Source organism: Symphalangus syndactylus, chromosome 24 (assembly GCF_028878055.3).
Source record: "Symphalangus syndactylus isolate Jambi chromosome 24, NHGRI_mSymSyn1-v2.1_pri, whole genome shotgun sequence".
Classification (NCBI taxonomy): domain Eukaryota; kingdom Metazoa; phylum Chordata; class Mammalia; order Primates; family Hylobatidae; genus Symphalangus; species Symphalangus syndactylus.
The window spans coordinates 68,184,678-68,328,856 of NC_072446.2; the positions used below are offsets into that span (position 1 = coordinate 68,184,678).

At 37.0% G+C, this 144,179-nt stretch overlaps 1 pseudogene; it reads left to right on the forward strand.

The window, feature by feature from the left end:
- Positions 1 to 1,896: 1,896 nt before the first annotated feature.
- On the forward strand, positions 1,897 to 65,807 carry LOC129474400 (serine/arginine-rich splicing factor 10-like; annotated as a pseudogene).
- Positions 65,808 to 144,179: the final 78,372 nt, after the last annotated feature.

A 144,179-nucleotide genomic window follows, 5' to 3' on the forward strand; every position in this document is an offset into this window, starting at 1 on the left:
CTTTGGGGAATCACTAGACAAATCTATGTTCAGGCACGAGACAGTGTGACTAAATTCCTTGGTAATGTTTTTCATTCTTTGTGCTTAACCCCTGTACTCTAGCAAGAAACACTGTGGGCTGAGTGTAGGGTAGTAGTTGGCCTCCAAGATGGCCTCCATTGACAATTGTGCCCTGATACTCATGTCCTTGTGTGCTTCTCACCACACTGAATCACTTGGGGCTGACCTGTGTGACCAATAGAATATGGTAGAAGTGATGGTATGAGACATCCAAAGCTAGGTCGTAGAAGGTATAACAGCTTTTGCTTTAGTATTTGGGATTACTAGCTCTTCCAGAAGCTAGCCATGTTATGAAAACACTCAAGAAGTCCCATGGAGAGGAGCCAATTTGCCATTTGTGTGAGCCACCTTAGAAATGGATCATCCAGCACCACTGAGTCTTCAGATGGCTAAGCCCCAGCTGGCATCTGACTGCAACCTCATGAGAGATTCTGAGCCAGAACTGCTCAATTTAGCTGCTCCTGAATTCTTGGCCTATAGAGATCATAGGAGATAATTAATGACTATTGCCTTTTCATACTATTAAATTTTGGAATGATTCCTTACACAGCAATAAATAATGCTGCAGGGCTAATTCAAACCCTGGTTACCCAGTAAAGCAGCCTGTTTTTGAGTATATTTGTAGATAACTTCTAGAGTGTGGCAACAGAGTGGAATATTTTAGCAACAAGTTGCATTTAATTCACCTTAAATTACATCAGCTACCTTGTAAGCCAAATATTAAAGGTTATGGCAAAACTACACTGTTATTAAAACCTTAGCTTTAAATTAGGTTTTAACAAGTAACTGGACAGCATTTGATATACAATTCAGCACTATCCAATAGAACTCTCTGAATTATAAAAATGTTCCCCTGATTATGGTAGCCACTAGCTATAGTCGGCTACTGAGCACTGGAAATCTGCCTAGTGCAATTGCTAAACTGAAATTTTAATTTTATTAAATTTGAAATTATGGCTACCATATTGATAGGATAATTCTATACATTTTTGGGGAAGATTATAGACATGGCAAAAATATTCTGCTCTAGTTTGTAAAGTTATGAACTGAGAAGTGGAAAACTCAGTAAGGGGAACAGTTTATCTCTGGAATAGTGAATTAAAAGTCTTCCTATTTTACCCCCAAATATGTGTCATTTGGAGTGATGGATGACAAACAACAAAGAAACAGATTCTATAGTATTGTATATATCCAAGATGTAACTGAATTCAGGCTCTGTAACAACAAAAACTTTTGTACTAGAATTTGAGAGGAACTTTAAGGTATTGTCAAAGCACAATTATCTCTGTGATAGCTACTTGATGACGTGTTTTTCAAAAACATTTTTTCCCTGCCAGTTGCCATCTTATTTCTTTTGCTCATCTTATAAAAAGTGACTAGATACTACTATAAGATACATAATCTTATAGTAGTATAATCTACCACCAACATAATCTGCTTATAGTTTCTAATATTTTTTCTAATATTTTATTGTTGTAACTTACTTATGATGGTGTGATAATGATAATGAAAACAATGATAACTATTAATATCAATTATTATGTTTGAATCAAGTGAATTTATCAGGTTTACTTAATCACTAATATTTATATTTTTTGTATTTAATCAGCACAAATGCTCAAAATTAGGGTACAGAAAAAAGGTACCTGCTTTCTTGTTTTGGACATTTGCTTATACCAATTGCCGATACTTTTTGCTTGTTACAAAATAATTTGCTTTTATTTTAGAAAAAGAAAACCAGACACATAGATAATTACTGCGTGGAGGTAGGAGCCGGGAGTGAAGTCTCAGGAGAAGAGGCGGATTGCCATGGTGGAGCCCTCTGGGCTGTGTGTGTCTGACGCTTGGCCGCCAGAGCTGCAGTTGGTTTGCTGAGCCCATTAGTGTGCCCAGCCAAGTCACGACGCCTCCATGTCTTGCTACCTGTGTCCCCCTAACACGTCTCTGCTCGTCAGGAACATGGCTGATGACACCAGGTCTGAAGATTTACAGTGTGAATTTGGTCGTTATGGTCCTATAGTTGATGTGTATGTTCCACTTGATTTCTGCACTCGCCGTCCAAGATTTGCTTATGGTCAACTTGAGGATGTTTGTGATGCTGAAGATGCTTTACATAATTTGGACAGAAAATGGATTTGTGGACGGCAGATTGAAATACAGTTTGTCCAGGGCACTGGAAGACACCAAATCAAATGAAAGCCAAGGAAGGGAGGAATGTGTACAGTTCTTCACACTATGATGATTATGACAGATACAGGCGTTCTAGAAGCTGAAGTTATGAAAGAAGATCAAGAAGTCTGTCTTTTCATAACAGTTTAGAAGATTGTATCTAGAAATAGACTGACTGGAAGACCATGGCATAGCAGAAGCCATTCCAACAATGACAGATGAAACTGCAGCTGGAATACCCAGTAGAGTTCTGCTTACTACACTTAAAGAAAGATCTGAAAGCAGAAAAAGAACCAAAGAAAGGCAGTTCAAGCGACCAAAGGGTGGGTGGAAGGTGCTGCAGTATGATGACTGCACGACTATTTTGACTGTGGTCAGAAAAGATACAAAAATGTTATCGAAAACTACATGGAATAATTGAAGTCCTTTCAAATTTGAAAGTAAGCATTTTAGGACAAGTAAAAGGAAATTCAACTTTGTACTTGTGGAAACTAATTCCTCAATATGAATAGGTTTATACTGATTCATGGCTAATGGGGGTCCATAATAAATTATTGGAAACTAGGATGTCTGAATATCAAGGAAGAGAGTCATAGTGTCTTACAGTGCCTCTGTTGGTCTGTCTCAAACTGAATTTAGTGGGAAAAAGTATGGTCCAATATGAAAGTTCAATTTTTGCCATTATTGGCAAATCTTGCGTTTGTTTATTTTGGTGCCAGTGTTTCTGCTTAATCATTTGCTGTGTTGGCATCTGCGTTTATTTACTTTTACACCACATGCAATTTACATCTTCCTAACTACTCTGCTTCCCAGGTAAATTCCAATTATATTTAATATCCAGCTAAGAGGGCCCATCTCTTCTCGCCTCTTTCCTGGTCAGTATGTTCAGCAAATATTTATTGAGCCCTTACTGTGGGCAAAACATTGCACTGGATAATTGAGGAGAAAAGTAGATAATCCCTTATTCAGTAAATGTCTGCTGAGCACAATCTAGTGAATCATTACAGTGTGGCCTCGTTGTTTTGTTTGAGGTGTATTATTCATAACAGTATTTTTCATCATTCATATCCTAATGTAATTATAGAACCCAATATACTATCAAAGATAAGTAATTGTGTGGTTATCTGCCATTTAAAAGTACCCCACATTTCTTTGATCCCATTAGTATAAATAATGAAAAAATGATTTGTTTTAATCTGTAATAATCTGGTTTATTGTGCAGTGACTGTAATATACTAGAGTTAAATTGTTTACTCTGCCTCACCAAACATATACTAGGAAATAACCCCCAAAATAAGTACTTAACTTTGCATTAGATATAAAGAAGACTGGGTGCTATAATTCGATTATTTTGAGGCAGACAGAGAGCTGTTATCCCAACTGATTAAGTATGTACTGTAATTGAGAAAATGTTCACCAAATTATACTTTTTAGTGATTTACATGTACATTTTATAGGGGCCATGGACATGTTCTGTGTATAGTAAATAAATAACTTTTATAGTATCACAAAAAAGTAGAAAAAACACTCAAAATTCTACCATCTATACCAATTATGTTTACACACACATACACTCACACATATGCACACACTTTTATTAAAATAAGCATATATTATAATAGTACCTTGAAATTATTTTTTCATTTAAAATAGAAGAACAGTAATTATATTTCGTGCTGTGAAATGTCTGAAGCTTATTTTACACAAGAGTAACATAGTTACTTATAATTATGAAGTTTTTAGAACATTTGATATAGATTTATCATATATTAATATTCTAATTTTAGCATACTAATTCTAGAAGAATTTCTTCGACAAATAATGAGTCAATGGCAAAATGGGAAAAATAATAGATGTAAAAGATTACAATGAGAATCTTTCTATTTGAAATAAGAGTCAGATGTATACAGATGGTTCACCTAAATGTACGTGAATCTGCTGGGGAGAAGTCAGTCTTCCCTATGGTGCTGATGGGGAGAACATAACTTTGGTTTGGAAAAGTGGGGAAAATGCTTGAATGTGAAGTCACTGAAACATTTGTCACGCCACCAACCTCTTGAGGTCTATCTGAATGACTACTTCAATTCTGAAGATTCAGGGAGGCATTCTGAATGTTCTGGATGGAAGAGTTAAACTCTTCATTCTTCTTTTGCCTGTCATGTTTCCTGAACTTCCTTCCCAGTGTTTCCTGCCTGGAGTCACCTCCAAAATAAATTGCTTGTATGGGAACTTAAATTAAAGCATCAGTTTTGAAAGAATATTTGGCATAAGAATAAGAATAAATTAAGTGTTTCTTGGAAATATATTAACAAATGACAGAAAGAAAATGGAACTCCTATTGTGAGTCTCCTTCATTAAGGAAAAGATTTTTGTAACTGGAAGAAGTAGAATGAATATGGCAAAAAACTATTGAGTAATGAGAGAGTTTGAGACCTAAGCCCTAGCTGGATTAAATTATTTTTCCTTAATTTAACATGTCTCCACGCAGTGAGTATATTATGCCTTGGGCTATATTTTAGGCACTGTGAATACATTATTGAGATAGATCAAGGTCTATACTCATGAGCAGGGGTAGATAGAGAATTCCAAATAAAGTGAACAATAGATTACTTCCATAGGGTGATATGTCGAAATGAAGAAAATAAGGCAGGATAATGGAATGATTCATATATCTTTTCATTCATTTATTAATTAGTTCATTCATTCAATAAATATTTAGTATCTATTAGTGTAAGATAACTACCTGCTAATTTTTAAGAAGTATCAGAGAAGATTTCTGATAGAAATCTGAACTATAAAAATTATGTATTGGCTTTCAAAAATGGCGATGATGACTTATCATCAGGATTACTGTCTTTTCTTTTTTTAGCTTAATACAATATTCTAGAATAGATTATCATGCATGTGATTTATGAACCTTTGGAAAATAATACAGCTAATCTCAAGGAGCTAGCATGCATTTGTTCAAGACAAATCATGCCAAATTCTCATGATTTCTCATTTTGTAAGAATCTCTGGAGAACAGAAAATTCCATGCATAAAATATATACCAATTGTTTCAATTACGTCAATGCAGGTGACAGTATTTTTTGCAAGAACATCATATGTAAATAGTAGATTGAATGATAGAAGTGTTGGTATTTAGTGTCTAAACATATGCCTGCTATGTTTTGGCAAATGGCTCTGTAATTTTCTAATGGAGTTTGACTGGCTATACTCTTAGCCCTGTTGACTCAGTATTTCTCTGGATAATTTTGATAGAGTTTTAGATGTGAGGATGCATAGATGGCTAAAATTATAAGTGACAGACTCAAGAATAAAAGTCATCAACTGACAGCAACACACTGAGCCAAAATCATTGAAATGAGATTAAGCAGAAACAAGTTTCAAGTTCTGTTTAGGTTCAGAAAGTCAGCTGCCTGAGTGAGCTTGTTTGGCCACAGTACAGATGGCAGAGGTCTGGGATTTCCATTTGATGACAACCATAAAATAAGCCAATGGTATGATGTGGCTGTTCAAAAAATAGACTAGCACAATCTTGGGTTGCATTAATGAAATATTGTGTCTAGCACAATAGAGGCCATAGAAAACACAATTTCACCAAATTCTGTGAGATGATTTATGGGATGAAGTGTCAAACTCGTTACATTATATTTTAAGACTTCTCCAATTGGAATATGTTCAGAAAAAGACACACAGAATTTTGAAAATTCTATCTTTTGAGGAAAGGCCAAAAGTAAAAGGGTATTGTTTTCCTTTAGGAGAAAAGACCAAGGAGATATTTACAGAGTGCTTTTGTCTACGTGGCAAGCTTTCATGTTTAAGAAGCCAGAGAATGCTAATCTAGGATATTGGTTTAAAGTTAGAGAAATGAAGATTTTGATCTAACATGAGGAACAAAATTGTGTTGTCCAAAACTATTGGTTCATGGCTAATGTGAAGGGAGATACCTTGCTCTAGAGTCATTTAATCCAAAAGATTCATCCCAGAGTAGGGACTTGGATTAGATGGTATGTCAGTTAGTTATCTATCACTGCATAACAAATTACTTCTAAATGTATAGGCTTAAAAATTTATTTTGCCTTAGCTTTTATGGGTCAGGAATTCAGAAGGGTTTGCCTGGGTAGTTCTCACTTGGTGTGTCTCATGCAGTTGCAGCTATATGTTGACTGTAGTTGCAACCATATAAAGAAGGCTTACTGGACTGAATGTCCAAGGTACCTCACTCAGGTTTTCCTGGCACTTGGCTGAGAGATTAGCTGGGGCTGCCACTGGAGCGTGTATATGTGATTTTTCTCTGTGTCCTCAACTTCTGCCCATTATAGTTCCTTCAGGATACTTGGGGTTCTTATATGTAAGCTCATGGATATAAGTAAAAGCACGTGTCCCAGCGCTCAAGACAGAAGCTGTGTTACCCACTATGATATAGCCTCAGAAGTTGTGCTACCTCTTTAGACCATTTGCAAGTGAGTCAGAAGCCCACATAGATGGATGAAAGAGAGATGTAATCCCACTTTCGAAGGATAGAGTGTCCAAAATTTGTGGACATTTAATAAAACTGCCACAGATGACCTCTTAACTTCCAGCTTGAAGTCTCTGATTTTATGTTAATTACTGATGGTAAGGGTTTTAAGGGAAATAGGGAATGTAGATGTTATCTTCTAAAAGTTTGGGGTTAATATCCGAGCTTTCTTGACATTATTCATTGATACTATCACAAAGGATTTTTAGTTTAATTTTATACACACATATACAGGATGTTAGGAGAAATGCAAAGCTAAAGAAATTTATTGGAAATTATGAATATAAATACATAAATCAGGAGAGTTCAGCCGCTTTAGGCCAGTGGTAAGGCCATGATAAGAGCAGGCATGCAATTGACAAGCTCAGACAATGGAGGCTTCTACACTTGCCTTGTTGGGTAGAAATATCTATTGGAAATAAATATTTAAATTTAATCCCTGTGTTTGGTGACAGATAAACTTGGAGTGTTGTGCCTTATGAAGTTGTGCTCATCCAGATGGAGACCTAACTCTTCGCAGAATCTCAATTCCAACAACCACCAAAGACAGTATATATACGCCGGTTTCCGGTACTACTCATCTTGATAACTTCTAAGGGCCTTGATTCATACCTGACTGTTGCTCTCATCTGCCCAGTAGAGTTTGATGTGGCCTTGGGTTCTCCTGATAACCCACCCTGGCCATACCCTAACACTACTTCTGCTACTGTAACTAGGTTTTAGCCTTTTTTCTACTTCTTAATAGCATCTGACACCAGCCCAACCGGGATTTGTCTTGATGTCCCTAGGAGGTGCTGACGATCTCCCCACTCTTATCACATCGCTGAGATTCACCTATTTTTTTTTTTTTTTTTTTGAGACGGAGTCTTTCTCTGTCGCCCAGCCTGGAGTGCAGTGGCGCGATCTTGGCTCACTACGAGCTCCACCTCCCGGGTTCACATCATTCTCCTGCCTCTGCCTCCCAAGTAGCTGGGACTACAGGTGCTGCTACCATGCCTGGCTAATTTTTTTTGTATTTTTAGTAGAGATAGGGTTTCACCGTGTTAGCCAGGATGGTCTCGACCTCCTGACCTCATGATCCACCCACCTCAGCCTCCCAAAGTGCTGAGATTACGGGTGTGAGTCACCGGAGATTCATCTATTTCTAATTACGCTTTAGAGATTCTAGTAAAAGGACTTTGTTTATCATAGATTTTTTCTCACTTGAGGAAGAACATCTATGTTTTTACAGAGTAGCCTCTAAATAAATATTTGGTGGAGTTAATTGGACTTGAATCCTTTCTTGGTATTTTCCTCTGCTCTTTTTATCTTCTCTTGAGATGAAGAAAATAGAAATAGTGATTGATGACTTGCCTTTTCCACAATTTATTTTTCTTATTGACTCAAATTTTAATTAACTTCTTTTACATTGATTGGTGCTTTTTTGGACATATTTTGCAGAATATTTCCCAGAACTCCTGGCTGCCGCTTTACTTGTACCTGTCAAGGAGGAATTGGCCAGTACTTTCAAAGAAGATTTTGTTGAAAAAGTATAATCTGCCACTTGCACAGTAAATACTTTCCATATTTTGACCTTAATTTTATTTCAAATCCTACTTCCATTCACTAGATCAAAATAGGAGAACTTTTGGTGAGAAAAAGCACCAGCTATAGCTCAACAGAAGAAACAAATAATAATAATTTTTTATTATAAAATATTACCTTAATTAGAACTAACCCTTGATATACAAAGTACGGTGAAGAGTCATGAGATCTAAATGGCACTTATCAGTGGCCTCATGGATGGGAACTCACAAATAGGTAATTTGGATAAACAACATGCTGGTTTTCAAGGATTGTAATGAGACTCTTATCTCATTCTTTAACTTTTTTTCCCCTTTAAAGAACAAAAACATACTCATTTGCGACAAAGCTACAAAACAATCGCTGCAAGAAGTCCAAATCTTCCTCTTCACCAATACTCTTTCTGGTGGAATACTTCTACCTCAGGCTAATTTTAAACTTCTTCAGACCTTTCATGTACAGCCCGGTTTGTGGTAACCCAATTGTGCCAGATGTATCAACCCATCCAGGTATACGCTCAGAGTTCAGGCCAACATTTGGCCAATGTCTGCAAAGTCCGGCTAGATTATTTATTTTTTTGGCAGCTGAAAAGGAGCTGAATATGGTTTGAGTTTTTGCGTCCAATGTTTTCTTGAAAAATCAGAGAATTTACTGCTGTAAAATGTCCAGTGATGGAGTAAGAATATTCAATAAGGCAGCCTGTTTTTCAGCAATATATATGCTCTTATTAAAGCATCAGTGACATATATCCTGTGTTATTCTTGAATTGTTACTGGTGGTTATGACCATACTTTACCATAATCAAAAGAATGTCGAAAAAGAGAAGGCAGGGAAGATTCTCCTGAGGTCATTATCGCTTGATAAATTTGGAGTGTTTGACTGGTCTCTAGAATTGTGATCTGAAAAATACTGGGTTATTTTGGACGGGTAAAAATTTGCCATTTCACTGTCTCAGAGTAACAATTATGGATCTGGAACCTGAGTTGTGGGGCCGCTCATGGCAAGAGGCAATTGAAAAGATGAGAATAGATGTTAAACTTCCTCTTACGTCTGAGCTAGTGCTAATGTATACACAATTTTCAGTGTTCAGATGACTTGAAACAAGAAGAAAAACAACATGTTGATAACTTTTATGCAATTTACAAGCGACTACAGAAAGTGCAGTCATGTTTTCTAATGGAAAAAGAAACGAGAAAAGGTATCTATTTTTTAATGATCACAAATAGAGTCCTGGCCAGTTAAAAAATTTCTGCTAATAAGGAATAACATTCTTTGTAGAAAATTAGATGTAAATAAAGCACAGGTTATAACAAAATGACAGCAACAAAAGTAAAACCCAAGCACATCATGATTCTAGCTTAAATAATTACTGATAAAATATATCTAGTCTATATAGTACTTCTAAGAGTTTTGTTGACATATGTTAAATGTATATTTAAAATATTAAAAATATTGAGTAGATAAATTAAGTAGATCTTATTTTATACTGTATTTTATGCATACTTTTTCAGTTAATATATGTTTTTCATGTCACATTTTTGTAAGCCCATTACTTCTAGTTATAGCCTATTTTATTATAGATACAGCAACTGACTTTTGAGTAAGACTTCCTGTTGAATACTTAGGTTTATTGGCCATTTGAAAAAGTTAATAAACACTACTATGATAAACCAGCTTGTAAATTAAATGTTACAAAACTACGTAATTTTTCTTCTCAGGAAAAATTCTTGAAAGTGTAAAGCCTTCAGTGACTTCACATTGGCTACGGAATAAAGTCAGGTTTTCTCACTTGGGCTCATATTTCCTCCACTCAGTTCCAGCCACACTGGACATATGATTAGTCTATTCATTGAGAGTTTGGCTTTCTTCCAGCTGGGCACCTAGTAGGAGTACATTTCCTGGGCCCTTTTGTTGAATTCCCATGACTAGTCTCATTATTATTTAAAAAATTATTTTTTTTTAGTTACATAGTAGATGTATTTATTTACGGAGTATAAGATAGTTTGATACAGGCACACAATTCGTAATAATCACTTCATGGTAAATGGGCATCCATCCTCTCAGGTATTTATCTTTTAAACAATCCAGTTATGCTCTTTTAGTTATTTTAAAATGCACAATTAAATTATTTTTGACTATAGTCACCCTGTTGTACTATTCAATGCTACATCTTATTTTTTCTTTCTAATTCCTTTTTGTACCCATTAACCATCCCTACTTCCCCCACACCCTCACTACCCTTCCCAGCCTCTAATAATCACTCTTCTACTCTCTATCTCCACGAGCTCAATTGTTTTAATTTTTAGATCTCACAAATAAGTGAAAATATGCAATGTTTGTATGTCTGTTCCTGGCTTATTTCACTTAACATAATGACCTTTAGGCCTTTTAGCCTTTTCCTCTTACCATTGTGACTGATAATATTCCAGACAGAGGCTGATTTATCAAATGGATCCAGAGTGAGAGGAATGAGGAGTAGAGCTGATTAGAGCAATGTCAATTCACAATTGCTATAAAACGTGAGTACAAAATAAAACTTTGGGCCAGACATGGTGGTTCATGCCTGTAATCCTAGCACTTTGGGAGGCTGAGGAGAGCAAATCACCTGAGGTCAGGAGTTCGAGACCAGCCTGACCAACCTGGTAAAACCCTGTCTCTACTAAAACTACAAAAATTAGTTAAGTGTGGTGGCACACACCTGTAATGCCAGCTACTCAGGAGGCTGAGGCAGGGGAATCACCTGAACCTGGGAGGTGGAGATTGCAGTGAGCTGAGATCGTGTCATTGCACGGCAGCCTGGGTGATGAGTGTGAAACTCTTTCTCAAAGAAAAGAAAGAAGGAAGGAAGGAAGGAAGGAAGGAAGGAAGGAAGGAAAGAAAGAAAGAAAGAAAGAAAGAAAGAAAGAAAGAAAGAAAGAAAGAAAGGGAAAGAAAGAAAGAAAGAAAGAAAGAAAGAAAGAAAGAAAGAAAGAAAGACAGAGAAAGAAGAAAGAAGAAAGAAAGAAAGAAAGAAGAAAGAAAGAAAGAAAGATAGAAAGAAAGAAAGAAAGAAAGAGAAAGAGAGAGAGAGAGAGGGAGGGAGGGGTAGTCATACACTAAGATACCTGCAGAGAAGGAAGGGAGGAAGGAAGGAAGGAAGGAAGGAAGGAAGGAAGGAAGGAAGGAAGGAAAGAAGGAAGGAAGGGAGAAAGAAAGAAAAATTTTGGTAGTTTAAATCACTGAAATGTTAGGCTTGTTTGTTACTGCAACATAACATGGCTTACCCTGACTGATACACTGATCTTTACATGCTTCATTGCTTTTCCTTCCTTAGGTTATTTGTACATATTATTACATTTGCCTGCCACTTCCCTTCCTTTACTAGTAAACATTTACTTACTCAATTCTTTAAAGCTCACTGCACCCTAGAAAATTTTGCCAAAATTCTGGGACTGCCCAATTTACCTTTATTATAGGCACTTTTAAGTCCACATAAATCTTTCTCAGAGCTTGCCAAAATGGCAGCTTTACATTGTTTACTTTATTAGTATGCCTACTTTTTTGTAATGTGTATCTTGTCTTATAGATCATAACCACTGTGAGAAGTAGATATTTTACAAAGTGCTTGGCACATAATAATCACTCAATAAATTATTTGCTAAATGAATAAATAAACATGAAAACACATTTCTAAGTTTTATCATTTTCTAGACAAATTGATATTTGAAAACATTTCATACCATATTGCATGAAAATGGCCATTCCTCTTAACCTGTATCAATAGCTTGCACATTTTAGGAATAAAAAGATCTCATTGCTCATTGTTTCAATCTTAATTTCTTTCAAAGTATGAAATATTTTCTTTTTTTTTTTTTTTTTTTTTTTTTTTTTTTTTTTTTTATTATACTTTAGGGTTTTAGGGTACATGTGCACAATGTGCAGGTTTGTTACATATGTATCCATGTGCCATGTTGATTTCCTGCACCCATTAATTCGTCATTTAGCATTAGGTGTATCTCCTAATGCTGTCCCTCCCCCTTCCCCCCACCCCACAACAGTCCCCGGAGCGTGATGTTCCCCTTCCTGTGTCCATGAGTTCTCATTGTTCAATTCCCACCTATGAGTGAGAACATGCGGTGTTTGGTTTTTTGTCCTTGCGATAGTTTACTGAGAATGATGTTTTCCAGTTTCATCCATGTCCCTACAAAGGACACGAACTCATCATTTTTTGCAATCCTGACATTCACGTGAAAATTCTAGAGGGCCAACTTTGCAATGTTGAGCTTCATTACGGTGTTGATCTCCACAAAACAAAACAACAATAACAAAAACCACTTTCTTTTTGTCTGACACTTGTGATCTTTTCCTCTAGAATTTGGTGTTGTTCAATTGATTGCTCTGTTTCAGTGAAGCAAACTGCATTTCCAGATTTAGAGCGCACCATCTGTTATAGAGGTATGTTGAAGGAATTTATCAATAAATATCTCATATATGTTGTGCCTTGTTTCAGAAAGCAGATACCTGCAGAGAGGACCAACACCAGTGTCCACTAGATTCACTGAGCTGTCTTGGTGTCTGAGTGGGTTTTCCCACCTTGTCACAATCACGATATCCTTTGCATCGTGTTGGGCTGGCCTACAATATATTACTGTTCTACGTACCACACACATGTGCCACAGATGGTCATTTTTAATTTCAGAGCTCAACTGTAATAAATTCAGCACATTAATATTTGGCTAAGATTAAGTGCTGGGAGGCTATCACGGAAAACTCATCAGTCAAGTCCATCTCTAACCATGCAGTGGTGATTCCATTTCTACAAAATAAATCTTTGTTATTCTCTCTCCTCTGCCTCACAACCTATTTTCTTTCTTTGTGAGGAAGATGTAAATTGAATCCACACGCTAACATTTGCTTACAAGCTGTGCAAAAGAACTCAGGGTTTTGGTATTTGGTTCAAAAAGACCTTTCTGAGAGACATGCTAATAGCTGCGTAAGTCAGAGTGGGTCCTGGGTTTCTTTTTGCCCTTTGTTTGGACTCTGCATTTATTTTATTATATTTTTCTAACTCAACTCAGTAGAAGGCAGCTGGATCAGCAGCAGCAGTTCTAGTGGAATCACTCTGTTGAGGGCATGATCCGATTTCTGTACTTAGGTTAAGAAAGAAGACAACATCTTCAGATGGGCATGTGATGAAAAAATACTAATACCAGATAAAATTGGACAAAACAATCACGAAAAAGCCCACAGAGATTAATATGTGATCATTAGGGATGTGAGAGAGTGAGAGAGGCTGAATAAGGACTAAATGAGGTACATATGAATAGGGTTGCAGGGAAAGACGAACTCTCAGGAACTTTGAGAAGAACATTATTTAGGTTTGGAAAAGGTTTTTTCACCATGGAGTTTCTTCCACCTCCTTGCCTTGAATATAACCTGTAATTCCTCAAAGGGCACTTCTTTCCTTGTAAGCCTCTTAAAGCAGTGACATTTCTTTTCTCTGGCTCTATGTGCCTCTGAGTTTGGAGGTGTATTGGTATACACCTTGCTTCTCATTGCCACTTTGAACTCATGCTATCCTGGCATAGCACCTTCTCCATCCTCTGGTTTTCTCCCCTATCCAGATCTTGGTCACTCGTTTCATTTACCAAAGACTTGGGCAACTGGCCCATAGATTTCTTCTTCATCCCAATTCTTTAACATCCACATATCTTTCCTTATACTCATCCCTTCCAAGTTGCCTTAGCTGCCCCTTCCCACAGTCACTCCTTGAACTTTGTCTGGACCTTGAACTGCTCAACTTTCATGAATTCTTAGTCATACTCTAAGCACAATATTGTCTCCTTCCCAATTTTCTGTCCAACTTGAGCCATGACCCACTGTCATTATTCTCTCTCTCAATAGACCTCATCCATTCTTTCTTTCAATTCACTCATTTTTTATTTATTTCCCTCCATTTAAATCTTATGCTCCCAAATTCATTATTGCAATAATATTCTTGCCAGTAACCCAGCTGGCACTGGCTCCTTTGTCCATATTTACATTGTAGTATCTTAATTTTGACCCCATTTAATTGCCATCTTTATGTTTACATCTGAACAAATCCACATGGCTGATATGCTATGCTATTTCATGAATTACACATTCCTGGTCACCAGTCTCAATAGTTCCATTTTCCTGGCCATTTTGTTACAATTTATGGTCATCTTATTCTTTTTACTCTCCATGAGGGTCATTTCAAATAAGCTCCACTCTTCTCAATGTCTAACCCCTCTTCTCCCTTAGTGTCACATGATATCACTTCCATTTAAGTCCTATCCCTCAACCTGGCTTTTGTATCTTACCTTTTCCAGTCATTTTATTAACTTGGATTATTTATCCCTTTCTCCCTTAAGTATTTAGCCTGGATAATATTATAATAATAGTAAGGTCATAATGATATGTTTGATATTGGTTACTGGCTTTTATGGTTAGCAGTTATAGCATTTAATTCATTAAATGTGTCCGCATTCAATTTATTTATATTATTTGTTTTGATTAAAAAGTCAAGAAAATTCCACTCATTTGAAACCATAATTACATGTATTAACTTTTTTTTTAAAAAAAAAACCTTGTTTTATAGTGTTAAGATTAACTGAACTAAAAACCTGAAAGTGAATTATTAGGGCACTATTTTGTTATAAATTGCAAACAATATCTTATAATTGGTAACATTCCTTATTGTAATTGTAAAAGTCAAACGACAAAAGGCCAAAATATATCATATAAAGGTAATGCAGTAATATGCGATTATTAAAACATGATGGACTGCTATATGTGAACTTATTATTAAACAACTGCCTTGACAGAAGCTTCCTTTGAGTGATAAATGTAAGCCTTGACTGAGGCTTGAGTATAAGATACAGGCGCTAGTGCTGTAGCCCCTTGATCTTCAAGTATGGTCTGGGTATAGCAACGTCAGTATTGCCTGGGAACTAGTCAGAAATGCAGAATCTCAGGCTCTACCTGGAGAACACTGAATCAGAATCCCTGAGAGTGGGGCCCAGCGATCAGTGTTTTAAAAAGTCATGTGATCTTGATGCAGTTCCAGATTGAGGGGGTGCTGAGGTAGAAGTCCATGCACTTGGACATTATAACTACATAGGTATGTATAGGCCAGAGGTGACACAAAGGTCAGTTTAGAAGCCCTAGGGTAGTGCAAGTCTTAATTTAAGATTCATTTATAAGCATTTTAAATTTTTGTAGATAGAAGGTAGAAGGAGATGCATTTAAATTTCATGTAAAATAAATTAACTTGAATGCAAACGATTATTCCAATATATCCAGTTTGTAGTATAAATTAAATATTTGTTTCAATTTTGTATTGATGTTTTACAAACAGATAATTATATTTCAAAGAGAAATGTGGATTAAAATGTCTGGAAGTCCTGAGATAAAATCCCATCACTACTATGTAGTTGATCACAATTTGCTGGGACAGAAAGGCAGAAAGAGACAGTTAAGACTCTGGGGTCTCTGAGAACCAAGCAAATGGTATTATGAGACAAGAAGAGGAAACCTCTGGCTAAGAATGTGGATAGATAGGGAGCTTCTAGGCCCAGGCAGGGAGGAATTACACACTTAGGAAGTATAAGCCCATTGATATGGTTGTAGGGTTTTGCAGTCTGATGGACAAACAATGTCAGCTTCTTCTCTTTTGATTTTTAAACACTTTAAGATTTAATTCATGGCCAGGCACGGTAGTGCATGCCTGTAATCCCAGCACTTTGGGAGGCCGAGGCTGGCAGATAACTTGAGGTCAGGAGTTCGAGACCAGCATGGCCAACACGGTGAAACCCCATCTCTACCCAAAAACAAAAATTAGCCGGGTGTGGCTGCGGATGCCTGTAATCCCAGCTACTTGGGAGGCTGAGTCAGGAAAATCACATGAACCCGGGAGGCGGAGGTTGCAACGAGCTGAGATCGTGTCACTGCACTCCAGCCTGAGTGACAGAGTGAGACACGGTCTCAAAAAAAGAAAAAACATATATATATATAAGATTTAATTCACATACCATGAAATTCACCAACTTCAGATTTATAGTTCGATTATTTTTAGCATATTCACAGACTTATACTACCATCACCACTATATAATTTTAGAACATTTTAATCATCCCACAAGGAAACTTTGATATCCATTTAGCATCACTATCCATCTTTCCTACACCCACAATCCTCAACTGTAGGCAAACTCTACTCTACTTCTGTTTCTGTAGATTTGCCTATTCTGCACTTTTCATATAAGTAAAATCATTTAATATATTTTTTTTGTATATTTTTTATGCCTGACTTCTTTTACTTTGTATGTTTTCAATGTTCAACCACATTATGGAATGTATCAGCACTTTATTACTTTTATTGCTGAATAAAATTGCAATATGTGATTGTATGGATATAACACATTTTATTGACCATTCATCGATTGCAGGACATTTGGGTTGTTTCTACTTTATGGCTATTATGAATAATGCTTGAGATGAATATTTGTGAACAATTAGCAAAATTGTTCTTGAGATGAATATTTGTGAACAATTTAGCAAAAGGAACTATCATCAGAGTGAACAGGCAACCTACAGAATGGGAGAGAATTTTTGCAATCTATCCATGTGACAACGGGCTAATATCCAGAATCTACAAAGACCTTAAACAAATTTACAAGAAAAAAAAACAAACAACCCCATCAAAAATGGGCAAAGTATATGAACAGACACTTCTCAAAAGAAGACATTTATGTGGTTAACAAATATATGAAAAAAGCTCATCATCACTGGTCATTAGAGAAATGCAAATGAAAACCACAATGTGATACAATCTCAGGCCAGTTAGAATGGCAATCATTAAAAAGTCAGGAAACAATAGATGCTGGAGAGGATGTGAAGAAATAGGAAAGCTTTTACACTGTTGGTGGGAGTGTAAATTAGTTCAACCATTGTAGAAGACAGTGTGGAAAATCCTCAAGCATCTAGGATTAGAAATATCATTTGACCCAGCAATCCCATTACTAGGTATATACCCAAAGGATTATAAATCATTCTACTATAAAGACACCTGCACACCTATGTTTATTGCAGCATTGTTCACAATAGCAAAGACTTTGAACCAACTCAAATGCCCATCAATGATAGGCTGGATAAAGAAAATGTGGCACATATACACCATGGAATAATATGCAGCCATAAAAAAGGATGAGGTGATGTCCTTTGCAGGGACATGGATGAAGCTGGAAACCATCATTCTCCACAAAGTAACACAGGAACAGAAAACCAAACACAGCATATTCTCACTCATAAGTGGGAGTTGAACAATGAAAACACATGGACACAGGGAGAGGAACATCACACACCAGGGCCTGCTGCCAAGTCTGTCCCACAGGCTCTGGCCAAGTAACAGATGACAGGAGTACTCAGACATGGGTAACTGTGAAAGAGCGGGCTGGGGACTGCCGGCACTAGGGGCCGAAGACAGTTAGCAGTCCCTTTAAGCCAATGATGTTCACCTTTATTTAGTACAGATTTAATGACAAAGGCTTGGAACAAACATGATTTGTGGGTAATTAACATTGTTGACTCCCTGAGTAGAGAGCAGTCTTGCATGCAAATGATCAAAGGTTGGTTTCTGAAGACAGGAGTAAACAAATTTATCCAGCTCAGTTCCTTTACATTCCCTTGTTACATTCCTAGCCTTTGCTCTCAGGCTCCAGATAAGAGAATTTGGCTGCCTTCAGCCATAATTTCCTTCCGAAGCTTTTGCAAAACCTCCTGGCCTTCCAAGAAGGTTTGCATCTTTCCTGTAATTTCTCCCACCACCCTGACCGATCTCCTTCAGGGACCTGTTGGTGGGTGGGGTGTTAGGGGAGGGATGACATTAGGAGAAATACCTAATGTAGATGATGGATTGACGGGTGCAGCAAACCACCATGGCACGTGTACACCTATGTAACAAGCCTGCACATTCTGCACATGTATCCCAGAACTTAAAGTATAATAATAATAGTAATAATAAATGAGATCCTGTCATTTGCAATAACATGGATGGAACTGGAGCTCATTATGCTAAGTGAAGTAAGCCAGGCACAGAAAGATGAACATCACATGTTCTCACTTATTTGTGGGATCTAAAAATCAAAATAATTGAACTAATGAAGATAGAGAGCAGAGAGATGCTTATCAGAGACTGGGAAAGGCAGAGGGAGGTTGGGGTTCGGGGAAGGAGATGGGGATGGTGAATCAGATACAAAAAACTGTTAGAAAGAATGAATAAGACCTAGTATTTGATAGCACAATAGAGCGACTATAGTCAACTATAATTTAATTGTACATTTAAAAATAACTAAGAGTATAATTGCATTGTTTGTAACACTCAAGATAAATACTTCAGGGAATTGATACCCCATTTTACATGATGTGATTATTACACATTGCATGGCTGTATGAAAACATCTCATGTTCCCCATAAATATATATGCCTACAATGTACCCACAAAAATAAAAACAAAAGTTTAAAAAGTTTTTTAAGTTATATTTTATTTTTGATTAGCATATAAAAATTATGACTATGCACATAATTATGGGGGCAATGTGATGTTCTGATATATGTATATATTGGGTAATAATCAAATCGGGGTAACTCATTGTGGTTTTGATTTGTGTTTCCCTAATGAGTAATGTTTTCATGTGCTTACTGGCCATTTGTATGCCTTCTTTGGAGAAATGCCAGGCACATCTTTTGTGTTTTTATTATTGAGTTGTCATAGATTCTGTATATTCTGAGTACAAGTTCTTTATTATCTATGTGATTTGCCTTGATGAAGTATGATTTATCTATTTTTGTTCCTTTTTTTCTCTTGTGCCTACGGTGTTATATCTAAGTCTTTCTGATTAACAATGTCAAAAAGTTTTACTTCTATATTTTCTTCTAATGGTCTCATAGTTTTAGCTCTTATCTTCACTTCTAGGATCTATTTTTTGCTAACTTTTATTCACGAATTTTCTTCTGTACCCCTATCAAAAATCAATTGACCACAAATGCAAGGATTTTATTTCTGGACTCTGAATACGAGTCCATTGGTTGATATGTTTATTTTTGTGCCAATATCATGCCATCTTATTTTTGTAGTTTTGTACTAAGTTTAGCATCAGGAACCCTCACATTTTTCTTCTTTTCAAGACTGCTTTGACTATGCTGGGATCTTTGTATTTTCATATGAATTTTAGGCTCCTGTTTTCAATTTCTGATGGAAAACCATCTAGATTTTGTTTATTTGCATTAAGCTTATAGATCTGCTGTATTTTCTTATACGATTGTAAGTACCCTCTATATGTCAGTGAATCCCAAATCTCTACACTTGATCTGTATGTATCTTAGGAATTCTAGACCTGTGTATATGACTGTCAGCTCGGCTATGTTTGAAGCATCTCAAACTTACCATGCTTCACTCTTGCTGTTTTTCCTCATTACCTGGACCTCCTCTAGCTTTCTCCCTCCCAGTCAATGGCATTCCTGTTTACCTAGTGGATTATGACTGTGTATTAGAGCAAATTCCCTTGGCTGTAGATGATTTAGACATAAAAAGTTTCATTTTTCTCATGGAAATAAAGGCTAGAGGTATGCAGGCCTGGGATGACATGGTCCAAGTTGACTACTAAAGTTACAACTTCACATTTCATTTCTAGATAGAAGGGTTTAGAAAAAAAAGAATAAGGTCTTGATGCCATCCTTTAAAGGAAACATGTCAGAAGGCCCCAACACTTCCACTTATATTTTACTGGTCAGTCGTTAGCAAGCTGCACGACCATACATAGCTGAAAGTGAGACAGAAACACATAGATCTTATCTGTATCTCCTGGCACATCAAATAAATTTCAGGTTCTATTGTTGGCAGCATGGTCAAGTTTTGGCGAGGGCCCCCTTGCAAGTTGCAAACTGACTACTTCCTCTTATAGTCCCACGTGGTGGAAAGAGAATGAGAGAGCTCTTTGGGGTCTCTCTCATAAGGGCACCCATCCCATTAATGAGGGCTCTACCCTCATGACATAATTGCCCCCCAAGTGCCCCACCTTCTAATACCATCACATTGGTGATTAGGATTTCAGCATGTGAATTTTGTGGGGACAAAAACATTCAGTCCATTGTAGGCATTTTTCCTTTTTGCCTAGGAAAGTTAAATTTCCATTAATGTAATCTGAGTGAACATTTGCATTTTTAACAACTTCATCACTGTTGTGCTTGTGGCCAATTAAGTCCTCAGAGTCTTTATCAAGTAAATGAATGCTAGGGCAGTTATGTACTTTGAATTAATGTTTGAGCCTAAGATAATTTTAAACATATCATTGCTAATCTCAAATTTTTGTTATTTGTTATAGTATTTTGTTTTTGAGATAATTCTTAACCTATTGCATTCTGCTTTGTTTATCACTGATATCAATAGATACGGCATACTTGGTACATATTAAGCCTAATTACATACCTTTTGTTCTGGAGAAATAATATACATGGTGAAAAGTAAGCAATAAAATGGTGGCAAGTATGTTAATAGGAAGAAAGCATCTGCCATGCATAACTTTCTAAGTCAGGTGTGATTGTAATATCAAAGACAGGCCTTTATTTCCAGGGAATTAATGAACAGATAAAGAGGACCATGAAACAAAAAATAGAAAAACAAAATGATGTGGTGATTTTTTATCAAAGCAATGACAACAGATGGGCTGAAAACTCTCTTGAGGGATCAGTCATCTTCATTTGAAGTGTTTCATGGTTATTTGAAAGCCAAAACTAACCTGATTGCAGTATTGTATGTAAGAGAGTGTGTGTATGTGTGTATTTCTTCAAACAAAAGAAGGGAATTAAAGACTTATATCCAGAGCTTTTCATAGTTAAGTGTTTAAGGAGTGAAGTGTTTCTAGGGAGTCTGGGTGCACCATACTTCATACTTGGAGAATTCCCACCAAGATGATTTGTGAGCCAGTGTAGTGTTCACATGTAACACTGGAAAGATCAACATCCACGAGCTTATTTGCAGTCTGGACAATGTTAGGCACTTGTCACAATCTTGGCCCCAAATGTGATTTCTGGGAGGCACATTTTTAGGAGACATCATTGAGTTTTTCCAGTGTCCATGGACCAATGTCTGCACCACAGAATCAGAGCCTGGAAGATCCCTGTTTCTACTAGTGAATCCAGTTTTTCCACTGCACAGTGAGGCTACATCTAACTGGTAAACCAAAGATGGATGAGAACCATGCCTTTTCTGAGAACTCTCTGGAGAATATTTCACAAACTCAACCGGCCATTCATTCTTGTGTCAAGTGAGTCCTGCTTGTTAAGAAATTCTTCCTTGTGTTTAACCTCTGAAAGTCTGTGACTAAGCAAGCTTTCACTATTTTGTCAAGTAGAGATGAGAAAAAATTTGGAAACCATATAATCAGGGCCATTAAGTCTCTTTCACCTTTGTCCCCTCTGGTTTACAAAATAAGTTCAGGTTCTTTCACTTTCTCTGATTGTCATATATCTATGTTTATCATTTCTTAGTGGTCTGGAACATTCTCACATTTTTTGCTTACACCTGGGAAACTTAAGTTTCCTTTACTCACAGGCTAATGTTCTTTCTTGTTCACCTCAATTAGTTCCCCTTTACATCTCTAGTGAACCTAGCATTTCTAGAATACAAAATTTAGAAAAGTAAGTGTTCATAGTAATATTGTTATTTGGTAGAAAATGATAGTTCTTAGGAGAAAAGTAAATTGTTTTACTATTTTAAAGCCTTGAGAGTGAGAATCAAAACCATGATGGGATTCCCATCCCTCTGAGGCAAGTATGTTCTACACTACCTGTCATTCTCTAGGCAGGAGTATGAACCAAGGTGAGTTTGTAGATGTTCCTGGTCTTGGTTCAGGGTTTTTGGTGATGCAAACACTAATCATCATGGCCATCCAATGCTAGTTCCAGTGAGGACTGCTGGTTTTGACTTGTGCTCTGTAAGTGCATCCTACAACAAAGAACGCTCCTCACCTTCTTAAACATACACTCTGTATCTTTATTTATAATATTAACAGGACCAACCTTATTGGGAGCTTATAATGGGCAATGCATTTTTCTAAAAGCCTTACATAGATTACATAATTTAATTTTCTCAACAGTGCTACCAGGTGAGTACTCTTTTCCCATACATTTTACTGATGAGAAAATTGAGTTATAGAAGTTTAGGTAGGTTTCCCAAGGTCAACATCTGAAAACTGGCAAAGCTGAGCTTTGAGTTCATGTCTTTTTTATCCACAGCCATGAATGTAGACACTTTGTCTTCTTTTTCTTTCTGCATATTAAAGTGCTTCCTGTTTGTAATAGATTGATGGTAAAAAAAAATGGTCTTTTTTAAAAAAAATATTGTAGAGATAGGAATCTCATTATGTTGCACAGGCTGGTCTCGAATTCTGGGGCTCAAGGGATCCTCCCTCCTTGGCCTCCCAAAGTGCTGGGATTACAGGTGTGAGCCACTGTGCCTGACCAAATGATTCAATTTTTTTTTTTAACCCACCCTGTATCCACAGCCTTTGCAATGCTGCATTGTAGCTTCTCCATTCAAGAGCTGGGATTCACTTCCCCACTCTCCCATCCTTGTGACTGTTTTTGACCAATAGAATGTAGCAGTATTAATAGTGTGGAACTTTCAAGTCTTTGACTCACTCAAGAGATCTTGTGCTATTCCACTGTTCCCCTTGGGAACCTGCCTAGTTGCCATGTGAATAAGCTCAGATGAGCCTGCTAAGAAATAAGATGCATGGTGGAAGAGATCCCAGTTGTCCCATCAGAAGAAGGACTTTTAGAAGAACCTAAGTGAGAAAAGTCAGAGATGTCAGAGGAAGAAGCTAAGCAAATGTTATCATAGCTAGACATTAGTTTCAGCTTGATCCAATGGGGAACACTAAACCATAAATTGTACCATAGAGTTGGTTCCACTTTGAGGCAGGTTGAATACACCCATGCATCTGCCCTTGCATGTGTGTCTATGTGTAGTGTATATGTGTGCTTCGCTCCCCAAGCATTAGCAAAGAGCAATTCTCTTAGAAGAGGGAACCTGTGAGACACATCTGAGGGAGTGATACATTGGTCCAGTGACGGGAACTTGGCAGGGCACCTTTAGTTTTTCCTGAAGTTACTTGGGAAGAAGTAAAATCACAGACTTTTCTTGTCCAGGAACTCACAAGGTGAAGAAAGTCAGCTGCATGCACGTAGTCTATGGTAAAATAAAAAACAGTCGACTCAATACATATATTGAGCAATGAGAATATATATATATATATAAGCGAAAAGTTGTATGACAGAAAATACATATCTGTATACACACATATATAATATGCAATTGTCCCTTTGTATCATGGTGGGATTGGTTTCATGACCTGTGAATGCTCAAGTTCCTGGAGGGGCAACTACATATATGCACACAAAAAAACATATATACATGTACATGACAATATATAAGTACCACTTACACAGGCAAATACACAGAAGCACACATATCCTGATATATATAGAATAAGTCTGAAATACATCAAATATAAACTGTGATTATCAAAGCCTTTTGGGATTAAATATATTTTTGTTTTCTTTATGACTTTCTTCATTTTCAAACTTTCTTAGCTGAGCACGTATAGATTTAATAATTACAAAGAAACAGAAAATTGTTGGAGAATGTAATGTAGATCCCAAGTATGCAAAGCATCATACAATTTTAAAGCCTTTTATATACATTATGACAGGCATTGCCATGTTGGAGTCACAAGACCCCTTAGTAAATAGTGAGATAAAAACATTGCTTTAGAAGTCTTCTTCCTGTGAAATCTCTGTGAATATGTCTTTGACTTCTGGAAGGGGCCAGTTTCAATTAGAGGCCATTCTGGTGACCATAGTGAGTGACCTTGCACGTAGCTCCCTAGAGCTTTAAGCAAGTGTAAATAGAGCTACCATGTTGGTGAGCCCCTTAAACATTTTAGGTTTTTTATTTTTCATGTAACATAAAACTTGAAAATTTTCATGAAAATTTGGACTAGTCTTTGGAGACTTCTCCACATCTAAATTTCAGGGATTCTGAGTCAATGTGGATTCAACCAATAAATGATTTTCAGAACACTCACGGGGTGATGACGTTATTGACAAAGGATAAATGAGAATCTTTCCTTTAAGCATCAGAAGCAAACTTAGAGCAAAGAGTCATAGGATAGCTCCGTTTACAGTAAGAAAAAAACCTTTCAGTTTTTACTAAAGACTACCCTTAGTGGTTGTACTTATTGCTTGAATTGGGATTTTTCCACTGCTGTTAAAAACACTCAGAATGAGAAGGACCTGTATGGCTGCTTTCCTGCTCTCTGGTCAGCTTGAAGGGACAAATGGAAATTTTGCTAAGACACAGCTCTGCAGAGGGGAAGGACCCAGAAGAGAAAGTGGGTGGGAAGAGGTGAGAAGTCAATGATCCAAATCCTTGATCTCTGGAGGCAAATGGCAAGCCCGGTCTCTGGAGATAGCTTCACCAAGATTATCTACATTGTCTTTCAGAGCTTAAACCCATCTCTAAGCTGCGGGTATTCAATTTTGTCTTCAGGCCACGTGTTTCCAATACACCTGACACTTAAACATTCAATTATCAATTTAGTACTTCTACTTAGATGTCTCATATGCGTCTCTAGCTTAGTATGGCCAAACAGAGTCCTTAGTTTCCCCTTCGAGCCTGGTTCTCCTCACCTTTTCCATCTCTGTAAACAGCTCTACCATCGACCCAGTTACCAAAGCCAGAAGCCTGAGAATCATTCTTGACTTCTCCCTTTCCGTCATCCCCCACATCCAATTCATCAGCAGGCCCTGTCAATTCTCTCTCCAAAATATACCTCATGCTCATCTATTTTTCTCAATCTTGAGAACTCCCTGTCTATATAAACCACCATTGTGTCTTACCCAGATATCTGCAACCATCTAAAGATTGGGTTATTTGTTTCTGCTCTTGCCTCAACAATTTGTACTCCACATCACAGCCAGAAGGACCTTTTAAAACCTTAAATTCATATTATGTCACTTCTCTGCTTAAATCCGTTGTTCTTAGAATAAAAACTATGCTCCCATTTATGACCTATAAATGCCCTCGTGATCTGGATCTTTCTCCTCCTCATCTTCATCTACCATTCTTTCTCTGAAAATATTTAGGAGGCTTAACTTGTTTTAAAGTCTCAAAACATACCCACTTATTTAGGCTACAAGGTGTTTCTCTACTCTCTTCTCTGCCTGGAATATTTTTTTCCTCATTGATCAGATCTTGCTGTGGTTTGTCTCTTCTATCAGCGCCCAGCTTAAGTTTTGCTTCATCAAAATGGCCTTACTCTCATTCTGTACCATAATTCCCTGTTAATTTTTCTTGTAGCACTCATAAAAATCAATTATCATCTATTTATTGATTTATTTATGAATAGCCAGTCTCCCTCATTTGAGCATAAGCTCTCAGAAGATAGGCACTTTACCCCTACACAGTGCTTGGTTCATAATAGGCACTTCGTAAGTCTTTCTCAAATGTATGGATAGGGCCGGGCATGATGGCTCACACCTGTAATCACAGCACTTTGGGAGGCCAAGGCAGGAGAATTGCTTGAGCTCAGGAGTTCCAGACCAGCCTGGGCAACATGGCGAAACCTCATCTCTACAAAAAAAATACAAAAATTAGCCTGGCATGGTGGCACACACCTGTGGTCTCAGCTACTTGGGAGGCTGAGGTGGAAGGACCACTTGAGACCAGGAGGTGGAGGCTGCAGTGAGCCGATACTGCACCACTGCATTCCAACCTGACAAAGTGAGACTCTGTCTCAATAAAAAAACCCAAAACAGCTACAAGAAAACAAACAAACACATGGATAGATATGTGGACTTGGGCCTCAACTGGTGGAAGATCCAAGCATATTTTTGACCAAAATGGCAGGACCACAGAATGGGGAGTAATAGCTTTAGAAGCCACTACTTTGAAGATAGTTCTCAATTGGAAGATAGTTCTTAACTGGATTTATAACCATTAGAGAGTTTAGCTAAAGAAAAAAAAATGTGATTAGTTCATGATCAGACATCTCTCTGTGTAATACCTGCTGAATGGAATGGATTCCAGATCGGTAGTGACAGCTAATGTTTTGCTGGCATATTTTCAGAGAAATTTTTGGTCCACCCTTCTGCTCCTGAATCTATGTGTCAAATAACCCTCCTATTAGCCTGTGCAGGGAATTCAACACAGAGTTCTAAACTCAGCTTTTCTCAAAAGTATTCACGTGACTTGAGCAGTCAATGAACTTCCAACCCTCAATGTTTTATCTATAAAATAATGGTGACAGGGAAATTGGAAAATATTTTTCTCCAGTTTAGTCTTAATTCTAATGTTTAATGATTTCAAGAGACAGATTTATTATCCTTTAATCTACAGATAGGCCCTAAGCCGTAGCATGTTTTTTCTAAGCACTCTTGTGCTTTGTGTACTTCCTCCAGCTTTTTTTTTGCCATCTATACAATTACTAATTAGCATCTTTCTTTAAATTGACTCACTTTTATTTCGCTTACCATGTCACTGCTATATATGAAAAACACAGAATGAATTGTTATAATTTAAATTATAATTTAAAAATTAAGAACATGTTAAAACTAGATATAATAATTAGTTGTATAGCTTTAGTAACAATTTTATCCTTAACTCCTTATATAATAGAAAAACATTGTTTAAAAGTTGCAGACTGGCCGCGCATGGTGGCTCACGCCTGTAATCCCAGCACTTTGAGAGGCTGAGGCGGGCAGATTGCGAGTTCAGGAGATTGAGACCATCCTGGCTAACACGGTGAAACCCCGTCTCTACTAAAGATACAAAAAATTAGCTGGGTGTGGTGGCGGGTGCCTGTAGTCCCAGCTACTCTGGAGGCTGAGGCAGAAGAATGGCGTGAACCCGGGAAGTGGAACTTTCAGTGAGCCGAGATCGTGCCACTGCCCTCCAGACTGGGTGACAGAGCAAGACTCCGTATCAGATAAATAAACAAATAAATAAAAGTTGCAGACTTGGGTTCAAAGTCCAGCTCTTTCAAATCCAAGTTGGGAGAATTGAAATAAATTTCTTGAAACTTAGTTTCTTTGAGAGCAAAATAGGGATAGATTTAGATGTAGATAGATATAGTTTGACTCAACAGAAGGGTTAAACTAGCAAAAGAGAAGAATTTAAAATCAAGTATTTTCTTCTTGTATTTTGAGCCCTTTTTATTGTCTGGGGCAGAGAGCCTACTTGACAAAAAAAAAAAAAAAAAAAAACGTGTCATGCCTCCTGGAAAACATGCCAAAATGCCAAAACATTCACTAAACAGATACCTAAGGGATTCATAAAAAATGTTTGATATTCAAAAGCAACAATTGTGATCTTAAAACACTGCATTGTCATTACCATTATGGCTATTGATAGAAGGTGCTTATTCAAGCTGTTAACACTTAATGTGGTTGCATTTGTTTCATTTAGCAATAAGAGGGATATTTTAAAAAATAGATGCAGAAAATATATGGGAGTCTTTTCACTGCTGTTGTTCAAGTTTGACTGAATTAATTTTCTCTGTCTTATGTTTATGGTGCAAACAAGTTTGGTTCCTAAGTCTTTTTATTTATTTATTTATTTATTTATTTATTTATTTATTTATTATACTTTAGGTTTTAGGGTACATGTGCACAATGTGCAGGTTTGTTACATATGTATCCATGTGCCATGTTGATTTCCTGCACCCATTAACTCGTCATTTAGCATTAGGTATATCTCCTAATGCTGTCCCTCCCCCCTCCCCCCACCCCACAACAGTCCCCGGAATGTGATGTTCCCCTTCCTGTGTCCATGAGTTCTCATTGTTCAATTCCCACCTATGAGTGAGAACATGCGGTGTTTGGTTTTTTGTCCTTGCGATAGTTTACTGAGAATGATGTTTTCCAGTTTCATCCATGTCCCTACAAAGGACACGAACTCATCATTTTTTATGGCTGCATAGTATTCCATGGTGTATATGTGCCACATTTTCTTAATCCAGTCTATCATTGTTGGACATTTGGGTTGGTTCCAACTCTTTGCTATTGTGAATAGTGCCGCAATAAACATACGTGTGCATGTGTCTTTATAGCAGCATGATTTATAGACCTTTGGGTATATACCCAGTAATGGGATGGCTGGGTCAAATGGTATTTCTAGTTCTAGATCCCTGAGGAATCGCCACACTGACTTCCACAATGGTTGAACTAGTTTACAGTCCCACCAGCAGTGTAAAAGTGTTCCTATTTCTCCACATCCTCTCCAGCACCTGTTGTTTCCTGATTTTTTAATGATGGCCATTCTAACTGGTGTGAGATGGTATCTCACTGTGGTTTTGATTTGCATTTCTCTGATGGCCAGTGATGATGAGCATTTCTTCAGGTGTTTTTTGGCTGCATAAATGTCTTCCTTTGAGAAGTGTCTGTTCATGTCCTTTGCCCACTTTTTGATGGGGTTGTTTGTTTTTTTCTTGTAAATTTGTTTGAGTTCATTGTAGATTCTGGATATTAGCCCTTTGTCAGATGAGTAGGTTGCAAAAATTTTCTCCCATTCTGTAGGTTGCCTGTTCACTCTGATGGTAGTTTCTTTTGCTGTGCAGAAGCTCTTTAGTTTAATGAGATCCCATTTGTCAATTTTGGCTTTTGTTGCCATTGCTTTTGGTGTTTTAGACATGAAGTCCTTGCCCACGCCTATGTCCTGAATGGTATTGCCTAGGCTTTCTTGTAGGATTTTAATGGTTTTAGGTCTAACATTTAAGTCTTTAATCTATCTTGAATTAATTTTTGTATAAGGTGTAAGGAAGGGATCCAGTTTCAGCTTTCTACATATGGCTAGCCAGTTTTCCCAGCACCATTTATTAAATAGGGAATCCTTTCCCCATTTCTTGTTTTTGTCAGGTTTGTCAAAGATCAGATAGTTGTAGATATGCGGCATCATTTCTGAGGGCTCTGTTCTGTTCCATTGATCTATATCTCTGTTGTGGTACCAGTACCATGCTGTTTAATGGCCATACTGCCCAAAGTAATTTATAGATTCAATGCCATCCCCATCAAGCTACCAATGACTTTCTTCACAGAATTGGAAAAAACTACTTTAAAGTTCATATGGAACCAAAAAAGAGCCCACATCACCAAGTCAATCCTAAGCCAAAAGAACAAAGCTGGAGGCATCATGCTACCTAAGTCTTTTTCTCCAACACTTAGCTATTCACTTAGCAGCCATCAAGCTCCAAGATGTGTTTCTTCTAAGGCCTTGAGCTAACTTGAGGCTGGCCAGTGGTCCAAAGCTAAATCTGCATATTTTACATAAAGCATCAGCTGAATTTCTCAGCAAACCTTTCTGAATTTCCTTCCCATTCAAAATGTTAGCATTTTATTCAATATAATTCTTTATTGAGCCTGTATAGTGGTCTTTGTCAATGATGTAGTCTGTAAGAATACAAGAAACCTCCTAATTCTACTGTTTTGTGTAACCTAGAAAAGAGTTATGTTACAGCAGACAACCCTGGGTCCACAATATAGGTGATTTTTCTTTTGAGAGTTACTGTTCTCATGCTTGTAAATAAGTACACCCTTCAAGACATAGTCAAAAAAGACTTCCTTTTTGCTCTTATTCATTCTATTCTCATGCTTCACAGTAAGCCTGGGTCTGAATCTTAACCTAACTGCCAAAATCTTGGCCTTGTTAATATTTTCTGTCTGGTAAGTTACATTCATCAGAGTCAAATGAACATGAAAGCCCTTCTAAATGACCTCTGGAAGAAAACAGCTCCTGGCAATTAAAAAAATAATAATTTGTAATCATCATATATTGACTAAGGTTGGCCATAATATTTATAAATAACCATAGAAACACATGACTAACAGGATCTACACAGTTGCTTCCAAACCTCCTTCCAGCACCAGAGGAGTCACATAACACTTTTAATCTGAAATGCCAGGTGATGGCAAATATTACTTATAGAAAGATAGAAAAACTAGACCTGCTGGAGTGATTTCTTAATGGTCTTCTTTGCAAGCAGCTTAGCTAGCCACATTCTCACAGGCCTGCTGACAGATGATTGATGAAACCTCAGTCCAGTCATGCCTGCTGAATCAAGAAAAGGGATTGCAGATTCAGCAGAAATATTTAAAATAGAATTGTTTTATATTCCATCCTATAAGATAGTAGTGGCAACATTTGCACCTGGAATGGAGCTCTTTCATTCAGGATCAAAATGAATGTAGTATTGTCTTGGATAATGAGTTATACCAAGGCCATGTGGTCATCCTGTCACCAGACAGCTGTGGAGCTAAGTGTTGGGGGACTGGTGCTGTTTGAGAAAGCTGTTTCTGCGTAATTAAGCTTGACCTATGAAGTAATATTGGAAAATGCATTGTCCCACATTATTTACCCGAGGATGACTTCAAGGGGCTGAAAATAAGAATTGTCTGGTACTGGGATGCAATGAATGCAAGTTGACTCTCCATAATCAGAAACATTAAAACTTATGCCTGTTTTGATGCCCTGATAAGATTGCATCTGTTTCAACCTTTGTTTATTTGATAAGTTTCCATCAAGTTTCATATATCTGGGCTTCTAATATATATTAGAGGAGTCTATGGCACATAGGATGGTCCTAGCTTGAATATGACGGTGCTTCTTGTACTGTGTTAGTTGTCTCAAATAATTGGCCTTAATGACAACACTGTAAGCATTCATTAGTAAAGTGTTAAGGATTTAATCAACTTTAAATTAAACTGAAATTTAAAACTTTAGTTGTAAAATACCTACTTATGAAAAAAGTGGCCAAGTTAGATTTTTTTGCTATTTTCTTATTGTAGTCTTTTACAAAAAGGTAATTCAATTTGAGATTTATAGACTTATTTAGCTTTAGACAGATCCCCTGTAATTCAGGCCATATTCAATTAAAATTGAAATACTATATATATCCCTTAGGAGTAGGAGTTCTGAATTTGGATCTTTTCAGGTTTCTAATATAATACTGGGAAGACACAGAATAAATATTAAACAAAATTACACAAAGTGGATCATTTCCCTTGCTTTTAGAAGGATTTTCCTAATTCTGCTTTTCTTATTTGATACATTTAGGCAAGATCATGTCTTTTGCAGCAACATGGATGCATCTGGAGGCCATTATCCTAAGAGAATTAACACAGCAACAGAAACCCAAATACCGCATGTTCTCACTTATAAGTGGGAGCTAAACATTGAATATACATAGACACAAAGATGGGAACAATACATAGTCAGGATTACTTGAGTTGGGGGAGGGTGGGGCGGGGGAAAGATTGAAAAACTACCTATCATGGACCACGCTCACTACTGAGTGACAAGATCATTCATACACCAAACTTTGGCAACATGCAATTTACTCATGTAGCCAACCTGCACATGTGTCCCCCTGAACCTAAAATAATTGTTGAAAAAAGCAAATTAAAAAAAAAAGAACTGTAACTTGGAGACTAAATTGGTGTTGCTCTTTGTTTTAAGATCTTGCAAAGAGAGGGGCAATAGAGGAAACGCCCTTGTATGTGTGTTTATAGATGGGTTTATTTCCTGAAATATTTGAGAATAACTTATAACATGATTTTCTCTTATTTCTAAACTCTTCCATGTATGTTTCCTAAACACAACAACATTGTCTTATTCAACTACAGTACAATTATCAAAAGCTGGGAAATGGGCTGGGCCTGGTGGCTTATGCCTGTTATCCCAGCACTTTGGGAGGCTGAGGCAGACGGATCACTTGAGGTCAGGAGTTCGATACCAGCCTGGTCAACATGGTGAAACCCTGTCTCTACGAAAAATACAAAAATTAGCCAGGCATGGTGGCAGATGCCTGTAATCCCAGCTACTTGGGAGGCTGAAGCAGGAGAATTGCTTGAACCTGGGAGGTGGAGGTTGCAGTGAGCTGAGATTGTGCCACTGCACTCCAGGCTGGGTGACAGAGAGAGATTCTGTCTAAAAAAAAAAAGAAAAGCTGGGAAGCTGGGAAATGAACATGTGTACAGTAATATCATCTAATCTACAGATCTCTTCAGGTCTTGCCAATTGTCCCCAGTGCTATTTTTCTGGCCCAGGATCCAATTCATGATCTTATACTATCATGTCTTTCTGGTGACAATTCATCTGAAACTCTTTTAGGCCCTTCCTGGCCTCTCATGTCCTCAGCATCTCTGGAGAGCACAGAATGGTCACCTTGCCAAGTGCCCTTGATTCAGGCATGCCACTTCCTCCTAATTAGATTCAGACTGTGCATTCCTGGCCAGACCACAGAAAAGATGCCAAGTCCGTCTCAGTGCATCATATCTGGAGAACGGGTTTTGAAATTAGAAACAACTAGTATCAGGCAGTGTGACCTGGGGAAAAATATGCAAGTACGCTGAACTTCAGTTTCTTCATCTGCAAAATAGGAATATTAATATGAACTTCACAGTGTTGCTAGGGAATTATATAATGGGGTAAACTACTTAGCTCAATATCTGACACATATGAATTGTCTAACAAATGTTAGTTGTTATTGCATCTCTCTTAGAAGCTGGACATAAGTAGACCTTCAGAAATTATGGTCATTGATATCCAGGTTCCCTAGTACCTCACCAGGAAAGCAGCAGAATCATTTTGATTTGTTATTAGTTTTGGCAAAACACTTGGGAGGAGGCAGAGGTGGCTGCAATTAATGCTTCATGCGAGGTTTAGGATTAACTGAATCATTCGGTTCAGCAGGCTAACCCTTCCATGATAGCTCATGGAAACTTGGATTTCAAGTCATAATATCCAGCCATACAGTCAATGTAAAATTCATTTCCCACTCAGCATCAGCAAGCCCAAATTGGATAAGGATTTGGGGGGGGGGTCTGACTACTTGAGGGGCCAGCTGAAAGACATGAGATACATACCTAACCACATTTGTCTCATCCAGTGGAACTTTATTTTTTTTAAGGGTTGAATTGTTTCCTGAAGAGGTCATCTTAGTCTAAGTTGCCTGTTTCTTTTTAAATTTGACTTTATTTTTTAGAGACATTTTAGGTTCACAGCAAAATTGAGCAGAAAGTAGAAAGATTTCCCATATACCCCCTAGTCCCACACATGCACAGGCTCTCCTACTACAAAAATTCCACATCCAAGTGGTACATTTGTTATACTAGATGAACCTATATTGATATATCATTATCACCCAAGGTCCATTGTTTACATTAGGGTTCACTCTTAGTGTTTTATATTTTATGAGTTTTAACCAACGTATAATGGCTTACATTCCCCATTATAATATTATACAGAGTAGTTTCACTGAGCTAAAGATCTTCTGTGCTCTATGAAATGATCCCTGCCTCCTCCACCCAGCTCCTGGCTGATTCTTTTACTGTCTCCATAGTTTTACCTTTTGCAGGATGTCATGTAGTTGGAATTATAAAATACATAGCCTTTTTAGGCTGGCTTCTTTCACTTAGTAATATGCATTTATGTTTCCTCCATGTCTTTTTATGGCTTCATAGTTCACTTCTAGTTAGTGCTGAATCATATTCTATTGTCTGAATGTACCAAGGTTTGTTTATCCATTCATCTGCAGAAGGACATGTTGGTTGCTTCCAACTTTTGGCAATTATATGAATAAATAAAACTGCTATAAATATTCATGTTCAAGTATTTGGGCAAATATAGTTTTTAACTCATTTGGATGAATACCAAGGAGTGCAATTGCTGGATCATATGATAAGAGTATGTTTAGTTTTGGAAGAAACTGCCAAATTGTTTTCTATAGTGGCTGTACCATTCCCACCAGCAATGAATGACAGTTCTTGTTGCTCCCCATCCACACCAACATTTGGTATAGTCAGTGTTTTGACTGTTCTAATAGGTGTGTAGTGACATCCCATTGATGTTTTAATTTGAAATTCCCTAACGACATGATTTTGAGCACCTGTTCATATGGTTATTTTCCATTTGTAGATCTTTGGTGAGGTGTTTGTTTGCATCCTTTGTCCATTTTTACATCAGGATCATTAGCTTTCTCATTACTGGGTTTTAAACGTTCTTTGTATATTTTGTTTAAGTGTCATTTATCTGGTATGTCTTTTGAAGCTATTTTTCTCCCACTCTGTGTCTTGTCTTCTCGTTCTCTTGACAGCGTCTTTTACAAAGCAGAAGTTTCTAAATTTAATGAAGTGTAGCTTATCAATTCTTTGTTTCATAGATTGTGATTTGGCATCCTGTCTAAAAACTGTTATACCTAAGATCATCTAGGTTTTCTCCTATGTTATTCTTTAAGAGACTTATACTTTTTCATTTTACACTTAGGTGCCTATAATTCATTTGGTGTTACCTTTCTGAAGGGTGTAAGGTCTATGTCTAAATTCTTTTTTTTATTTTTGCATGTGGCTGTCTGGTTGTTCCAGCACTATTTGTTGAAAAGGCTGTCTTTGCTCCACTCTACCATCTTTACTTCTTTGTCAAAGATCAGTTGACTATATATATATACACACACACACACACATACATACATACATATATATACACATACCTATATATACATACATATATACACACATAGATAGGGGTGGGGCTTCAGCCTAGGTCAAAAATGAGAAGCTATATGGAACAGTTCGAAACCTGCTGTGCACCTGGAGCAGAGCTGATTCAGCTGACCTACTGAATCACAAGCAAGGAATATGTTTGCTGTGAGCTGCTGAGACTTTGGGGTTATTTATTGCTGCAACAGAAGTCCAGTAGTATGTCTTGTACCCTGTGTATTTTAAAAAATTCTCAATACATGATAAAGTGTGTAATTACAACTATTTTTTAACAGAATTAATTTTAAACTTGTTTTGCACCAGTGAATACTCTTAGCTATTTACATAATTGGAGAGAAGCAGAGTTCTGCTTTTGCAAAATTTGTTGAGGAAAGCCATACACAGCAAAGTATGTTCAGAAATACAAAGATTAGAACTATATAATAGTATATGTAGTTGATTCTGAATTAATTTTCTAAAATAAGAAAAATAAAGTAGAAATACAAGAATTAAGAAGTAGAACAAACTGGGTTGTAAGTGACAGAAACCTAACCATGCCATTTAGGCCATGGGAAAAATATTTGAAGGATATTGGGTCTCATACAATTTTTGGAAATGCAAAGAGACATCTGGTTTTCCTAAACAAATAGAATCAAGAACCCAAATGTATAAGAATACTATTCCTCACACTCTTGTCTCTGCTTCTTTCACTGTATCATAACTTTCATTTTTCTTGCTGTGAACCATCTACATCAAGCTTATTCAACCCGTGGCCCATGGGACCCAGGACAGCTTTGAATGTGGCCCAACACAAATCTGTAAACTTTCTTAACATATTATGAGATTTTTTTGTGAGTTTTTTTAATTTTTATTTTTTTATTATTTATTTATTTATTTTTGGCCATCAGCTATAGTTAGTGTTAGTATATCTTATGTGTGGATCAAGACAATTCTTCTTCTTCCAATGTGCCCCAGGGAAGAGAAATGATTGAACACTCCTGATCTAAATGACAGATATGGCCACAGATACCCTCTCAAGGAATATGTTAATGCTTTGCAAACAGGGAAAGACTTTTCCTCATTCCTTTGTTTTGAAATAGAAAATTCCAAATTTAGTTCTTTTGTTTGGACCCTATTAGTGTCTTACATTCAACTTTAGGCCAATTGGCTCTGCCTGGGAGTAGTGTAATATAACTGAAAGTCTATCATAGAATTCCATGATTAAAAACAGGTGAAGAAAATATTCCCTAGGAGATGTTATTCACAGAAAAGAGGATGCTTCCTTGGCAGAAAAAAAAAATAGATGACAAATTCATAGTATTTGAACAAATAACCCCAAGCCAAGTGAAAGTTTATTACATGCAATTCATATTCAAAAGTCCTTGATTAGGTTTTAGGTCAGTGGATTTCTCAATATTGTTCATGGATAATCTACATAATATATCACAGGAAAACATATGGGACCTAAGTTTGAGAATCTCCACTTTAAATTTTCTGATGCAAAAGTATTTTGTGAGATTAAAAGGAAAAAAACAAGAAATTCCACTATCTGGTGATGACGTCAGCATGAAACGATCCCTTTGTTCTTCACATAAAGGACATGCAACTGTGCTTTTATATTTTCTGGTGCCTTATTTGCAATATTTGAAGTAAAATGGCTCTAATTATGTTTTCCTTTTTCTTTTCCGCTTTTAAACCTTCCTTTTCTCACAACTCACTGCACATTTATTGACTAAGACTTTCTTTCCTACTCTTCTCTATTCCTACGGACGCATTTTCAGCTTACTCTTCAACAACTTTCCATTTTCCATTTGCATTATTAAAATACAATCTACAATTCTGTATCTGAAACCCCTGGGCCCAGATGTATTTTAGAATTTTTTTTTGTCCTTTAGAAATATCCCGTATATTAATGAGGTCTGTGTCAAGGCAATACAATACTCCATATTCAAACACATTAATATTTGTGCAGTGAAACTAAGTGGGATAAATATTACAAAAAACAAACAAACAAACATAAACCTTGTCAGTGAAGGTTAGCTTTTGCCATGAATAAGTTACTGAAACCTTGAGGTTTCAAACTGTTGATACTTCAGAATTGCAGATAAGAGATTGTCTCAATAACTAGCCTTATTTCTTGCCCCCAACATAACTTTCTGTTTCAAAGAATATTTCAAAGATGCACATTTATTTATGAATAAATGGACATGAAGGGAAATATCATGATGGACAAAACGAAGAATGGGTACAGAGAAAGAAGGCCATCAGTCTGCAGGCTGAGTAAAATTTACCAAGTTTCACTCTTTGATTTGGAGTGTTGTTATGATATGGAGGAACTGCTGACAACTTATTTCAAAGTCTCAGTTGTTTAAATACCCTACATACATTTGGGGGGCAAGTTGTTGAGATATTTTCCTTAAAAGTCTTGTACCATCTCTGTTGGTGATGGTAAATTTTCTTGCATATTCTCAATACTCCGTGTAATGGCTATCTCTCTATTTCTTATCACTGTCTCCATGACCTATCTGTCTTCAATCTTATCATGTCCTATGTTAGTTGTATTTATTACCTATTGCTGTGTAACAAATAACAAAAACACCTCAGTGTCATATGACAATTTGGGTTTATTGCTCACGTCTGGAGTCATCTGGGAGTTGGCCAGGTGACTCTGCTGAACTGTGCTTAACTTACATGTCTGGGCTTGCCTGGCTGTTGGCTGATCTAGACTCTTGGCTCAGGCAACTGTGCAGCTGGAGCAGCTTGGCTCTACTTCCTATGTATTCATCCTCCAACATGCTATCTCAAGCATTTTCTCAGGGCAATGACAGAGGCATAGTAAAGCAAGCCCCAGTGAACGAGCCCATTTCTAGGTTCTGCTTGTGTCACACCTGCTAACACTCCATTGGCCTAAGCAAATCATATGACTGAGCCGAAGTGAAGGGACAAGTCACCCCATCCCCAGGTCGATGGCCCAGAAATGTTACATGGCAAAGGATGTGGATACAGAGAGAAATGAAGAATTGCAAGAATCCTCACAGTCTTCAACTCTTCTCTCCTCTGGACTTCCTTGCTTAACCTCTGATACAATTTGATATGGTCACAATTTATTTCTTTCTGTTTACAGTTCACTCCATGCAACCTCTGTCCTGGCAATCTTGAATTATTTCCCGCTCCTATACACACACCATGATTGTCTATGCTGTTCCCTTTGCTTATGGTATTTTCTCCTCTCCCAGTTTAATCCTTCAAAGTCTGGCTGAAATAATAAAGTGTACATGAATCTTTCCCCGTGTATGTTTGTATGCAATGCCCTGTACTAACCAACAAACTGAAGGTAGGGTCAGCGCCTGCTTCATCTCAGTATAACCCACTATGCCTTGAACAAATAGGGTCATGAAAAGAGCATGGCTCACTTCATAAATAGAAGGCCCTACTAAGAAGTTTATCATAGAGGAAAAGATTAGTAAAAATGTAAACTGTATGGAAAAATTTTCACTTCTTTTATGAGTTTAAAAAAAAGAAGATAATCAGTAGAAGAGAATATATTTTACTATTTAGTTAGGGCTTAGATTATAGCCCACAGAGCATTGGGCATAAGGGTGGGAATATCATACTTTGTGAAGCCACTACAACTTGTATTCAAGTCTGAAATGATTTCACTTGATTATTTGTATAAACTGAGGTAGGTTATGGATGTTCTAAGGACTTATTTTTTCTCTTTTCATACATTTATTGTGAGAATTAAATGGGATTTTTAATTATGCCCCATTATATTATTTATAACTAAAATGTACATATATAAATTATGTAGGGCAACTGACATTATAGGCATTGAGGAATGTCAATTTTCATTTCCTTCTATTTGTTCAAAAGAAAGGAAGTTAAATAACACAATCAAGTAATAATTTAATCTTTTCTTTAGCAATTTCACACAGTCAGTGTAACACATATTTACATTAATTTCCTATTCTCTACCAGCTCTCTGGAGAGTCCTGTGGCACACATACAGGGGAGAGTGAGGCACCTCAACCTCTGCACACCAGTGATTTGTGACAATGCTGGTCAGCTCCTGTAACATCCTCTGTCTCAAGTATCTGTCTCACAGTCCAGATGGTTGGCAAAACATAATCTGAAAACCTGTGAAGTTGCTTTTGATATCTGGAGATGGGCTGATGTTTGATGTCCTGATCTAGTATATTAAAATCTCGTGGAGAAACCATGAGTCTGTCTCTTGTCTGCATAGAATTCAAGTGGACTGCCCTTGGGCCAAAATGATTTTGCAGCTTCAGAAGCAAAAAAAGAAGAAAACTGACAGTGGCTCCAAAGTGACCCTAAACCCACTTTGTACCTTGTTCTGACATTGCTCAGCTATCCAGAGGTTTGATTTTAGTCTTCTAGGCCTCAAAACAACACTCTAATGGCCCTATGAAAGTGATTTATGTGCAGTACAGGAATAACACAATACCAGTTCTGTGGCCAAAGAGAAGTGAGTTGTTAACCTTGGTGCTTTGGGTTTTGGTTTGTCAATTATGTAGAGAAGCTCCCGACAGTATACTTGTTCATCAAAAATGAAACACCTGGCAATCTGCCACATCCTGTGGAGTTGAGATCTTGCTTTTGATTTGAAAAGCAGGATCATATTTGTATTTCCACTTAAGTGACTTTCAGCTGCTTTTGAATCACCTGAAGTTGAATGAAAGTATATTTTACCAGGTGTTTTCTAAGCAAGATTGCTTAGAAATCTGGCAGAGTTACTGGGAACTGATTTGTTCGTATGTGTAATCATGAATGGGCTTATCGATTTCTAAAAACAAATGATAAAAATAGAAAGACATAATAAGTCTACAATAAACCAATTCTTTATACTTTTTCATGAGAACAGGTTAAATCTATATTTAGGATGGGAAAAAGCAAAGACGTATTCATTTTATTAAGCCATACCAAATAATGAAAAACCAGGAAGCAAGCAGTTATTATTTTAAGAGAGCTCTACTTTCTGTTAAAATAAAAATAAGAAGCAGCACTTTTGTGTGTGTGTGTGTGCGCGTGCGCGTGTGTGTGCACGCGCATGTGTGTGTGGGATCCTGCATATGGCAGCTTGATAAAGTAAAAGAAATTGATAGTAGGCTTAGCTCGTGATTCTCTGAGATAGAGATTAGCATAGAAAATCTAATTAATTAGAAATGCTCTTATGATGAACATTTGTGGAAGTGAGGGAGAAAGAGCAGAACTGGATAGAAGGATGATACAGTTTGAATGTTTGTCCCCTCTGAAACTCATGTTGAAACTTAATCCCTAATGTGGCAGTATTAAAAGATGGGACTTTTGAGAGGTGATTGGATCATAAAGGCTCTGTCTCTTTTCATGAATAAATTAATTCATTCATCAATTAATGGGGTTAATAGGTAATGAGTTATCATGGGAGTTGGCCTGGTGGCTTTATAAGAAGAAGAAAAGAGAGCTCAGCTAGTTCATTTGGCTCCCTCACATTGTGATGCCCTTTGCCACCTGAAGACTCTGCAAGCATTCTCGCCAGCAAGAAGATCCTCACCATATGTGACTCCTTGACCTTGGACTTCTCAGCCTCCATAACTGTAAGAAATAAATTTATTTCCTTTATAAATTACCTAGTTTCAGGTATTCTGCTATAAACAACAGAAAATAGACTAAGACAAGGGAGATTGCAGTTCCAATGAAGCAGTACGGGGTTGGGGCTAGAATGGCCCTTTGGAGTTGGCCCAGCTCTATCTCTTTGTGATCAGTCATTGGATGTAGGCTGCCCTAGAAAGAGTCATGATCTAGGACAAGCCTGGTTTTTCAGCTAAAGCAGTCTCCCTGAGGAGGACTGGCAGCAGAAGTCGTCTTCTAGCAGCCTTACCAGCAAATGAAGGGATAAACCTTTCAATCCTAAAGGGGATTTTAGATATCACAGGGCCCAACACACTACTTCACCAGTTTATTTTTTTCTTACAACTCAAGTTTCCAGTACATAAGAATTACTTTTGTCACCTCCTGTACCCAAGCACCAAGCAATGATCAAAAGTGCCAGATTCATGGATAAGTTTGCTCTTTTATTTTTACAAAATGATATTGATTCAAGCCTATCACTTTATATTAATTGAGTGTTTATGTGCTCATTGAATTCAGCAAATACACAAAGCATTGAGAACATTTTGGTGAACAAAACAAAGTCCCTGTCCTCCCGGAGCTTATGGCCAACCCTCCCCATTATTGATCCCAACTTATGAAGTATGTCTTCTGTAGAATAGCTTGTGATTTGGGATTATGGCAGAATAAAAAGAGGGCCTCTGAAAAACAATACTGTTTTTCAATTTTCCATCATCAGACTAATAATCGTGTGCATGAACATACTTATGATTTATAATAAAAACATAAATCCAATTATACAGTTTTAAATTAAATTTGAAGGCTAACATGTAGCCCATGACTGTCTACTTTTATTGCATATTCACTTCCTGTTTGGCAGGTATTAGTTTGAAAAAATGCTTTGAAGGAGTAGGAATTTATCCATGAAGTGAAAAGAGACTAAAGCAATTAATTCAAATGGGGAAGACTTTTTTTATTAGTTAATTATGCCATTCTCACATTGTTCAAACTTAAATGTTTAACCACTCCAGCTAAATTGATCTCCCCATTCTATTGTAATTTTGACATGAATAAGTGAAGAGTAGGATGGAAATTATAGGTCAGAAATCATCTCCTCTAAGTAGCATGATTCTTAGTTGCTGCTCTATCACTGTACCCATGTTGTGGCTCAAGGGTTTATTTAATAATTGCTTGATAATGACAAATAAGAAGAACATTATAATAGATGTATTTAATGCCAGTAGAGAAGTCTGTTTTCATGAGCACCCTTTTGGTTACTAGTGTTGTATAACAAATTGTCCCCAAACTGACTGACTTACAGCAACAACTGCTTATTGCTCATGATTTTGTTGGTCAGAAAACCAGACTGGATTCAGCAAGGGAAGTTTATTTCTGCTCAAGAATGTAGGGGGATGACGTGACAACTGGGGATTGGAATCTTCTGGAGGCATCTTTGTTCCAGTGTCTGGTACATGGTCTGGTATGACTCTTGGATCACTGATTGGAGTGCCCATCGATGGCTTTTCCACATAGCTTGGCTTCCTCAGACATGGTAGCAATGGGGTAATTGACCCTCTAAAGAGATAGTTTAGGACTCTGAGCATGAGTGTTCTAGTGGATATGAGGCCTTTCATATTCCAGCCTTACAGTAAAACACCTCATCCCTCAATTTATCAATTGAATCATTCACGAGCCTGCCCAGATTCAAGAACAAGGATGTAAACTGTGTCTCTTCATGGAAGCAGTCCTGATATCAAAAAATTTGTCCCATGTTAAAAAAAAAAAAAGACTTCTGCAGGTATTGTAAATCAGAAATAGAGAGCTGTAGAAAAAAATATTCTGCATCACGTAAACCATAAGGAGCATGAAAAAGTTCAGGAGAAAGCAAATAATGCAATTTATCTCTTTACACTCATGACAGCCCTGTGCAGTAAATCTCACCATCTTTATTTTGCAGTTGTGCCAAGTGAAGCCAAGTAAAGGGACATAAGCAAACTCTTGCTGCTCATCTTCTTAGAGAAAGTTGGAATTTTGGTGTCTGATGCTGAATCTCTTGCTTTTTCCACTCCTGCATTCTGATCCAATTCTGTGATGTCTTGCAGTAGGGTAGAAAAAAAAAGTGATTCATGTGCATTCTGGAGACAATAACATAAGTAGAAATCAAAAGACTGTTGGTGTGAGTTATTCAATGTTTTTGAACATAGTTTTTTCAACTCCAAATTGAGAAGACTTGCCTTGAGATCCATGGAACATGGTTTATGGGAGGTTTATGAGAAAAAGTTTTATTCAATAGGCAAATAACTTTGGGAATTCTTGCATTTCATATTTCATTTTTGGACAATATACTGAAATATCTCAGCAAGACTGCAGTAAGAGAAGAAACCTTTTTATAATATAACCTATTGGTATAACATGGAATAATTTTCTATGGACTAACTTTGGACACAGAAAGTGAGATGAGCTCTAATGTATGATTCTAATATTTTACATCCACTTAAAAATTCACATCAAAGTCAGTGAATAAAAAAAAATTTAAAGTGTGTGTGGTTGGATCATATCCTCATGTTTTTAAAGTATCTTTTCTGCTAGTCTCTCTATTTTTATTGGAGTATTTAATTTGTTTACTTTTAATTATAATGATGGATAAGATGGGATTTATACCTGTCATTTGCTGTTTGTTTCCCATATGCCTTATGTCTTTTTCTTCCTGTGTTCCTGCACTATTGTCTTCTTTTGTGTTAAACAGATATGTTCTAGTGTACCATTCAAATTCCTTGCCGCTTCTCCTACCATACTTTTTTTGATATGTTCTTAGTGATTGTCCTGGGATTAAAATTAGCATCTTAATTTAAGACAATCCAGTTCTTATTAATACAAAATGGATCTTAACATTGTACAAAAATTTTGCTCCGTGATATCCCCATTCCTCCTGCTCTTCTTTGAACTATTATTGTCATATAAATTACATTTTCCTTTATTATAAATTCACTAATACAAATTTATAGTTATTGCATTATGAAATTGTCTATTAAATCAGATAGGATAAGAAAATAGCTCAAACAAAAATACTATCTTCCATATTAACTTATGTAGTTAACTTTACCAGTGCTCTTTACTTCCTCATGTGTATTTGAGTTACCATCTAATATACTTTTATTTCGGTCTAAAGGACTCTCTGTAGTATTTCACTTAGGGCAGGTCTGCTAACAAATTCTCTCAAATTTTATTCATTTTGGAATATCCTGAATTTTTTTTCATTGCTGAATGAGAGTTTTGCTAAATATGGGATTCTTTGTTGACAATCTTTTTTCTTTCAACACTTTGAGGATGTCATTCCAGTCTTTTCCACTTTGGTGCTTGTGTTTCAAATTCTGCTGTTATTTTTATTGAGGATTGTTTGTTTGTGAGGTCATCTTTTTCTTGCTGCTTTCAATAATTTGTCTTTCATTTGTTGTTGTTGTTTTTGTTGTTGTTTTTGCCTTTTGTCAATGTGTCTATAGTGTGTGTAGATGTGGATATTTATGAGTTTATTGAGCTTTTCGGATGTATAGATTAATGTTTTCATCAAATTTGGGGATTTGACCATTATTGTTTCATTTTTTTTCTTCTTGTTTCTCATTTTTTTCATTTTCTGGGACTCTCATTGTATGTATGTTGGTATGTTTCATGGTGTGCTACAAATATGTTCAGCTCTAGTCATTATTCTTTATTCTTTTTTAAAATTCCTCAGACTAATTTCTTCTGCTATATATTCAAGTTAATTGATTCTTTTTATCTGACACCTCATTTCTTAAACCCTTGAGTAAATTTTTCATGTTAGTTATTGTCTTTTTCAACTCTAATAGGATTCGTATTTAGTTATTTTAAAATATGATTTGTTTCTTTCTTATTAGTCTCTATTTGGTAAGACATCATTGCCATAGTTTCCCTTGATTCTTTAGAAATGGCTTTTTAAGTTATTTTAAAAGTATTTAAAATAGCTGATTTAAAGTTTTTGTCTGCTAAATCCAGTTTTGGTCTGCTTAATTTAATGTAATTTAGCTTAAATTTAAATTAATGTAGCTTAATTGCTAGCTTATTTCTTTTTTAAGTTTTGGTTTCTATTTTTATTTTTTAGGCTTGGCTTCCTAGGAGTTACCACTTGGTCAACATAATTTAGTAAGAAGCAAATAATTGGTCAAAAGATTTTCATAATGCTTTACCTTTAGGTCTTTTACCCTTTGCTAAGGGGATGTTTATAAGACAGCGTTAGGTTTCACTTCCTGCTTGTGGGAGTCCTCAAGGTCAGCCAGAGGTGAATGACCGAGGTCTTATACTTCCCAAGGTTTTTAGCTGTACACAGTACTGGGTATGCAAAAGCTCTTCCAAATCCCCAGGAATATGTTGGAGCTTTTCAAAATTCCCTCTGGCCCTCAAGTTCTTCAGACTTCCTTTTGGATTTTTAGCCAGGATCTAGCTTTTCCTAAATGGAATCACAGGTTTAGGCATCTACAATGTTGCTGGCAGACTGTGATTCTTTCCACTAATCTCCAAAGATAGGGCTTTTCTTTGCTGAGTTGAGATCTGAGTGAAATAAAATAGTCACACCAACCTGGAAATAGAGATTTTTCTGGGAAATTACTAGTTTGGACAAAATATTGACTGTGCTTTGAGGATGGGGCTTTTAATGGAGCTCCAAAAGATGCCAGTCCTCTTTTTCTGTGAAGCTTCTGGCTTTTCATGGCTACTGTGCCACTGAGCGATTGAGAGAGAGTGTGGTGGCAAGTTAAATGCCACACAGTCTGCGGTCTTACCGAGATTTTGTCATTTCTTTTAGATAAGAAATTTTGTTTGTTGGTGTTTTTGTTTAATTTCAAGAGTTCTGAAATTATTGGTTTTCCTTGATTTGTGAACATTTTCATTGTTTTTGTAGGGGAACAGGTTCATAGACATCCTCACTTTATCATTTCATAAACTCATCTAATGCTGTTTTTTTTAAACTTCATGTTGATGTGCATTGGGGTAATCTTTTTATTTTATTATCCTTTATTGTCCTGGATTTTGCGACTTAGAAATGTATGTCCTTTACCTCTGATAATATTTCTCACATGATTTTTAAAATACATTCCCTTTCTCGCTTTTCCTTTTTCTCTCCATCTGAAATGTCCACGTCCACTTCTTATATTAATTTCCCAAATCTCTTACTATTTATCTCCTATTTTTTGGTTCTGCTCTCTTTTTTCTATATTTTAATAAGTTAATAAGCTGCAGGTGGGCAGCTTTCACATTTGGGTTTGAGGAATATTTCACAAAGAGCAATTTGTCATATTAATGCAATTTTGAAATTAAAATGGTTAATTGCAGTATAACAGAAAGTGTACTCACCACTGTAACTCATAAGCTTAGTTGATATTTATCTTCTTGAGCTACTTTTGGATGAGTGATTTTGGTAATTATATTCTAAATTTCTAAAAATTATTTATCTTTCATTATTTAAAAAATACTCTTCTTGTTTTATGAATATAACAATTTCTTATTCTTCACTGTGCCAACCAACATTTTTTATAAAGTTTTGATTTATGTTTTCTGGACCCCCTAAAATGTCTATTTTTTTCCTGCTTATTTTGGTCTCTCTTTTTTAAGTTGGGAGAATATTCCAGTGTCTGGTGGTCCTTGGTTGCCTGTTTCATATTAAGAGTGAGATCCTAAAACTTACTTGCAACTTTGCATGCTTTGGTGGGCTTTTAGGTTGGTGGGATTGCATTCGAGTGATTATTTGGATAGTGAGCAGATCATTTAGCTAGGGGACTCATGCTAGTATGAAAACAATATTTTTTATTGAAGCCACTGAGTTTCTTTAGAGAATAAATTTTTTACCACTTGCATGGGAGCTAGAAATCTGGTTTCCATCATCTTATATACAGACTTTTGTTAATAACCAACTTATCGTCGAACCTTACATCTTGACTCTTCTGTCTACTTTAACCACCATACTGGTATCTCTGAGTGCCATCCCTTTCTAGGGATCTTCAGGTAAAATTATCCCTCCCATTTTCCCTATCTCCTCTGCATCTGCCAACTCAGTTATCCTCCTTCATCTATTTTCTCCCTTCAAAACTTGTTGAAATCTTTTATCTGTTTATGAAGACTCTCTTCTTCTGTTCTCTTTGCCCTTGATTGATAGCATTTTATATCTTACTCTTATTTTAGGGGGGCTTTAAAAGAAGAGAAAATAAATCATCTTCAGATGGAAACTTTTCACATTTGACTTTATGAGCAAGACTTTTGGGATACTTTTTATATTAGTCTTGTCATGAACAATTATCACATTCCAACGTGTGGGCAGCTTTCACATTTGGGTTTGAGGAATCTTTCACAAAGAGCAATTTGTCAATTTAATGCAATTTTGAAATTAAAATGGTTAATTACATTATAACATAGAAAGTGTATCATAACTGTAACTCATAAGCTTAGTTGATATTTACATACATAGTCATCCACTTACCACCCAGATTAAGATGTAGACTTTTCCAGCATCACAGAAGGCTCTGTCATGCTTCCTTTCAGTCAATACTCCCCTCAAACGCAACCACTTAAAACAAATTTTAAGGCTTTAAATTAACTATATTTGCTCTTGGACTTCATATAAATGAAAACATAAAGCATGAACTCTTTTATAGATGGCTTATTTGACTCAACAGTACATCTACAAGATTTGTCATGTTGTTATGTGACATTAATTAATTTACTGTTTTATAATACTTCATTATATGAATGTGCCACCGTTTATCACTCTATTGTTGATGAACATTTATGCTATTTTCAGTTTTTTTCCACTATGCAGAAACCTGAAATAAACATTCATATACAAGTTCGAAAAAAGTATTTTATAAGGGCATTGGTATATACATACCCAGGCAGCAAAAATTAAAACCCCAAAAGGAAGAAATGGATTTGATACAATGATACCAAAATGTGTGATTATCATATGAGGGAGTGAGTGTGATGTTTATTAGCTGGTATGGAGGGCGGAAATGTTGAGTGTTTTTGAAGATTTGGAAGAAAGCTGTTTCCTAAGAAATGAGATAAATATTATGAACTAGATAAGTATTTTGAATTATTGCCTTATTGCTAATCAAGGTGTGATTATGCAGTTCTCTTTCTCTGATGTTCCAGCTATTCAAATTTTCAAGTGAACTGAATGAAATAAAGCAGATACATCATGAAATTGATGATAATCTATAGCATTTTAAAAGGGTTACAATTTCACCTAAGTACCACATAAGTGGTTTGTTTAAACATCTCGGTTATATTTTATGAGTTGGGTTTCTTGTATAACTACGAGGGAAGTGAAGCCATTAAGTCTTGGTCTTTGGCACTGTCACTGGTATTTCCATTAGTTTGTCAAATTAAAGATTATATAATGCTGTTAAAATGGCTAGTTGTATTATACCAATTGCTCTAAAATGTAAATATGTAAAATGTTTTATTTCCCTGTCTAAAATGCTCAGATCAACATATTCATGTAAGACATTGGTTCTCAAAGTATGTTCCCCGTTTTAAAAGCCTCAGCTCAGCGTAACTTGGGAACTTGTTGGAAATACAAATCTTGGGGCTCCCCACAAGACCTACAGAACTGGAAACTGTGGGGTTGGGGCCCAGCAGTCTGTATTTTAACAAGTCCTCCAGGTAGTTCTTATATATATTAAAATTTGAGAACCACTGGTTTAACACATTACTTTTTAATCCTGGTTGTGCATTTAAATAGGACTCCTGGGGGCTACCCACTGGTAACCCCCAGGAATCCTACTTAAATGATCTGAGGTGGTGTGAGCAATGGGAATTTTCAAGTATCCTGAGATGATTCTAGTGTGTGGCCAAGGTTGAGAATCATTTATTTAACATAATCCAAAGAAATAGCATCCTGGGTTTACTCAGTTTTGGCCACTGGATAGAATAAGAGCTGGAAGCTATCGTTTTGCATTTCGAGATAGGTCTTTGATATAGTTCCTTTCTTTATCTGAGTCTAATTAAGAATATACAGTGCCTCCAGAAAGTAAAGGGACCATTGATTGTTAAAAGTGGCTCTCTTGTTCCAGTTTCATAGAAAACTCTTCCATTGAGAAAATAGAAGTGGCTCATTCAGTGGCATGTATGAAACAAATATTGTAAAATGAGCATGTTGGCTTAATGAGGAGCTCGAGTTAGAAAGGAGATTCAATTCTGGATCCTGCTAGGTACACAGAGTCTGGCAGGAGTGCTACTCTGTCTGTATTTTTAATGACTTGTTTTTCAAGGTGAGAACATGCTATAGGCTTCTCTTATCCTCAAATTCCTCATTTAAGCCAAGACTCAAGCAATAAGAACTTGTGTTTCCTTTGTATTAGATTGTTTTGCTTTCCCATAACCGTCTGGCTTTGGAGGTACTATTTATTTGCAGAGCATGGTAGGATGGGGACCCTAGATACTCTGAAAGTCAAAATGTGCAGAAAGGTCCATTCTCTGCTAATGAGTTGATACTAAAGTCACAAAATGGCTAAGCATGTTTACAAAGGGGTGAAGACCTTTGTCGTGCTGGACCCCTCTTGGCTTCAGTAGGGATGGAACCATGTTTGAGAGGCTGAAGAAGAAACCCAGAGCTAGCAAACAAGACAGGGTTTATTGCGAGGACTTTACATATAACGTAGTCCAGTGGTGGTGGGCTGGACAAGAGAACTTCTACCATTTCTAAAAAGCATGCCGTTTATATAGCATTTTCACTTAGTACCCTCCCCCTAACAGCCTCCAGCTGGAAACCTTCATGTAATCCAAAACAAAGGGCTCAATCCCCTGTATGGCCTGCATTCCATGGGATGGGCTAGGGGTTTAGATGTTCCTCATAGATAAGGAATGAAACTCTGGCTTGGCCATTCTTGGATTCCTTAGCTTGAACTCCAAATGCACATTCTTCTCAGACCATAGTCTCATTCTCAGGGTATGCTTAAGTAAAGTTGTTGCTGTCACGTGCATCTGCTATACAACATCCAACTACAACCTCCCTGAATTAAGAGGAAAATTTGTTAAACTAAAGGTATGTTGATTCTCACTCTCATAACATCTCCTATTAAGGTGAACAGAAAGTTTTGAACAAGTGTGAAAGAAGAAATTATTTTGTAATTTACAAGAGCTTTATTCAGAAATGTATTTTGCTGAGATAATCTTGGAAAGTTATCATTCCCAGGAAGCCACAAGCAACAAATCCTACTAAGATTTTGCACAGCAAAGCAGTCTGACATCTCTGTCACAACATCAGCATAATTTCCTAAGACTCTGAATGTCCAACTTGCTTTCCTTTCTCTCCCATAATGCCTCCACCCCCAGTGGCCATAGCTAACTCTACTAAAGCTCTGAGCGATGTAGGCTGATGAGGTAAACAGAATGCCATTGTCCTGCCCTTTGCTGGATAACTTCAGTCTTTTGTGAATATCAGAGATCTCGTCAGGATGTAGATCAAAATGATCCAATGTCAAAAGCCTTGAGAATTTCTCTTAGAAAAGGGTCTAGTAGTGGTTATATTAATGATGAAGATCCAAGAAGACAGGACAGTGGACTTGATCAGTTTTCCCTGTTGGAAATTCAGCCATAATTTACCTGGGTACGGGTTTTTCTCTGGCCAGAGATCCTCATAGGCATTATGTGAATGTTTGTAAGTTATATAATCATAAAAATGGTAGTGACGGGATTATTTACATAAGCAGATATTGACGGCCTGTGATGGTGCTGGGCTTCAGAGGTATAACACCTTATTTTCAGTTATTTAGTTGAGTTGGAGTTAGTGTAGAAATCCAGAAATTATGCTAATATAATTCCTTCAAATGTGAGATGACCATGAGATAGAAAAATCTGATGATAATCTTAGCTTAATACTACTGGACTTCCCCAAATATTAGGCTTTTATTCTACTCCCTATCCAAGCTTCCTAGTGACTCTGGCTTTTCGATTTTACAAGTGTATCGCAAAGATGTTCTGACTCAGTGTAGAAGTCGATATGGTTCAAATCAACTCCGATGTGTTTTCCATCAGCATCTAGAAATTGTTATTCCAAAGTGACCTCAAATTTTAAATATTTGTAGGATTTCCTGGAAATGAACACATTTGAAAGAAAATATACTAGGTGGCAGGGCTGAAAAGCTGATTTCTTGGCTGCTTTTTTGATAAACTGGGAACTGAGAGAGTTGGATTTCCCTGGAAGTTCTAGAAGGACGGTGGCTGACCTGGGCCTTATTTTTACTTCTGATGAAGTAGTTTTTCTAGTAGATAGCTGCTATAGCAAAGTATTTGAGAGAGAAAACCCAACCATTTGCCCGTCCAATTGCACTAGACTTACTAACATTTGTGTTGTAAGACTCTGGCTGCAGTTTATTTTAAATGAAAAACGTCCTGATATTTTAACATAGAGTACTAATTCTTTCCCAACCTTGTCAGCATAGAAAAACATGGGCCTTGGGAATGCTAGTTTCTGTCTTCTTACCAGCAGCTGGGTGGTCCAGCCCAGACCATTTGTTAAACATTGTTGAAGGCCATTGAGTAAGGATAAACACTCCTTGGAAGGAGCAGGAGTCAGGTAGTAGAAGCTGTTGTATCTCATGAATGAACGTGGATATTTATATCTCCATTTAAAGTAGTCTGTTTGTGATGATCCTGTGAAGAGAACAATATGCCTCTCTCTAATGATGTCATGATTTCTGAAAAAATAATACCTTGCCTCTGGTTTTATTTGTTATTATTATTATTTTATGCTCCTAACTGTTGTCCCTTTGGGCACTCTCAGGTTGTTCGTGGAGGAGCTTAATGAGTGAGGGGTGCCCCTAGGTGAGTATAAATCTTTCGCTTCTTACGACACAGCAGAAGGTGGAGTCCTGTTCCTCTGATTCAGAAGTTCTGGTTTCTGGTTCCTGTTCTGGGGTGAACTGCTTAATGTCTCTCCATCTCTTGACTCCTTCACCAAAATGAGGACACGAGTGACTCTTTTTAATTGCTCAGGAATGTGACATTTGAAGATAATACTTGAAAAATTGGTGGTGGTTTTTTGAAAAAAGATTCTATGTAAATACCAAATGATAATAAAAATGATTAAAACTTCAAGCATCTCGAGTATGGGCAGAAATAATTTAGGATGAAACCACATCTAATGGATATTTCACGAATACTATTTTCTCCACTATGTTTATCTTTGATGGATAGAATGCAGTCAAATACTATACAAGTGCATCACATCTCTGCAGTGGGTACTGGAAGTCAGGGGTAGGGAGAATGGGGAGGGGAGGGGATGGATTTTTACGCTTCCTGTGAGAGTTGGGTGATAGCAAAAACACTAGTAGATCATGGCCTTTGCATTTCCCTAATGGTAACTAACTTAATGGGAGCTTTCCCATACCAGAGATTTTTTTATATTGTTGTGTGTTTTATGGCATTATAATTATTTGTGAACTTGCTTTTATTTTCTTTTGGACTATCAATTCCTATTATGTAAGGAATGTGTTTCATTCATCATAGTAATCGCAGCATCTAGCCAAATATCCAGCACATAGCAGCTGCTTAAGATGAGTTTGACAAACTAAAAAGAATGTTGTCTTTCATTTAAGGGCCCAGACTATTTGTTAGGTTCATTTCTAAACCATTTTACAGGTGACAGCATGGGAAATCTCCACTACAGTGATGGACACACATACCATTAGCATTCTGCAGTGCAAACATAAAAGAGATTATAGGAGAAATCTTAGAGAAGTAGCAGAGTTTGCGCAATCCTCAGATTTTCATTATCCTACAGCTTAAGCACAGCCAGTGGTTCTGCAGAGAGGAGCCCTGTCCTCAGTGTGTTCTACTTTAGTGGTTTTCAAGGTATAATTTGGATTAGCATCAGCATTACTTGAAAACTTGTTAGAAATGCAAATTATTGGGCCATATTCAGACCGACAGACTGAAACTCTGGGATTGGGGCCAGAAATCTGTGTTTTATCAAGCCTTCCAAGTGGTTCAATGCACACTGAAGTTTGAAAAATTGTGATTGTACACAATTGTGGTGGGAGTCAGGGTTGGGAGAGAATATGCAGGGAACATCTATGAGATTATGAAACAAGGGAAGCTCCCTTCTGGAGTAAGTGGCTATGTGAGAGGTGGGTAGAAGGGGCTGAAGCTGGTATCAGCCTGTTCTTCTATTGAGGTAACTGAGCTGCTGAGCCCGCTCTCCCCTAAGCTCACCAGAAAGTGAGAAGAAAGAGTCTCCAGGGCCATTCACATTCATCCCTCATCAGGGTTGTCTTACTATCATGGCTTTACAGACGTGGAAAGTGAAGCCCATGGGGTATGTAACTTGCCCCAGGGTATCTAGTTGATGGTGGTGAAGTCCCACTCAAACCTACACAGTCTCACTCAAGATCAGTGTTTATCAAAATTGGCAGGTATCAGAATCACCTGGGGCACTTGGTCAACACAAGAGGGCAGGCCCTGTTCCACCTCAAGAAGCCTGGGCCTGTGTTCTATATTAGGTCTCCAGGTGGTTCTGGTACACCCTAAAGTTTGAGAAGTGCTGTTCTAGAGCATTAGTTCTCAACACTTGCCAGGAGCACTGAAAAAACACGAAGGCTCAGGTTATCCCCCAAACCAATTATACCAGAAACTCTCTACATGGAGCTTTGGCATCAGCATTCATCAAAGCTCCCAGGTGACTTCAGATATAACCAGCATACCTGAGCAACCACTGCCCCTAGAGTCCACGCACCTAAACTACAGGCTGCAGCTACCTATTAGTGACGGTGATATTTCTAAAGCACCTGGTGCAATGCTGACTGGCAGTCGAACACTTGGTCAACGTTGGATGATCCAATATTTCCTTATGGTCTTTTACTTCTCAAACTGTTCTCCTCCCCAGAACAGATCTTAGGAAAAGTTTTGTAATTCTGAGGTTTGTTCCTAGCAACTGCTCACCTCTCCTCCCTTTGGTTCTCCCCTTCTTTCTGGAATATCTTGCAATCTGGACTTACCTATCACTGCCTGTTCTTTGAGGCTTTCTTACTTGAGCCAGAAACCCCTGCCAGATCCTTCTTTACTCAGGTTTTCAAATACTCTTTTTCCCTAAAATTAAGTTTCCTTAATGGAAGCATGACATTAATCATTATTGTTTTCTCCAAGTGTTGCCAACAGACCACTTGTACCAAAAGTACCCCTGAAATACTTGATAAAGTGCAGGTTCCTGATTCCTCTACAATTTTTGTAAATCAGAATATTTGAAGCTGAGCCTCAGAGATCTGCCTTTCAATAATATTTTCAAGTGATCTTTTTTCACACCTCAGTCTCAGGTTGATGCCTCTCAGCCTAGGACAATGTCACGTAGACTGTAAATTTCTATAGACTTCTGCTGAACTTACTAGAACGAGGAGTTAATGGTGTCTGATGAAGTAATGTCTCCTAAGGTGTTACTGACTGGTAGTTGCAGGTGTGAAACTTTTTCAGCACCCTTTACATTTAACGAAAATGGCTTAGGGCTACCAGCCTTGATTCCTTACTACCAAGGACTACTGTGCATGCTCTTTCAGAAAGGTCTACCAATAATGCTTTTAAATCACATTTATTTATTACTATTTAGTACCCAGATTAATACTACAGCAGACCCTATTGTCCTCCATCCACTACCCACCAAAGGGGGACTCAGGGACATAGCAGGTGTCTTCCATTTCCTGGCAGCTGTGTGTCCTCCACCTGCAGCCCAGAAAATCTGGCTTCTGCAATTCTAAATATTTTTAGAGTGTTCTTATTACCGGTTTCTGGGATAGCATAATAAGGAGGGCTTGCGCTATATTTGGAATTGATGGTTTTCAAAGACTCAATTTCCAAATCAAATACCTAAATTGGCACCCAATTCTTAATTACCCATTGATTCTCAAAATACCCCATGAACTCCACCAAGTAGAAACGGGAAATGAAATAAAACATGCCATCTGTCTACCGGACGGATGCTATTTGAAGGAGCGGTTTCAAAATTTCACTTTGGTTTTAAAGATTTGTTACTTGGAAGAAGCTATGTACTTGGCACTATTTTATTTTGATGGAAAAATAATTGTAGAGTATTAGTGTTTTTCAAGAGAGTTTATTTTACCGAAGCTTCATGCTCACATTTTTGTTTCCAAATCCAGACAAAGTTTTCTACACTTGACAAGTATCGTGTGAAGATCAACGTTCCATTTTAAGCATCTTGCGTGATTGATTGGACCCCTGGGTCCCATGCCCTCAACCTTTATTGTGCATCAGAATTAAACCGATAACATTTGAAAATGTTTGCATCCCAGGTCCTACACCTAGATCTTCAGATAAAACTGGTCTTTAGTGAGAGCTAGTCACATGTATTAAAAAAAAAAAAAATCTTCCCAAGTGAGTCTAAGGGAAAACCAGAGTAGAATAGTAGACCAGAAATGAAGTGTTTGAAACAAATTAATCCTATGATCAGGATTATGGACTTTTAAATTTGTTTTATAACTCTTTTTGAAAAAAAAAAAAACAACCCTTCATTTTAACTTTTCCTTCATTGTTTCAATTTTCTATGTAAATGTCAATTACATCATCTTATTTTTGGAACAAAATGAGCATAAATATTTTTTAGAGTGGAAGCAAATGAAACATGAAAGAATTCTGATTCCTCATGGAATTAAGAGAATGAACTTAAACTACAGTGTATATCAACAAGGCAGTTGGAGGTTTAATAATTTTTTTTTTTTTTTTGAGATGGAGTCTCACGCTGTTGCCCAGGCTGGAGTGCAGTGGTGTGATCTTGGCTCACTGCAACCTCTGCCTCCTAGGTTCACGCCATTCTCCTGCCTCAGCCTCCCGAGTGGCTGGGACTACAGGCACCTGCCACCACGCCCAGCTAATTTTTTGTATTTTTATTAGAGACAGGATTTCACCATGTTAGCTAGGATGGTCTTGAAGTCCTGACCTTGTAATCTGCCTGCCTCAGCCTCCCAAAGTGCTGGGATTACAGGCGTGAGCTACCGCGCCCAGACAATAATTTTTTTTAATATCACAAAGATTTACTGAGAATTTTAAGTGCTAGACATTGGGCTTTAGCTATCTCCATTTTGGTAGATGACATACTTGGTTAGGGTTCTTTGGCTGTAAGCAACGGAATTAAATTTTACTAACTCAAGCAGAAAAAAAATTATAGGAGGGGTTGGGGGACTGTGTGGGAAGATATGAGCATGAAGGGAATGAAAAGAAAGAAACATTAGAAAGGATGGAACCAGGCATTCTAGTAATCTCAGTAAGAGCAACTGTGCAACTGAGTTGTTGGGGCTAAAATGTTGGAACACAGGTACACCAATTTTTTTTCAACTTTTCATTACTCAGCTCACAGTACAAAGTCCCAGGACAGAAAGTCCAATATGTCCAGCTTAAGTAATGTGCCCACAAAGTTGGCAAGGAAGGCCAGGCCCCTTGATTTACAGTTTTACCAGCTTGGACCTAATGAGAGGAAATAATTCTCCAGAAGGCTGTTACCAAAAGAAGGATGTTGGACAACCAAAAGGAGTTCTTCTCCAGGTCTCTATGAAGTAAGTTTAATCAAAAGGCAAATTCAGATATTCAAGATGTAGTGTTATAAGATCCATGTAAATGATATTTGTTGTGGGTCAGTTTCACTCCTTTATATCTACATGAGTCTGGAGAGGTAAAGGCTTTTATCCTAACTTTTTACAGATAATAGAAAAATTGAGGCACAGAGACATGTAGTCAGTTGGTAAAAGTCACAGAGGTGACAAATGTCAGTGCTGGGGTGCAAACTGAAAACTATCATTTTATTACCACACACATTCCTGCCTACCCATTCTTAAGAAGTTTAAGAATGTGGGAGAGAACCAGTGAAAGATGATGGATGTTGCAGGAGGCAAATATTATTTGGGGTAATTGGAAAGACCTTTAGACAAGGTTGGGACCTGTAAAAACATAGTAGTGCAAGGGAAGGCTGCAGTAAAATATATTTCAAGGAGACAGAAAAGAGTGAACAAGGACTTAGGGGCAGTTGAAATGAATCAGTGAAGGCAATATTGGTGTGGAGGTCAGGTAGGGTCTTGGATTTGTATTTTTTTTTTTTTTTTTTTTTTTTTGAGAAAGAGTCTCGCTCTGTCACCCAGGCTGGAGTGCAGTGGCGCGATCTCGGCTCACTGCAAGCTCCGCTTCCCGGGTTCACGCCATTCTCCTGCCTCAGCCTCTCCGAGTAGCTGGGACTACAGGCGCCCGCCACCTCGCCCGGCTAATTTTTTGTATTTTTAGTAGAGACGGGGTTTCACCGTGGTCTCGATCTCCTGACCTCCTGATCTGCCCGCCTCGGCCTCCCAAAGTGCTGGGATTACAAGCGTGAGCCATCGCGCCCGGCCTTGGATTTGTATTTTATTTGCCTAGTAATAAGAAACCATCAACACTTTCTGATTGGGGTAAGGAATGGAAGCACCAGGAAATCTGTGTTGAAAAAAAAGTAGTCTATATCTGCATGCTCTATTAATGGAGTGAGTGGGGCTCTGAGAAAGGAGCCGACCAGGCATTGAGCAGCTGAAAGAAAGTGAAGCTAAGGAAACCTGTACTAGTGAACTGTGGGTGAGGGTGGAGGAACACTGATGGGATCCAGCTGCTGAATGGATGTTAGGGATGGTGGTAAGGGGAAGGGAAATGTCAAATAAGTTGTAAAGGTTTTGAGCAAGAAGGCCATCTGATGGGAGTACCATAGTATGGACAAGACAGGAAGAAGAATAAGCTTGGAGGAAAAGAGAGATGGTCAGAGTCTTCTGCAAATGGAAGACTGATGCCTAGAAGAATAATGTAGCCTAGAAATAGAGTTGGGAAGTTATCTCTATAGAAATGATGCTTGAGACATAGCATGAACCAGTAGTGAGCTTTTGAAGTTACACACTGGAGAAAGGACGGCAGTGTGCTAGTGCAGCTGTGGAAAGCTCCCTAAAATTAATCTGACCTTGATGGTGTGTAAAACTCAGGGCTAATTCAGAGTTCATTTTTATATTAAATTTCTTCTCATTTTTAAAGCAATCATCAAAATAACATTATTTTCTGTTTCCAACTTGACAGATTTCAGACGACTGGCATATGTCCTTTTTCTTAATTGAGCCCATCATTGCTTCACTTCAACAAACTCTCCTGTATGTGAACGGAGTGCATAAAAGGGGAGGATTTTAAGGAATCATCTTTGCTACAAGCAGTAGTCACTGTAAAATAGCAGAGCTGAAAAATAAATACCTCAGAGCTTTTTATTGGTGAATTACCTCATTTTTGTTGATGAATTGCCTCATTTTACCAATGTAAAACTGTGTTTTTCTAGCCACTGTTTCTAAAGACATAGGAATTCCCAGGAGTTGGCATCAGGAATCTAGAAAAGACCAACGTCATCTCATAGAAAACTCATGAGCTCATCTGGTAAGAGAAGGGAGGGGCTTCACACGACATGCCTGCCTTTTTCCCTCCTAGGTGCTTGTGATGTTTGTTCTTGGTATCATGTATAGAATGCTGATGTGTTTGCCTCAAATCCAGATTGTCAATATTTAGTTGTCAGAAAGATAAAACTATGATTCTTATATAAATACGGATATAGTGCAGTTCTTATTAACTAGTTCACTAGTTTATACTAGTTTATACTAGTGAACTAGTATAAATTAACACTAGTTCACTTATATAACTCATCCAGAAATATGATGTACCTGGTTCAAAGGGCCTTTGAGGATTAAGAGCGTGTATAGTCTATCAGGAAAGACGTATTAAAATAAAATTTTACTTTTGAAGTTAGAGACAAAACAGTTTAAAGAGCTATTAGGCAATAAAATCATAACCTTTGGGACTGTCTGTTCAATCAGAAAAAAAGTAATTTGCACTTCTGTAGGATCAACATTTTAATTAAGGTAACTGGTAAACTCACAGAGGCTGGGCCCTGATCAAGTACAAATAACAAATCAAGTAAGGTTTCACATTTTCCTAGAGTAGAGCAAATGTTGACAAATTACAGTAGACCAAAATCCACTGGCCACTTGGTTTTCTAAATAAAGTTCCTTTGGGACAAAGCTACACCCATTTGTTTGTTTCCTGTGGCTGATTTTGTGCTATAAAGGCAGAGCTGAATAGTCGTGACAGAATATATGGTTCTCAGAGCCTAAAATGTGTACCATATGACCCTTTGCAGGAAAAGTGTCTTGACTCCTGGCCTAGAGAATGAAATAATCCTTGGGTGGGCTGTTAAACAATGAACATGCAATAATCCATTTACCTGCTCGTACATTGTGGATAATTTCTCCCAACAAGGCAAAGAAATGGAAATCTTGACAAGGGAAATCTTGTAGTATGGATAATTTCTCCCAACAAGGCAAAGAAATGGAAATCTTGACAAGGGAAATCTTGTAGTATTAAGGATGAAAAACAAGAAAGCTCAAGCTACCTGGTGTGCAAGGTCAGGGCTCATGTCTTGACTCCCAGTCATAATCCAGTTTTAAGAGTATCGGTTTCTTGTGTATATTCTAGTGGGAAGAGAGAGAGAAGGAGACAGAGAGAGAGAGACAGAGAGAGAGAGAGAATGAACTGAGTCTATACTGCAGAGAACTGTGAGTGTGGATCTGATTTCCTTGCCTCAGCCCTGCAACTCAGGACAGTCACAGAACTTGGGTTGGCTAAGGTGTCACTCTGGTAGCCAGAAGACCTGCATTCAGACAGAGGCTCATTGTTTTAAGGTTTGTATTTAGTTTGGTTCCAGCGTGACCTGTTCTTTCAGCTCCTCAAACACTCAGCACCTCCCTTCTCAGAAACAGCCACGGAGATGAACCACATTTTCTTCCTACAGAAACACGGAAGTCAAGCTCAGAGTCTGCTTGCTCGGGAGGCAACATGCCTTCCCAGTTCTAGAAAAGAAAGTGGGACCAGATGACCCCTGCTTCTCCGAAATCTGCGTTGTGCTTCTAATACTACATTTTATTCTAGAAGATACCAGGAATCTGCTCTTCACCAAAATGGGATTACCACTTTTATCCTTCTGGAACAGGAAGACATGGGCTTTCCCAACATTTAACAGATTAGAAATCCCTGAGAACATATTCTTCTTTTACTCCAAACTGAGTGTGACCTTTCGGCATCAGCCATTACTACCAGTGGTATCATTGTTGTCACAATTAGTAAATGATTCTCATTCATTCCTTTAAGAAAAATAGCCACGACAATAATTTTTCTAATTGATTTTGTTTTATATCAAACTTCAGTTAAAAAAAAGATATTCATATGCTCAGATAGTTAAATTATGCCTATATTTCAGAACCCAAAAGGTACAACATGTGATGTAAAGGAATTATCCCTCTCACTCTGCTTTTCTGCCACTCAAGTAATTCTCCCCAAAAGAAGCAACCAATGTGCAGGTTTCTTTTATGTTATTCTAAAAATATTGTATGTTTTTATTAGCATATTTAAAAATAATGCTGTTTGCATAAACATATATGCTACATTAATTTCCTTTTAAAATTTATTTTAAAAATATGTTATTGTATAACCAAGAAAACAAAGATATGTCTCTCCCTCTAAGGTCTGGAGATAATGTACCATTGTCAGAATACTTAAAGGTACTCTGATTTTCCAAATGTGAACTCTAAACAGAGGATACTAAAAAGAGTCATTATAATCATTGCATTTAGTTTCCCCAAATATTTAAGTTTGTGCCCGGGGTACAATTGTTGAGTGCGGCAGGCAGATTGAGAATTTGGCTGACATATTGGTATTTCAATGGGAGGATTTCAGAGCTTACTTAGAGAAATACCTATAGATGTCATCATACTAATGACTATCTGCACCCAAATAAATTCAAGTGGGCAGCACTGTTAAGGTCACATAGCAGAAATACATTCATTCTAGAAAGATCTAGATATAGTACAACTTTATTTAACTTCAGGTTAATGATGAGTCTATACTCTTGTTAGAGGAATAACCATGCAAATTATCATTGAATTGTCAAATAAAGTCCTTACAGACACTTAGAGTTTAATAAGATGTAACTTAAAATCTATAATGGTTGTGCAGTCCCAAGGGGTGATAGAAGTGCTGGATTTCACCATGTTTAGAGCTCTTTGTGCCCAGGGAGAAGACATGTATACTCCTTAAGAGACAAAGAAATGGCAAAATTTAAATGAGATCACCTCATGTTGAAGTTTCAGACTTCGTTATATATTGTGAATCCAGAAATTTATTGGACTAGTGGCCACTCCTTCATGTAATTGTGGGTTAATTTATACAGCAACTATAGAGTGAGTTTAGAGCATCCATTCATGTCTACAGTAAGAATCCAGCCAACTTGTTGAACAAAAACTCCATGTCCTTATTACCCTAAACAATACTGGAGAGGCATCAACCAAAATTATATGGCATAATATAATAGTTTATGTAATTCCAAATACTATACTTGGTCTAAATCTTTGGTGGGAAACAGTGTCAATTAACTGGGATGGGGACTGTCTTCCTCACTTAGTAGGTAACTTTTAACCTCAATGAGATTTAGAAAATTAGAAAAGTGTTTAGAAAATTTAAAACTGTAATATTAATATTATCTCATTAAGAAATCTGCGTTAGGTTAGTATTTTATAATTTTCTAATATTTAAGAGTGTTTAACCTAGTAGAGCACAGAAGAAGTCCAGTTTTAAAATTTATAATTGAGCAATCATTTCAATTTTTTGTTTACAGAATTGGAATATTTAAGAGTATCGAAGTTTCAACAAAATTTTAATTTAATTTATAAAATCTATATAAATTAGAAGTTAACTGAAATATGTAAAAATTAAATAACTAAATATTTAAAATGTAGTTAAAATGCTTAAGGTATTTTAATACATTTATTTATAAAAACAATATTATTTAAAGGTCCTTTAAAAGCAATCACTTTTAAACATTGCTAGAGAATAGGATTTTCAAGCTAAACAAAAAAGAACTTAAAAACTAGAGTCTTGAAGCTTTTGTATTAGTAAATTCAGTATTATTTGGTTGAATAGAAAATGAGCCCCTGAATAATCTTTTCTGCATATAAAAATTATACTTAAAAGCATCCCCACCCCAATCTCACATATGACATTGCTAATTTTGGAGATAAAGAAACGGAATCAAAAGGAAGTAAACTGCTTTGACAAAGAGCAAAGAGATGGAAGAGAAGAGCTTAAAGTCCCATCTCTGGACAGCCAATGCATTTTCTTTCCAATAACATTATTTTATCAGACATATTGTATACAGGCGATATAGTTCATCTATCTTATTGATTTATTATTTCAGATTGTAGCTATTTATTTCTCATATTAATACCTCAGTTCTTTGGCATTTGCATGGTGTTATTCTAACTCTGTGATTTCATTGTTATAGTTTTCTAATGGTAATTATTTGTGGGTATTAGAGAGACCAAATGGATCATTTTCTTAAATGAATGGCTAGCTTAACTCCTCTGTATTAAAATGTATAAGTCTATCAGAATTTGAAGTGCAAGAAAAATTCAAATAGAGCCTCTATCTACACCAAATGACATTAAAAGCAGAAATAGAGTTTCAAAAAAATCTGAAAGTATCAAAAGTAATTATTGGCAGCCCCTGATTTACTAACAGCCACATTCAGATCAATGTTGTTTGTTTGTCACATTGAAATGAAGTTAAGGTGGCCAATGTCCAACACATGCCCTTTGTTGGCTGGAGGTTGGTGAGGAGACTGGAGACAATTTGCTCAGGCAGGAGAACCCATAAACTCTCCTCACTGGCCCTTGCCTTGGAGATCAGCATTCAGGAAAGGGGGTTATACACTGGATTCCTTCTTATATGACCTAGTAGTTTGATAGTGAATTAAAAAATCAGTTACAACAGATGGACTCACACAGACACAAAGATATATACATACTGTGTACATTTTGAATTGTATAATATGGAAGTATTCAAACATATCTCAAGGTAGAGAGAGCAACCTCGATTCCACAATTATAGGTATTTCACCATTCTTATTTCATCCATCTACACATAAATGCATTCACACTTTTCCTTCTGCCTGTAGTATTTTAAAGCGTATCTCAAACATCTTATCATTTTATGTATAATCTTTTATATTTCTGTATCTGCATATATCTTTAATAGATAATTAAAATTAAAAACAAAAAGCACAGCCAGAATATCATTTTCACACCTAGAAATTAATGATAATTCTTCGAGATCTTTTAATGCCTAGTCCATGTTTAAATTTTCTCAATTGTGTCAGAGATGTCACTTTACACTTAGTTTGCTAAATTAAGATTTAAATAAGGTCTTTATATTGTGTTTAGATTCACTGCTTATTAAATTATTTTTAATATACGCAGCTCCCATACTTTTTAATGTCATTCATTTGTTAAATCAACTGTGTAGTTTTTTCTGTAAAATTTCCAGTGTTCTGGACTTCACTGATTGTTTCTCTAAGATGTTGTTTAACATGCAGTCATTTCCAAACTGCTGGTTCTAGAATGGTGTGTCCAGTGGAATTTCTTTTGAAAATGGAAACACTCTATATCTGCTCTAAGATGGTAGCCACTGAGCCACATGTAGCTATTGAGCATGTGGAATATGGCTAGTTAGACTGAGGAATTGAAATTTTTATTTAATTTAAATTTAATTGCCACATGTTTCTAGTGTTTGTAGCACACATCCATCATTGCCAAGATCTGTTGTTTCATTAGGTGTTGCAAAAGCCTTATCATACACATTTTATTTTAACTTAAAAACAATACTAATAAATACTGATTTGTCAGTTTATCATGGTAGGGCCCAGGTGCTTTCTCTGAGGATAGACTTTCCTATTAGAGTTCCACATCAGCTTTTAGCACAATCCACATTTGAAATGTGGGATCCATGATTAACATTTTCAGTTTGATTGGAGAGAAATGAGCCCTTAAAAACACTTGGAGAGCAATCTTTCTGCACAGCCATTTTAGATTTTCATAACATTTCCTGCCAGCCTCATCTTCAACAATATTTTTAATATCTTGATTTAATTTCATCATTCCCAAACATTCATTTTAATTTTTAATTAATTATTTATTTAAATGGACTATTCATGAGGCACATATTGGTATTTCCATATGTATAATGTGTAGTGATCAGATCAGGGTAATTAGCATGCCATGATTCCTTTTCAGCTGGATGTAACATTTAATTCGGTTACCTGATCACAGCATAACTGACCTAGTTGAATTTGGGAACAAATAACACAGATTATTGGTAAGCAGATAACCAGACATATAAGAACAGAAGTTCATGGACATTATACTGTGGGTAGAAATCACATGTGTTCATCAGTCAATGTGCTTTATAGAGGAAGAAGAGAGTATGAGTTATCCTGATCACTGGTGAATTACAGGTGGGTTGTGAAAGTTTCTCTTGAATGGGACATCATTTCCAGCTCCTTAGGTGACAGCCCATTGCTTACTTCTGTCCTGGTGCATGATCTTGGCTGCTTTGGGTTTGATTAGCAATGTAAAGAATACAAGTGGCTTGTGGGTCTATAATTAAATAAAAGTACAATTGCTTGGTAACACTTGGTTGTGACCCACTCTGGAACCAAGCAATTCTCCAAGCTCTACTCCACACCAGCTCCCCAGTCAGGGATGACATGCTCTGGATAATGTTCTAGGTCAAGAATCTGTGCAAGAAAATATCTTGGCTTGCTCAGATCTTATGTCTCACTGCCTTAGCTACTTGTCTATCTGCTAGATACATACACTCTTGGGAGTAAGTGGCATTGTCCTCATCTGTTTGTACAATTTAGAACATGTATAAAGTGATTGACAAGAGTAGTTGCATTCTCTATTGAATATGTACCAAAAAACCCTTTCTTTCAAAGAAACATTTTAAATTTCATTGTCTCCTCCAGTGATTTTCCTCTTCTCTAATCTATAAGTCATGAAAATCCTGTGCCTTTTCTGGCCACACCTTCCCATTTCTGGAAACTCAAAATATAGTTTTCCTTGAAACAATATTATGAAAGGAAGATACAGTGAAAAAATTATAATTAAGTGCATGATATGGTTAGGCTTTGTTTCCCCACCCAAATCTCATCTTGAATTATAATCCCTATAATACCCAGGTGTCAAGGGAGAGACCAGGTGGAGGTATTTGGATCATGGAGGTTTCCCCTATGCTGTTCTCATGATAGTGAGTGAGTTCTCATGAGATTGGATGGTTTTATAAGCGTTTGGTAGTTCCTCCTGCATTCATTCTCTTTCCAGCCACCTTATGAAGAAGGTGCCTTGCTTCCCCTTTGCCTTCCATCATGGTTGTAAGTTTCCTGAGGCTTCCCTAGCCACATTGAACTGTGAGTCAACGTAAACTCTTTCTTTTGTAAGTTACCCAGTCCCAGATAGTTCTTTATAGCAGTGTGAAAATGGACCAATACAGAGCATATTCTGTATCAAGAAACTTTCATTATAAGAAATATAGAAGCATTTACAAGATAATATTTATGTCATATATTTTTAAGGGACATAGTATATTTTATTATATGCATTACTCATTTAAATTTTTTTCTGTAAATTTACTGCTTTGGGTCTTTGTACACTCTCCAGAATAGTTTGAATTCTTTTTCTTTTTAGTAAAAACTTCATTAACTGCATGTACCTAGGTTTTCCAGCTTGTTTCTTTTCAATTTGGTTTACGTGTTTTTAACCTAGAGAATTTGTAAATTTTTTTATAGCAAAATCTATCAATGTTTTCCTTAATAATGTATTTCATCACTTTTACTCATGTAAAGATTGGTCTCCTCTTGAAATCCAGTAAATGTTTATTTATTGTTTTGTTTTGTTTTTTTGAGACAGGGTCTCCTTCTGTCTTCCAGATAGGAGTGCAATGGCATTATTATAAGTCATTGAAGCCTCCAACTTCCAGGCTAAAGTAATCCTGCCTCAGCCTCCTGAGCAGCTGGGACTACAGACATGCACCATGACACCCAGCTATTAATTAATTAATTTATTTGTTTATTTTAGTAGAGACGAAATCTCACTATGTTTCCCAAGCTGGTCTCAAACCCTTGAGCTCAGGTGATCATCCCACCTCAGCCTTCCAAAGTGTTGGGATTAGACAGATGATCTACAACTCCAGGTTTTTTGCTCGTTTGCTTTATTCTTTCTCCAAATGTAAGGCCAGTTGTCCTTTTGTGATTTACTTCATAAGCCATCCTTTGTTTATTATCTTTCATCCCATTTCTGTCCAATATTAAACTACCAAAGTGTCTGTTTCAGGACCAGGACTCTTGTATTTTCCACTGGCCTATTTATCTTTCTTTGTGACTACATACCTCATCTCTTTAATGTCCTTGTTTACTGGATCCAAGTGTTGAAACCATCCGGATAAAGTTTATAAAATTAATCAGGGAAGAAGAGAAGGAAGAAACAAAAATAAACCAAGCTTGCAGCATGTCCAGCATTCATCATGAGGTCAGCCTGCTCCCTGACCTGCATCCTTGGAGTTGTTTGGTGCTGATTGTCCTGGAACCACATGGACCCTAGATTATGGTTCCCTGTAACTGGTCTATAGATAACAATCTGAACATTATGAGACATTAAGTTTTCTCTTTGAGATATTCCTTCAGGTCCTGATTAAACTACTGACTCAGCTGGTCTGAAGGACCCCACTGGTGCCAGTTGGGCTGAAGAACCTTGTGAGAAGCTGACTAGCCAAAGAATGCAGTTTCCACATTCTGATGGTTTCATCCTGTTTGCCCTGGCCACTCAATCATCTCAATTTTCCAGCCTCTCATCCTCCACAATCTCCTTAAAATGCCAGCTCAGAATTCCTTGGGGAGATGGATTTGACGTTATCCTTCCACCTCTTCACTTGGCACCCTATGATAATTAAATTCTTTCTCTGCTGCATCCCTGCTGCCTCAGTGTAATTGGTCTGTTACTGTGCAGCGGGCATATAAACCTGTTAGTCCTATAACAAATTTTGTTATAAGAGCTGTTCAAGAGCCCTCTGTGGACATTTGGCTCAGTGCCCCTTTTCCACTGGGATGGACCCAGAGACAAGCCAGTGGCCACTCAGTTCCACCGAACTAGTGGCTATCTCTGATGTCTTGCCTATTGACAGATCTCGTGACCTTCTTGGAGATCTTGTGCCATCTCAGAAGGTCTTCTTGCTTCCTTGGAAGTCTTATGGCCTCCTTGAAAGTCTCGTGGCCTTCTTAGAGGTCTTCTTGCCTCTTTCAAGGTCTTGCCAAACCTCCTTAGAAATAAGAAAGACCTTGTTTGAGGGGATTTCTATTCACTTGGAAAGAGAATAAAGGGCACTGCTTGGGTGAAATACTCTTGATTTATGAAATTTGGAACTTGATTTTGGAAGGCCTTGTTATTTATCTTTGTCTTATTGTGTATACTTACGGCCATGGAGGAAATCCCCTGAAGGAATTACTAGCAGCAGCTCAGCAGGCCTAATTCAGGGAACTCTCTTTTTTTGTTTGGCTAGTAACATTTGGTGAGCCCTGAAGGAATTGCTACTGGAAGCTCCACTAGCCTAACTCAGAGTGACCATCTGCTCTTCCATCCTTCCTGCGGACCACCTACTGAACTTGCAGTGGAGGTCATTCCTCCCCATCTTGAGTGCATCAATGGTGATAGAGACCAACAGGAACAAGTTTCAGCCTCGCCACGTCAAACTTCCGCACTGAGCAGAGTGACTAGTACCTGTGTTTTGGTGTGTGCACATCTTGGCTGGATTGGGAAATGTTGATTTGGTTCTCTGAAGCAGTCTTTTAGGCTGCAACCTGCAAAATTCAGAAGGTTTTGTCTATAAGTGCATGAAACAAACAAAAAGTTGGTTTTCTTTTGTAATACTGCCTGGCCACAATACATGCTGGATTCAGGCAAGCAGTGGTCATTAAAAGGCTCCCTCAATTATAGTACTATACTGCAGTTTACTGCAAGAGGAAAGAGAAATGGGAAGAGATCCCTTACGTATAATGTTTTATGCTGCTTTGGCAAAATAAACCAATGGAAAAGAAATACAAAATCATTGTTCAGCAAAGGAAAATACCTGTTTGGCTGACTGACAAGAAAAAAGATAATGATACGTTGGTGGTTCAACTAAATAAGCATACAGTTCTCACAGCATTCTCACCTTATGTGGAAGCTGCAGCTGCTCTGCTGGCCCCTAAGCTGGAGTCCTCACCCTACAGAGGTCAGGAGTTAGGAGCAACAAAAGTAGTCTCTCCCTCTCATTCCTGACAGGGAACTCAATTCAATCAGGATGCCACTTTGGCTCTGGGAGGACAATTCCCCTTACAACTACTCATAAAAGAGGTTGATGCTACTTACAGACCAACCTATGGGATTTGTTTGGGTCCACTCTCCATTTTCTACCTCTGACTTTTTTAATTGGAAAAACAACATGTCCACCTGTCAGCAAGATGCAAAATGGATAGAGAATCTGTTCTTAATATTTGGTACTTACATCCCCCCATGGACAGATGTCTAAAATTTTTTTTAACACTTTTTTAACCTTAGAGAATCAGAGAATGGGTTTAGATAAAGCTCAGGAGGAAACTTATTGATTGCATGCTGACCCACCCAGCAATCTGGTAAGAGCAACTGCCTAAGTTGCAGTGCCCACCTTTGATCCAGGATTGAATGTAAACACTGCAGATAGACCTAAGCTGGAATACGATTGGGATTGCATTCTGGCTGGTCTGTGGAAGGGGGTGACCAACCAAAGAAACCTCAGTAAGGTCCAGGAATTTAGAGAGCAACCTAATGACAGTTTCTCAGAGTTCTTACAGTAGGGTTTTGAAGACTTTGGACAATACATGGATATTGATCCAGAAGCCCCAGAATTTAAAAATGGCATACATGAGGTTTATTAGTCAAAGTGTCACAAATTCTTGGAAAAAGCTGAAAAAGCTGTATGGGCCTTTATGAATGTCTTTGTCTTAGTTGGTGGATATTGCTTTCAATGTATTTACTGATACAGATGAAGAAATAGAAATAAAAATGAAAAATAAACAAACAGCTGACTTGTTGGCTGAGGCTTTGACTCAAGGAGTTCCTAGACCGTGATAGGGACCCCAGCAAGCACATCATCTAAGGTAGGATCACCTTGGCCCCAAACTATCAATAAAAAGGGTTGTCTCATTGCAGGTCCCAAACAGTGTGCCTATTCAAAACAGAAAGATGACTGGAAAAAAGATTACTCATGCCTCAAAAGCCCAATGCTGGGAAAAGTTAGCCTTCAGTCCACTTAATTCCCCAGATGGCTAAAGGGCTTGAAGCAGATCAGGAAGAATAGGGCTGAGGTCTTCCTCCTGACCCAAACAATACCTTCTATATTTCCCATATAGAGCCTTGGGCAGAAATGACAATAGGAAATCGGTTTTTGAAGTATTATGTAGATGCTGGTACTGCTTATTCAGTATTGAACACTCAGTTGTCTAAATTTTCTTTTGAGTTTATAAAAGTGGCCGGGGTCTTTGGAAAGATACTGACAAGATTACTTCTCCAAACTTTGTGCTTTCAACTAGGATAAACTCATTTAAAAGCTGGTTTCCTATACATGCCTGAATGTCCTATTTGTTTGTTGGGACAACACTTCCTGGCCAAATTAAATGCTTAAGTTACCTTTTCTCTGCATTGGATGAACATTCAGGGGCCCCCAGAAAAAGTCTGTGTTCTTCAGTTTGCCTTGTTGCAAAGAGAAGTTATTGAAAATGCCCCCACACCAGAAGAGGTATAAGACAGGGGTCCCCAACCTCTGGGCCACAGACAAGTACCAGTCTATGGCCTGTTAGGAACCGGGCCACACAGCAAGATGTGAGCATTACCACCTGAGCTCTGCCTCCCATCAGAACAGCGGCAGCATTAGATTCTCACAGAAGTGCAAACTCTATTGTGAACTGTGCATGCAAGGAATCTAGATTGTGTGCTCCTTATGAGAATCTAACCAATGCCTGATGATCTGAGGTGGAACAATTTCATCCCAAAACCATTACCACCACCCCCATTCGCCACCACTATCTGTGGAAAAATTGTCTTCCATGAAACCAGTCCTTGGTGCCAAAAACGCTGGGGACACTGCTTTAGGAGGTGAGTCCAGAAACTTGGGCAGATGAGGCCAGAGAAAGTGAAAACCACACTCCCAGTGTGAGTCAAGGTTATGCTAGAGTAACAGTGAAAAACCTAAAACAGTACACTAAGGGAGAACAGGCACAGTGGGGCATTTAGCCTTTATTGTTTGCCTTCTTACAATATGAGCACATTAGACCCTGTCAGATCCTGTGCAATATGCCTATTCTGCCAGTATAAAAGCCTGGACTTAAAGAATATACATTTATACAGGATTTGAGGGCCAATAAGCAGATTATGGAAGACATCCATCCAGTGATCCCCAATCCTCACACACTACTCATGACATTGCCTAGTAAGTTTGGCTGATTTTCAGCTTCAGAGCTAAAAGATGTCTTTTTCTGTATTCTGCTGAATCCAGAGTCCCAATAACTGTTTGCCTTGGAATAACAATACCATATTCTAAAGACTAACAGCTCTTCTGTTGGACAGTGCTTCACCAAGGTTTCAAAAACTCTCCAACTATCTTTGGGGAAATAATTGCCAAGGACCTCTGAGACCTCCAATTAAAAGATGAGACTTTGTTACAGTATGTTGATGACAAGTAATAGCCTGCACTACTAAGACAGACTCTGACCAGAACACTATATTGACTTTAAATTTCCTGGCAGAAGAGGGATACAAGGCCTTTGGGTTAGGCTGTTTTGCATTGCTATAAAGGAATACTTGAAACTGGGTAATTTATAAAGAAGGGAAGTTTTACCTTGTCCCGTGGTTCTGCAGTCTGTACACGAAGCATGGAGCTGCCATCTGCTTCTGGTGATGGCTTCAGAAAGCTTATATTCATGGCAGAAGGTGACAGGGGAAGCTGGTGTATCACATGGTGAGAGATGTCCCTTTCATTTACACATCCTTGGATTTTCAAAATATCTTCCTTTACTCTTAAAGCTTTAATCACCCTTTTGTTCCTATTTCCATTACTGCAATGTTTAGAATAGCACAATGATACTGTAAACAAGCTGTCTCAGAATACTGCTACTGGAGAAAACTTGTCAAATTGTTGGATCTGTCAGAAATTCCCAAAGATCATTCAAGATATACATTTTTCATTAGTGACTTCTTAGATCACGGACTTCTTAGATGTCCACAATCACATTGTGGTTCATTGTCTGTGAATAACGGAGAGTTTTGCTTCTTCTTTTCCAATCCTTTTATCTTTCATTTCTCTCTCTCTGTCTTTTCTGCTTGCCTGGGATCTTCAGACAAGATTTGATAGTAATGATGATAGCACATGTCTTTATCTTGTTTATATTTTCAGTTGGATGGTTTTAGTGTTTTATCATTACCTGTGATCAGGTTTATGGTTTACCAGGCTAGGGAACTAATCTGTTAAAAGACTTTTTTGTTTTTAATAAAGACTGGTGCTATGCTTTGAATATGTCTTTTCCAGAGTTCATGTTGCAACTTACTCCCCATTGTGGCAGTACTAAGAGGTGGCACCTGTGGGGAAGTGACTAAGATATGAAGGTGCTCTGCCCTCATCAATGAATTAGTGTCTTATAAAAGGGCTAGAGGGAACTGGGTGAGGTCATTTTATGCCCTTCCTTCCCTTCTTCCAAGTGAGGATATAGCCTTCAAGGTGACATCATTGAAACAGAGACTGGGCCCTCAGTGCACAGAACCTCTTGACACCTTAATCTTGGACTTTCCATCCTCCAGAACTGTGACAAATAAATTTCTGTTCTTTATAAGTTACACATGATGAGGTATTTTGTATAGTAGCACAAACAAACTAAGACAATCGGGTATTGGATTTTATTAAATGCATTCAGTGAATCTATTTAGATCACAATTTTATCTTCATTAATTTGTGAATAATATTAAATATGCTAGTGTGAAAGTGGTAAAATAGATGAAAATTTTATTTAATTTTAAATAGTTAAATAATTAGATTAATAATTATCCAATATTTAATTTGAATAATACAATTAATGTAATTTAATATACTTTTTGCTAATAAAATATTATAATTTTGTATAATTTTGCACTTGTGCTCATAAGTGTAAATTGAATTGTATTTTTTTCCTCATATATTTAATTTCTGGCTTGAGCATTAAAACCTCATAAAACAAATTGTGTGTATTCTTTCATTTTCTGTTTTCTAAAACAGGTGAGTTTAAATTTGTTTGTAAACACTCTGGGTCTGATGTTTATTTTTGTGGTTTGTTTTAAACAACTGATTTGCTTGCTCTAATGGTTATGGGTCTATTTAGATTTCCATTTTTTTCCCCAGGGCAACCACTGTCAGAAAGGATTTTTTAAAATTCAGTTTTGGTTAGTCTTATTTTTGCTGTTAATTTTGTTTTTATTTGCCTGCATGTTCAATATTATTGGCATACAAATAATTAATGAATGAATAACTGAGAAAGGAAAAATATAAGGGACACAATTTGGAAAACAAATAGTAAGATGTTGAAATTCAAATATATCGGATTTTCCATTCAATATGAATATTGTAAATACTCTAATATAAATATTAAAATGTTACTTGTAAAAGGAGAAACCTTAAATTTAAAAATTGTAGAAAGGGTGAAAGAAAACATCTGAAAAATGTTTGTAAATCATACAAACATTAACTAGAATAAAGTTAGTATAGACACACTAGTATCAAACGGCAAAAAGAAGAGATAAAGGGAGATATTTAATGGTGATTAGTGACATCACCAGGAAGATATAATATAGTAATTTTAAACTTATAGCTATAAAATTACATAGTATTAAAATAATTAGTGTAAAAATTGACAGATCTTATGGAGAAAGAAAAATCCATAATCATATTTGGAGATTTTACCACCTCTCTTCCAGAGTAACATAAGGACCAAGATTCAGGAAGGGCACATAAGCTCTGAACAACACAATTAATCATGTCAAGTTAACAGCCAAATTTGTAAATATAAAATACTATGTTAACAACTGATATATGTGCATGATTTCCCACACACATTGAAAATTCACCAAATAGGCGAAACCTTGGATCATAAAACAAGTCTCAACAAATTTCAAATCATGCAACCATATAGAGTATGTTCATTTACTATAGTGGATCTAAGCTAGAAATTAACCACAACATAAATATTAAGAAATGTTACTTAAACAACCTAGGGATTAAGAAATAATCACAATAGAAATTAGAAAATATTTTGAACTGAATTATAATAACAACATTACATAACAAAACTTGCAGGATCCAGCTAAAACCATTGTTGAAGGGAAATTTATATTCACTTATTAAATAAGAGGAACCACTTGAAATTAATCCAAGAACCCAGTACAAGATGTTAGAGAAAAAAAAGAGTAATTAAAGCCAAATAGAAAAAGAGCAACAACTAAATTTAATCAAGGAAATGGGAGAAAAAAACTGAAATAGATGAAATTTAAAAATATAATAGAAAGTATCAACAAAGCCAAAAAATGGTTTTCAGGGAGGAAAAATAAAATGTTGCCTAACTGGCAAGACTGGTAAAGAGAAAGGACATTTAAAAAACTAACAATATCAGGGGTGAAGAGGGGCATCATTATGGATCCTGCAGACATTGTTAAGACAATAAAATAGGATTATGAACATCTTTATCCTAATAAATATAAAAATATAGAAGAAAAAATATAGAAAAACAAAACTTCCTAAAATTGACACAGAAAAGAGAGAAAATTTAAATGCCCCCACACATATTAAAGAAATAGAATCTACATTTCACCTACTGGGGAGGTGAGGCGACAACTCCAGACTCGGATGCTCCCCTAGTGAATTCAAAATAAAATCTTATTTTGAATTAATTCCAGACATATATGAAAATGTAAAAAAAAAATTACAGAATTCTGTGTGCAATTTATCCAGCTTTCTCAAATAGTAACATCTCACTATTGGTGAATTTTTATCAAATAGTTGAGGAAAAAGAAACAGAAAAAAATATATATAAACTTTCAGAGAATAGAAAAGAGTCATCAACTTTCCAGCTTTATTCATGAGGCCAGCGTCATCTTGATCCAATATCTGACAAGGACAATATATGTAAGGAATACTACAGGCCAATCTCTCTGATTTGAAAATCTTAAGCAAAATATCTTTAAAAATCAGTGATTTATAGAAATAAAATCATATCAACATCAAATTGGTTTCATTCTAATAATATATAAATGGTTAAAGATTTTAAAAATCAATAAGTGCAATTCACCACAGTAACAAAAAGAAAAAATCATATGATGATATGAGAAAACATGAATGATTAGATTCAAACTATATGTAAAAGAAACTGTTAACAAACCAGAAATAAAAAGGAACTTCCTTAATCCAATTAGGTGTAGCTTAAGAAAAACCAGTAGCAAGTATGCCATGATAAAATGTTGAAAGCTTAAGATTAGAAATAGTGGAAAATTTTATATGTTATTTTCTAAGAGTACTACCTCAAAAATAAATGACTATTTTAGGAGAGTTGGGCACTTTTCTAATATTTAGGAAAGATCCAAAAACCAGTGGGCAGTATTCAAAAGCAGGCCTGCCAACTGGAGTTTCCTATGAAGAAATCCATTGTCTTTTAAAGGAAAGGGTTTGACCAAAAAACGAAATGACCTAATCCAACTATTTTAAATGACTTAATTGTATGTTTTGCTCTATTTGGATTGGAAGGTAACTATGAAATTAAAGATGATGCATTTTGTTAATGTTGAAATCTGGCTGGGCTATGATTAATGAGATGCCTCATATTCTAGTCACATTGATTGCCTTAATCATTGTCCATCTCTTTTTTCATACATTAATTACAACATGCATTTGTGAATTTTTCAGTAGACTGCCATTTTCTATACAAGGGAAAGAGCTTAACTTAGATTAGCTGTTAAGAAAATTGACTTCAGGGTCATCCATCTTTGTAGGTTGACCTCATTGAGAAAAATGATTAAAAAGCCTAATTTTCTATTTTACATTAAGGTAAAATGTAGAAAATGTTTTGCCTATACAAGGGCAATAGTGGATTTTCCCACATTTTATATGACTACACTAGTTCTCCCTGTGTAGTCATATAATGTTCAATCCATGTCTGTGTATTGAATTTTGTTGTAATAATATAATTTTAAAGTTAGGGATTTAAAAATGTATAAATAATTAACTTTTCCCACAATACTTCGTAGTCAGATTCCGCTTGAATGTGGCACACTGTTATAGCTGAGCAGCTGTTCCACTGCTGAAGCTAACTGTTGGAAAATTCTTCCTTTTATCTTTTTTTTTTTTTTGGCAGAGTCTTGCTCTGTCACCAAGGCTGGAGTGCAGTGGCATGATCTCTGCTCACTGCAATGTCTGCCTCCTGGGTTCAAGTGATTCTCCTGTCTCAGCCTCCCAAGCAGCTGATATTACAGGTGCGCCACCATGCCCAGCCAATTTTTTCTTCTATTTTTAGTAAAGACAGGATTTCGCCATGTTGGCCAGGCTGGTCTTGAACACCTGACTTGTGATCCTCCTGCCTTGGCCTCCCAAGCTGCGAGGATTACAGGCGTGAGCTACCACTCCCAGCTTCTTCCTTTTATTCATTGAAAGATTCAGGTATTCTTCATAAGTAGTGTCCCATGTATAATTTATTGATTATTCATTCATACTTTCCTTTTTTCTCACATTGTCACATTGTTCTGCTTGCCATCTTCAGCACTCATTTTGGTTTTACATGTTTTATTTTGATTTCTGGTTTACTTATTTTACTCTAGCAATCTTTATCTTTTCTATTAAGCCAATAGCCTCAGTACTGTTTCCCATAATTGAAGACCCGTTGAGGCAGTAAGACACATGCTATATACACTGGAGAATACTGTCCACAAAGATCTTTTGAAGTTCTTTTCTGGGATTTGACAACCTTATACCTTTGTAATTCTCTCTTGGAATTTTTTATACATACAATGATATGAAAAATTACCTTTCCCCTCATGGCTTTATGCAAAACATATCATTACAATCAAACATCATTCACAAGAATTTCACCTTTGAGAAGTCAGGGATGATTGTCTATCTCTTTCAGCAAATATAATATACCTGTGTGTGTGTGTGTGTGTGTGTGTGTATAATACATATAGTGAGAACTCAATTGATTTGCATGGAATTAGTTAGTGAGGGCCTTACGTAGAATATATTCATGTTAACACCCAAAGGTGCTTCTCATCAGTCAGGGCCGGCGACAAGTCAAAGAAGTCCATCTTCTGTCATTTTTTCTCTTCTTTTTCATCCTTTCTTAAGGCTCAGTAGGCCATCTTGACTAAAAGCCGGGAGGCAATGCATGAGGCTGGCTCCCCAATCACCCATTGACCTTCCACCTCCTCCTACTGGTTCTAGGTCAACTCTTGGTCCTTCTGGTTATTGCTCAATACAGAGGGATGACTGGCCCAGATTAGCAGCAGTGGCAGATGATAATTGCTTTGTGATTATTGTTATGATCTGGTTTCTGCCATCTTTCTCTTGGAAAACCTGCAGTTTGTCAGTTATCAGATGATTTGTGCAAATGATTGATTGATTTGATATTAAAAATAGAAGTTTATATTGAGCATTGATCATAGTGAAAATAAAGCAAAGAATTATATGCACAGAGACATGAAATGTCCCTTGTAAAACAAGTGGTAAGTCAAAAGAAGTGAAGAAACTTCAATTTTTATAAATATTTGTTCAGGAAGTATGATGTAATTGTCATACTAAGTCAAGAGGTTAATATTCCTGTAAATAGTGTAGCAATGGATATGATGATTTCTGTTACTCAAACCACAGAAGTAGTGTATATGATGTTTTATTTGACAACTATATTTGAGTCTGAGTCTAATACAGAATGCAGGTCTGCCCCAAATACCTCTTTTTTGTACTTCACACCAATGGCAAATATGCCATAAAAGATTCAAAGGGTTAAAGAGATCAACTTGCAGAAATCTATTTTCCCAACTTTCAAAAATACCTCTTTAGATGTTCTAAAGGGATACTAAAGGTAATATTTAAAGATGATGTACTTTAAAAAGACCTTTGTTTCACAAACCTGCAAGATGTCCATATATATATAGCATACTAAAATGTATTTTAACTGGTGTCTATTATACAATTAAATAATGGATTAAACATTAAAAGTAATAATAAGGTTTTAATAAGAGGTGGCACTCTGTTAACATTAATAATTATCATCATTAATCCTTCAAGCCTTTCTTGCAGGATTTTTTTATTATTTCCTTCTGCCAGACTCTTCAAACACTCCCAAGGAAACAGTCCTCAGTTATATTGAGTCCACTGCTACATAGCTTAAATTAATTTGTCATTACATTGCCACTATCTTGACATTTTCTCTGCAGGACCCATTCATTACCTGAATATGTAGGAAGAGCAGAATGAGTAATGGGCAAACCATTGCACCTTCAATTAATCCTAAATACTCCTTTTCCAACTTGAGTTAGAAATTTGGATCACAGACAAATTTTGATTTAGTAGGAGTATAGAGCACAGAACTGGGAGTTGGGAAAGTCGGACATTCACCAAGGAGTAGACAACAATAGGGATATCCATAGGGTTTTGTTTTACACTCCAGCTCCTCCTAATTAATGGTAGCTGCATACAGTGCTGTGTGGAGAAGGGTCCTGAGTCAAATCAGATTCAAGAGAAAATAGTGCTGGGAAGCATTATCAATAATTCTGATATGCATGGGAAAGGCAGCAGACAGCATTCTTCTCATATATTTATCATTTGATATCAGTGGTTATTAGCAGGGGGGCAATTTTGCCTCTCTGGCCTCCAAGTGAGGTTTGGTAAAGTGTGGAGATGTGTTTGGTTGGTAAGGGCTCTGCTGTCATTGAATGGACAGAGTCCAGGGATGCTGCTCAACACCACATGCACAGGACAGCTGCCCACAATAAAGATTAGCTTGTACAAAATATCAATAGTGACAAGGCTGAGAAATCTTTTCCTGGATAATTTTAAAACATATTTTGTTAAATTCAACATATCTACTGCCACACACAACTTCATTAACTTATGTTTTTCTTCTATCTACATTTTTAAGTGATTAGCATTCTCAGCAAAACCAGAAGTAATAGTTTTAGAAGAAACAATTATTTTTCATTAAGATAATGCAAGTAGCCAGGCACGGTGGCTCACGCCTGTAATCCCAGCACTTTGGGAGGACAAGGTGGGAGGATCACGAGGTCAGGGGATCGAGACCATCCTGGCTAACACGGAGAAACCCTGTCTCTACTAAAAATACAAAAAATTAGCTGGATGTTGTGGCACGTGCCTGTAGTCCCAGCTACTCAGGAGGCTGAGGCAAGAGAATCTCTTGAACCCGGGAGGCGGAGGTTGCAGTGAGCTGGGATTGTGCCATTGCACTCCAGCCTGGGTGACAGAGCGAGACTCTGCCAAAAAAAAAAAAAAAAAGATAATGCAAGTAAAGTTGATCTGAATTCTTAGCTGAACTCAAAGTGGGTAGCATTGGAATTGATGTGATGGATTTCTGTTATCCTTTGCTTATGGTCTGAAATACAGATCTTGCTGCCTATTTGCTTCCGTTCGCTTATATCAGCTGAAGTTTCTAGTGACAAACAAGACAACTCATTTTGAGTGGCTTCCACAGAAAGGGTATTTAGGATATTTGATAGCTCAGAGAATTTCCAAGAGGGCTAGATTATCAGCGATAGGAGCTACATATCCAGGAAAAACTTACAAAAAACATAAGAGTTGCTACAACAAATAACCCACTGCTGAAACCCAGAAACCAGCAACTCACATCCAGGATGCTAAGAGATGATGCTAGACATTTCCGCAAGGGAACTGATTTCGCCATCCTTCATGTCGTCTATAAATAATGTATTATCTCTGGTGCTTCCTTCCTAACTTTGTGTTCTTGTGAATGGAAGTCATCTTCTTGGTGCATCTGCTCTGTGAAACCTCGCTCCCCCTATGTCTTATCTTCAGGGGCAGCTGAAAAAGCACATTCTTGACTCCCAGTTGGGAAGGTTTTTGTATGATGGTTGGCAGCTGCACGCTTGTCACATGCTCACATTGGTCCTCCATGTCATCAATAACAAACCATATGATTACATAATTTCTTTGCTGAGCACTATGCTATGTCTAATTGGTTCAAAATCACTAGGTTATCATGCTTCAAAGTCAATGTGAGTGCCAGAAAATGATGTCCTGATCTTGGTACTTGTAGCAGTTTTTAAAAATCAATCAAAACATTTTCTGAGTTTATAATGTGATGGAAGAAGAAAAGAACGTTAGTGAGAATACATGGAACTATATTAAATTTCTCTGTTACCTGACCAAAAATATCTGAGACTCTCATATGCTGATTTTGGAGAGTCTCATCTAAGTTAAAACAACAAAGAAAACAGAATAAAAATTAAAAGAAGGAATTGACAATTGATATATTTTGGCTAAGTCCTCACCCAAATCTCATCTTGAATTGTAGTTCCCAAAATTCCCATGTGTCCTGGGAGGGACCAAGTGGGAGGTAATTGAATAATGGGGATGGGTCTTTCCCGTGCTGCTTTTGTGATAGTAAATAAATCTCATGAGATCTGATGGTTTAATAAAGGGGAGTTCCCCTGCACAAGCTCTCTTTCCTGCCACCATGTAAGACGTGACTTTGCTTCTCCTTTGTCTTCCACCTTGATTGTGAGGCCTCCCCAGCCATGTGGAACTGTGAGTCCATTAGACCTCCTTTTTCTTTTTTATAAATTACCCAGTCTCAAGTATGTTTTTATTAACAGTGTGAGAACAGACTAATACAACAATGCAAGAAAATTATAGGAAAAAAATTATAATAACAACACTAATCGAAAAAGTAGAATTCAAGACAACTTGCTCTAATTAAAAGATATCTATATTGAAACTAGATTAAAATAAAAAAGCAAAACCAACTAAATGCCACTTAAAGAGAAAACCAATAGAGATACAGAAAGTTTGAAACTAAGATACTGGGAAAGAATAGATCATAGATCACGGTTTGTTACATTAAAATCAGAAAAAACGTATACAAAGTACTTTTTGAGACAAAAACTTTACTTAAAATAAGGAGAGATAATTTCCATTGATAAACTTTCTATCATGAGAAATTGTGAAAAATTTTAACTGTATTCACCTGAAACATGGCCTTAGAACTACAAGAAAAAGTAAGCATATTCACAATTATAATGGATATTTCAATACCTTCCTGAAGCATTTGATAAGATAATCATATAAAAAATCAACAAGCATGAAGAAAATTTGAAAAATATGATGAGCAAAGTTGACCTAATACAAGGGTAAGTATATAGGATATTTCTGAAGTAATAATTAGAAGTTCGTATATAGCTTGAAATGAGTATTTTGGAAAAAAGAAAGAAAATCAATAAATTTAGTAACCATCTTAAAAATTAGCAAAATATATCAGAAATAAAGTACAAGAAAGGGAATAATAGAAGTAAGAGCAGAATTCAAAGAACCAGAAAACAGATATAAAATAGAGAAAGTAAGCTAATCTAAACTGATAATTTAAAAAGATTTAATGCAATTGATAAACCAGTTACAAGACTAATTAAAACAAAAGCAAAAAGGCACAAATAACAAATGTCAAATAAATAGAATAAATCAATATATTCTGTGGATAATAAAATAAGAAATGGATACTATATACATTTAAATATCATGTGAAATAAATTCCTGGGAAATGAAACATTATAAGCTTATAGGAAAATGAACAGAAAAAAATCCCCACCGGCCTATAACTACTAAAGACATTGCAAATATGACTAAAATATTTCCATAAGAAAACTCCAGGCCAATGGTTTCCACAGAGAATTTTATCATTCATTAGAAACGAGCAACTAAAAACATAAATAATAAAACATTTACGCTGTTTCAAAGAAATAAAAAGGATGTTTCCCAACTTAGTGACTCAGTTTATGCAATCAGCATAACTTTAATATCAAAAGTGGGCAAGGACATAACAAGAAAAGAAAATTAGAGGCTGGATCCCAGGCATGAACACAGAAGCAAAAGTTGTAATTAAAAGCTTAGTGAAAAAACAAAATTAAAGGGTAATGTATCACATCACAATAATTGTGTTTTATTCTAGAAAATCAAGTTTGGCTTAACATTTGAACTCCATAAATGTAAATATCAATAGTAACAATAAAGGAAAAAAATATATGTTAATTTTACTATTTAATAAAAGGGGTTGAATAAATTTTAATGTATATATTAATGATGAAAGCCCTTAGAAAGTTAGAAAGAGAAAGGAACTTTATATATGTGTGTATGAACAGCAAACACTGTTAATAGTAAATGTCGGAAGCTGTATAACTGGGACGGACCCTGAAGCAAGATGACCAATCTGCTTGCACAAGTTTTCCTGAACATGATACATGGAGGGTCTGCACAAGAGGATGCTAAAAATAGGTCAAAGGATTGGAAAGAAAGACAAAAATTGTCTTTATTTGAGTAATATACTTTTGAATGTAGAAAACCAATAGAATCCAAAGATTAATTAATTAAATTGATAAGCATATTTAACTAGGTTTCTGGATATAAGATGATTGCAATTTGTATATAAGCCACAAACAGAAAAATAAAATGAAAAAGATGCCATTTACGTAAAGTGAAGATATCAAATACCTTAGACTACAATCAAGAAAGATGTGCAAGACTTCTACATGGAAAATGATAAATCATTGCTGAGATAAGTCAAAGAATAGTTAATAGATGTGAGAAAAAGATCGTGCTTAGAAAATTCAGCATATAAATCTGTCAATTATTCTCATACTAATTGATTTAGAGATTCAAGGCACTCTCAGGCAAAATCATAATAGTTATTATTTTTAAATGTGCTATATGTTAACAGGTTGATTATAACATTTATTTTAAAATGCAAAGGGCCAAGATTAGTTAAGACACTATTATAAAAAAAGCAGTGGGGAGACTTGATTTACCAGATATAAATACTTGTTTTAAAAGCTTTACTAATTACACCTAACTAAAGTGATAGACCAGTACCACAAACCCTGAAACAAACTCACAGATATGGACCCTTGATTTATGAAAATGTTGGCACTCTAGAGCAATGGAGAAGGGGAACTGAACTGAAATTCATTTAGTTGAATTGGGAAAGTGAGTTGAATTGGGAAAGTCCATATCAATACAGAAAAAATGAAGTTGAATCCACATCAGCATCACATACAAAATTAATTCTATGTGGGTCGTACATGTAAAAGGCCAAACAATAAATCTTCTTAGATGGAAATACAGGAGAGTATATTCATGGCTTTGGTAAAAGGATGTTTTCTTTAAAAATAAAGGGAAAGATAAATGCACTTGACTATGTAAAAAATACATATTCAACAAAGGGAAAGTTTCCTGAATATATGAAAAAGTCATATAAATCCACAGGAAAAAGAGCCACAACCTAGCAGAAAATTGACAATAAACCTCACAAAACAAAATATCCTAATGGTCTATGAATGTATGAAAGTGTGCTTTAACACCATTAGTAATCAGAGAAGTGCAAAGTAAAACCACAGTGAGACATTGTGAAGGGCTAAAATGAAAATGACTCGTGGTCATTTTGGTTGGAGCATACGGTGGAAAGGCACTTCTACCCCATGCCAGAGAGTGTGAATAAGTACACCTACAGTGGGACAGCATTCGACGTTCAGATACCAAATGGAAGATATGTTTAACTTAGACCCATTTCAATACCACTCCAGAAATGCATGCACATGAGCACCAAGAAAATTCATATTATTATTCATAATAATTCTGAACTGAAAGCAAACCAAATGCATGTCAACTATTGCATAAGTTAATTGTAATATATTCATTCAAAATAATACACACTGCAGTGAGAATGTATGAACCCAGGCTGCAACACTGAAAAGACTTTCACAATTTTGTATGAAATTAACAGGTCACAAAAGAGCACAAAACAAATTATTACATTAAAGTTACACACATCACATGCATGCATGTGCAGGGATATGAAAACCATAAAGTTTAGAGATGCATGCTTAGGTGCCAAAATTATAGACAAAACCAAGGCAGAGATTGCCATCAGCAGCAGGATAGTGGATAGCTGAAGAGGGATGATTAGGACAGAGAATGAAATGCTCTTTTGGGGAACTGGCCATACTCATTACTCCAAAATTATATGATAACTTGTGTTACATATCTTAACTTTTGTTATACTTAATATTTTTAAATCGACTATCAAGTACCAGAAGAAAATACAGTTTAGTAATTTTTATAATCTTAGAGTGGGGGAAATACAAATATAAATAATAATAGATTCCATAAGTGAAAGAATAAATTAATTGAACTATATTTAAGAACAAATGAAGCCAAATAAAACACAATAAGGTATGACAACAAAATATAGGTAGAAGGTAAGCACAGTTAATTGATAGATATAGAGACACAAATAGTTTCAACATAAAAAGTATCATCCAAATCCTTTGATGGCAGATTTTTAAGAGGCAGTACAGCTTTTTTAGTGTAATACTACACCTCTCCCAGGTCCCCTGCTTTCCTCAGCAAACGTCAAGAAGAAGCCCAAGAGCTCTATCTGCCATTGGAAAGACCCTCATCTTTTCAATCCCTGAACACTCATAGCATTGCCTCCATTTTCTATGTTGAGCCTATCAACATTAGTTGCACTGAGATTTTTTACTCTATTTCTGTCACCTACCACAAGAAGTCCAGGTCACTGTGATAGCAGATTAAATATGCACATACATTTTTTGATACAGTTAGTACTCTGTTTATCAGAAGTGAGGTACACTTCCCTTTTCCTTGAATCTCAGCAGGTCCTTTGGTTGCTTTGACCACTAATATACAACAGAAGTAAAGCTGTATCAATTTCCAGGACCTGACCTTAAGAGACTAGCAGCTTCCACTTTATGTTTCTTGAAACACTCACTTTGGAGCACTGAGCTACCATCTAAGAAGGCTACGAGCCATTCTGCAGAATCCACCTGTAGAGGACCTGAGGCCACATGGAAGTGTGTTCAGCTGAGGTTAGCCTTCCAGCCAAGTCCATTAAGGTACCAGAAATGTGAGCTGAGCTGTCTTGGAGTTGGCTGAGATGAGGACAGCCATCAGATGAACACAGTCAACACAACATGGAGTGGAAGAATCATTTAGCTAAGTCTTGCCCAAATCTCTGACCTACAAATCATGAGATATAATACTAAAATGGTTGTTTTTTTAAACAACTAAATTTTAGGATAGGTTGTTACACATTCATGAACTATTAATATGTATTACTCTTTAATCTCTACATTTCTTTCCATCTCACAGCTGCAAAATGCCCAAACCCTAAACATCCCTTGACCACCACTAGGATCTATCTACCTATCATCAATCTTACCGTTACAAAATCTCACTCGCTTCCTTCTTTTACCAGACAAACTCCAAAGCCAATCATAACTTCCTTGACATCTCTTTCCTTTTCATTCAAAACCCCAATTTCCATTAAATCCATCACTCCTTATACTATACACCTGCACTAGGCAGATGAATACTGGAAAGAAAAAAGCTATATTGATGGGTTTTGCTTCAAATTTATTGCCACTAACTTCAAATGCGTCTTTATTTTGCTCATCAGTCATTTTGTATTTTCCTAGATTTTCACTCTCCTACTCAATCCACGTCTGTTTACAACTTTTCCCTTATTCTCAAGTCCTAAACTCACGTTCGCTGACAATCTTTGCTTCCTATTTTCTTGAGAAAATAGAAAAACTCAGATCGAAAATTGCAGAATTTCCCACCTCCACAAATACCTACTTATCAATATCAGTACCTTTTTACTCTCCTATTTCTAATAATTTTCTGTCTGTATATCCAAAGCAAATATTTCTACTTTTTTAGTAGATGATATTCTCTTTCAACCCCTCAAGGGAAAAGCTCAGCTTTCCTTCCATCTCTTTTCTTCTTCATCAGTTTTTCTCTCTCAACTAAATCCTTTCCATAAAAAGCATATGCTTTAATTTCTCCCATTAAAAAAAATCCTTTACTGATGTCACACTCCCTCCACCTACTGTAACATAACTCTGTTCCTCATTAAGGCAAAATCTCTAGAAATGATTGCCTACTGTTTCAATTCTTCTTCTCCCTTTTGACCTCAGATTCCCTCTAATGAAGTCTTTACTTCCACCACTCCACTGAAATGGCTCTTACCTAGGTCAATATGACTTCTAATCTTACAAAATTCAACTGGTGATACTCAGCCTTCAACTGACTTGACCTATAAGCACCAATGGCATTCTCTTCATGAAATACTTGATTCCCAAGTCACTGCTCTCTCCTGGGTTTTCTCCTCAGTTTCTGGCTTTTCTTTCTCCACTGCCTTGGCTTGTTCTGACTTATTTTCTTGAACTTGTAACACTGGATTGCTCCACAGCTCAGTCAAGATCTCTTCTTTACCAACCTCCACTCCATTCTAGATCTCACCCAGTCTTATGGCCTAAGCACCCTCCATTGGTTGACTTCCACATGTTCATTTCCAGCCTGGACCTCTCCCGTGAACTCTAGCCTCTTACATCCAGCTTCTCACACAGCATTTCTGTTTGGATATCTAATAAGCATCTTAAACTTAACATGCCCAGAACTGAACTCCTCATATTCTCTCTAAAACTCAGGCTTCTCACAGTGTTTGCCATTAGAGTAAATGTAAACTCTATCTTTCCAAATGCTCAGGCCAAAATCCTTGGAGTCACTCTTGATTTCACTCTGTTGAATAACCTCTATCCAATATGTTAGTGAATTCTGTTGGCTCTACCTATCCATAATTTACTACATTTTAACATTTCACTGCTACTGTCATAACCCAAAACACCATAATTTCTTTCCTGAATTATTACAATAAACTTTTTTTTTTTTTTTGGAGACGGAGTCTCGCTCTGTCGCCCAGGCTGGAGTGCAGTGGCTCAATCTCGGCTCACTGCAAGCTCCGCCTCCCGGGTTCACGCCATTCTCCTGCCTCAGCCTCCCGAGTAGCTGGGACTACAGGCGCCCGCTACCACGCCTGCCTAATTTTTTGTATTTTTAGTAGAGACGGGATTTCACAGTGTTAGCCAGGATGGTCTTGATCTCCTGACCTCGTGATCCGCCCGCCTCTGCCTCCCAAAGTGCTGGGATTACAGGCATGAGCCATCGCGACCGGCCTATAATAAACTTCTACTTGGTCTTCTTGCTTCTGTCCTTGTTCCCATAGTCTGTGGTCAAGATCTCAGACAAAGTGAACCTGTTAAAAAACAAGTCAGATCGTGAAAATCTGCCACAAATTTTCCAGTTGCTTCTATCTTACTCAAAATTAAAGTTAAAAACCTTATAATATCATATATACATCATACATCTGCACTCCTTTATTTCTTCTTGCCCCACCTTTTCTTGTTTGCACCGCTGGCTGATTGTTCCTAAACATCTCAGCCAAATTCGTGTCTGATTTGTATTTGCTGGTTGATGTGCCTTGGATGTTGTTCCCCGGTGATCTCAGTGTCTCTTCTCCTTACTTCCTTAAGATGTTTGCTCAGGTGTCATCTTCTTCATGATGCCCACCCTGACCACTCTAGTTAAATCTAAGCACTCTATATCCCTTTACATTTTTGTTTTCTAGAGCGTACCATTATTGATTAGTTTATTTTTGGTCTCAATGACAGAACATCAGCTTCATAAAGGCAGGGATTTTGATCTGATTTGTTCATAGCTGTGTCCCCAGCACCTGTAATAGTTTCTAGTATATAGTAGGCACTCAGCAAATATCTGTAGAATTAATAAATGAATGAAAATTAGACAAAGATGAAATATTCTTGACATACAGCAAGTTTCCACAAAATTACAAGGAAACGTTAATAACAAACAGAATTGCAAAGATTTTGAATAAATGTTAAAAATGGGCATTATATCTATGAGAAAAAGTTCATCCAGTCAGGGTTATTTTTAAATTTCAGTTGATTTTTCTATCAGACTGTTAAAAATAAAACTGATAGTACCCAAGAATAGGGGCAATTTTTAACGATCTTTTGGAAAAGCAATTAGGTATATAATAGTATATAATTTAGTGTTTACTTAAGAACTGTTTGGGCTATAGTGCTATTATTATTGTCATTTTATAAATCAGAAAATTCAGGCATATGCAACAAATTAAGTAATTTGTTTTCAATCACACAGAATATAAGTAGAAAATGCCAACATTAAAATCAGGCATTTTGTTTTAGAGTTCATACATTTAATCACTGCTTATTACTTCCAGTTTTATTGATGAAAATACTGAGTTTCTGGTGTTACGGAATTTTTTCAGAGCAACACAGGTGAGGGTTTGAACTCAGGCAGTTGTATTCCAGGGACTATGTTTTAAATTGTTACATTATATGGCAGTCTAGTAGTGGGAGAAATTCAACCCACTTCTGTTATGTCATAATTAATCATGTAATAGTAAGGAAACAAAGGTGTATAATCATTAGGTTGATCCAAAAGTTACACATTACATCCCAAGTATAAAAAGGGTAGTTGGTGCAATATGTGGCATTCAAGTTGTAAAAACGGATCCCATCCACCACATGACAAAACTTCATTCTGACTCACCTTGGGTGAGCAAACAGGGAGTATGTCCTAATCAGAAATCAATAGGATATGGGGCTTCAGCTGGGCCAAGACTGTTCTGGAATAGCTCCATAACCCTCCCATGGCAGTCACTGCTGATAATGTATCCATAGACTTTTTTCCTTCTCCCACTTGTCCCCAAATTATACTTCCCTACCACTTTGCTGTTAATAATGTAACGCTGAATTTTCTCAGGTAGTACCGTATTTCTCAAAGGGATTCTACCGGCATTTTAGGAAGAAAAATCTTATTTTTAATGTTATTGCAAATCATCTCAATATAATTTAGAAAGTAAATAAGTTATAAACTTTAAGTCTACAAACAAATTGATTGTTAATGCTTAAAAATGCAATCTCGCTTGTCTCAGATTGAATTTAGAACTTAAATGGGTAAATGTGTGATTAGCATTTATCACTTAGTAGGTTCACATGTCCAAATTATTTATTGAAAAGAAGCGTTTGGGTGATATAATTACACATTTCACTGCCTTTGATCTCACTTTCAGATTTTGCTGGAATCCCATAAAGGCTTCCGTTTTTATTTCAAGTTTAATTTCAGATAGACTCTCCTGTAATTCAGTAAGTAGCATGCCAATTATTTTCCAAACAATTCAGCTGTTGGAAGTACGGTTCTGTGAAAAACTTTTGAGAAATTCCAGGACACTGGGAGTCACCAGTATTACTTTCTTTGGCAACATTCTTGGGACAGACATAGGTGGCATGATAAAGGACAGGAGTGATTCAGCCTCATAGTGAATACATCCCATGTTAAATCAGGGCTGACCACCCTTTTATTTAAAGGATATTAAAATGATCCACCCATCTATTATTATCAATGAGGGTTATATAATGATAATATCACTTTTAGGAAATGTTACACAATCATTTTTTGTTTAATAAAACTAACCCATTTTATGACTTTTTGGTCTATTGTTTGTGTTCTCAAAGAATAGCTTTGAAGTTTATTTAGTAATAGCTACAGTATAATATTGTGGCCTTTAGTTTCCATTTCATAGACAAACTTAAAACACTATGTGCCTTGTGTTACTTCAATTGTGCTTTCCATTTTCTGAGACAGGGGCTGAAAAATATTTAATTAAGAAGACACAAGTCCTGAGCAAACACACACCATGCTGTGTCCTATATCAATGTTGATCTTTTCCTGGGGCTGGGGGTCTGGTTTTATTTTGGGGCAGTGTTAAGGATGTCTGGAGATCACTGGCAAGCAATATGTATTCTCAGGGCCAAACTAATCTAATCCAATGTGAATCTTGAAACAAAAGGAACACTGTTTCAAAATGATAACTGGAATTTCTAAGTACTTTTATGTTTAGATTGTCACCTACTTCAATTGCTGGAGAAGTTTCAAAAGGTACATTCTGCGGTTATATTAAGCACAGGCTTCAAAAGAACTGGCCAGAAAACAGGAGTCAAATCGTCAATGACAGGGTCTCCACCTACCCTTAAAAGTGTATCTTCAGCAAGCGTGGTGGCCCAAGCCTGTGATCTCATCACTTCGGGAGCCTGAGGCTATGGGGATGGGCAGGAGCTTGTGTGGATAGGGAATAGGGGGAGAAGAGCGAAGGAAAGAGGAAGTTGTGTACCACTCTTTTGTAAGTTTCAAGGGGAAGAAGAAATGGGTTCCCGAATGCAGCCATATGTCTTCTTGAAGGAAACTAAAGATATAATAAGCAGATCTTGCTACACATTGCAGCACTTAACTGTTTTCTATTTGAGTGGACTGATGCCCTGTCCATTGGTAAATTTTAAGTTTTCTTTCTATTTTCCTATGGTGGGATGGCTGTGCTTGGGAGATAAAAGAGAAAAGAAAAGAAGTGAAAACATTTATTAGAGAAAATTAAAATATCTTGGTTTAGTGTATCATTCAGAGGAGACTGGTCAGTTGAAACTTCTACTAGTTTAAAAATAGAAATAAGAAAACATTGGCCGGGTGCGGTGGCTCACACCTGTAATCCCAACACTTTGGGAGGCTGAGGCGGGCAGATCACGAGGTCAGGAGTTCGAGACCAGCCTGGCCAACGTAGTGAAATCCTGTCTCTACTAAAAATAAAAGAAACTAGCTGGGTGTGGTGGCATGCGCCTGTAATTCCAGCTAGTCAGGAGGCTGAGGCAGGAGAATCACTTGAACCTGGGAGTCGGAGGTTGCAGAGAGCCAAGATCGCGCCATTGTATTCCAGCCTGTCCAGCCTGGGCAACAAGAGTGAAACTCCACCTCAAAAAAAAAAAAAAAAAAAAAAAGAAAAGAAAAAGAAAACGTCATTTGTTAGATTTAGATTTAACTCTCGCTTCAGGAATTAAGGAAATATAACAGTTTCCTTCCAGTTAATTCAGGAAACCTGGAGAGTTGGGGTGGGGAAAGGAAAAATGTGTGAGAATGCAGCTTATCATGTTGTTCTCTCTCTTTCCCTAATGTTCCTTTACAAACTCAGCCTTCCCAGGAAAAGTCTTTTTTTTCCCCTCTGATCTGGCTGTTCATGAGTGCTGTCCTTTGCCTCTCTTAGTTAGGGCTGGGTGAAACCTGTCAGGCTCACATCCATGGCTTTGGTCTTCTCTCTTTTTACTTCCTGTGTTGGATGTTTCTCATGTTTTCAGTTCTATTTATGCTTAATTTTCCAAACATCTCTGTTCTGAACAGAGGAAAATATCTTATTTGGATATATACCCTAAATAGTGATAATAATAAGTTATTACAATAACGCCCATTTACTGAGCACTTACTGTATGGCATGTGCACCATGCTCCCTCCCACTTTGTTTCATTGCAGCAGCTTTTTTTCCCCCCAGGATGCTCTTCATCCTCCTGCCCTTTCTTAACCCTTACTTATACCTTAGGCCTCTGCTGACTGGGAATTTCTCAAGAAATCCTTACAAAGTCCCTCATGGTGTCATGAACTGCTCCTTCCTTGCTTACATCACAGTTGTAGCTTGGCTTTTATTTACGTGTAGGCTTCATGCACCACTGCACTCGGGATCTGCCTTCTGCTCATCTTCCCACTGATCCTCCCCATCCCCGCCCACCTTCTTTTCCCATTAGCCCAAGGCAACTGACAGCATGATATACATGGCAGGTGAGATCGCCAGGTGAGGTAAAAAGAAGATATTCCCAAGACAACTCTCACAAAATTTGGGGGATTTTATGAGTGATGGGAACCCATGGGAAGTGGTAGAAGAATCACTGTCCATGTGGTGGATTTAAAACATTCTAAGGCTCCCCAGAGCACAGAGCTTGCATGTTACTCAAGCATGGCCCTTAATTAGGGGCTGCAAGAAAGATGCAAACTTGGATATTAAGCCTTTCCATAATGATCGGGGTGACCCGGAGATGACTGAAGGACCTGCATGAATATTTTGCTTTATATACAATCTCTGAGTGGTCACAGATCAGTGGTGTGAGGGGAGGGTGGGCATTGATGAGACCTGAGTAAATTTTGCACCATGTAGGCAGCATGGTGTATACTATGAGAGACAAGAAAAAGAAAGAAATGATTTGCTTTTTGCATTCACATTTTTGGAGTAATATTCATACTTACTTCACCTATAGTAATGGAGAGAAAGAAGAAAAGAGAGAATAGAGGTGGTCCTGCTTTCACCGAGGAGCTCTCAGGAAGCTCGTATCTGAGTGCTGTTTTGAATAAAATTCTTAGCACTATTAAGGTCGTTGGAAGAATGAAGGAGACAAGTAAACTGGTCATTTTCAGTCCTTGCCCCATGTCACTACTCATGCATGGCTCTGTGACTTAACGCAAGTGATCACACTTCCTGGGACTCAGCTTTCTCATCTTAAAAATATAAATAATTGTAGTGTGTGTGTGTGTGTGTGTATGTGTGTGTAAACTTTGAATGTTTCGGTAGAGGAAGTAATACAGATTCTCAAACTAGGCCGCTTTGATTTAAATGTCTTCAATTTCAACATAATATTCTTCAACTTGCTTTTTCTCAGCATTGTGGTTTGACATGTTTTCCAGGCTGATAATATGTATTTAGCTTATTGATGTGAACTGCTGTATAGTTTTCCATTGTGTGAACATATCACTTGGTTTTATTACTTCATTCACTCAGCAAATGTGTGAAGACCTACTTTATAAAGGTACTAGGTTCTGGGGGCATCAGAGTGAACCAAACCCATGAAGTCCCATCTAGCACGTAGTTCACATTCTTATTCGGAAGAAGGGAGCAAGCGAGTAGTGAACCAATCAACATATCATAGGTCAGCTAAAATGTCCTTTAAAGAACATAAAGATGCATGAGGGAATAGAGAGTATCTGAGTGGGCTTTTTTAGATAGTGGAGTTGAGAAAGGATTTTCTGACAAGGGGACACCCAAGCAGAGCTGGATTAAAGCAAGGGAATTAGCTCCACAGATATTTGGGAGAAGAGTATCTCCAGAAGAGGAAAGAAAGCCTGCAAAGACAAAGGGGGCAAAAAGCATCCCTGGCATATTTAAGGAATAACGAAAAGGCCCAAGAAACTGAATTGCTGAAAGAAAAAGAGAAAGTCACTGGAGATGAAGTCTAAAAGATAAAATGTCCTATATGCCTAGGACATTTTAGACTACAGAAAGCATTTAATCCAGAAAGTGATGTTTCAACCAGAGGAATAACTTCATCTGATTTTAGTTGTCTAGGGATTATTCTAACTACCACATGGAGAACAGAATGGTAATGTATAGGCTTGGAAGCAGAGAAACCAGTTAAGATGCTATTGCTATAATCCAGACTGGAAATGAGGAAGACCGGGACCAAAGTCCCAGTGGTGGAAGTGATTGCATTTCACTATTTTTTTCTGTTTTTCTTTTTAATTATTTTATTATTTCCTCTTTTTTCAGTGTTAGAGAGAGTCGTCAAGCTATGTTGATGCTTGGGATATTAAGTTGATGGAAGAGACAATAAAAGTCCTCTTTTTATTAATTCTTACACTGATATTTAGGCACATCCTACTATTTTCTATTTTCAAATTAAATCTTTTTTCTTTAATTATTTGCAGCATGGCTTCCATAAATCACTGAATTATTCCATTATTCTTTTATAAATTTTGCGATTTCTGATAGCTGCTCTTTTAGAAATTTTCAATGCCTACATAGAAATATGTAAGAATTTTCCTTTAAATAGGTGTTGCATCCCTCCTTTGCAGATTTGAACACGATATTCCAGTTATTAACATGTTTGTTAGCAGAAAGTTCCTTTGGCATGTTTAAGCGGAACATGCATAAAGTGATTCTAAAATAATCATCTGTTTACTCTATAATGTTGGAAACTCTTTAAATAGACAGTATCCTCGTTCTTTATTTTTAAAATTTGCTAGTATTTTATTTAGCATTTTCTAATTAAACGTTTTTTATTGTGGTAAACACTTAGCATGAGATCTAGCCTCTTGACAAACTCTTAAGTGTACAATACAGTATTAAGTCTGGACACAATGCTGTACAGCAGATCTCTAGAACCTATTCATCTTGCGTGACTGAAACTATATATCCATTGAACAGCAACTTCCTATTTCCCCTTCCCCCAGCCCCAGGCAACCACCATTTCACTTTCTGTTTCTATGAGTTTGACTATTTTAGATACCTCCTATAAGTGGAATAATGCAGCATTTGTTCTTCTGTGACTGGCTTATTTCGCTTAGCATAATATCCTCCAGGTTCATCCATATGGTCACATATGGTACGGATGTAAAACGATGGAGCAGTTACGGAAAACAGTAGGAGAGTGCCTCAGAAAGTTAAAAATAGAACTACAGTATGGCCCAGCAATCTCACTTCTGGGTATATAGCCAAAGGAAATGAAATCAGGCTCTCGAAGAGATACGTGTACTCCCATGTTTATTGCAGCACCCATCATACTATATGTATGTGTATATTTTGATAACAAAGCAACTGTTTTTATCATCTCTTCCATGTCTTTGCAAATATACTTTGCAAATCCAGCACAACTGTTCCAAGTCATCTGCATGAAAATTTGACAGTGGCCTGTAGAGAAGGCAAAATATTAACCGCTTAGTAGCTGGAGGTGTAATCGGAAAGATTTAAGGTGTGATGTTACTACTTTGGGGGTTTGCTTTTTGGATCACAAATTGTCTTCTTTTCACATTTGATGGTAGCATCTGGAGAGGGGTAAGATGAAATCTGGAGGAAAAAAAATCTAAGAGGAGCAATTACAAGCAATAGGAATTATACCAAATGATTAGTTGTGCTTCTCACCAAGAAGAATATTATAGTCAAAGAACACTTTTGTTACTGTGTTGAACTTAGAAGATTTTAGTTGTATGTGAATTTCATTATATTTTACTGTTTTAAAATTTCAAACTGGGACTAGGACTTGACAAATGAAATAAATAGTGGGGCCTGTAATGGTTGAGTTGTGGTAAGATGTATATATATTTGCTTTATATATATGTGTGTATATATACAAACTCAATTTAATACATCTAGAACATAGACTAATTAGCAATAAGATGAGTTCAAAAACATTTATAAAGTTTGTGTGCTGGGCTTAGCATCTCATACATCTGAGTCAAGGAACCCAGTCTTTCACTAGGTAAGAGCTCTCTCAGGCCTTCAGATTTCTAGTCAATATAGTGGGGACAAAATGTAAACTATGCACCACTTAATTAAGAATTTAACCCATGTATGCCTGAGGTTGCAATTTTTTGAATTTTTACAATCAGACCTTGGCTATGACTTTGTGCAGTAGGATATAAATAACTCCCACCTGCTTAGCATTCCAATAATGGAACACTAGGCATAAATGGGCTGTCATAGGCTAGTCCTTAAAAAAATTGTATGAAGAGTAGAATCACTACTTTCCTTGTCTTAAGGGAGTTGCTGAAAGTTGTAGTGTTCCTCCAATTATAGAACTTAATGTTTTAGAACTTTGGGCAGTTTATCAACGATAACCGTCTAATCTAGTAGTTAAGGTTACACAAGTACACAAGTGTTAGTTAAGAATTGTGAGAGTGCAGTGAATTGTGGTTGTGAACCAAGGAGCAGAGTACTGACCAGTACTTTTAAGAGAAACTTTCAAATCTATTTCAAACCTGTATCTGATTATAACAGAATTCCTATTCTGTTTATTCCTGATACTAATATTTTAATGGTCCCTAATAGTTGTTTAAAGGTTTTCAACAAAATATATTAGCTCAGAAATGGCATTGAAAGACAAAGCTTAAATTTTTTTTAAAAAAAACTAATCAGAATATATTGGCTAATTTGGTATCCTTTTCAAGAAATAAATTTATCTCCTCCCTACTTCCATCCCTACCTGCCTCCCTCCCTCTCTACTTCCCTCCACCCATCTATCCATCCACCCATCATTAGGTACTCATACATTCAGTATATGTGCATTGGTGTGTTTGCACTAGATAGCAAGAGCTAATTCTGTGCATCTTTTCCCAATTTTACATTCAGTAGCCTCAAGGTGGTAGCATGAAATTGGACATGGTGAGAATCTACACCACAGAAAGCAGCAAATGCTTTAAATCAGCAGTGCCCCCGACCCACCACACACACCTCCTCACCCCCAACACACAGTGTCCTGACTGTTAAACATTTACTAGCAGAGTACTGTGATGCCACTAAGTCCATTTGGGATTGGTTTAAAAATTAAACACAGTGCAAAATAGATGATTAACCTGAGGATAATGGGGTGTAAACTAAAGTAAGCTGTAAATTGCACATAAAATTTAAAGACAAATTTGATTTAAAAATCATAAACCAACAAATTTGAGGAAAAGAAACACTATTTCCCTGAAACTGACCTGAGAACCAGGTATTTTTGTCTTTAATGTTATAAAAGCCACTATTGAAATGGGCAGTTCTTTTGCTAATGATATACAAATGATAAAGTTACAATATTTAAAAATACATAATTATTTTTAAAGATTATAAATGTACTACATTTCAGTATATCAAATTTTTATTTTTCTAGATCTTTGAATCAAATGCTTAGATTATTTATATTAATATTATTATTAAAATATTATTTTCCATTGAGTATAGGTTTACAAAACCTTTCATAAATTTTTACATATATTCCTTAACAATTATCATTATTGTTATTTTCTAAATTCTCTAAAGCTTTAGCTTTGATTTTTTTATTTGGCCAAATATTTACTTAGGAGATTTATTTGTTAACATTCTAAGTAGTTTGAGTCTTACCTGTCATTCTTCTCTTTTTAAGTTCTAGTTTTATTTCGGTATGATCAAAGTATGTGGCTAAGTTCTACACTTTAGAATATAATAAGAATTTTTTTAACTACAGTAGAATTGTTTTTTATATACATTCCATTAATATGTGTATCACGTGTGTATGTAACTACTTAATCAGCTCATTTTTTACATCATTAAATTTATATGATGTTTTAAATATAATTTTTGTCTGTTACATCTAGCATTGATGAAGATATAGCAATGTCAAATCATTTTAATTATATATAGGTATAATTTTAATTTACTTAAGTGTAATTATTTGTGTTTTACATATATTTTGAATGTTATCTGATGCCTAACAGTTTATTACTTCTTCACTGTGAACTAAACCCTTATCAATATAAAATGTTTCTCTTTTTTAAATTTAATAAGTTTGCCTAGAATTCTACTTTTTCTTGTATTTATTCACTGCCTTTGTTTTTTGTCTACATTTTCCTGTCATAGTTTGCCCTTTCATCTATTTTGTTGAAAATATTGTCATCACATTTTATTAGTGTCTCCTGTTTACATCTAAAAATAGTTTAATGTAATCTAAAAATCACTTTCTTTTAACAAATGTTAAATCTATACAAGTTGACTGAAATTTCTCATGAACTTCATTTCATGACTTTTGCATTTATTGCTGTCTTGTTTCCCATCTGATCTTTATTTCTATTTTTTGAAATATTGCTTAAACTTTCTTAACCCTTTACTTGCTATAGTGATTTTAAGTTACATATACTATCTTTACTCTCTTCTTTTTCACATTAAAAACAATCTAATTTGTTAATTAAATTGTATGCAGTATGAATAGAGAGCCAGTCCTGCTTGTTAATCTCTGCCACACCAACTTTGAACCAGATCTTTGCACAGGAAAATGCTAAACAACTATTTGCTAAATAGGTAAATAAATCAATAAAAGTTACTGATAAAACATAATTCTTCTACTGTATCAGAATAAGACATTTAGAATACTCTCATTTCTTCCCTCTTCCTCAGTCCTGTTACTATTCTTATTTTATTGAAATAAAACTGGATATTGCTGTTAATTTGTTTTTAACAATATGTTCTTTTCCATCCATGAGTTAGTTTTTGACGTTTGTCAAGTTTCATAGCTATGTTTATAACAATTACTCAGACACCAACTCTGTGTTAATTTCATTACTCACTGCCTTTTCCTTTGAACTACACATACCCTCAAATTGAGTTAATTTATTGGTTTTGATTCATTTCTTGGTTGAATGAAGCACTTCCTTGAGTAATCTTTTCAAGACAGATAAATGGGTAGCATACTTCCTGAGTCATTTTGTGTCTGAGAAGGTTGTTCTGCTCTCACTAATGAATGTTGATTTGGCTGAGGTTAGAAATCTTGGGTCACAAACTTTTCTCCTGAAACTCTAAAAATATTTCTCCAGTGCCCCATTTTATACAGTGCTGTGGAAGAAAAGTCTGATGGTATCTCAATAGCTCTCACTTTATTCTGCATGGAAGCTTTTATTAATAGAATATTATCTGGGTATTCAAAGTAATACAAAATAAATCATCATTCATCTAATTGTAGGTTGATTTTTATTATTATCTGGCATTCTTAGGTCCTTGAACTAAATGTTGAACTTTGAAATTAAACTGCTGTGTTTTTTCACATATCATTAAATTTTCTGCACACACAGGATTATAGAGTATAGTGTGTAGTAGTACAACATGTGATTTGAAGCCCATTCTGTTAGATACTATGTGGGTCATTAACACATGCACAAACATAATTCCTAAGAAGAAAATATGCCTATATTTTCTATATAGTTTCTTAAAACACTGTTTTAGGATTTAATAGGCCATGAAATACAGTGGAAAAGCTCTTGAAGTTCAGTGTGCTGTGGGGAAATTCACAGGGGATCTATTGCTTTCTACTCAGCTGCTCTGCTTATGGACATGTGGGTGTCTTTCTCAAAGTTCTTCATGAAATTTTTGTGCCTTGTATTGACTGAGCCTTGTCTATATTTAATTCCATCTTCTGTGAATAATTTTAAGAAGACCTTGGCTATGTGTGACAGAAATCCCAAATAACAGTAGCTCCCATGAATTGGATTCCATTTTTTTCTTTCATTGTTAAATGAATGAACAGTCAGTGGGAACACAGTAATATATTTTGAGAAAGGGAGAAAGAAGCAAGATCAGGCACCCAGTTATGGTTTCTGAGCTAGAATGAAGGAAAGCCAGAGGTCTTAGAAAAGAAATTTAAGTCAAAACAGCTTCAATGATTGATTTTACAAGAACACTTGACTATTAGCTGTGCAGGTCACTCCTGCCTGAAAATATTTTATCATTATCATCCACAGATATGGAAGTCTTATTAGGCAGTGTGGTGATCAGGAATATGGGCAAGACATTCTGGCAGATAAGATCTGAATCTTATCTTTGCCACTCTGCTAGCCCTGGGGCCTTTAGCAAGCTACAGCACCAGTCTGTGTCTCAGGTTCCCCACATCCAAGAGGAGTAAATAGACTGTATTACAGCATTATGGACACATGAAAAGTCACTTGTAAAGTCAAGTCTGGCACAGAGGAAGTACTCATCAAATTTAGACATTATTGTGACCATATGTAATGATAAAACTATGTAGTAGGCATGAGGGTGATCACTAAGCCAGAAGGAAAAGAATCTCTCTTGTGAAGGTGTGATATTGAGAATAGTAGTCCTGTATTCTGAAATTTTAGACTGTTCTGATAAATACTCTAGATTACATTTAATGAAATATAGAACCATGAATAACTTCTAAGAACTTCCACATAAAAGAGTACATGATTCTCGCTTGTGACCAAGGGTTTTCTGAATTTATCTTTACAGTGGAGCCAGTTAGGAATCTCTTAAAAATTCCAAAGCCCAGGTTACACTCTAGACCAAATAAACCATAATTTGTGGGGCTAGGATGGAGGCATCAATATTTTTGAAGCTCTCCAGGTGATTCTAATATGCAAGTAACTGTGGAAACCCACTATTCTAACATATAATATCTTTATCTGGCATTTAGTTTCCTTATTTGTAAAATAGAAGTAATAACACATCTACAGCAGGGTGGACTTCAGGATTAAATGAGAGATGTAAAAGCAAATTTCTAAGCATCACGTAACAGTTGGCTCAATGAAAAATAGTTTAATTCTACAACCTTAATTTTCTTTCAGTGAATACTTTAAATAATTTGAAGTCATTTAGACAGGCTTGAGTTTTATGTCTTTCAGTTTAAAAATAATTTATATCCTCTTCTTAAACTCTTCGATGAATGAAAAATGTTAGTGCCCATAATCACATTGAAAATTCCGATTTTTAAAGGTTTGCTCACATGTCCTTCTGTCTCTAAGAACAGTAAATGTTTACCAACCCTGACTGAAGAGTGGGCAATGTGTTGAGTACTCTTTGTAAGAGAAATATCGCATCATCCAGCGCACCATACTTTACTGACGTCAATGTCCTGAAACAATTTGTTTGCTGAAAGTCTCGCCAAATCAGTGACAGTAAAAGTCGCAAGAATTTTCTTTAAATGTGGTTTGTGGCCAGTGGCAAAACCACAAAATATCTACGGATGTCTAGAACTGTAATTGTTTTTTTTGTTTTTTTTTGTAAAACGATCTGCCCACAAAACAGGTAAAAGTAAGTTTGAAAAATGGCAGGCAGTATTATTTATTTTCAAAATGAGAGCATCTGTCATCTTTATTTTCTTAGCATTATGAATTTCTATCTGTAATATCTACATTCATGACACATGGCATGGACAAGAGTATAAAGAGGAAAAAGACCACCTAGGACCACTGAGGATTTCCTCTACTGCCGGTGATAGCAAGGATTTAGGACATAATATCTTTACAAAACATTTTAGTCTTTTGTAGGACAAGAACCTGAGATCAAGTAACATCTCTGGGGATAATTCGTTAAATACTTTTTTGGCATTATCCCCAGTGTCAGTTCTCTAATTTCACTTAACTAAATGGAACTGATGTGTATGTAGTTAGAATCAAATGAAACTACCCTCAAACATTATATCTACTACAAACTTTGAAGAAAACAAATATGGAGTCAGAATGTATTGCTGATTTGGGACAAGTTAAAATAAATATCTTGGCCGGGAGCGGTGGCTCATGCCTGTAATCACAGCACTTTGAGAAGCTGAGGCGGGTGGATCACCAAAGGTCAGGAGTTTGAGAACAGCCTGGCCAACATAGAGAAACCCCATCTCTACTAAAAATACAAAAAATTAGCCTGGCATTGTGGCGGGCGCCTGTAATCCTAGCTACTTGGGAGGCTGAGGCAGGAGAATTGCTTGAACCCAGGAGGCAGAGGTTGCAGTGAGCTGAGATCGTGCTATTGCACTCTAGTCTGGGCGACAGGGCAAGACTCCATCTCAAAATAAAATAAATAAATTAATTAATTAACTAAAATATAATTTCACTTAATATTCTCAAATATGTCAAAGGCACAGTAGGAAAAGGAACCACTAGAAGGAATTATTTTATATTTAGCAAGATAAATAAATGAACTGTTGATAAATTCAAAGTAAGTGGCCTGCAAATTCCAGTATGGAATTGTCTATCTGCATGTCTGATAGGTCCAATATACAATTGTAACATTCTAATGTGACTTTGATAGAGAAATTTAGATTCCATAATTAGTGGGCATTTTATTATATGCCTGAGCTTTTTTTAAATTAAAGTAAAACTATTTAAAAAGGAATTAGAATTTCTAACATGGGTATAGGCTGTTCCTGAGGAAGAGGGACAGGCTTTTGAAATTTATCAGGGATACAAGTTTCCTCCCACCACATTGACATTAGTTTTAACTGCCAGGTGGAGAGAATACTGAAAATAGATTGTGCTACACAATTTAGAGTGTATGCAAACAAAGCATGATAAAAAATGTTACCCCAATATCAAACATTGCTCTTGTAAGAAACTGCAATAATCCTTATTATTGCAATATCTCCTTTGAAAGAAATATATTGTCATATTGAGAAAAATAAATACATTCCCACCCTTCTGAGACAACCATTATCTAGAAATGGTGCATTGCAGGAAATGGAGTTAGGCGTATTGGGAACTAGGGCGCTGGGCTGCAAAGTCAGCAGAAATTCCTTCAGAAAATGGGCACTCAGAAAAATCTGCTTTCTTACTTACAGGTTTCTCTTCTTCCTTTTTTAATACTGGACATTCTCAGACCAGGTTATTCTTTACATTCTCATCTCACTACACAGTGCAAAGCCATGGAAGGGCTCATTTTTCAGACAATGTGGGATGATGTTCAAGACTTGACACATAATCAACGGTAAGACCAGCGCTCTGGCCAACAGAGTGGAAATACTCACTTTGAAAAGGCAAATCATAAACCAGAGTATGAGAATCACATTAAAGTATGCGTCTATAAAACACAACCTCTGTCCCCGAAGCTGACATTTGACCTGCAGTACTTGCACATGAGAAACTATTTTCTGCCTCCCAAACATGTGCTTCAGAAATGGATCTGGAGATAATTGGCGAACCTTTCATATATAGATAGAATTTCAGAAAGCCATGCTTCTCTCCCAGTTCAGTTTCATTTACTCTCACCTATAAAGCAGAAGAACTAGAAGCTTAGGCCTAATAGAAATATAATAAGACCTGCCTGGTGACATTTATCTTCATGCTAAGGGAGTTGGTTTAGGTACTTGTCCTCCACTTTCAGATGGTGTTAAATTCAACCATATTAGACCCCTCTCCTTATCTTCCATTGTTTTCCGTAATTAATATTCTTGCTCATCACTTAAAATCTGTTAAATATTGATGTAATAGAGAGGAAAGGTATACCTTTTACTTTTATTCTATTGTTAATGTTGTATCATTCAAAATTTATTCTGATACATTTTAGAATTAGGAATACTAAGTAATGGGGACCCCTTTTTTTCTAGGGATCCTTAAGTCAATTGTATGGTTAAGATTTAATCGAATTTGTAGACTCTCTTGTCATATGTCACTAGTGTCACCACGGTATGGTGGGCATAAAAATGACTGTGGGAACTAATATCTTGGATTTGAATCATAGTTCTTTTCCTTTAGATATATGGCCTTGAGCAGTTTGTCCTGCCTCAGTAATTTCCAGTTTTCCAGTGGGTAAAATGGGAGTGACAACCCCTACCTACTGCAGACAGGTGTAGTTGAGACTTCAGTACTCACACAAGTAAAGTGCACTACCCTTATATAAATGTAGAAGGGTATGAAGAATATAATAAAAATGGAGATATAAATTCTGCTGCTTTCTGATGTTACTCATGCTGCTCTGAAAGCAGGAAAGAGAACACAAGAGTGGACCTGGCATGATGCAGCTGATAACATGAGCGATCTGCTCAGGTCCCTTCCGTCTCACCTCTGTGATGCTCAATGGCCCAGCTTCTCAGTGCCTGAGGGTTTTCTGTGGTGAGCTCTGAGAATAGTCTGCTCAACTATAGGCATGCTGCTGTGAGGTGCTGGGAAGTTAATGTTTCACCCTCCCCTATACAGTACCCTTCAATCCAAGAGTACTGAGAAACAATGAGTAAAGACACGGGCTGCTTTGCCCCTTGGGTGAGATACTTCCGAGGTACGTGTCCTACACCAGATCCCCATTCCCTGGCAGCTGGAGGAAGCTCAGGTGCCCGCAGTGGTGACTTGCTTGGTCACCCATTCTTGATCTTGCCTTCTCTATCACATCTCTCTGGTGTTTCCTGGGATCACCTCCAACTGGAACCTTTGTCTCATGGTCTGCTTCTGAGGAACCCAAACAAAGACAAGAGACTTCTACTGTCCCTCAAAGGCCTTCAGGCTTAAACTCCTCCAGGGTCATTCTTCACCTTTGCTGAATTCCTTTCAGTCCCATAAATTTCCTTCAATTCCTCCAGGATATTCAGCTTGATCCTGTCTCAGAGCCATTGCCCGCACTATTTCCCCTCACTAGTTTGAGTTCTACCCTGTATCACTTTCACAACAGTTAATGGCAACTCATTTTTTTCTGATATCAGTCTGAAAATTTATTTTTCAGGGAAGTTTTTCTTGACATTCCAGCCTACACTGGTTTCTACTTTTATATTCTTATCCTTTAATCCTCATAGAATTTATTATAGTTCATAATTATATACATGTGGAGATATTTGATTGTCTCTCCCAAAGCAGCATAGAACTCTTAAGAAGACATAGATTATTTCCATTTTACTCACTAATTTTTCCCTAACTCCTGGCAGAGTGATGACTGTTTATTGAATGAAGAAGTAGTATAATCAATAGGTTGAGTATATATGTGTATACCTGTAACTGTATCCATTTATTTAATTTTAGTGCAACTTCTGCTTCCAGTAGTTTCACTTAATAGCCTTACTTCTAGAACAAAAGACTCCTGGCTCTAAAATTGCCATAGGTCTGTCATGATAAAAGTGAACATCTTTATGGTCAGAGCTTTGTCCAGAGTAAAGTCAATTGGGAAGACTGTGTGCCAGGTTGTGTGGCATGAAGACAAAGGCTGTCGTAGTAGCTCTGATGGGCAGGTGGCTGGAAGGTGAAAAGAAAGTGACCAGTCAACTGTTGTCAATAGAGGATTGAGTCTTTCAGTCAGCTCGTGGAGTGGCTTGGGGTTGAGATTGAGCGTTGGAAACCAAAATATCCTTCTCCGTTTTGCTGATGGATTTAGAGGCTTTCCTTTAGGGGCTTACTTTTCCTTCACTACCCCCACCACGGAATTACTCAGAGCATGCGTTTCGGTTTTTAATTTTTGTTATTTGTTTATTCATTTGAAACAGAGTCTCACTCTGTGGCCCAGGCATAAGAGCAGTGACATGATCATGGCTCACTGCAGTTTTGACCTTCCAGGTTCAAGTGATCTTCCGGCCTCAGCCTCCTGAGGAGCTGGGACTATAGGCACATGCCACCATCCCTGCCTAATTTCTTTTATATTTTGTAAAGATGAGGCCTTGCTATGTTGCTCAGGCTTGTCTTGAACTCCTGGCCTCAAGTGAACCTCCCACCTTGGCCTCCCAATGTGCTGGGATTACAGGTGTAAGCCATCATGCTTAGCCCTCAGTGCATGTTTTAATTCATGTATCGGAATTTACACACATGAGACATGTGTTATCTTAGAGTTTCCTTGACCCCTTAGACCCTTCCTGATTGCATGGTTTCAGGCCATGGGTACAAACTATGTTTAAAGGAAATTGTTTAAAATGAAGGAACGTATACTGGAATGTTCAAATATTCTAGTGAAATATCAGAATCCCAAATAAAATTATTCAGTCTAAAATGTAAAACAAAATGTATCTAAAAGAAAAACTGTTTTAAAGTATATGAACAATGCACGATATCATTAATTATCAGGGAAATGCCAATTAAAATAACAAAAAAAAAATCATCTCACACCTGTCAGAATGGCTATTACCAAAAAGACAAAGGCTGGGCATGGTGGCTCACAGCTGTAATCTTAGCACTTTGGGAGGCTGAGATGGGAGGATCACTTGAGCCCAGTTGTTAGAGACCAGCAGCCTGAACAACACGGTGAGACCACATCTTACTGTAGTCCTGGCTGCTCTGGAGGTTGAGGCTGGAGTACTGCTTGAGCCATGATTGAACCACTGCACTCTAGCCTGGGCCACAGAGCAAGACCGTGTCTTCAAAAGAAAACAACAAAAGATAACAAGTGTTGGCAAGAGGTGAGAAAAGGAAACTCTTGCACACTGTTGGTGGGAATGTAAGTTAGTACAGCCATTATAGAAAACTGTATGGAGATTCCCAAAGAACTTAAAAATAGAATTATCATATGGGCCAGCCACCTCACTACTTGATACACATCCAAAGGAAAGGAAATTTGTATGTCCAAGAGACATCTGCACTCCCATGTTTATTGCAGCACTATTCACAATAGCCAAAATGTGGAATCAGCCCAAGTGTCTATCAACAGATTACTGGATAAAGAAAATGTAGTATATATATGCAACGGAATACAATTCACCTATAAAAGAGAAGGAAATCCTGCCATTCGTGACAACATGGGTGAACCTAGAGGACATTACGTAAAATAGGCCAGGCATGTGACAAATACCACATGATCTCGCTCCCATGTAGAGTCTAAAAACGTTGATCTCATAGAAGCACAGAGGGCAATGATGATTTCTAGGGGCTGGGGCGCTAGAGGAAGGTAATGGGGACCTGTTGGTAAAAAGTTGCAAAACTTCAGTTAAATAAGAAGAATATTTTTAAGAGCTCTATTCTACAACACGGAGTTTATAGTTCATCACAATGTATTATATTCTTGAAAAATGCTGAGAGTAGATTTTAAATATGCTTATTACAAAAATAACAACTATGTAAGGTAATGTGTATATTAATTAGCTTAATTTAGCTATCCTACAATGTACATATATTTTAAAACACCCTGTTGTACATAGTAGGTACATACAATTCTATCTGTCAAATTTTAAAAAGAAAAAAATGTTTTAAAATTTTCTACTAAATTATCATGGAGGATTGTATGTAGACATCCTTTGAATAGATAAAGTATAAATTCCAGCAGTTCATCCTTCTGGAGGCTTTAATAGGACAGCTTCTTATTAACTATGCAAATGAAAAGCAATGTCTCTCTTATTCACAATGTTTCTACATGTCAAATTTGTACCGGGAAAAAAAAATCTACTCAACTATTGGGATAATACAGCTTATCCTCTCCAGCCCTTGCCCCAGAAATCTCCAGATATCTGAAACAAAATGGCAAAAATTGTTTTCTATTCTTCTATTTTGCTTGAACAATGGCCTCATTCTCGACTTTGTGTGTGTTGACACTGTCCTTGTGCGCTGAGCAGTTGTGCATGATCAGCTGCACCAATTAAGAGAATCATTCCCCCAGCTTGGTAGTCAGAAATGCAGGGGAAGTTTAGAATGAGCCCTGGGGGAAGAACTCAAGTGTACAAATGAAATTATAGTAATATCAGTAGGGAGGATACCTGTTGTATTTTCTTTTTTTCTTAGTGCAAAAGGAATCTTAGGGGAACTGAACACCTGGTGAAATAGTTTGCTCAAATTCATTAAGCAATTTTTTTTTCATTCCTATAGGGGAATTAGCAGAGTGCTAAAGGTTTTAAAGAATTCAGATGAAAAGCCATCTGTTCCCTGGGCTTTGTTCAATGTCAATTTAAGGATGGCTTTGGAGATTTCCTATTCCCTAATTAATTCCTCTAGATGAGCTCGCGGGGTTGGCTCAATTTATTTTTCGAAAGATGGAAGAAATGCTCCCATCAATTAGTTCTTTGTTATGTTGTGACTGAGATGGAAATAGCTTTTTGCCAAATGGAGCGAGGAGCTGAGAGATGCTTGTGTTTGCCTTGGCCAGGTGTCCTTTGTCATCAGGACTGGCTTTGATGTAAGTACCATTCTCTGGGCCTTTCAGATAATTGGTGAGAAAGCACCTGGCCTGGCAGAAACCTGAGTAATATTTAGCCTGAAGCACAAAGACAGGGAAACCAAAGCAGTGAATAGGAGTCACATTTTAAATAGAAAAACTGTTCTAATAATTTTTTGCATTACCACACGTAATGCATTCTAGTTGGAGGCTGTTTGAGTACCGTTCTCTAGAACCAGATTTTCTGTGTGGACAAGGACTAGGGGGCAGGGAAAGGGTTAACTGAGGGGTTTGGGGAAACAGAAAAGGGAAATAGAGAAAAAGAGGAGGGGGATAAAAGAGACACACGAGAGGAGAGGTGACGGGTGTCATGTACAAGTGTACAGATCTGCCTGCTTCAATTCTGTCTCCTCCAAGATTGGACCATTGAGCCAGTGGCTTGAGCAGGAATCTCCATCCAGGACAAGACACAAAGATGTCTGAGGCTCTCTGCTCTCACTCGTTGGGAGACTAGGCTCATTGGGAGTCTAAGGTCATTCTGCGTAGCACACTGAAAGAAATGATTTTCAAGGAAAAATGATGATCTGAGAGTATTATTTTTAGAATATTAACTAACGAGCTATCATCCTCCAATGTCCTTATTCCTAAGGTGTCTGACAATTCTGTACTGAGGTCATGTCTGGTTTACCTAAATCATAGGTTGCTTCACTAGTTAGGTTAAGCCTTGAACTTTAGTATGTCAGCAGGAAGGAGGGTATGACCTGGGAAATGCCAGCCAGAAAGGAATAGGATGGGAACATCCCAGAACTTCTGCCTGTGTGGATTCTCGGAAAGAGAAGGGAATCAATGAGGAGGGAGAGCAGCAGGTCAGACTCATGCAGTGCCTTTACATTCCTCTCTCAAATCTTGTAGGGTGCCTTTCTCAGTTAAGGGAAAGAAAACAAGTGTGGTTACTGTTTTTCCTGTTTGGGATTTTGGGAAGACACTGCCTCTCAGGATATCCCAGTAACAGGGTGATGTATATTGTTAGCAATGTGACCTGCTCTGTGTGTGTGTGTGCGTGAGAGAGAGAGAGAGAGAACAGGCACGATGGAGTAGAAGCTGCAATTTCCGGCTTGTCTCATTGTGGAGTGGAAGCCATTGCCGATGACAACTAGAGAGGAGGAACATCATGGTGTAGGAATAGAAACCTCTGCAGCTGTGAGTTTCAGGGTTGACTGCCTGGCTAAAACTGGGCAAGACTCATGGTCAGGCATCTGTGGGAAGGTTGCCAGCAAAAGCCAAGAAAGATCTAAGTCAGCAGGAGGGAACATCATTCTTTGACTAGGATTAGAAAGCATGGATCACAGTCAGGAGCAGTAACTATCACAGTAATGCTAGCCAGGCAAGCAATGAAAAGGCAGATACAAGACCTTATTGCCATAGTAGCTCCTGGATAGCCAGACATCATCACAGGACCCTCCCCTGCCAACACACACATGTCCTCATGTCAAAATGGAACACAAGAGCTCTCCCTCTGTGGGGAGGAGAAGAGGGGGAGATGGAACACAGAATGGCCAAATAGGAGCAGCTGTAAAATTAAAGAAAAAGGAGATATGACATTCACATCACGTTTAAGTTGACAGTTGTACATAAGAAAGATCAAACCAATTGTAAAAACAATCACTTAAAATGCTCTGTTGTCTCTGTCCATCTGTATGTAGCATAAGAAAGTGTGTGATTCTACACCACAGAATCATTTCAAATATTGAGGAAATAAGATTGAGAAAAAAAGTTATTTGGAAAGAACATTTTTTAAAAAATTGAGGAATAAATAATTTTGAAAATTTTGCTTCAAAAGTTTTATTCACCACCCAGTGTCTTAAGATGAAATTTATATTCCTCCACATGCCTCTTCAGAGCTTACAGGACCCGTTCCTTGCTTGCCTTGCGTCTCTTAACCACATTGCTTCCCTCCATGCTCTTCCTCTCTGGCAGGATCCAGAGACTCAGGACATTTGTCTCTCCCAGTGCTCGCTGCTCTGGTGTTGCACACTCTGTTCCCTCTGCCTGGAACACCATTTACTTGTTTCTTACAAACAGGCAACCTCTCTCTCCCCACCTCCACTTGCAATCCCATGCATCTACCTACTGCTCTCAAGGGATCTTCCTTTTTTGGCATCATAGACCCATGTGACATCTGGTCATGATGATGAATCCTTCCCAGTGTAGTGTTCTAAACGCATAAAATAAAGAAACTAAGCAAAGGGAACAGGTCCTATTGAAATAAACCTATCAAAATACTAGAGGAAATAAAATTTGATATATGTGCATCTTTATTAATGTTTTAAGTGACAACATGTAGCGGTGGAACTAATAACCTGTCTACTTTCAACGTGATAATAAGCATAAATAGTGTTTAGATGTATTTCCTATAGTTGTGATGTGGTGTGAAAATATCTATAATTTCTATTCTGTGATCACAGATTCTGCTGCTACTGTGGTTTGTTGCCTAGAGTTATTACAGAAGGAAACGTTAAGTTTTAGTTAGTTATTGAAAATAAAGATGTAATATTTTTCTTAATCTAAGTGCATGGCACTAGTTGAGGAGCCGCTGATTTTTTCACCTGCACTTCCTGACCCCACAAGTCTAGATCAAACTTTCTCTTTCCTCAGGGCATGCAGGACCACTCCTTTCTTACCACATAGCACCCTAGATTGGAACCATTTGTTTATCGTCTAAGAACTGTCACTAGATTTTAAGCTTTATGAAGGCAGCTTTATCTGGTCATGATGTCCTTATGTTCAGCACTACTGAAATTCAGGAGAAGTTTCCCCATGTAGAACTGTGGCATTACATTGAACCTTTATTTGATCTGATCATGTTTTAAAAGTATACATAATCTTAGCCCTCAATTCCACACATCATGGCATTTTAAAATAGTTTTTCACATTTAAATCACAGATTCTGTTTGTAAAGACATGTTGAAAATATCTTAGACTGCCTTTAGAGGTTTATGTAAATAACGTAAATGATGTCAGCTCAATGACAATATTTATTATCAACTCACTGATAACAACAATCTGGATTATATTCGCTAATTCATTTAATCACCATCAATTTGGAATATTTGCCCCTTGGATGTGACATTACTGAAGGTGAGACTTTGGGTAAGTGACAATAGCACAAACAAGGGCAAAAATCAGCAGTGCTCACACACAGGTCTGCAGGAGCAGCAATCACCGGACAAACTCACCGCCCTAGGATCAGCAGTAGGTATTCATATCCCCTGGTAGCCTCACTGTGTTGAGGCAGTAACTTAAGATTTGGAAAAGCCTGATTTCTGACTTTGCAAGAGTGATTCTGACCCTTGGGCCATGGAGCTCTGAAGCTGCACGGTTAGGGAAGCAATGGCCTTCTCCTGGTGTTATCAGGGACCAGGATATGATAGCAAAATGATGTGGCAGAAACTGCCCCTCTTCTACCAGCTCAGTAGTGATGACTGGCAGTGGAGGGAGGCACAAGTTCCTGTCCTGCTATCATCATGATTCCAGAAGTTGAAATTGCAAGTGGATTACATGGTGAACTAGCAGAGAAGTGTTCTTGTTAGTAAGCTAGCAACAACACTGGTGTTCTTGGTTCTTGAAGCATAAACCTCTCCTCTGGCATATTGAGGATGGGAGGAGGAAGAGTTGGGGTTCAAGCTTCGATGTTACTCAGCATAGATTGGCTTAAAGACTGCTGAGAGTGGGTTTCCCACAGAACATTGCAGAAGGAAAATTCCCTTTCTGAGAAGCCAGGCTGCAGGGGTCAGTCTTGGACAAGTTAGCCCCTATCTCTCAACTATTAACTTATCACTTCCTAAATTTTGTCTCTTTTAAAGATAGGGATGTAATGACACACTTTTCTAGAACCGTTGGAAAAAGTAAGTTAAATAATGCATATAAAACCCTTGGCATGACTCTTGGCAGGTAATTAGAACTCAAATTTTATTATTATTTTTCTATAATAGTTCATACAATACTGTTGAGGACTTGCTTACAATATTTAAGAAAATTACAATATTTAAGAAAATCAGACTTTCTTCAAGTACCAAGATTTTTTAGAATACTGTATCAATCTTTTCTTTTCTCTCTTGAGAGTCCAACTTCCTAAGTAGTATATTTAGGTTCCATATGTATTACTCTGTTCTCTATTGGTTTCCTATGTATGTTCTGATTTCCTAACTAGATTGTACAATTTATACTTCTGCCATGCCTCTCACCCCTGGATCCATACCTTTGTTTAGACCAGAGAGCAAAGAAGTTCAGCAGATATATATTTATGATTAGGATAAATATAAGTCTCTTAAAATAGATTCCTTGAAGAGAAGCCAAAGAGACATTCTGCTATATAAATTTGGTATATTTCATTTGGGTTTTGGAATGCACTTTAATATATTTATACATTTGAAATTACATTTTTTTCAACTATTTGGTATTTTAGTCCATCGTACTACTACAACAAAATACTGTAGGCTGGGTAATTTATAAAGAAGAGAAATTTATATTCTCACAGTTCTCAAGGCTGGGAAGTCTAAGTTCAAGGTGGTGGCAGGTTTGGTTTTCTGGTGAGGGCTGATCCCTGCTTCCAAGATGACACCTTGTTGCTGCATCCTCCCAATAGCAGGAAGGCTCTGTCCTCACATGGCAGAATAGCTGCAGGGTAAGCAAACAGAACACTGTGTGAAGCCTCTTTTATAAGGGTCATTATCGCATTCATGAGAGAAGGAGTCCTCATGACTGAATCACCTCTTAAAGGGGCCACCTTTTAATATCATCACATTGGCCATTAAGTTTCAACACCTAAATTTTATGGAGGACACATTCAGACCATAGCATTTGGTCTTTTTACTAATCCCAATAGTCACAGCTTAATTTGTTACATTTTTACAAATACTTTTCTTATTAAAGTTAAATATGTAATGTCATGTTAATACTTCTCCAGAGATGTATTTAACTTGCCAGACTTCAGCAGATTCACATCAATGGCTTCTTCTTTTTTTAATCTTATTCAAGGAATCTAACAATTTTTTTTAAAGGTGCTGCATCCCACCTCTTTTTCCCCTTCCCTATGTGGAAGGATGCTGTCAACTCACATCAGTGATGGTCCTGAAATTGACAACCACGGATACGTTTCTTCTCTCACCAGTCCTTTTTCTAAGAAGTGTTTACGCTTCCGACCATGTCATTTCCATGCCACTGCACCCCAATCTACTCAGGCAGATATGGCTCTCATGACATCTAGTCCTTCACTCTGCCAGCTGATCTGCAAATCAGTTCCTCCTGTGACATCTAGATTAACAGAATTGATTCACCTACCTGGAAACGTACCAAATACTTTCCATATGTATAATTGTTCATGTCTTCTTTCCTCTATCTTCTGAATAAAACTAGTAACTCTTTAAGAGATCTAGTTCCAAAATCCCAGTTCTTCCATTTTTTAGCTTGACGGCCATCAGCAAACTATTTAATTTTCCTGCAGCTCTAAGTTCTCATCTTTAAATTTTTATAAACACCTACCTCATTTTTCTTATCGGGAGATGAAATGAGAACATGTATAAATTCTCCTATATCAAATATTTAAAAAAATCACACTTACATGTCCTCTCCTCCACCCTCACCCTTATCCCCACTAAAATTTTTTATATCTTATCTGCTGCAAAATATACCACTATGATTGGTGAGACACGTTAGTCCTTTTTTGATAACTTTGATCATACTCCCGACATTACCTTATTCTTGGCAATATTAATGTAGCTTGCATATAAATGTTTTCATACTTTTCTCTCTCTTTACCCCCTTCACACTCTGTTTCTTGGGAATAGAGAAAGGGTTAGCAAATAAAATGGAAAATGAAAAGAGAAAGAAAGTGTGGGGAGAAAGAGGGAAAGAGAAAGGAAAAGAGGGAGAGCCAACACATTATGGACACCGTGGTGCATAGAAAGAGTGTGTGTATTTGTTAGTGGAGATTAGAGATATGGGTTGGAGTAGACAGTGATAAAAGAGGAGGAGTATTCAGGGTGACCTAAAGTCCTGGTTTGCCTGGGACTGAGGGGTTTCTCGGGACGCAGGACATTCATTCAGTGGCCAGCATAATGAGTTTGTCACTTTAGGTGGAATGGAAGTACAGCAGGCCAAATTCAATAACTAGAAACTAAATCAGAAGGCAATGAGTTGGTTGTTTTGGAGAGTGGATTCAGACACTCAAACCACTGGTTGTTAAAACATTTCTTAATACTAAAAGGAAAAATTATGGTAAATCCTTTAAGAATGGAAGCCAAAACTAATTTCCATAAAAGGGGACCTGAAGATGAAAGAGGGAGCTCTCCCTGACTTGTGGTCAAAGAACCGCTGTCACCAAAGTGTAAGGAGCAAGCACACTGAGGCCAGAGTGCCAGAATAATCAGGCCACAGTAAGGTACAGTGGAGACCCAAAGAGTCAAGTCCAAGTCATTGCTCCATTTGTGAGTCAACCCTGAGGACCAATTACACACAGGGCAAACACTCAGGCGAGGCCGTGGATGCTATTCTTCCTGATTTCTGGTGTAGCTTATCGGAAAAAAAACAAATTAGTGTCAACCTTCTTCATCACCACTGATTTGGCCGTCGTGATTTACCTGTGGCATTATCACAGTCTCAGGCTTTGCCACAAACATTAATTTCTTAATATAAAACTGCTACAGACAAAATGGAAAATGTCTCTGGAGAAGAATTTTAATATTTCTGATCCAAAGGCACAAGGAAAAGCATGGTACTTATGAATCTGAAATCAGGGTTTAAAGTCCTCAAATCCCTTGGAAAAGGATCATTTTCGGCTCTGTTTGTTTTTTTCCATGAAAGAATAATGGTAATTTTTAAAAGGATTTTCAAAGCATGCGGTGATATCATCAAGTGAACAAGCTAGAAGGCCTAACATTAAAAACCCATAGAATGATCTTGAACTATCATTAGTGCTGGAGGCAGGCCTGTGATCTGCTTGAACTGCTTGCCTTTGCTTCCAGTTCCGATACACATTTTACTTTATTTTTTCAATATCAAAGAGCTGATAGAACTGGGGAAATCCAGATTCCTTTCTCTAAGTCACTGGCCTCATGACAAGCTATATTAGACATGCCCTTGTGGTGAGGGGATTAAAATATTACTAGCTTTGTTTTGAAACAGTGACACAGAGTGTGTTTTTGGAATCTTTCTGAGGTGGTTTGGGACCTCAACTTGCCTGGTAACCACAGCTTCTGGACTAATCCAACTCACAGTTTGGGAATTTCCAAAGTGACTATTAACAGGGGGACTTGGTTTATGTAACACTGTCTGTTCTAGTCAACAGCTTGCCTTCTAACAGGTGAGCAGACCCTTTCTTTAATCAGCAGGTGGGGGACTTATTTACATTTCACCTCCAGACAGCAAATTTGGAGGGCATTTCTTATGCCAACGCTTCTCCAACTTTAATGAACACCCAGGTCACAGAATCTTCTGGAAACCTTGCTGAATAGTTAAGCAAAGCATTTCCAATCCGGTGATGGTGCTGCTATGAGTCCACAAATGATTCTCTGCAAAATAAAATGTGCTTGTGGCAGGAGAGTACCATGTGTTTTCAGGACACTCAGAATTTATGAGTCTAATTTGTCCTTAGGGACCAGTGCAGCAACATCAAATCAAGTAAATGTCTTTGGCTCTAATAAACTTGTCTGAATTTATGTATTATGAAAACGCCTCTGGAGATCATTTTCTTCAGGACATTTATGATTCTCTGTTAGAGTTTTGTGGTATCTCCCCTCTGCTACTCAATGTGATGGTGGGTGTTGCACATTTGATATGCTGAGCTAAGGTTTGCTATCCTTGCTTATTATTACACAGAGGAATTGGTAGTTCATGGTCTGACTCAACACATGGGCTTCCTAATACTCTATCTAGAGAGGAATAGGCACAAAATACCCATCCTCAGATTAAATGAAACAGATTGCTCTTATTCAAAGAAACTCTTACTCAAATGGAATGAACATTTAAATAAATGTGGTTATCACTGTGAAGAGAATATAAAATTAAAATTAAAAAGTGGAAAGCATATATTCAAAGACAAAGCCAATGAGTTAAAACAGTGGCCCTGTTTCCTCTTTATTCTATCTGGTCTCATGAAGAAAGCACCCCAGAGAGCCACCTACCCTGACACCCACCCTGAGCATTAAAGCATAGGAACTGGGTTGAAATACTTTTAGATCAGAAGCAGGAGACTTCAGTTGTAAAGAGTTAGAATTTACACACTTTATTCCGTGTGTGTAGGGTGTGTTTCTGACAGCTGAATGTGGGCTGAACTTTGTCTAGTTTCTTTAAGTCACAGATCACTTGGAAATCATTTCTTTTTTTTTTTCCCAATAATTTAGTTAACAGCTATTCCCAACAGCTGAGGCGTGTCAGATATTACTGAATTTAAAGGAATCGCTTAACGCCAGCCGTCATCCTCTCCTAATTCACTGTGGTGGTTAGTAGCAGGCTTTCAGATTTGCCATTTTCCTTCAATATGTAACGGAGTGGAAAGCTGCTTCATAGCAAGGCTTATTACTCTATTTCTGTGCAGTTGTTAATCAGAGGACAAATGAACACTCACTAGAGCCTTCTGTTTGCACATAAAATAAGAGTCTGTGGTCATGAGTGTTTTCACGCTAACCAAAACAGAAACCCAAATGGAACAGAGGGCATGGGGGTTATTTAATTGTATATAATTCCATGATAAACCTATGTGAATATACCTCTTGACTATGCATTAATTTTTTTATCTTCTTCATGCAAAGGTGATCAATTTCAGTTTCGAAGTTTTTGTCATCCACTCACCAGCCATTTCTCCCTTTTCCATGACTCCAACTTCTAGCAGAACAACAGAAGAGTTGAATCATAAAAGAAGAGTCCAAAAAAACTTTTATTTGTTTGAAGAAAATTCTTTCCATGTGTTCTGCTTCTCCCTTTGCTAATTTGGGTCATGTGCTTTTCTTTAGTCATCTATCCCAGGCAGAGAATGGCCTGGGTCTTCCTCCCCTCACCACAGAGAGGTCTGGAGGTCTACAAGTGGTAACTGAAGACTGCTGGACTCACCACATCCTACAAAAACTGTAATAGCTGCTTTAGGCTAAGAGGTTCCACTGGAATTTGAGGCTAAGAACACAAAGTAAGCCAAAAAACTAAAAGGGCTGCAAGGCAGGACTTGCGTTGATTGAAGGAGAGAAGGAAAAGGAGGAGGGAAGAACAAGAAAGAACCAATATCAAGAGTACAGAGGATAGGCCAGGAGAAAGCAAGAGAGCTTCATGTTTGCATAACAATTTGTGTTCTGCACACCTGGAGAAAAAGGATGTAGTTTCATGTTAAGGATAAAAGTCAAACTATTAGTGCAGATTGCTACTTCTGAAGACAAAATTGCATGTATGTTAGGTAAACAGAAGGACTAACCTGCAAAAGTTTAGAATTCACCCAGGTTTGTACCTAACTTCTATATGAACTGCTCTTTTAAAGTCTGGGGGAAATAGAGGGTTTCCCTATAATTTTCTACTTTATTTTTAGGGAAACTGGATAATGCTTTTTGGAAGCCATGCTTAACTCTTTTCAGTGACTTTTCTCTGCAGATCTCATGAAACATTCATTGCCTATGCTACTTTTTGGCCATAATTCAAGGTCCATTGTGATGTACATTTTTGTACTCTTTTCCAGTATTTTTTTCTTAGTCCTTGCATTCTTATTTGAATTTTGGTCTAGTTTTTGAATTTTATTTTTCCTTGTGCCTAGAAAAATTTATTTTAAAATGTCTATGCATTCTTTTTTATCCTCGTTTGGAGGCAATCTACATTCCCCCTTACATTGAATCTAGGTAGGCTTGTGATTGCTTTGATTAACAGAATACAGCAAAAGTGATAACTTATTACCAAAAACACAGAGCTGTAAAACCACAATCTACTTCCAACAGTGTATCATAAAAGACCATGTAGACTTAGCCTTGTTTGCTGGTCAGATTCACTCTTGGTGCCCTGAAATACTATGTTTAAAATTCGGCCAACCTGACACCACAATGCTGCAGCAGCTGCCTGCAGGTATTTCAGTTGATAGTCCTTGCTGTGTTGGTCCTTTGGTTATCACAATGCAGGCACAGATCTGTGCACGAAGATGTTATGTTGAAAGACTATCCTCCAGCCACAGCCTTTACAGTTAGCCTAGCTGAGGCCCCATACACTATGAAGCAGACAAGCCATAGTTACCACACCTCTCTGTAAGCATAATGCAATGGTTGTGGTTTTACAGCACTATGTATTTAGGTAGTTTGCTACATAGCAATAGATAACTGGAATGCAAGAGAAAAACTCATAAAAAGTACATTTTTCATTGACTTGAGGGTAGTTTCAGCCAGTAATTATTGGGTAGACTTGAGGGTGAGAGTAGGAGACAAACCAAGATATTTATCTCTCTCTCTGTGCATCAGGCAATGTCTTGTGTGACTGTGTCTCTTTTATGGTTGCAGCTCCTGGCAGGTTGTCCTTGAAGTGGTTTCAGCAACTACCTGGAGAGGCCAGCTCCTGGTCTCTAGGAACAACCTTTTTCCTTTGACTACTTCATCCTAGTGTTACCAGAAAGGGGTCCCGATCCAGACCCCAAGAGAGGGTTTTTGGACCTCACGCAAGGAAGAATTTGGGATGAGTCCACAGAGTGAAGTGAAATCAAATTGATTAAAAAAGTAAAGGAATAATGAATGTCTACTCCATATGCAGAGCAGGCGCAGCGTCATGGGCTGCTCAACTGATTATACTTATAGTTGTTTCTTTATTATATGCTAAACAAGGGTGGATTATTCATGAGTTTTTTGGGAACGGGATGGGCAACTCCCAGAACTGAGGGTTCCTCCACTTTTTAGACCATATAGGGTAACTTCCTGACATTGCCATGGCATTTATAAACTGTCATGGCACTGGTGGGAGTGTGTTTTAGCATGCTAATGCATTATAATTAACATATAATGAGCAGTGAGGAAGAACAGAAGTCACTTTCATCAGCATCTTGGTTTTCGTGGGTTTTGGCTGGCTTCCTTACTGCATGCTGTTTTATCTGCAACGTTTTTGTGACCTTTATCTTATGATCCTATCTCATCCTATGACTAAGAATTCGTAACCTCCTGGGAATGCAGCCCAGTAGGTCTGAGCCTTATTTTACCCAGCTCTGATTCATGATGGATTCACTCTCGTTCAAATTCCTCTGACAGTAGATGCTGTCTGTTATTGTTCATCTCTGAATTGCCCTCCTGTCCCCTAACTTACCTTTCAACTCTGTTTTAAGCTAGTTGTCAATATTGTTTTTCTTTTGTTTTGTTTTTTGTTTTTTGTTTTTTCTGTTAAACTAATTTTTTGCTTCACTGGCTCTGGTTGATACAGGCTGCAAGTTATATTTCTTTACATACTCAACTGAACACAGAAAATATGTAACTGATTTTAGTTGCTTGATTATACACATACCAGTCTGCAGAAAAGTCATCCTAATGAGGTGGGATTGGAGATTCTCTTGTATCAAGTTGACTGTAATCCTGCCAGAAGTCTACCATCACACTTACACTTGAGTATGATTTTATAAGAACTCCTGTGCACTCAGTCAATTCCCTTGAAGGAGCAGATTGACAAAAGTTTTAATGAGTCACTCTTTGATATGGAAGAAGGTTATTTGAGCCACTGTTCTCTAACTGGTGCTTCCAGCTTAACCTTTGACTTTTTTTGAAGGCAAGAGAATGGGAAATATATTAGAAGTTAATACATAGCACAAGTTTATAACTGCTCTGCTTCAGCTATAGGACTTACTCATCTCATTGGTATCTATTTAAAAAAAGACTTAGATCTTATAAAAATTTATCTATATATCTATATTATATGAAATTGTGATTGAGGCAGATAAGATATCCATGGAAAGTTTGATTCCTTCTAATCTTAATAGATTAGCTAATATATGGAAAGTACTATGAAAATAGCTTGAATGACCTGTTATAGTAACACAGATTCAAGAGTAAATGTCCCCTTTCCCATCCCGTAGTATTACATTTGCTGTAGTGGGCTACAGTCATAGATCTGTAAGACCTGATAGGTAACCATGTTTGAATTACTTATTTTATTTTTGATCCATGAAGTCCATATGTATAAAGTGAAAGGTTAGTGTATTGGGCCTCTCTTGCATTGCTATAAAGAAATACCTGAGGCTGAGTAACTTATAAAGAAAGATGTTTAATGGCCTCACAACTCCCATGCTGTACAGAAAGTATGATGCTGGTATCTGCTTGGCTTCTTGGAAGCCCACAGGAAACTTACAATCATGGAGGAAGGTGAGGGGGAAGCAGCACTTCTCATGGTCAGAGAAGGAGCATAAGAGAGAGGGAGGAGGTGCTACACACTTTTAAACAACAAGCTCTTGCAAGAACTCACTCACTATCATGACAAAAGCACCAACAGGATGGTGCTAAACCATTCATGAAGGATCTACCCCATGAGCCAATCACCTCCAACCAGGTCCCACTTCCAACATTGGGGATTAAAATTTGACGTGAGATTTGGGTGGGGACATGGATCCAAACCATCTCATTTGGACTTACCCCTCAGATCACTGTAACTTAAACATTCTGAATCATTCAGTCTTAATACCTGATTTCATGCTTTTTCCCAGGTGGCTTCCTTCCTTATTGTTGTTATTTTTTAACATTATGAAAGCATTGTTTCCTTATGCAAATAAAGCAATACATTCATTGTTGTCTTAGTTCATTTTATGCTGATACCAAAATGCCAGAGACTAGGTAATGTATAATGAACAGAAATTTATTTCTCACAATTCTGGAGGCTGGGGTTTCCAAGATCAGTGTGCCAGCATCTGGTGAGGGCTTTCTTCCTGCAGTCTCACATGGTGGAAGGAAAAAGGGCAAGAGAAGACCAATTCCCTCTGTGAAGCCCCTTTGTAAGGGAACTTAATCCCATTCATGGAGGAAGTGTCATCAGGGCATTAGGCCCTGCCTGCCAATACTATCACATTGACAACACATGGATTTTGGAGAGAATACTTTCAAACCAAAGCATTCTTCTCCTGCTCCTCAAGATTTATGTTCTTCTCCCATACAAAATACATTCATTCCACCCCAATGGGTCTTAACTCATTCCAACATTAAATTCTAAGCACAAAGTCTCATCTAAATCAAATATAGGTGAGACTCAGGGCACAATTCATGCTGAGGCAAATTTTTCTTCAGAGGCAAGTCTGTGAAGTCAAACAAATTATGTGCTTTCAAAAGATACTAGTGGGATAGGCATTTACATTCCCAAAGGCAGAACTAGGAAAGAGGAACGAAGTAACAGGTTCTAAGTAAATCCAAAATCTAACAGGGCAAGCAACATTAAATCTTAAGGCTTAAGGATTCTCATCATTGATCTTATGTCCCACTTTTCAGGCACACTAGGGTGGTGGTTCAGCCCCCAAAAACTTGGGTAGCCCTGCTTGATGGCTTTGCTGAAAATGTTTCCTACTTCAGCTTTCATGCATCGAATTCACATGCCTGTGGCTTTCCCAGGCTGGCAGTACATGCTTGTGGCTCTACAGTGCTGGGGGTTTGGGGGCAGCTCCACATTCATAGCTTCATTTGGCATTGCCTCAGTGGGGACTCTTCATCATCCCTTGAAATCTAAGTGGAAAAACTCATGCCTCCAACACTCTTGCACTCTGTGCTCCTGCAGAATTAGCACCATGTGGATGCTGCCAAGGCTCACCACTTGTACCCTCCAGAGTGGCAGCCTGAGCTGCACCTGGGCTTGCTTGAGCCACAATTGGAGTGCCCAAAAGGCATGGTGCCAGAATGTGGAAAGCTGAGCTCCTTGGCAGCAAGTGCAGTAAGCCCTGATGTCCCTGGGTTCCCTGGATCCATGTGTTTAAATCATTCTGCCCTTAAGTCCCTAACACTGTGGGCCTGTGATGGAAAGAACAACCTGAAGACCTCTAAAATGCCCTTGGGGTCATTCTCCCATTGTCTTGATGAATAACACTTTGCTTTCTTCTATCCATTCTAATCTCAAATGGTCACTTGTCCACACTCTTTGTTTTCTTTCCTAAACACCCTTTTTCACTCTTCACATATGGCTAGGCTGAGAATTTCCCAAATCTTTACATATGGTTTCCCTTTTAATTATAGATTCCATCTTTAAACTATTTCTCTCCGTTCCTCGTTTACTATAAGCAGTTAAGAGAAGCCATGAGGCACCACGAATGCTTTGGTGCTTAGAGATTTCTTCCAGCAAACATCCTAGCTTATTGCTCTTAAGTTCTGCCTTCCTTAAGTCCTAGAACTGGACATAATTCAGCCAAGAACTTAGCCACTTTGTAACAAAGATGACCTTTCCTCCAGTTTTCAATACCTTGTTCCTCACTTTCATCTGAGACTTCATCAGCACAGTTTCCATTGTCAGGACCTTTCTTAAGTAAGAAGATTTAGGCTTTCTTCTTCTGAGCTCTCACCGGAATCACTTTTAATGCTTTATTCTTGTCAAAAGATATTTTCTCCAGTGTTCACTCAGAGACTGTTCTAGTCTCTATCTATTACCCAGTTTCAAAGCCACTTCCAGCATTTTCATTATTTATTATAGCAGCACCTCACTTCTGACACAATTTTTGCCTTAGTTTCTTGTGTGCTGCTATAACAGAGTACCGTTGACTAGGTAATAAAGAACAAAAAATTATTTCTCACAGTTCCAGTGGCTGCAAAGTCCAAGATTAAGGATTCAGCATCTGGTGAGGGCTTTCTTGCTGCACATTCACATGGCAGAAGGCAGAAGGGCAAAGGACCAAATCTATAGATTCATTGCAATCCTTGTCAAAATGCCAATATCATTTTTCACTGAATTAGACAAAATCAATTCTAAAATTTATATGAAACCATAAGACAGCCCAAATAATCAAAGCAATCCTAAGCAAAAAGAACAAAGCTGGAAGCGTCACATTACCTGGCTTCAAATTATACTACTACAAGGGTATAGTAACCAAAACAACAGGGTACTGGTGTAAAAATAGACACATAGATCAGCAGAACAGAATAGAAATCCCAGAAATAAAGCCACATATCTACAGTCAGCTGATCTTTTACCAAGCTGACAAAAACATACACTGAGGAAAGGGCATCCTTGTCAATAAATGGCCCTGGAAAAATTGAATTGCCATATGCAGAAGAATGAAACTGGACCCATATCTCTCACCATATACTAAAATTAACACACAATGGATTAAAGACTTAAATGTAAGTCCTAAAACCATAAAAATACTAGATAAATCCTAGCAAAAACTCTTTTGGACATTGGTCTAGGCAAATAAGACTAAGACCTCAAAAACACAAGCAACAAAAACAAAAATAGACAAATGGAACTGAAAAAGCTTCTGCTCAGCAAGAGAAATACTTAACAGAGTGAACATACAACCTGCAGAATGGAAGGTATTATTTGCAAAGTATGCATCTGACAGGTACTGATATCTAGAATTTACAAGAAACTCAAACAACTCAACAACTACAACAAAAATAACCCCATTAAAAAGTGGGCAAAGGACATGATAGACCGTTTTTAAAAGAAGACATACAAATGACCAACAGGCATCTGAAAAAATGCTCAACATCCCTACTCATAAGAGAAATGCAAATTAAAACCACCATGAGATATCATCTTACACCAGTCAGAATAGCTATTATTAAAAATTCAAAAAATAACAGATGTTGGCAAGGATGCAGAGAAAAGGGAATACATTTGCTATTGGTGGGAATGTAAATTAGTACAACCTCTATGGAAAACAGTATGGAAATTTCTCCAAGAACTGAAAATGGAGTTAGTATTCAATCTAGCAATCCCACTACTGGATATTTACCCAGAGAAAAAGAAATTGCTGCATAAAAAAGATATCTGCACTCATTGTTGCAGTACTAACCACAAGAGCAAAGATACGGAATCAGCCTTAGTGTCCATCAATGGATGATTGGATAAAGAAAATGTGGTGTGTGTGTGTGTGTATATATATATATATACACACACATGCACAACGGCATACCAGTCAGTAATAAAAAAGAATGAAATCATGTCTTTTGCAGCAACATGGATGGAATTGGAGGCTGTTATCTTAAGTGAAACAACTCAGAAATAGAAAGTCAAATGCTACATGTTCTCACTTATAGGTGGGAGCTAAATAATGTGGACACATGGATGTAGAGTGTAGAATAATAGACACTGGAGAGTCAGAAGGGTGGGAGATTAGGTGAAGGGTGAGGGATGAGAAATTACTGATAGCGTACAAGGTATGCTGTTTGGGTGATAATTGCACTAAAAGCCCAAACTTCACCACTAATGAAATTTTAAATTCATTTTTAAAAATGTGGTTTTTGCCAAAGACAGGTTAATTCTTCCCTAACCTTCTTCTTCCTCTTTTGGTAAAAAGTAGTTTAAACATGGCATTCCTATCCCATTGTTCCACATAAATAAGTTTCTTTTGAGGCCCATATTAGCTCTGTATAAGCATCGCATACTTACTTTTTTAGTCACTCAATGCTTTGTTGGTTGATCTGGGTCCCAATTTTCTTCATGACCTGAAATATAGTCTTTTCCAACTTCTTGGCAGCAGCCTCTTACAGCCTTGATGATGTTTCATGTGGCCTGCCCCTTTTCTTGGCCAAGCTCAGCTCATATGTCCATCATCGGAAGTATACACAATGTGGTCTAACCACGAAAGAGACTTCCAAGACAAAATCATAAATAGAGATGCTTTACTTTAGAAAGCCAAAATATCTGTACCATCTGTGAATACAGAATTTGCCAAAGAAAAATAAGTGGGAAATATATGGTTTTCCTTTTGAACTTCCATATTAAAATGGGTTCAGTATTGAGGTTATTTAGCCATAAAATATATTTTTAAAAATAGCGTTAATTATTGTTATGCTGGCTTTCCATACACTATTTTCTTCTGTCATCATAACACAAACAATTCTGTGGTTTCATTTTTTCTTACAATATCAAAACATTCTTAAAGCATCTTCTGAGCAAAGAACAGAAATAATAATGGTTGTTAGTGTGATGGTCATTTACTGTGCCATGTCATTTATATATTGCTTTATTTTATGGTGGGAATGTTAGGGAGTTGATAATATAATTATGTAATTACTAGCACAAACCATTAGTGCCAAAGATGAACTATAAAAAATTAATTAGCCTTTTAAAAAATTATGGCTTGCAGTATTACATACTGGTTGGATGAAGTCAAGAAGTGCTTGAAGTAATTTGAAATAGTGACAGGGAGGGTTAGCAGAAGGAATATTTCTACCTAGAAATTCTACCATAACTATTCAGATCTGACTAATGGCACATGGTTAGGTATCTTGGAAAATCTCGATCCTTTTAGCTGTCAGGTATTTTACATATTTTTAAAGTTAAAAAATATTTTTAATTAAAATAAACAGGTGAAATGGCCAAAACATTTAAAAATGTGTAGAATAATCTTCTGAATAAAGAAAAATGTAATAAAGAAAAATGTAAATAAGCTTCTGCTTAGAAAATAAAATCTCTCCTTGTGGTTTTTGACTTATAAATTAAAAGTTTGATTGGTGTACTATATCTCATTTAAAATTTAGTTTAATTGTTTCATTAGATAAAAATTTAGACAGTATAAAATGACATGACAAATAATTATTTCTCTAGTCATTACTGTTAGCTGCTGTAACAAACAATCTTTAGATTATAATGCACGTCATAATAAATGTTATTTCTTTCTGTATCATAGTCTAACATAGGACATGTAGCTTTTCTGGCTGGCCTTTCTCCAGGTGCTAATTTAGGGATCTAATTAGTGAGCAAATTCAGCTTTCATTGTTATCCGTGCTCTTTCCTTGACCTCCTTAGAATCCAGTGCAGACTCCCTGCATTCAGTAGAATCAATGAGCAAAAGGAGGGGAGATGTGGAAAGAAGGCACTCTGGTTTCTTAATCGCTTCAATCTGAAACAGGCACACTTAGCTTCTTCTCATACATCCTTGGCCAGAACTTGTCATATAATACAAATCTATTTCATAACTGAAGAAAGAAAGGGAATGTCTCTGTATGTGAAAGAAGTTGAAACAGCATCTAAGAAATCTCTGGTACCTTCCTCCTCTTCAATTTCTCAGTCCTTAATGCCCACGTCTCCCTTTTAGAAGGAAATGTGTATTTTTGTATATGTGTGTATTCATATTTATCTTTTCTTTAAATCAAAGTAGTGCCCTAGGCCAGGCACAGGACTCCCCCTGTAACTCCAGCACTTTGGGAGGCCAAGGCAGGTGGATCACTTGAGACCAACATGACAAAACCCTGTTTCTACTAAAAATATAAAACTCATCCGGGTGTGGTGGCACACGCCTGTAATCCCAAGAATCACTTGAACCCAGGAGGTGGAGGTTGCAGTGAGCGGAGATCGCACCACTGCACTCCAGCATGGGAGACAGAATCTCATTCTATCTTAAAAAAAAAAAAAAAAAGGAGTGGACTACCTTAATACATTCTTTCTATTACAATTTCCTTTGTCATTTAATTAATCATATTAACATATTGATCAGTATTTATATAGACAAATATACATACATGTTATATAAATATATTTCTTTCTCATGTAGAAATATGGCATATTTAACTATTTCACTATTAGTAATCACTTAGGTTAATTTAACCATTAACTAACAATTTAAAATATTAATAAATAACATTTTGTAAGCAGTTAATATGTGCCATGTAATGAACTAAGTGCTTCCCATTAATTATTTTGTTTAATCTTTAATTCTGTGATGAATTAATATTATCCCCATTTTATGGTGGATGAGACTGAAGTTTAGAGATTCTTAGTAACCCCGTTCAATAAATCAGAGAAAGTAGGTGGTAAAATTGCTATATAGACCCAAAAGTTTTATTCAAAGTCATCAATCATGAGTGCTGACCACACTGACTCTCAAGCTATACATACATAATAGGTTTCAGTTTTATAATTAGCTATTGTAAAATGAGTCTATGGTTTCCTTTTATATTCAAATTGTTGAATATAAAATATACTCATGGGGCAAGAGGCCCCATGAGTATATTTATGGGAAAAAACTCTACATTAAGGTGTTGTCTGCTACCCACATTTCCTCTTCTCTAACCAGCTGCATCTGAAAATTTTTCTGTATTTGCATCTCCTCACATGGATTGTGTAACAAATCCGTAGTCTCTATCTTCCGCGAAGTCACTCGCTGCCTTTTTTGCTGATTTCTCATGGGCGAGAATTAGGTTGAATCAATAACTAGCTGCAAGGGGGTCTAATTGAGTTACTAAAAGTGAGTATTCCATTTCATGACGTGAACATCTAGTTGCAAGGTTGTCTAGAAAATGGAGTATTAAACATTGCCTTCTAGCTTAAGTGGTCTAGCAACATAATTCTTATTAAAGAACTATATACAGAAATTTCTTAATCACAGCAGTGTTTGTCCTCTAAGATCCTGTTTCCATTTTCAGAAAGAAAGTGCTTCTCTTCAAATGTGCTACAGCAATATTAAGAGCCTGTGAGGCACACAGTGAAGAGAAAGTCTCCAGTAATTTTTCTGACCTCTTCTCATGATAGGTGGGATTTTAATGGCTCAAAGTTTCTAAAATTATTCTTCTCCCAGTGCTAAAAAATGCATAATAACCAAATAATTGATTTTTATTTTTATTATTTGACTATTAGCTGACCAGAAAAGTATTTTTTTTAGAAAAAAAATTGAAATAAACAAAAGTCCTGAAATCTATTATCACTCCTGTAGCTGAAAGAAAGGGAAATAATAAGAATTAGCAGAGTCAAGGAGTATGTAGAACTCACAAGGAAAGACTGAGAGTCAGGAGCAGAGGTTGCAGCTACTGCTGGAGATGTATTATTAACAATGGGAGAAAGAGAAATTACAAGCAAGTATCTGACACTGGCCAAATTCAATTGCAAGCCCAAGAGCAAAGGAGCCCAGATGGCAAACTCTGCACTCATGACAGAGTTGATCAGCGAAGGGTGGAGAATGGATCTTGGGGAAGAGAGAAATCAAGAATAACCATCACATAGGAGAAAGTCTTTTGAGGTACAGGACGCTTCCGATTTCTCCTCAAATATCAATAGATAGACAGAGGCAACTTCACTTAACATAGGATCAAAGAGGTTCTGATATTTTTGTAAGTGGACTTTGTAGGACCAAAGCTCTGATTTAATTGCATTATTTTCAGTGTTGAATACTTGTGAAGTGGATCTGGTTGTATAATTTTAAAAATTAGAAAGGTTGTTCTAACTTTAAAATATCTTGTGGTAGATTGAAGGTGGTATAAAAACTTGCTGCTGTTCCTCCTATTGAGAGGTGGAATGTATTTCCCTGCTTCCTTGAATCTACACTAGTGACTTGTTAGACCAATAAACATTGCAGAAGTGATGTTTGGGGCTTCAGAGGCTCAGACATAGGAGGTCTTTGTGGCTTTCATGTGGGTCTCTGAGAATATTTGCTCGAGACAGTCTCCCTCCAATCACAACTGTTACACTTTGAGAAAATAAAGCCACATGTGCAGCCCATATATAGGTGGTCTAGTCAACCTCTTTAGCTATCCACAGCCCATGTCTACTCTCCACCATGTGGGCCAGCTATCTTGGACATCTAACCGGTAGAGTCTTCAGGTGACTGTAGTCACAGTTGCCATGTGACTGCAGCTGCCTGGGAGGCCTCAAATAACAACTCCCCAGCTGAACCCTGTCAACCTGCAGAATCATGAAAGATAATTATGAACTGTAGTTTCAAGCCACTAAGTTTCAAGTGGCTTTTACTCAGCAATGAATAAGTGACAAAATCTTCAAAGAAAGATTTGAATTCTGGAAGAGCTGAGCAAAATATCCAACGATCATTTCTCCTATCACTGATACAGAGAAACAAATTTAGGATTTGTTTTCAAATAATATTTTTATCCGAAACTTAGAAAATCTTTTTAAATAATAAGCTTATTGACTCTCCAAACTGGGGCAATTCTTATTTTCAAACCATTCATAGCCTGGCCATTTTTCTTATGAACTTTCTGATGAGATCTTCATGCAAATTATAGTCTTTTCCTGTCTTTTGCCTTCCAAAGATGGACTCGATGCTGCTATACGTGATTCGTACATAATAACAGATACTCTAGAAGTGGACAGTTTGACCATATTTGGACCCATTCTCAACAGAGTCACTAATGCTCCATGTGTCTCCAACTTCAATATCCATATTGTTTACATGGGGATCTTGTGAAAACACAGATTCTAATTTGTATTTCTGGGGTAGTTCCTGAGAATCTATACTTCTAATATTTTCAAGTGATATCTATGTTGATGTTACGGGTCCACGTTAAGGAACATGGACTTAGAGGACATCATACTTGAAAAAAAGTAACTATTCAAAAAGAAATGACTTTTACTCTTGGAGGAAAAACAACTCACCAATAGGTAAATAATTGTTATGAGTCGAATTTTATTACAGTCAATTTGCCATATTACCAGTAGCTGTTATAGCATTGCACGTTTACATACTTCCTGAACTTGGCATATTCCTTAAATATCAAGACTTATCATATCTACCCTCTGTTTTCAGCTTCAGTTTGCTGTTAGAGATTGAAGATTACGTGAAGTTCAGAACACAGGTGTATTACATTTTGGCTGTCTTCCTGACTAGCATGATCATACTCTTGAGTACCCACTGTTCTCCTACAGAGAGTTTATGAAAACAGGAAAGCTTGATATTTAACTAATGTTTATAAATTGCTTGGATGATTTGCAGAAAAGTAGACTACCGTTCATTACATAAAGTCTACATACATGTATGTACAAGACCCTGATAGTAGAGCTAACATGGTTTATGATTATAAATCAGTCTGGAGGGGTTGGTAGCATTGATGGTCTGTTTAAGATATAAAGTAACCAAATGAAAAATTAAAATTGAATCTACTGTTGTGGAATTTCATCTCAAATTGTATTATTTGTTCTTCCTGAATACCCGTCTCCCTTCTGCTCTGCCTAACCAAATTTCCATTTTAGTTTTCGTCTGTCAGAATGGCAAACAGTTTTTAGAAGTTATGGTTTAAAAAATCTCAAAGAACTTGGCATTTTCAAATGTTGCTAATGGAAGTTCAAATAGGTTCAATATTTGGGGGTGAGGGACAGAATAGCAAGAGTTATCAAATTTTTTTATAAATTTATGTTTTATTTCTAAGACTTTAAGAAAACAATCATAGGTATATATGAAGATTTATCAAGAATGGTCATAACCTAATTTAAAAGAGTCAAACACAAATAGAAAGAGGGAACTGCTTTAAAAAATAATGGTCCATCTATGTACAAAGAAATACCAAGAAGTTAATTTTTAGGATGCATTAAAAAAAACTATCTAATGACCTTAATATATTGTCTTATAGGAAATTAAAAAGTCAGTAAGCATATGAACTGATTGCTGCCTACATCTTAAAATTTCTATGTAAACTTCATAAAAAAATACCAGAGTATATTCAACTATTCACAGAGCTAGCATTTAAAGCATGCAACTATGGATGATTTTCTTTCCTTCTTTGTCCTTTATATATATTCTCCATCGTTTTTAATGAGTAGGCTTCTTTGACAATCATAATTGAAAATAATTTTAAGCAGCTTTGAAGCACTAACATTAAAACATTTCTTCCATCTGATTTCTATTTTCCTTCTTTCCTGTCTTGGCAAATTTGCCCTGAAAAGAAAACCCAGTTTTATAATCCTATCCTTTGTATCTCTAATAACTTCTCTTCAGATATTGGGAATGTACTCACCTCAAGTCTTTCATTTTTACTTTAGTTTCTGTGTTTTTATTTGCTAAATTTGTATTATTATGATACCCATTTATCATTCATTAAATAAACATCTACTTGAGCACCCAGTGTGTGTCGTGTGCTGTTCTTCGTTCCAGATCTGTCATCACAGCTTTGTTTTGTTTTCTGTATTTGCCGAATGAATCATCTACTCTTATCTATCCATTTATTCAACAAATATTTTTAATAACACGTACTTTGTGCTATGCTCCATTCTAAGTTCTAGGGACACAGAAGCAGGTGAACTAGTGGCAAATCTTGTTCTCATGAAGCTCACATTGTAACAGGTGGAGAAAGATAAAAAATGCAACAAATAGGCCAGGCGGGGTGGCTCATCCCTGTAATCCCAGCACTTTGGGAGGCCAAGGTTGGCGGATCACCTGAGGTCAGGAGTTTGAGACCAGCCTGACCAACATGGGTGAAACCTCGTCTCTCCTAAAAGTACAAAACTTGGCCAGGTGTGGTGGCTCACGCCTGTAATTCTGGCACTTTGGGAGGCTGAAGCCGGTGGATCACCTGAGGTGAGGGGTTTGAGCCAGCCTGGCCAACATGGTGAAGCCCCACCTCTGCTAAAACTACAGAACATCAGCCGGGCGTGGTGGCGGACCTCTGTAATCCCAGCTACTGGGGAGGATGAGGCAGGAGAATGGCGTGAACTGAGGAGGCAGAGCTTGCAGTGAGCAGACACTCTAGCCTGGGGGACACAGCGAGAGATTCCGTCTCAAAACAAAAACAAAAACAAAAAATTAGCTGGGCGTGGTGGCACAAGGCTGTAGTCCCAGTCTCAGTCAGGAGGCTGAGGCAGGAGAATGGCTTGAACTCTGGAGGCCGAGGTTGCAATGAGCAGAGATCACACCACCGAACTCCAGCTTGGGTGACAGAGCAAGACTTCGGCAAAAAAAAAAAAAAAAAAGTACAAAAATTAGCCGGGCATGGTGGCACGCTCCTGTAGTCCCAACTGCTCCAGAGGCTGAGGCATGAGAATTGCTTGAGCCCCGGGAGGCGGAGGTTGCAGTGAGCCAAGATGGTGCCACTGCACTATGGCTTGTGCCACAGAGTAAAACTCTGTGTCAAAAATAAATAAACAAATGCAACAAATAATTAAATACATAGTATATCAGAATGACTTGAAGTGGGGCAGGGGAATCAATAGAACCAGGGGTGGGGCAAGATTACAATATAAAACAGAATACATCAAAGAAGGCCTCTTTGAGAAGACATGATTTGAGCAGACTTGAGGGAGCTGAGGGAAAGACATGCTAGAGGAAAGAAAGAGTTCTTCGCGGGTGCTTATATTGTTATTTAAAATAATTCCTGTCAGCACCCCAAATTTCAGGTTTACCCAATAATTGGTCTATCATTTTTAATTTTTGAATGTTGGCTGACCAGAGGAGGATTATTTTGAGAAAAAAAAAATCTTGAAATGGAAAAACAAACAAACAAACAAAAACATTCTGAAGAAGACATATTTCATCCTAACACAATCCGGAGGGGTAAATTAATAGAAGGCACGTGTCTGAGACAGGTATCCTTTCCTGAAGTCGACGACTGTGACCCTGACAGCACTGTAAACTCTTCGAGAGTAGTAACAAGGCAGAAAGACACCAAGTTAAATGGTGATGCATTGAGTCACTAAAAATAGATCTTAAAAAGTTGGAAAAGTAAGAGGCTCTTTATAAAACGTCTCTTGAAATTTACAATCAAGAGTTGCTAACTCATCTTTATGGCATTTCTTTTTAATAGATTATTCAGAATAAATTGCCTGCAATAGCTGAAAGTCCAGATGGGCTTCTGTTAAAATCCTCTATTGTGCATTCATTGCTGTAGATGGCTTCCTGTCAGAATACTGTGTAAATTAGCAGCCTGATGTTCTAAGACTAGGTTAAGTGGTCTGTTTCGGACGGGGAAGAATTTATGGCATGAAAATACAAATGCTTAAGTAATCATAAAAGTATTCCACTTTCGGAGGCTGATTTTACATTAACACTTGGCCTATCATATAGCTCATCATGTCTTCCCTTGTAATCAGGAGGACATGTGTTCCTTATCATAGAAAAGCATGGGAGCAGTTCGTAATCTTTTTCATGAAAAGAATCCTGTAGTAAGATGGGGAAGGAGGTTAAGAAAACAATAGATGTGTCAATGTCGTTGGAGGGTATACATCTGTAAACCATTCCCTCCTGAAATGTTGGAAAGATTGCAATATAAATACAGCTCCATCACATATTTTCCTTTTGTCTAGCTCCTCTGTTGTCTGGAGTCTCGTGAGATGAAATGCACACCCCGAAACAGCATCCCCTATGAATCACAGTGGGAGGATATTACACTCTTTTGTGGCCCTGCTTGCTCTATTTTAGCCTCTGTTATTTTTTTTTTTTTTCTGCAGGTGCCAGGTCTGGTTCAGGGATGAAGCTCAAAGTTAAAACCAAATCGATTGCATACACAGGTGGTTAGACTAGAACGTGTTTGAATCTGAAAACCAGAAAAATGCTTTATGTTAGAATGCTTCCAGAAAGTCATAGAAAAAAATCTTCTGGGCAAAATGATGCCAGTGTAAACAATCATGGATTGCTTCAAATGCAACTGACCCTTTTGCTGTTCATTCCTTTTATACATCTACTGTGCTGTCTTTCAAGTTAAGTACAAAGCACAGAAAAAGTGGAGTGTTTTGAGTATGAAGGAAGGTTAGTTATACTGTTTAGGCATGAACATCTAGTGTCAATGATTAGTTTCATGTTCACATTACAAAGATTTTATACAAACAAACAGTGATAGGGTCTCATATGCAAGTGCCTATATGGGTTATACAGGTTAGACAAACCAGTGGTTTTAAGACAGTTGGGATTGATATAGCCTGTGGCATACTCAAAAGCCCAGCCATCACCAAAATAGGTCAGCTACAAATTGGTTGAACTATGAACCTAGTGTTGGCAGATCTTTTAAAGAAGAAACAAGAAGGGCCTGGCATGGTGGCTCACGCCTGTAATCCCAGCACTTTGGGAGGCCGAGGCAGGTGGATCACTAGGTCAGGAGATCGAGACCATCCTAGCTAACACGGTGAAACCCCGTCTCTACTAAAAAAAAAATACAAAAAATTAGTCAGGCGTGGTAGCGGTTGCCTGTAGTCCCAGCTACTCCAGAGGCTGAGGCAGGAGAATGGCGTGAACCCGGGAGGCAGGGCTCACAGTGAGCCAAGATCAGGCCACTTGCACTCCAGCCTGGGCAATAGAGAGAGACTTCATCTAAAAAAAAATGTTAATAAAAAAAAAAAGAAACAAGAAATCTGATTCTGTGCATGTATGTACATGTGTGTAATTTTCTGGGAGTTTATTACTTTATTTGGCTCTCAGGCAGCCAGATTGAAATCATATACCGATGGCTGTATTAAAAACCCTTTATGGTCTTCGTGTCTCACCCACAAACCCCCGATTGATTAAGAGTTGAGTAGGCAGGTTAATAGTTGCAACAAATTTAACACACGGTAGGCTGAGTTTTATGTTTCTTAGTAAAACTTCAGTTAGTTATCTTTCTATAGAGAAGAGTTCTTTTAACAAAGTTAATATTTTTATTAGTAGTATTTAAAATTAATTGTACATTTCAAAAAACAGGGGTTAAAAAAATAATCTTCCTGAAACCTTTGGTATCTTAGATCTCAGAATTTCTTTTTTCTAAAGGTGCACTAAAATTCCAATGGACTTAATATGATAATTTAGAGTGCAGTTTAGAAAAAGTAAATTGTAATTATTTGTGTTCATCTTGAAGATAATAGTAATATGCTTGAGAATCAAAAGGATATGGCCACACAGACTACTAATGACTCACTGGGCAAGGACAATCTAAGCTTTCCAGAGCAAAGAGATATCTCAATTTAGAAGAGGTCATCAATAAACTTATGAAAGAATTGAGCACTAGAGGAACCCCCCAAATACAGATCCCAGAACTTGTGCTGATCAAACCCCAGGACTGTGCTCAGGAGGCTCAGCAATGTCGATGGAGCCCCATGAAGAGCAATGGAGAGCAGTAGATTCTGAGGATTTCTAGCTCTGCCATAACTCGTTTGATAAGCTCATTCAATCCTAATTTTAAATGCAACAAAGTCTGCATCACACTTTTTAGAAGATATGGAGAGACCTGTCACATTTAGATCATTATCAGATTAGTTTTAAAAGAGCTATGATTTTGGTTGAGAATCAGCCCTGGAAATAAATTATCTAGGTATTGAACTAAGAGACTTTTCAAGAGCATGTTTAATTGAAACAGTCTAGAATCAGTGCAAAAATTTTATTCTGACTTGACCCAGCATTAGTCATTCATTACCTGGGTAGGATCTGTAATCTCTATATTCAGCCTTGTGAATAAAGATAAAGGCAGCCCCTATGCTAATTTCTCTGCCTTAACACAATGCTGCTTCTTACTCCTGCGACACTTGAAAGTAACTTGGCAAATCTTTATTTTGAGGAGTGTTTCCTGACATCTATTCAGAGGTCACCAACAATATGCAAGTGAATGGAAGAAATAATTGGCACATATGGAGAATGAAAAAGATAACTAGCAGAAATCCAAGACCATTTCCCATTTGGAAAGAACAACTTCTGCCATCAAATAGATTGGATCACATAATTCTGGTTGGTTCCTGCCAACTTGTCTTTGTTTATATTTAAGGAAATATGGGAAGAGTTACTAAATTAGCTAGAAAACCACTGGGTATAGGCCTCAGATTTCTATTATCTATAAATATTTATCAAGCACATGCCATATGTAAGGCTCAGTGAAGAACGTGGCTATGGTATTGGCTACTGACATTGCACTCTGGAAGCTCTGAAACTAGAGGGGAAGGTGGAAACAGCATGCAGCAAGTTTGCCCTTGAGAATATTGCTGAAAAGTGCTTTGAGAGCTATAAAGATAGACTTCACAAGTTGCCGGAGGAGCTTTATGATGGAGATAAAGACCTTAGGAAATTACTGAGGAGGGGAAGATGGTGAATCTTCATGGAAGGGTGGATATAATGAGTGATGCTTCTCAGACTGCAGAGTGGCCTGACATTGCCTGCCTTCACTGGATCTCTACATGATGCACATTGCCTTAGCTCCAGTTACAAATGTTCTTTCTTCCACCCCCACATACTGTGAGCTCTCCTACACACTATGAATATCATTGTAATTTTTTACTACTATTAGGACAATGCTGTTTTTGTAAAAATATTTGCCTTTGCTTTTTGCAGAAACTTGCCGAAATAAACATCAAAGGAATGCTTGAAATTGAATAGAAATCACAAAAGGGTGTCACATGAAGCCTGGGTTGTTTGTTTATGAGGTGTGTGAAGTGTGTGTGTGTGTGTGTGTGTGTGTCAGAGAGAGAGAAAAAAAGTGAGAGAGATAGAGACTAATTTTGTAACTTTAGAGCCTGTGTTTGCTAACATTTTCTCACTTGGAACTTCCTTAATATTTTCTGGAGGCACATAAACTTTAGACCTTTTCTTGTAGAGGAGATTATCTAGTCCAAATAAGACTGCTTGGGTTCCAATACATGCTCCTTTACTTATTAGGTTTATTACTTGTGCAAGATACTTAACCTTTTAACCTTTCTAGGACTCAAGTCAAAGAATAACTCAGAAAATTATAATTAATTTCTGAAATTTATATACAATTTTGTACTTACAAATATACTAATAAGAGAAAAGTAATTAGATGATTGTCAATGGAAAAAAAAGGAGGGATCATAAAAGAGGAGCGAATGGAAAGGAAAAATTACAAACAGTCTGGTAACAGTAAATCTTGCTTTTGTAATTTTGTTATTGTCAATATAGTTGATCCTCTGGCAGCAGCAAAGAGGCCACTTGGTCATGGGAAGTATGTCTTTGAGCAGGCTGGCCAGTCATTGATAGCCATAATTTCAGTTGTTGATGTATTCTCAATGGTCCTACCATTCCCTAATCTCAAAAAAAAAAAAAAGCTTGAGAGCTAAGCTGTAGCATACAGATGATGGACCATTTTTTGTGTATTTTTCTGTTAGTACTTATACATTAATTAAACAAAGGCTTGTACCATGTTCTGCATCATTATTCCTTGCTCAGTTTAGTCAGGTATCCAATAAAGTTAATACAGATCATGGGTCTTTTTGTGAGGCTTACATGAGATATTGCATGCAAAGCCCTGACAATGAAACTTGCCTCAAAATAAAAAGTTAGTAAATATTATTGCATCATCATTATCATCATCATCACCATTACTGAAGGATCCTGATTTAGAGAGCACACAAGAATTATTTCAGTATGCCAAATCCTAGAAAACATTCTGCTATAGTTCCCGTTTCTTGTCTAAGAGAACCTGCCATCTATCTGTCTGCAGCATCCCTCCCATGAAAGCCTACATAAAAGGACATTAGAAAGAGAATGATAACGTTTACCAAGCCTCCTTAACAAGAGCATTCTTTGCTCAGGAAGGAGATATCAAATAATCGGAATCTCCTGGAAGTTTAGGATAAATTATTCACCACTCTAGCTCAAATTTCCATTCTCTCCTTTTTCTACTCTGTAATGGCATGAAATGTTTTCAAAAATATGTTGAAGAGTCAAGTCTCTAAAGCAAGCAAACTGTACAAATATCACCCCAAAAAGGTAGAGTCTCCAAGCCAAGTCATTCAAGAATGAAATTCCATGTCATGAGCAAGATGCCCATTTTCCTATCCTTTGCCCCAAAGTAGGATGAACCTCACTTGCAAACACTATTATATTAAAACTTCTCCAGAGTACACAGAATCTTCATGTGTCCAAAAGCCTTGACTACATGATAGGAAAAAATAGTTGGCCCTAGAGTATTGTTTTTCTTCCTGTGTTATCACTTATTTTATTAGTGGCAATGGAAAATAACTGACAAAATAGGTTTGAAAGACTAATATGTTATAAATACATTTTCCCTTTCAAAATCATTGCTTGTGTTTTGCTTTGGTTTTGATTTCTGGCTTTGTCCAAGATCCTTTCCTTTACTTGGAAAAGTCATTGATCTTGTAGCTAATAGAATGCTCTTTGATTTTTCAAACTTACTTTCTCTCTTTCCTTTTCTTTCTATGTCTTTCCTTGCCTCATCCTTCCTTTCCTGTTTTCCCTCCTTTCCTCTCTCTTTCTCTTTCTTTTTTTAATAACTTGATTCTGGAAGTAAATATTTAAAAGGGATTCCTGAAGGACGTCACTATTTACAATGATCAGTTATGAAAGATACCTTTCGTTCATTGGGGACAACTCAAGTTTTAATTTATCTTGCTGATTACACTGGATACTACTTCTTATTTCATCTGGAGAAAAGCCACACAAAGGGGCTTTTGTCTGATCTTCAAAGCCACTTATCTAACAATTTTCTGACAAAGCAGGGAGGAAAGAACCCACTGAAATCTGGTTCACGTCTTTCAATATTGGGTCATAGGATAGATAGCATTGATTCCATTCTAGAGGCACATAGAATAGAGTAAGAGGTACTAGTAAGGCTGTTTGGCTAACATGTATTGAGCACTGACTATCTTCCAGGCAAAAGTAAGTTTTATGTGCACTAACTTGTTTAAAACTAATACCAGCCACATTTTAAATATCATAAATTGTATACTTAGAAAGTTTAAATATCCTTCCAGAAAGCAATTCTACAAATCTGTTCTCTTAAGTCCTTTAATATATTACCTCTTGTATATTGCTTGTGTTTTTTAAAGCACCAGTGAGGCCATAACTTGAGGTAACATTTAAAGAATGATTTACTTGGAGAGCAGCATGATCCAAATGTAATTTTATTAACTATAGATTCTAGGTATTTTGTCATCTCAAGCCCTTATTAGAAGCTTCTGTGACATTGAGTAAAGTTGTAGAGATAAATTGAGATTTTTAGACACTCATTGTAGGATTTGATGATGCTGATAATTTCTTCTTCTTTGCCTTCAATTAGTATTTTGAAAATGCTTATTCACTAACTCATTTCAACAATTAACTCACCAGCTAAGAAAACTCTAGTCCTTCATTAGCATTTAATTATTTCTGGAACTTTTGAGCTCATTCTGGATCTTTCAGTTACCATTTTATTGACTTCTTCTTGGCGCATTATTGTCTTAAAGGATTATACAGTGGAGAAGGCACCATTCTAGCACAGGACTTCTGTTTTGTTGTGTCAATCTTTCTAATCTTGTGCAAATCATAGGGGCTGAGTTTACATAGCTGTTGATTAGACATAGAGTCACCTACTCTGCTGAGTTTACAGGATGATTGTGAGAATTAAATGTTATAAACTATTTGCTTTGGGAAAAAGTGCAAAGTGCTTCAGAGTACAATGATTTTACTCCATTGGAAAGTCTCTCTACAGGTCTTTAAAAACTTTCACTTTTTCAGGCCATATGTTGTATTTAGGAGGGTCCCAACAGAAATGACAACATTCACTTCCACTTAAGAGTCTATTTACTCCATTCAAAGTTGCCCAAAGAAGCTCTACTTCCATCAGAAATTAATGAGCAAGATATTTGAAGAGGTTTGTTGCTTATTTTGTGAAAATTAATAGGGCTATGGTTGTGTAGGGCTATGGTAGCTATTTGAACAACAGCTGCAGTGGAAAAAAATCATTTTATCGCAACAGTCAATTATATTTTGATTTAAAAGCAAAGCAGGCATAAGTCTGGGTATTACAAGTTCAGGAGTAATTTGACATTACTTACAGACATACCTTACATTGTTCTCTCTGTATGCTGATTGCAAGCTCTAGACTTTCATTAATCCAGATGAGCTTGGCAAATGACTAATGTCTGACCTGAATTTTTGCCCTTTGATGATTGAAGGTAGACACATCGATGTGTGTTGTTGCATAAGCCACATAGAGATATGGCCCTATAAATCCCAAGCAATAAAATATATTACAAAAGGGATAGATCATAGGGTAAAGATGAGTTACAAATGCAATATATTTTTCATGATTTGTAAAACATCATGCTGCCCTGATTAATGTTTTATTATTTTAGATGTAACTGGCATTATACTAAAATATATATCAAATGGCCTCTTGTCTTTATATAATATGCCAAATATAATGAGGCCAAGACCCAGTAATTTAAAAGGAGGTTTGTATGTACTGCACTACTATACTTGTGTCTCAAGAAATAAAAATGTCCTGAGCCACTGAGGGGAAATAGATGAATTTTGCAACTCTGTAGGTGGAATAAAGCAGATTATGCCCCAAATGGACCACTCCCAGCTCCACCATTCTGGATGTCTCCTAACCTCTCAAATTGCAGATGCAGGGAGAACGTTTTTACTGGGCTGTCTTCCAACACTTTAAAGTTAAGCATGCAAAAAATAAGATTGTCCTTTCTTCTAATGTGTCTCCATTGCCAAATGTAAACAAGGATGGAAATCCAGCAATGTGTCAGGTGTTGTGTTCTGATGATACAGCCATGCATATTACAATGCCTGCCAACTGTAATGAAAGGAAATGTGTTGGAGTCCAATGTACCAGGTTTGAATTTCCCTGATACTTACTAGTGTGACCATGTCCCCTCCCCCCTCTCCCTAGAATGTTCTTCCTTCTATACTTTAGTCAAAAGTGGCAGCTATCATTTGTATTATCAGGAGGCTTATGACCTAGAGGGAGGCAAGAGACACATATGCAAATAACTATAACACAAGGTTTTCATGATGCTGAAAGACATCTACAGAGAGCTATGGAAAGTCAGGGAAAGCAAGATGGCTTCCTTTGTGAGCAAGGGATTGGATTAAGAACTCTACTGAGATGACAGTGTTTTAGCTGTGATGAGATAGGTTAGGGAAAAGATGAGATAGTTTCTGACAGGTGAATATGGATAGGAGGATATTCCAAGTTTACTAACAGATTCAACAAAGTTTAAAAGGATAGAATAGATACTGTTTTACCAACATGAATTTCTGCAAATAGGGAATTGCTACTCAAAGCATCATCCATGGAGCAGAATCATTAAAGTAACCTGGAAGCTTCTTACAAATGCAGGGTTTCCAGCCCCACTCTAGTTCCACTAAGTCAGAATCTGAATTTTAACAAGATTCCCAGGTAATTCATATGTACAGTGAAGTGTGAGAGGCACTGGTTTAGGTTACATAAAGAGCACCCTCAAAGACAAAGTCAAACAAAATATAAAATGCTAAGTTAGAAAGGTCCTTAGGAGCTGCCTAGTTTGATACTTGGTTGAGGAAACTAGTTAGCAAGTGGTTGAACCTGAGGGATTTAAACTTTCTCTTTTTCTAACACCAGTGTACAGCTTTTGTACTGTATTATGTTGGTAGCCTACAATGCCAGTCTGAAGGTTTTAACATGGTGTATTAGGAACTGGAGGACAGTTGAAGATTTCTGGTTATACGAGTTAAAAAAATAAAATTTAGAAAGATAATTCTATTGGTATAGAATAGAGTGAAGGAGAAAGCTCCTAAGCTATGAATATATTTAAATAGTCTAGTAGAAGGTAGAAAGGAGAGTGAGAGGTAGAGAAATGAGAAATATTTGGAAGGTGACATTCTCCACTTCTTTTGTGTTAAAGCTTATAGATATATTTGACTCTTTCTTCCTTTACTCTCTCCTAACTCAATCCAACATATAAAAAACACCGCAATATTTCTCAGATAACAATTCCACCAATTCTGTTTTCCCTCAAGAATATTTAATGACTTTCCATGGCCTCCAAGAGTAAATCTACCTACCACACATGATATTCAACCTACTAACAACTGCCTCTATGACATTATCTCCTCCTGAAACATCTCTGCTCTTGTCCACTAATTACCTAATTCAAACCATTCATCAATTTACTCACCCACTAAAGCATTTATATCACATCGATTTAATAAATCTTATTATCTGCTAGGCCCTCTGCTATAATAGGCAATATGATAGACATGTCTCTATAGAATTTATAGTTTAACACTTACAGTGCTTCTGCCATGTGTTGATCATATTGCTAGATGTGCCAGATAAATGACGTGATGCCTGAACTTAGAAAGGCTCATGGTCTTGTGTGGTGTGCTTGGGATGGAAATCCTGGGCCCAGTGATAATTTACACTGCAAATTATGGTCTGTTATTTGTGGATATTGTTAGCCTGCTTCTGTTTACATATGAAGGATTATAAAGTTGATAATTGGGCATGCTTGTCTTTATTCATACCAACAAGTCCTGTTCAAAGAGGTGAGATTGTCAGATTTATTTAAAATCAGTATCAAAGCTTATCAACTTTGAATAGTCTATTGGGTAATAGAAATGCAAGATAACTTCTACAATTATGCCCCAAGCCCTCAACCAATAATATATTTTATTGGAAGGTGTTTGTAAGACTGCCAGACTTCTAAATGATTATTTATTAAAATTTATCATCATTTTGATATGAAAATTCATAGAATTTGATCCTATTTCAGAAGGATTTCATTCATACTGCTTATCTGAAGTGAGAGTCCTTTAACTAAGGGTATTGAGGAACTGTGATTGACTATGTATGTTTGACTACAGCTCATGCCACTCACTACCCATCAAGTTGCAAGCTTTTGTAAAAATGGACCAGTTTCCTCACATTGGCATAATATTAATGGTGCTTTCTAATATTTCTTAGATTGTTCTGTGTGACCATATTTTATCTTACCCTCTCAGGAATTGAGGAAATTCTTGCTAGTAAATGGTAAAACATTGGGGAAACCTGGAGATGTAGATTTGTGATCATTTTCTAGGGACAAAATCCAGTTTTCTGACTTGCCAGTCTAGTTAAATAGTAGGAAATCCTCTGTAGATTTATCTCATTACAGAAGAAGTTATCAGATTACAGATGCTGAAGTTTTAGAGTAAAACAGTCATTTCTTTTTTAATTCTGAAGGAACCTTGTTGAAATTTGGGAAAGTTTGAGTCACTGAGATAGAACAATTTCAAAGTCTTGTTAGTGGATATTCTTACTCCCCTGGGTTTAACATCAGCCCTTGCTGTTGTAGGAATAAATGGTATTTTTGGATGTTTTAATTTAGGCAGAACTGGATATGTAGGCTGAGTGTCTCTTTCAAGTTCAAGAATTTCCATGTTATGCTTTGACCTTTTGGGATAGAAAATAATGAAGAATTAGCATACACTAGACTACACCCAATTCTGCAAATTACTTTAGAGACAGAGAAGAATGGCTACAGGACATGACCTTGAGGACTGGATGTATGTGATAAGAAATGTCCAAGTGTGGAATCTTTCTGAACATACTCAGAGATACAGAAGAATGCTAATTTTGTAAGACTAAGGTGATGTGTGGAATGGGGGAGTGATATGTATTTTTAAAACTCTTCTCTTATTTCTTATATTTTTAATATCTTATATTTACTGAAGGGCATTTTCATTCTGGTAACTTATGTCAATTTCCGAAAACACTTGACGTCCTCTTTAAATTTTTTTCCCAAGTAAAGGCTGAATTAATACTCAAATTAATCTATTCTTTTGAATTTCTAGCTGGGGAAAAACAATCCACAGTTAGATGGATAATTGTGTTTATCTCAAAAATATTTTACATGGTTCTCAGAGAATGTGTTCCCAAAATATATGAGGAAACAGTAAGAGAAAACACAAGATATTTTCATCTTTTAAATCAATCTTATCTTTCCAAATGAAAAAAATAAAAGAAAGAGTACTTTAAAGATGTTTCTTTTTTCACAAATTGTCTTTTCTTTAGCAGAATCAATATCACCTCCTGTGAGTTTTATTGAATAAAAAGGAAGACATCACAAAAGTAAATATAAAGTCAAAACCCTGAAAGACAGGTTTCCTTCCTTTATTTTGGACAAGAGAAACTGAACTGAGATGAACATTTACTTACTAAATGGTCACAAAGCCTGTGACAGGACCTGACAGGACTGAGCAGGATTTTCTCTGAAAGGAAACAGTCACACCAGGGTAAAAATGGACCTGTTTAGGAAAGCAAGGAGTGCTCAAAGTGGCAGTTTAAGAAAGTGGCAGTTTAAGAGCCTTTGGATGGATGGTGGTCAAATACCTAATTTGGGAGGGGGCAGTTCACTCTTAATATGTCTGCAAGTTCAATGGCTTCCGATAGCTCATATATGAACCAGCATGTGTAGAAAGGTCTCCAATGGACCATGGTGAAATTAGAAAAACAATGATTGAGCAATATTTCATGATATCTAATTTATTTTAATTTTTAAGAACTTTTGTCTTTCATTCTGAGAATACTTTATAGGTTAAATTGCCCTTTCTTTTAGAAAATGGCTTTGATAGTTGATGATTGGTGGAGTGTGTGTGTGCATGCATGTGAGTGTGCTTGGCCAACCAGAATATTACACACATGCACACGTTTTATTATAAATAAAATTAGTAAACCATGAAATCCAAAATTCTAGGGAATGCTGCTCTATTTTGCCCAATGATAATCTGTTAAAGGAATCAGAGGTTTTTTTCTTTAATTTTTATATTCTGTAGTGAGAAAGGAAGACCAGCACTTAGAAAGTTGATTAATATCTAAATAATTTCTATGATCACCTGTGATTTGGAAATAGTTGAACTGAACAAGAAGTTAAGTCCAGTTTTAAAATTATGACATTAAGAAACCACAGTCATAGGAGAAATTCTAAGGATTTTGATATTTTATGCTATAAAAATAAAGAAGAAAATATTTGAGTATCATGAAAATGGTACAAAAATACTGCCAATTTTTATGTTTGCTGCAAGTAATAATAACAACAATTGTAGGCTGCCCTTTATGTAGGAAGATTGGGGAAGTGTCTTGCAGTCATTGTCTCAGTGCTCACAGTAGCTCCTGAGAAGAAGAAAAGGTGGGAATTTCTTGCTAAGCCTACTGTACAAAGAGGGGAATCAAGGTGAAGACAGTTGAAGAGACTTTTCCCAGGGCACAGACCAAGACCAGAGCTCAGAATTGGGTCATCTGTCTCCAAGTCCCATCCTGAGGTAAGTCTATTAATTCAATAAAAATCAATGTGGGAGAGCCATGAAAATCATTTCAACCTGTATTTTACTTAAATTTAAAGATTTACTTTTCATTTCTGTTAAGGCATTGGCATTAATTTTATCATGAAATTCAATAGAAAGTTTAAGTCTTCTTTACAATTAAGTATAGCGTGTTTGCAGCCCTTTGATTCTTTCCTTCCTTTTAAGCCACTTCTCCAAAATGTGGTGTTTACCTTCAAAACAGGGGGCTTTGGAAGGGTACAGCTATGGATTGTGATCACAGCTCTGGAATGTATTATATTTGAAGTTGGGTGAATTATATAACTTCTCTGACTCTCAATTGTCTCTTTGGTGAAAATTAGTGTAATTGTGTGAAAAATGCTGAGCACAGGTGATCAAAAAGGTGGCTCATGACCTTCACTGATCATGTTAAAATAAGGCAATCTCAGAATTGCAGGTCAGAATTGATGAAAGAAGAGAAGAAAGGGAGACAAATCAAAGGTTCACTCCTTTTTAATTGGGGAAACAAGTGCTGAATGGAGAAAACAATCATCTATCTTGAAGAAACGAAATATGAGACAAAAAATAAATCAGGAAAGATGAGAAATTCAACTTCAGAATCCAGGGTGTATCTACTAATTTGAGCTTCAGTCCACTTCAGTCCATGGCAGAAATTTCACAGGTAGGAATTTTAGTGAAATTGATAGTATGGAAATGTTCTATTTTCTTCTATCTTATTTTCATTTTCAGTCTCCTATCCTACTTCCAACCTCCCAATTTCTGGTTCCAATACACTTCTTATTTTACCTCCTAGTTCTCTAATATCATCTTCCTCACCTCCATAAATACTGCTCCCATTCTTTTTGCTCAATGAAAAACGAGTATTAATGGCATCAACCATTAGCTGACAACATCAAAGATTTCAAAATAAACTCATCAGGTGTGAGATTTCATTATTTAAAATAACTATTTATTTTGAAATTTTAAATCTACAGAAAGGTTGCACAAGTGATGAAATGCATCACCAACTTTTGCCACATTTGATTTACACCTTTCTATTTCTTTCTTTCTCTCTTTCTGTCTCTTTCTCTCTCTTTCTATTAGAGTCTATTTCTCATGTTAAAAATATTCAGTGAATCCTGATCAGAGAGAAACTGTGATTTTATTTTTATTCATTCATGTTAATGATGATAATACTCCCTGCAATAGATTTAGGAATGAAGCGTACTCCTCACCTTCTCCCTCCACACTCCAATTTCCTGTGACTCCCAGGTTCTCAGAAAGAGAAGCTTAAATCTCATTGAAATACTTCATAATGAAATGTGAATGAAGTCTAACCACCTGAGAGAGTATTTGCACTTAATAAGATTAGACTCTTAATCAACTTAAACCTGTAATTGCGGATAAGATGTGGGTTTGTTAGATGACATATTTGAGTGACAAACTCCTGGTGATCCTTGCCTTCTCCAGTCCAAAATTATGTCCTCTGGGTCTTTCCCACATGGAATATCCATTTTAACTGCACACTAATATTCCCCGAATCCCCAACTTATCCT